The sequence below is a fragment of the Camelus ferus genome, chromosome 11 (genome assembly GCF_009834535.1).
Source record: "Camelus ferus isolate YT-003-E chromosome 11, BCGSAC_Cfer_1.0, whole genome shotgun sequence".
Lineage (NCBI taxonomy): Eukaryota > Metazoa > Chordata > Mammalia > Artiodactyla > Camelidae > Camelus > Camelus ferus.
Genome location: NC_045706.1, coordinates 24684556 through 24804434, shown reverse-complemented (window position 1 = coordinate 24804434; position 119879 = coordinate 24684556). Strand labels below are relative to the sequence as shown.

The following is a 119879-nucleotide window of genomic DNA, read 5'->3' as shown; positions in this document are numbered from 1 at the left end:
CTATAAGATGGAAAAGCATTTACACCAGCACCTGGGTCTGAGATTATTAGGGGAAATATATTCAGTTAGGTCAGGTATTGAGAGAGCTGCTTCCTTCTCCCCAACTCTGAGTTCCCTGGGGTGACAAAAATAGATCGGGGATGCAGAGGATGACCTAGGTGACCTCAAACAGGGGGAGGAGAGTTGTCAGACTTGAACAAAGATGCTTTGGTCTACTTTTCATAGAAGCCAGAAAATCTAAGAGCTGGGACTCAGGCCCTGCCTCCCACAACCCGCCTGTAAGCAGGGACACATACGAGAAAGGGCAAATATGAGGTGCCCTGCACAACTAAAATAAACTTTGGGTAGCTTAAGTGGGAGGAGGCAGAAGACATCTCCAGAGATACGGACCAAGAAAGAGAGCCAGGTGGAGGTGGGTGGAGACAAGTGGAGGGCACCACAGATCCTCCTTATTTCTCTCCCAGGTGCCATTCCTTCTGCCTGACAGGAATTCCACCTGCTAACTTTGCATTCCTAACATGTGACTTTCTCCTGTCTAAAAAAATGGGGGCGATGGATGATTTCCAGAAGCCCCCACTGGTCTCCTTTACCCTCATGTGACCCACTTTGGGTCTGTCCAGTATATTCTGGTCCCTGCTTCCCCCTCCTCTATTTCAGCTGTATTACCCCATCACCTCTCAGACCTTGTCAAGAGGCCTCAGGAAACCCCCAGTAAGGGGTCTGCAGCTAGAGGCACCGGGATTAGGGAGAAGATGCCAGGAAGAAAGAGATGGGCCTCGTCCCTCCTCCCTTACCTGTCCACTTTTTCTGTAGCGTTATTGACCTGTCATTAGTTATCCGTCCAAGGTCGCCAGGCCTGGCCCAGCTATAAATCATGGCGGCTGGAGGGAGGCTACCGGCAGAGCGATGTTTCCTGGGATACAGCTGAGAGCTCGGCCCCAAGCACAGCCCAGGCGGAGGTGCAGATGGTCCCAGTCTCGGGAGAGCTTCCGCTGAGAGGGCTAAGCCCCTCTTCGTACCCACCACTGCCCGACCTCCTTTCCTCCTCCATTCTCCCCTTTCATTTGTTATTCCAGCGTCACCTCCCCTTCCATTATTCACTGTTTTCTCCTCTCCTCATCTTTTTCTGTTTTCCCCCAAACCATGCGCACAAGGTTGGCAAGGTAAGGGAAATGGGGGGGGGGGGTGTTGGACTGGGACGTACTGGTTCCCTCTTATTGGGTCGTCTCACCCCACCTGGCCTCCCGGTTTAGAGCTTCCAGGAGCAAGGACAGAACTTACACAGGGGGAAACTGAGGCACAGAATGATGACCAGAGGAGAGTCTGAGGAAGGAGTTCCACCCAATTCAGCATCAAGGCCACCCGTCCTGGATCCGCAGACCCAGCTCCTTCGCCAGGTGATGGGGAGGGTCTGCCCACTCAGGGAGGGGCTCTTCAGGCCACATCCTCATCGACCGCCTCCTCCTGAGGAGCTAGGGGCCGCGCAGTCAGGACCCTTCCAGCCCCAGCCTCCACCCCTGAGTTCGAAGAGAAGCCTCTGGGCAGTTCCTCCTCTGCACCTGCCACCCTCTCTACCCACTCCCTAGTCCTCAGCCTTCGCAGCGCGGGGCCTCTTGGCTGGTCCTTGCGCGCCCTCTGCTGGCCTCCTCCGGGAAGCGCGCCCGTCGGCCTCAGTACCCGGTCCATTCTCAATCCAATAAACCTGGCGGCGGCCGCCCAGCCCTCCGCAAGGCCCCACCCGCCAGCGGGATACTATTTGCCGCGACGCCCTTGCCCCCGAGGAGGCCCTTTGGAGCACTCCTCTGTCTCGCCATCCGCCTGCTTCGGAGCAGCTGCTCCCTTTCCAGATGCCAGAGAGGCCCGCTTAAGTGAGGAGCGGAGGGAGTAAGGTCCAGCAAAACAGAACTTGAAGCTTGGAGTGGAGAGGGCGTTTTTCTTGCCTACGGGAGCCAGGCTTTGGAGGGGAATCTGCAGTTGGCGTCTATACGTCACAGGGCAGCAGGTGGGGTTCCTTCAGGGCATCTCCCTGGAGCCTCCCTCCTTCACTTGGCCCTGCAACTTCCAAAGGTACTTGGGTGGGAGAGGATCAGGGAGGCTCTCAAGGTCGGGAGACCTTGGTTCTCAGAAGCTCTGAAGTGGAAAGCAACACTCCAGGACGGTTCTCTGGCCTGGAGTGAAGGACATGGCCCCTGGGGTCCTCTATCCTAGGGCCAACCCTTAGGGTCCTGGGTTTTCTCCCTATAAGGCAGCTTGGGACGAAGAAAGGCAGGCCAGGGGGCTGATTCCTGTCCCACTAGGGTGGGTATGGTGGCTAAACCGGAGGCCCTTGTCAATCTGGCTCCAAAGTGCTCAGATATAGCAGAGTCCAAGGTCATGGTGATGAGAGGATTCCTCAAAGGAAGCCTGGAGTTGGGAGTGAGGGGATGTCTCAGGCCAGGCTGGGCCCCCATCAGGCCCTGTGTGGAATCCATGTGGGAACAAGTATGTGTGGGGCTGTGAGGGAGGGGTCCAGTGTGTGCAGAGACACATGTGGGGATTGTAGGGGACAGATCAGGCATGTGTAGGGAGGGAAACATGAGCTATAGAGCCAGGACCCTTGCCCCTAGCAGGGCTGGAGCTTGGGAGTCGGTGCCCCTTATACCACTAATTCCCTAGTGGAGGTGGGAGGTCAGGGGGTGGGTCCTATCTCAGGGCAAGTGGGCATTTGCTGATTCAAATCTCCAGGTCTCAGAGCCAGGGATTGTGCCCTTCAACATCAGCATCAGGAACCCTCCACAGACACTGTAAAGCTCAGGGCTCTTTGTTTTGGGTATGTGGGAGAAGGAGGGAAGGAAGTTAGGACAGAAAGTCCGGTTAGATATGGGCTAGAGCTGCTTCCAGATGGGGAGCCAGGGAAACCAGCTGCACTTCCTGGGTCACAGAGATTAGAGTTGAAACCCATGTTCTCACATGCTGTGTGACTTAGCACAAGTGAGTGAATCTCTCTGGGCCTCACTTTCCTCATCTGCCAAATGGGATAATACAAGTACCCATGTAGTTGGTGGGAAGGTTACACAAGATAGTCTGTGTGCAGGGCTGGGTTAAGCGTAGACTGGCCAGGCTCAGAGTCAATCAATAAATGCTGCTGAAACCTTGCTGAAATAAACCAGAAATATGGTGCAGCTAACCCAGGTCTCCTCACTGGAGACTCCGTAACTCACAAAATGTCAATTGGTGTTTCTCAATATCCAGAGAAGCTGATGCCTTCCAGTGGGAATCAAAAACACCTGCCAGCACCCACCCAGGCCCCATGAATAAATAGAAAATTCTGGTTTGGGACAGGAAGGGGAACTCTGGTTTGAAAGTACACTAAATTATCAGCCAGCCCTTACCCACATCCTAGAAGCCTCTGCCTGAGCCAATTCCATAGAGGCTCCTTCTATCAAGAACCCATTCCTGTGAGAGGTGAACTCCCTGCTCCTATTTACCCAGGGATCCAGACTCCACCTGGCAGGAGTCACAAATTTAAGTGCTTACAAGGGTTTGGTCCCAGGTTAAACAGTAGGGAGTGGTGAGGACTTTGGCAATTAGGAAGCTCCAGTCAACTGTTACTAAGATAATCTTCCCCTTAGTCCTGTGTATTAGGTTTCTATCACTGAATAACAAATTATCACAAACTTAGCCTGTTAGTTATCTTTCTTTTGTAATCCAGGCAAGCTCAGCTGAATTTTCTGATTAGGGACCCATAAGACCTAAATCAGTTTTGGCCAGGCTGGGCTTTTATGTGGAAGTTCTGGGAAAGATCAGCTTCCACGCTCATTCTTATTGTTGAGTGAATTCAGTTCCTTGTGGTTGTAGGACTAAGGTCCCCATTTCCTTGCTGGCTGTCAGCTGAGGGCTGCTCTCAGCTCCTTGAGGACCCTCCCTGGTCCTTGCACATGGTCCCCTCCATCCTCAAAGCCAACAAAGGTGTATTGGATCCTCATGTTTTGAATCTCTCTGCCTGTCCCTTCTGCTAATGGCCAGAGAAAACTGCTTTTAAAGGGTTCATGTGATTAGACTAGACCCACCGAAATAATCTCCCTTTTGCTATATAAGGTAACATACTGCAGGAGTAACACCTCATCAGAGTTGAAGGCTTCACCCACACTCAAAAGAAAGGGGGCTATACAGGGTAAAAGTCACTAGGGGTCTTTCAGAGAATCCTGCACACCACACCCAGCCTCCAAGTTGGGGTGGAAACAGCCTCCTCGACTTCTGTGAGACCTTAGGTCAGTCACCTCCCGTTTCTGGTCCTCAGTTTCCTCATCTGTAAAATGGGACAAGGTGGTAGATTTAAAAATCTAAATCCCTCCCAGGGCTCACATACTAATTATGCAAGAAGACACAGAATCTGACCCTTTGGACTGCAGGGGCCCTACCACCCAAGGATTGCATAACCCTTCTAGAAACAGCCCACTGCAGGCCTCTGAAAGGGCCTGATCAAGGGAGAGCGGTACAGGCACCCAACAGAGCCACAATGCCCAGTGTGAGAGGCCCAGTCACCCAGCTGGGCTGGGCTGTGAGGAGGTGGCCGCTTCTGTTGGTGAGAGACCATGGGTGCCTCTGAGGCCCCACAGACTAGAAAGGGCCCCCCACCAGAGTCTGCACAGGGCAAGGTAGCCTGCATCTAGTTGGTGGGAAGTGGGGCAAAGACAGATCAAGTGGGCAATGGGTCTCTGTCTTCTCCCCACCTCTCAGCTAGGCCTTCAGAATTCATCTCCCAAACCCATTGTTATCTGCTGAGGATCTCAGCCTCTGGGTCTCCAAAAGGGCTTTCTCGGCCCCTTCCTGTCTCTCCCACCCAGCCGTAACTGGGCAGGGGTAGTTGATCCCAAAATTCTGGACCTTCTGGGTTGTTCCTGCCCAGGGAGGGGACAAGGGCCTCAGGAATCTCTCATCTGGGAGCCCCAATCAGTCCCTTCACATCCCCCCCACCCCCCGCCCATGGTAACAGAGCCCCTCTTCTCCCAGACTCCTCACCAGCCCTCCTCAGGCTCCACTTTCTGTTCTGCAGGCAAGCTCCCTCCCACGCAGGGGTCCCCTAGCTCCAGGCTCCCACCAGGCCTGGCAGAGGGGCTGGAAGGAGACCCTCCCCAGCTCCATCCAAGCGCGGGAGCTGGGTAAGAGGCGGGGAAATGAATATTAATTTATCATGATTAGGCAAATCCGGCAGGGAGAGCCGATTCCGGAGGAGGCTAAAAAGATGAATTTCAGCAATAAAATTAAATAAGGACGGACGGGCGGCCCCTCCTCCCTCCCGCTTTGCTGATCTCTCTCTTTCTTACAATTTATGAGGCCAATTATGAAGATGAGGTTGGAAGTTCCTGGAACTTCACTAAATGCAAACGGCGGTCCCTGCTGTTCCCATCAAATTAATTAACCGCGCGCTATTGATGGCCGCTCAAGGCTGACGCAGGCGGCCCGCCCTGCGGCCGCCTCCAGGACACAAGGCCTAGAGTCTGGAGCCCACTGGGGCTCCACCACCTTCTGCAGTCCCTGCCCAGCATCACAGGGGACTCCAGGGAGCCTCCTTCCAGCCCCCAGGCCCTGCCCGAGCCCTTGAGGACACAGGGGCATGCACACTGAGGTCCAGAGCTACGGACACAGACACAAACCCAGGTTGTCCATACACGTGTACAGATGCAAAATCATGAACCTGCAGCACACAAACACTGGGCTGGGATGCACGTTAAGCACACAGACAAATGGCCAGGCAGTCAGACACAGGCACAGTGGCAGCCAAGCTGAGGGAACCGGAGCTTGATGGTGAGGGCAAAAGGACAGGGGACTTTTGCTGTGGGAGGAATTTGATGTCCCAGGCCATGCGCCTGCTCTGTCAAGGCCAAGCCCGAGGCCAGCAGAGCCAAGGGTCAGCCAGAGGTTCCACAGCCACTCAGGCAGTGAGCAGTGGCCCCTCATCTAGGGCCCGTACTGCCCTCCCATGGCCTTCTCAGGGCCCTGCCCACAGTCTCTCCACCACTGAGCCCCCTCCTCATCTTGGAGAACTTCTTCAGGAATGTTCCCTTTAGGTTTTTTTCTGGGGCTCAGCTTCTGCAGTGACCTCCAGTGTGGAGGACCATGGCTTGCAGGGCCGTGGGTTTAGATGATGGGGATGAAGCCTGGCCCAGAGTCTCTGGCCAGTTTGGAGACTTTAGCCCTGATGGTCCCTCTGTTTCAGAGCTCAGAAGCAGGGCTGCCCAAAGGCTCAGAGATTCCGGAAAACCAGCTAACTGGTGCCGGGACTGAAGGGCAGAGTGGACAGAGGGTTAAAGGTCTAGGGGGTTGAGCCCGTCCTAGGTCTGGGGCCGCTCCTGGGTGTCGGCAGAGTCTGAGTAGCAGCAGGTGTCCCAGCAGCTGTAGCTGCCACGAGGTTGATCTCTGAGACCGTGGGAGGGCTGGAAAGAGACTCTCCTGTTGGGGGTGTGTAGAGAGGGGGTGAGGCGATGTCTTCTCCAAGCTGTCATCCCTAGTCCTGGCAAGAGGTATCCCATTCTGTTTAAAGGGACAGGAATCTCATAACTCTCCTGGAGAAGCAGGACAAAGGGCCTAGGTTTTCCATTCCCAGCCCTTGGGTCCTGGAGGGCAGGACACAGTGGAGCTTCCCACCCTGCCACACCCACCCCACGCCTGGGAAGCTCCTGGCCCTGTGCCCACACCTGCTCCCCCAGGGGCAGCCAGAACCTGGGAAGAAAGCTTGGCTTGGTCCTGTTCCCCTTTCAGTCTAAGTGTTGGGCCAATGTTATCACCCCAGGCCCTGGGAAAAGATGAGGCTCACAGGTTGGCAGGGTTGGGGTGGAGCAGCCCACAGAGGACTGCACCTGGGGCACAAAGTGTCAGAGGGAAACTGGGAGGCTCAGACTGAGCATGTGGCAGCCAGTCCATGAAGGCTGGGATCCTGGCTTTGCCTACTACCTGCTCTGGGCATGTGAGGAGGCTCCCTCCCCTTCCCCTCACCAAACTGTTCTTGGGTGGACCTCTTTCACCTTACAGCAGGGCCTTCTCACACCCACAGTCCCTGGTCCCTCCACTCACTTTGTACAGGGGGAGACCAAGACAGCCTGGTCTATGGGTTCTCTATCGTTGAAGTAACACATTTCCATACATTTAGTGGCTTAAAACAAGTTATTTCTGAACAGTTCTGTTGTTTAGAAGTCTGACACAGGTCTCTGGAATAAAATTGAGGTGTTGGCAGGGCCACGTTCTGTTATGAAGGCTCTAGGGTAGAATCTGCTTCCTTGCCTCTTCCAGTTTCTAGAGGCCTCCCCACATTCCTTGGCTGGTGGCCTTCTCTCTCTTTCTTCAAAGGTAGAAACATCGCATCTCTCTGACCTTCCTTCTGTTTTTACATCTCTCTGATTGTAGCCAGGAAAGGTTCTCCACTTTTAAGGATTCATGATTAGATTTGGCCCACTGATAATCTCATCTCAAAATCCTTAACCTTAATCACATGGACAATGTCCCTTTCTTGCCAAGTAGGGTAACATAGTCACAGGTTCCCCGGATTAGGACGTGGACATCTTGGGGAGAACCTACTCTGCCCATCCGGGCTAAAGTGATGGTGGGCTGGGCTAGGGGCAGGAATCAGACCTGTGGGCTCCTTCTCTTTATGACCAGGTGGCAAACGGGTGGTAGTTTTGGGGTGCTCAGTTGCTAGCCAGGATGCCAGTTCCCACCAGGGTCCCAAAGCAGGATGGAGCACTGGGATGAAAAGCCCTGGTTTCTGGGCTAACAGCCTGCCCAGGAAGCAGGCTCAGGCCCAGAAGTGGCTGGGGAAACGCCCACCACACCCTTTCCTTAGTTTGAACTCAGAGAATCGCCCCTCCCCCAACCTGGGCAGCCGTTCTCAAGACACAGAATCCCTCCATTAGTTCTTCCCCTGGGCTCCTGTGCCAGACTGAGCAGCCAAGAGGACACCACCCCCAGGATGGGTCTCTGGAGGGTGTGGGCACACTCCCTTTTTATCCCATGATTTCCTGTTGCCCTTGCTAGGAGGAGGGACCACGTAGGAGGTGGGATTGGCGTCTGCAGGGTTTGAAGGCAGTCTCTAGAATTCTGAGTCTCTCTGGGAAGAGGGAGGCCCCTCTCCTCCTTCCCCCAGGAGATGGCAGGAATGGCGGCCAGGCCATTGGTTCCAGACCAGAGGTCAGCACCATCCCTCCCTGTGGTTCTGAGACTTCCTGTGTGTAGGAAGGGATTAACTAGCCAAGTTTTCCTGTGACCCACTGGTTACCTCTTCGAGCCCTGGAGGCCGTGCTTCTCTGGGTCTGGAGAGGCTGCTGAGCAGGCTGGGATACTCAAGTGGGAAGCAAAGGGAGGCGAGAAGCAACATTCACATTTGGACCTGGACACCCCAGGCCTTGGCTGCAGCAGCTCACAGACAAGCCAGGCAGGTAGAATGTCAAGTGCACTTTACTGGGCCCCTGGACCTTCAGATGCTGTCCTTACTGAGCCTGGGGTATCCCCTCCCCACACTGCCACCTGCACAGGAAGTGGGGATGGTGGAGGGAGGACATGTGGAGTGGCTCATTTTCCTGCTCTGAAGGGTCTGGAGTGATATTGGGCCACAGCTGCAGCCCCAGTCCCACCCCCAGCAGCTAGATCCTCGGGGCAGAGAAGGGGGCAATGCCTGGGCCTTCAGCACGGGAAGCTGGATTCATATGAGGCACCAGTTCCTGCTTAAAAATGGGGCTAGTGGAGGGGGGGTGTCCACGTGCAAAACTCTACCAGGGGCAATGGTGAGGTAGAGGGGGTAGCAGCCTGCTCCTGTCAGGGAGAAGGCTGGGCAGACCCTGAGAGCCAGGCTGGCCCTTTCCATCTGGCCCAGGGGAGCTGGTGGCTGCAGTAGTGAGGTTCAGCCAGCTGAGGCTGGTGGAGGGTAACAGACGGCCAGGTGAGGCAGCCGGTCCAGCTTGTCCTGCCTCCCCTGCCATGGGTCACCAGTCCCGCTCAGCTGGCTCTCGGTAGGGCAGGCCTAAGAGCCTGAAGACATCCTTCTCAGTGGGGGTGGGCAGCACTCGGCCAGGCCCCACCTTGAGGCCTTGGGTGTCCCGGACCACTGCCGTGCTGAGGGCACGCTCTGACAAGCTCATGCCTTTGGTCTTGGCCAGAGCCCGCATGGAGCGGTTGAAATGGGCAGAACCGGTGAAGTAGAGCAGGGCGCAGGCAAACTCGCAGTAGGGCACGACGATGATGTCCAGTCGTCGGTGCCGCCGCCCTGGCCCTGGGAGCTGGCATACACCCAGGTACTTCTGCTGTTGGCCGTTCTCCTCTTGGCTCACCAAGTCATCCGTCAGGAACCCTGGCCCAACACAGGAGGGCTGCTGGGAGGGCAGCAGCCAGGCCCAGGGCTATCCTAACCTTCCCCCAGGCTTCTCTGATCATCCCTGGGTCCTCTATTCCCAGCTCGTCCATTCATTTGCTGGGTGACCTCCCACTCTCTGGGCCTGTGCCCTTATCGGTAAAACATGCATAGTAAATCCTCCACATCTCCCCACAGTGGCACAGGGAGAGCAAACAAGCCACTCAGCCTGCAGGTTATTACTGAGCACCTCTCAGGAGGTGCAGGGAGCTGATTCATCTCTTCCCTGAAGTGCCTCTGGCCACGAGAGAGAGGTGGGATTCTCACGAAGCAGCCTTCCCCTGCTTCCTGCCTAGAGATGGCCACTTTGAGGCTCTCCCTCCCGGGGGCCACCCTACCCTGCCCCCTGCCCACCTGCTCACCCGGAGGTGGGGCTTATACCTTGCTGCCGGAGACTGTCCAGGAGGCGGCTGAAGATGCCCCGGTGAGAACGGCCATCCGGGTGGGTGAGCAGCACGTCCACATCGCCACATGTTGCCTTCCCCCGTCGGTATGAACCACATGCCACGCACAGCAGCCCAGAGTTGAAGGCCTGAGCTGCTTCCCGAACCTGAGAAAGGGCAGTGGGGGGTGAGGGCCTTCCCTGACCCAGGAGCCCACACACCCAGCCTGTGCCCCAAGCCAATCCTTGGATGTGTGCTCCAGCCTGAGGGGAAAAGCTCCAAGAACAGAGGTCAGAGCTCTATGCCAGGGAGCGGCAGTTCTCTAGCTTCTAGGACAGAAGAGAAGAAAACACACTCATGCCACAGCGGGTGGCCTGACGAGAGATATGAGAAGGTGAGCTCAGATTCTGAGGGAAGGCACTGACCCTTCCCACAAGAGCTCTTCAAGAGCAGAGACACACCTTCTCTGGACTTCTGCCCCAACCCATGTGCCCAAGTCTGTGAAACTCTACTTAGGACAAAGGCCCAGGTGCCGGGAAGCCCTCAGCCAGGTCTCGGCAACCCCAGGTATCTTTGGATTTGGAGCTAAAGGCAGAATGTGAGTTGGGGCTTGAGGCCTGAGCAGGTGGCTGACAGGTGCTTTGGGCCCAGGCCTTGGGGGAGATGGAGCCCAGAAATATCACTGCACCTATAGGAAAGGAAAGGAAAGGAAAGAAAGCCAAGAGAGAGGGAGGCAATTCTGAGCCAATGCCCACCCACATCCTTCCCCGGAGGAATGAGGCTTGGTGGGGAGGGAGCTGAGACAGAGCAGACTGTCTGCTGAAGGATCATCGGTCACTGAGGGAGGATAAGCCCATTAGCCACCCCAGAGACACCGTGGCCTTTCATATGCAGATGGCCTCCCCGGCTCCACCCCAGGATGCTGAGATTTCTGGGGTCCTGGATACCTCTATTTTCCTGATAGGCAGGCTCTGCTAATCCCCTCACTCCCTTCTTGAGCCTCCCAAGAGGCTGGGAGGAGGCCTAGGATGAGTAATCCCATCAAAAACTCCTAAGGCCCTTAAATAGGGGGAGTGGGCCAGTTGGGAAGCCACTTCTGTTCCAATGGGCGGGGGTTGGAGGCTCTTGGGGGCATTTTCTGTGCCCAGATACCGTGGCTGAGTTGACGGGTCATCACTAGCATGAAGGCCTGGTGATGGGTGGACAAAGGGCCTGTCTATCCATCCCCCACCAGCCTCATAGCACATGGCCTCGAGTACAGCTGGAGGCTGATTTCAACTAAGCCGGGCCAGAGTCTCCAGGGAGTCCTACCCTATCAGAATCACAGACCAAAGTGAGCAAACCTTGCCCAAATCAACCAGCCCCTAATCCTAACACCAACTGAACAAATGATATATCTAACCCTATATGTACCCTAGTTTCCTTCTAATCTAGGTTTTATATGAACTTAATTCCTAACACGACTCTAAACCAATCCCAATTCTTGTCCAAACTTCTTTCTAGGACAACCACAAATCTTAACTAAAAGCATCCAACACTAAGAAAACCTACTCCTAATTCAGACCTAACCTTAACTCAGCTGTTGATCTAGCTTTCCTCTAACCTTAAACCTAATCCTACTGGCACTATGCTTCTACACCAACTCTAGCCCAAACCCTGAACCAGCCTCGAGTGGGCTGCAGAAGGCGCAAACATCTGGAAGGAGATATAAAACTGTGTATGTTTGTACAAATTGTGGAGAGAAAGAGCCCATGGTTTTCATTAGGTTCTCAAAGAAGTCTGTGAATCAAAAAATGTTCAGAACCTCTGCCCTGATCCACCCTAACCTAGCTCAATTCTAATCCCAATATCTTCAAGTAGTTCTGATCATAATCTGTCTCTAAGATAACCCTAACATTAAACCAGTCCTAACACCATTCTAGCACCTAAGCCGGTGCTAACTCTGGCCGATAATTGAGAACTCTAGCCCAGAGAGCCGGTGTTGTAGCCCTTCCCTACCAAAGCCACCCACCCCTCTCAACTTGCTCTTTTCCCACTAGTCCCAACCTCTGGTGGCCTGCAGCTTCCAGTGCCTACTGGGCTCCCCTGCTGAGGGATCAGGGTTCTTGGCTTCAAGCTGGGCCCTGAGCTTACAGTAGGGTCTGGCTCTTCTCACTGCCCTGGGACACCTGCTTACTGTCTGCTCGATCTCTGAAGCCTCCTCCCTGGGCATGCGGTCCAGGAAGTCGTCATAATGCTTTAGGCCAATGGCTTGCTGGCTGGTCAGAGAGGCCTGGGTGCGGATATCTTCTAGGCTCCGGAAACCCTGGAAAAAAGAAGCCAGATGGGAAGACTATGAGGATCCAGGGCCAATGAAGAAGTAGTGAATGAGCACATTCACGAGGCCTCCATCACTCCCAGACTCCAAGGCAGGCCTGAGGCAGGACCAACCCCATGATTGGTTGGGTCTGTAATCAGTGGGACTTGGGAAAGGCAGACGCATGGGGGACACACCCCAATCCAGCCCTGCCACAATCCTAGAACACTGGTTCATGATTCCATCAGTCTAGGGATGATTCTAGGCATGGCCAGGTTTGGGAACCACTGATCTGGATGCTCAGCCCTGAGGCCTGGTCTCCTCAGGAAGGCTCTTGCTGGTCTAGGGGACAGAGAAACATACGGTTTGCACTGCTTACACCACATATCAAGGACACCAAGCAACCAGGTAGTTCTGGGAGCCAAGAGAAGGACCTGCATAAGCCCTGGTCCCTTTGAACAGTGGTTTCCCTATTCATCTGGGTTCTTTCCCATCAGAGCACAGGACATCAACTGTGTGGGCCAGGAGCCCTAAGACAGGGAAAAACTGAAGTGGGGGCTGGGACAGGATGTGACCTGATGGTACCACATCTGGGCAGTCTTGGTTCCAGCCCCCCAGATGTTGGAGAAGAGCTCTAAGACAGGCACGCTCTCGCTGATGTGGTCCAACTTCCGCAGATGCCCGCTCTCCAGGATCTCCACGATCTTCTCAGCCATCCGCTTTCCAATCCCAGGGATACTAAAGGCCTCCTAGAGGAAGAGGAGGGAGAGGCAGGAAAGAAGGGTGAGAAGATGGGAGGGGCAGAGCCAATGGTGGAGAAGTGGACTCCGTTAGCAGATGTCTGAGTAAAAGCCAGTCTGGCTGGTTGGCAGCTGATAGCTGTGTAAAGCTTGGGCACATTTAAGATGAGAGGTTTTGATGGAATGGGCCAGGTAACTTGTCTTTTAGTTCCCAGAGGGATGGAGATCAGCACAGGAAACAGAGGAAAGGCAATACTGATGATACTAGTCACAGTCACAACAGTGGAGCTATCGTTTACTGAGGCTTTATCATGTATCAGGTCCTGCACTGCAGGGGTCATGGCATTTAGTCTTCACAGGTACACTGCATTTGTGACTTGTCTTAGTCCCTTTTTATTGATGAGGAAACTGATGCTCAAAGGGTTTAAGTAATTTGCCTGAAGTCACACAGGCAGTGAATGATGGGAACTAGAATTCAGTCTCTGGTCTTTTGACTTCCAAAGTATAAAAAACTTTTTATTATGGGAAAAAATTCCAAAATAGAGAGAATAGTATAACGAATCTCCAAGTACCCATCACCCAGCTTCTATAATTATCAAGATTTTGCCAATCTGCTTTCATCAATCTCCCAATTATTTTTTCTTTCGTGCAAGCCCCAGATATCATAAAACCTTAACCATTCCACCTGATCCCTACTTGTGTCTGGTGCCTCCACCAGCCTCTGGCCAGTAAAGAGAAGACCCTCCACATACCCTCCCCTGGCCCCCAGGTACCTGGTAGGAGGTGACAGGCTTGTGGAAGCTCTTGAGGGCATTGATGGCCTTGGCATAGCCCAGGGCCCTCCACTTGTCTCCCTGAACACTGTAGGCTTTGGCCAGCACTTCCAGCTTCTCTGTGATGTGGGTGTTGTGGTTGGTTGCCTTCTGGCTTGATGGCTGTGCACAGACCCACTTAGCCAGGCCCTCAGGTGCTGGGCTAGGCTCACCATCTCCCTCAAGGGGAGTGGGGTAGCGGCCACTGATCAGGGCTTCCAGATCAGCTGAGCTAACCTGAGTCTCTTCCCCATCACTGGTTTCATCATCAGAGATGGGCTTGAGGACGGGAAGGAGAAGACACAGTAAGTTTATGCCCCTCAGGAGGAGGGCTCCTCAGAGGTGGGGGTTGTTTCCTAGTCAGACCCAAGAATAAGGCTGGGTCCTCTGCATCATACTTGGGTCTCCTTAAGTGTGGGGCTGTGTTCCATCTGGCTCCCCGCCATGCCCAGCCCTAGGACCCCCAGTGGTATGTGGTAGACTTGGCCTGGGCAAATGCAGCAGTGAGAAGTGGTGGAAAGAGCTAAATGGCTTTCCAATAAAGAGAGCCCTCCTCTCTCAGGGGCCTGGGACTTTCTGAACAACCGCCCAAGGACTCATCACCCAGCTTCTATAATTATCATTCCTGTTTCTATGATTTAGTTCCCAGGGGAAAGGAGCAGTGGGGGTTGGGAGGCTCCTGACCTGGGCTTGCGTGCTTTCAACCTCCTCTGCCCTCAGGGAAGGAGGTACAGGTCTCGCGGGAGGAGGGGAAGGAGAGGGGGCTGTCCTGAGCTGAGCCTCACAGTCTCCAGGAAGAGAACAGTCTTGGTCTGCCTTGCTGAGCTGTGCTTGATCCAGGTACCTGCAGGGATGGTGATGGAAGGTTAAGACACCAAAGGTCTCACCCTGTTTCTGCTCTCAATCCTTCTCTACTCTGAAATCTTGGTTTTTTTTAATGTATCCAGTTAAGACAACGAGAGTTATTCTTAATAACTCAAGAAGAGTGCTGAAGAAAACATTTGAGGAAAGACTAAGACCAGCCTACCTCTTGGGGATGAAGATGCTGAATGCTGCTGTGTCCACCAGCCTTCTCTCCTGCAGGCACAAGCTCAGCCAGGCTGACTTCACCAGCTGAGCACCTGAGGGCAGCTGGGGCAGTCTCAGGAGGCGGAGGGCTCGCTCCCAGTCCATGCCTTCATCCACCACAATGTGAGTGACCCCAGGGGTCTGGGCTGGGCATATCTGGCCACCATGCTGGACAATCTGATTCTCAAAGAGTTCTGCCCGGGCTCGCCCAATGCCAGTGGGCACAACATGTGCCCGCACGGAGCTCAGCCACTCTGTGGAGGGGACATCCAGATGCCTACTGTCATAGCTTTCAGACATGATCCAAATGAACCCTTCACAGTCCCCTTCCCCCAATCATTTTCCTCCACCCAGCCTGCTTGCTTTCTGGGGCTTCTACTACAAGCATACAGTTAATTTCCTCATGGGTCATCGCTTGATGTAAGGGCAAGGATGTAACCTAGAACAACGTCTGGCACATTGTGGGCATCCTATAAATAATTTATTTGATCATTTATACTTTCAGCAAATATTAGTAGACACCTATTATGTATCAGGCACAAGGCACATGTTTTGCAATTTCAGGTCTCATCATCTAATAGATTCCCCTCTCCCCACCCAGCCCACCATGTAAGTTTTTGCCATCTATTTGTCAATTTGGCTGCAAAATAAGTTATAATTATGGGGACCTGAGAAGGCTCCCCCTGCCCTCCCCTGGGGCAGGCAACCTCCTGGAGAGCAAAGGATTCTGCTAGTTATTTCCTTAGGGACCAGGGAGTATTTTCAGATTGATGGAGGTCTCGGGTGGGGTAGAAGATAACAGAGCAAGTGGCCTGTCAAAGACTGGGGACCGAGCCTAGTATAAGGTAGGTACAAACAAACCTGCAGGCTGCTGGTGGGCAGTCAGCTGTAATATCTGATTCTGGACATGAACTATGTAGGAAGCCTGAGGTTCAAACACACAAGGGTTCTGAAACTCACCTCCTGTTTCTTCTCTGTCTTCTCTCTTGGGAATCTTTGTAAGTGCTTTTGATGATGGATTGGTATGAATTTTCTTCCGTTTGGGAAATGCCTTCAGGATGCCCCTGGGGTCCATTGAGATATGGCTGGATCCTGGCCTTTCTATTGGAGGGTTGTTCAGAGCACCTGTCATGTGAAAACTCAGAATTGAGGCTCTCCTACTCTGACCACGAAGGTGGAGTCTTTGCTGACCAGGGCTTGGGGGTTGTAGCCCAGTTCCCAGGGGTCTCCCAAAACCCAGTTGAACTTGGGTGGTTTAGCCTAGCTCTACACTTACTAGCCTTTCAGAGTCAGAGTACTGGGGAAGATGAGAGGAAGAGTGGAACTATTGGGGGAACTTTTGAGGGGTACCAAACGATATCATTCCTCAGGCGGTTTACTCTGAAGATTCAGTGTGCAGTGTCTGCTCCTGCTGCATCCCACTTCCAAAGGGAATCCAGAATGGGATGCAGGCTAGGAAATGGAGCTACATCTTTAATAAGGACTTGGGCTCCCAAGAGGAGTGGGGACTGAGGGTAACTTGAATGTAATCTTTCTTTACCTCCATCACAGACCCGCAGAGGAAAACTGGGTGGGGGACGGGTGGCAGGTGGAGGTTAGAGAGGCGAGGGTAACGCCCTGCACCTGCCCGGGTCTCGAACCGCTCGGCATCAGGGGCGCACAGGCCCGCAGCTGCTGGGAGATCTGCGGCCGCAGCACGTGTGGGGAGTCTTCCGGGACTGGGGGAGTCTCGGCCTCACAGCTGGGGGTGAAGTCTCCGGCAGGTGTGGGGCACCCGCCGCATGCGCAGCTGGCGCGCGCCAGGCATTCTCAGTTGGGGGCCAGGGGAGTGCTGGGGTGTCCGGACCCTCTCTGAGGGCTCATTCCAATTCCTCGGATTCGGTCCAGTATGGGGTCAACTCCAAGCCGGATAGGTCACCCGGGGTAGGCAGGAGTAAAGTACTTACCAGAACAGCCAATGAGAGCGGACTAAGGGTGTATGTTGGCGGGGGGTGGGGCAGGAAAAGTAAGTGCCAAGAACACCTTCCGGGTCAGCCGGAAGTGACCTTAGACGGAACAGGTTGCCATGGCAGCTGCCCGGCAAGCGGCGGGGCGGAGGGAACATGGCGGTGACCGGCTGGCTGGAGAGTTTGCGGGCAGCGGAGAAGACGGCGTTGCTGCAGGACGGTAACTCGAGGTCCTTCGCGAGCTCCCTCGTCCTTTCCCCCAGTGTCCGGCCCTCCGCCCTGGTGCCTCCGGGGGGGCCTCAGCCTGGGACGGCAGGGCTGGAAGGTCGCGGCCACCAGCCAGGCTAGGTCCTGCATTTGCCGATGAGGAAACTGAGGCCCAGAGAGATGACGTGACTGAAACACGCATTTCTGAACACCCCTTGTTTCCTTAATTCCACCTCGCTCGGCTCTCAGTTCTGTTACTAACAGATAATAATTCCTTTCACATTCATTATGTTATTTGCTTCTCACCGCTGTCTCGAGAGGTTGTTAATTTTCCACCCCATTTTACGGAGAGGCAACTGAAATCCTAGAACTTAGACCAGCCCCAGCTCCTTTAGTCAGTCAGTGGTACAACTGGATCCTGACCCGGGATCCAGTGAGCCTCAATTCGGAGGTTCTATTGCTGAAAGTAGCCTGGTGTTATAGAGAGGGAGGGCCTGGGCTCTAGTTACGACTCTGTTAATTTACCGTGGACTCTCCAATCCTCCTCTTTACTTGTTTTACCCTCACTTTCCTCCTCTGTAAACTGAGATGGATGGATTGTCTCTATTATCTCAAAGGGCCTTTCTAGCTGTAATATTATGTTTGTAAGTGAACGTCTAAATGTTTCCTGGGTCTTTAGGCGAGACAGAGCAACGGCACCCCAGGGCTGGAAGCTTTAGGGTCCCTTCCTAGACGCATTTGGCAGCCAGAATGAATTAGGTCTGAATTCCTGTAGCTTTCAGGAAACCAGCAGACTGACATCCACAGGCGAGGCCAATCCGGAAAAGCGTGAAAATTGAAATCAGCTGGTCATTTGCTCATTTATTCACGCATTTAGGGATGCTTTTACTAGGCGCTGAGTTGTGTACTAGAGAAGATAGAAAGAAAAAGACATGTCCCAGGAGTTCACAGGGTGGTCAGGAAAAAGAAACGTAAAAAAAAATAAGAATGTGTTTAATAAAGGTTGGACTCTTCTATAAAATGCTATGAGGCTACAGAGGTGGAAATGGTTATCTCTTTGAAGGAAGACCTGACAGAACAGGTGGTGTTTATGGGTCCTAAAAAATGAATAGGTTGCTAAGTAGAGAAGAGGAGTTAGTTATTCCAGAGAGAATGACTTATGTGTACTGGCACAGAGGTGTGAAAGTATATGACTGATTACTAGCGGCCTAACAAAACATTTTGGGAGGCTGAAGCATCCACTCCATCATATTTTCCCCCTGCACTGTGTCAGTTACTAGGTGCTAGGACGCCAGGCTGCAAGAGTGTATAAAAGGTCTCTTTTCTCAAGGAGCATTGAAGGGAAATGGTGGAAAATGAAGAGAGATTGCAGATAAATTGCTGTATGTTGTAATAGATCTCCTATGCCAAACTAAAGGTTCTGAATATTATCTCATAGGATGGTGGTTTTTGTTTTTATTGTAAGAAACACATAACATAGAATTTACCATTTTAATCATTTTTAACTGTACAGTTCTGTGGCATTAAGTACATTCACATTATCATGCAGCCATCACCACCATCCATCTCCAGAACTTTTTCATCATCTTCAACTGAAACTCTATACTCATTAAACACTAACTCCCCAATCTCCCTATCCTCAGCTCCTGGCAGTCATCATTCTACTGTCTGTCTTTATGAATTTGATTATAGCAGGAAACTCAAGTAAGTGGAGTCATACAATATTTGTCCTTTTGTGGCTGGCTTATTTCACTTAGCATCATGTCTTCAAGGTTCAACCATCTTGTCGTGTGTGTCAAAATTTTCTCCCTTTTTAAGACTGAATAATATTCTTCCTTTGTGTGTGTGTGTGTGTGTGTGTGTGTGTGTATACACCACATTTTGTTTATCCATTGGTCTGTTGATGGGTATTTGGGTTGCTTCTGTTTTTTTTATTGTGAATAATTACTGCTGTGAACATGGGTGTACAAATATCTATTCAAGTCCCTGCTTTCACTTCTTTTGGTCACAGGACACTGTCTAAACAAATATTTCATCAGCCAGGATTTTGTTAAGTTTTTTGGTTAGTAACATCACAAAACAAGATTGTTAGGGTTCCTCCCCTAATCCAAAAAAAGAAAACAAATAAAAAACCCCAAAATATATGGCTACACTTCTTATCAAACCTCTCCTGTATGTAGATTTGCCCTCCTAGTGTGTATGTGAGTGGGTGGGGCATGCGACTATTTCCCACCAAGAATCACTTTTGTTGGTAATGACAACCCAATACACTTTTTTCATAAATAATTTATGTTCATTATAGAAAAAAGGAAAAATAAAGTCACCCATAATCCCACCATCCAGAGATAATCATGATTGACTGTTTTTTTCTTTCTTTTTAAGAAAAATTTAAAAAAATATTGGGGGGGAGAGGTAATTAGGTTTTTTGTTTGTTTGTTTGTTTTAATGGAGGTACTGGGGATTGAACCCAGGACCTTGTGCATGCCTTGCTACACCCTTCCCCCTACAATTGACATTTTCATACAGAAACTTCTGTTTTTTTTCCATGCATACACACTCGCACATATATATTTTTTCGTTCACCAAAATATACTAATGTACTTAAAATTTTTTGGCTCTACATACAAATAATAGAATAACTATGTATTAGAATAAAGTATAGATAGATACTATATGATCTTGGGTAAGTGAGGATATTCTAAACACAACTTCTGGGTAGTAACCACAAAGGAAAATATAATTCACTATATAAAAATTAAATTGTTTGGGAAAACCCACTTTAAACAAAGTTAAAATGCAGTTAAAACTGAGAGTATTTGCAACATATATGACATGTGGTTAATATATACAAAACTCAATCAGATAATATGAATACCCAAATAGGCTAAGGCCTAAACAGGCAGTTCACTAGAAACATGAACAATAAACCCTTGTAACCGTGTTCAACCTTACAAATATTAAAAGCCATACAGACTATCCTGGTATGGTTATTAGAGCATGGACTTTGGCCTCAAGTGAGTTTAAGCCCAGGCCTGTCATTTCTCAGCTTTGTAACCTTGGACAAGTTACATGACCTTTAAGCCTCAAATTTCCTTATTTGTGAAATACAACTACTAGAGGCACATAGGATTATTGTGAGAATTAAATGCAGTAATACACATAAAGTGCCTGGCCCGTAGTAAGCACTGCATCCTGCTTGTACTTAACAGCAGACTCCAGGGGAGAAGAGGATCAGGCCAGACACCCTCAGCCACTCACAGGCAGCACCTTGTACCGCTCCTGACAGGAAACCTCTTCTAGCTCTATGAGCCAAACAAATGGTTAAGGGTGGTGTAACCTAGCGGCCTACTGAGAGGCCCTGCAAATTTGGGCGTGAGTTTCCCCAGAATACAAATTAGGACTGACTGACTCAAGGGAACTGTGTCTCAGGGGAGTGAATCGGACAGGAAAAAGGCTTGGTAGATCAGATACAGTTGCGAGTTTGGCTAGTGGTACCTTTAGCTGGCTAAGGGCCTTGGGGCTCTATTCATCAGGAATAGGTTGGGTGCCTGTCTACTGGGCATTAATCCTCTGGTATTCATTTCACTGGGGAACCTACTTGTATCTACTTACCTATTTGTAAAAATAGGAGAAATTATATAGCCACTTTTAAGAAAATGCTTATGATTATACTGCATGGGTGGGAAAGTTGGGCTAGGAGATGCCTTTGGGTTCTTCCATTCTTTCAGTGAAAGATGAATCAATGTTTTTTCTTTCAGTCAGTATTTAGTTGAGCTCTTAAACTGTGCCAGGCACTATGCTTGGTGTTGGGGAAGCCATGGGTAGGGTGGATAAAACCCCTCCTATCTTAGTAGAAGAGACAGCCAATAAAAAAAAAAAAATCACATAAATAGATGTAAAATCATCACCAAGGTAAATGCCATGAAGAAAACACATGGAGACTACCATCGTGTGGCTGTGCACTAGGAATGGCCTAAAGATGTGCAGAAGAAGGCAGAGCCAGGGCACAGCTAGAGGGAGTGCTTGGTTGGGAAACCCAGTTCAGTATCCTGAGCATATAGGCTTGGTTTTAGGAACTGGGGAGAGAAAGATAAACATGATATCGTTCTTAAAACAGATGTTTTTAAAAGTATCATACTGTGTGATAAATGCTCCACTGTGGATATGGATAAAGCACTAGGGAGGCATAAACAAGGAAGCGGTGGCTTTACCAGGGTGGCTGGGGTGATAGTTTAGGAAGACCTCCCAGCGGAAGTGACATTTGAGCTGAATTTTGAAGGGCAAGGAGTTGTTCAACAGTTGGGAAGAAGTTTGGAGCTATTGCTGGTGGAAGAATCAGCTGAGCCAAGACACTTTCAGAGAAAGTTTCAGAAAGAGAGTCCCAGGACATGTCTTAAAGTAATGGTGGGTGATGGTTGGCCAGGAGTTTGTGGGAGGCTCTGGGAAGATTTTTTAATACACCCAAGGCTGTTAATGTTTCCCAGGTAGATCCTTGACTTGCAAGGCCCAAGGCAAGAGGAGGCTTAGGGGTAAGGCACTCTCTGCTTTGTGCCTAGGGAGAAGGAAGGTGCACTATTTGTTCCCAGATGGGAAGGAGATGGCCGAAGAATATGATGAGAAGACAAGTGAACTACTTGGTAAGTGATGGGGCTCCCAGAGGGCCCTTAGGAACACTTGGGGTGATCTATACACAGGTTACCTCACTGAGTTGAGGCTTCACGGAGGAGCCCAGCTCCACATGTGGAAGCTAGGGGAGACCGAGGCCCTTGAGGCAAGATTGTTCCTGAGAATAATCTGAAGTCAGGGCTGGACACCAGAGATGGAGTGGGAGCCTGCTGGACCAGTAAACCTCAGTCCATCCCTAGACAAATGAGAGAGTGAGAAATTCTTCTAAGGTGGGAACAGGGATGTAGAGAAACCATTGGGAAAAACTTCACAGAGAATGTGGAATTGGAAGTAAACGTCAGCTGAGTAGTGGTAAGGGCTGGTGTTCCCTGTAATTTTTTTCACTTGTTTTTTGTTCTGTTTCCTGAAGCTACATCAGGAACAAGCAAATATCAGAGGCAGCAGCCTTTGACCTTGCCTCAGAGGCAGCTCTATTAAATATGTCCCTCATCTTGGAGAATGTCTGAATCAAAGGGAGTAGGAGGTAGAAATGGTGATCTTGCACCATTGTTACTTTCATTCCTGCATGCTTTTTCCTTTAAGAATAGGCTTATGAAGAGGGGCTGTAGCTTGGATTTCTGGAAATTATTTGATCTGTCCATTCTCTTTTCTCAGGTATGCATATCAACATTAACTGACTTCCCAGAGCTAGGTGGCTGGTTCTTTGACCCAGGGCCTGAGGCTGTCAGCAGTGGGAGTTGGTCTCTTTATTAAGTTTCACCTGAAATGCTAACACCAATGATGGAATCATGGGCTGGGTTATTTTCTTGTCATTATTCTTGACTTTAATTTCTTCCTTGGCCTGATCGACAGGTAGTATTGGCGAGGGAATTTATTTTTCCCTTTTTCTGACAGCTCATAAACGTCTAGAACTGACAACATGGATTATACTGGTTTGCATTCTCTTAGTCTCCGGTCTTAAAATGTGTGTCCTGCGCATGTTCAGTTGCACAGTGAAGTGTTGATCCCCACTTATTATGAGCTGCTTGGCCCCCAGTCCCAATTGGCTTAGTCTGGTGCTATTAAAAATCTTGATGTGTTTAGCATATGACACTGATTTGGTGGAAACCAATACAGTAGTAATATCCTTACAATGCATTGTAATTTATAGCGCTCCCAGAGGGTGACAGCCTTGGAATGCCTAACAGGGGCGAGTTTATGAAAGCAGAGGTCATGTGAGCTGACCACCACCATCACCAGGCTAGAGACTAGCCGCAGCTCTTCTTCGCCAGCCCTCAGCGTCACCTCTCTTCTCCACACAGAGCAAATAAAACAGCTATTGCTGCTGTGGCTATAAAAACAAACACATAAAACCCAGGCCTCTTAGTTGTGCTTGGACATGAAATTAAAATGAAAAACAAGTCTAGGTTCTTTGATTTGTAGCATCCATCCCACATGAACCTGTCACTCTCCCTCTTGGCAAGTGGAGAACAGACAGTGGCCTCCAAACTCTTTTTTTCTTAAAGTAAAAAATGAAGGTTCATAGGAGAAATTGTTTGGCTAAAGTTTACCTAAAATGATACTAATTCCGTAACTTTTATTGGGCACCATGGTAAGTGCTTTATATGAATCATCCTCATTACAGCCCCACTGGTAGGTACTGTTGTTTTCATTTTATAGTCAGAAAAAAATGGAAGCTTCAAGAGGTTAAGCAATTTGCTCAGAATCACATAGCTGGTTAGTTACAGAGCTAGGATTTAAGCCCAGTTCTGTCTGATTAGTCTCCAACAACATACTCTTGGGAGTTGAGTATATTTAATCCTCTTTTCTTTTCTTACTAAATTTTGTTCTCCCCAGAATGAGGAGGGGCTGGTGGGAACAGGGCAGAGAGGAACACACCACTCAAACCGCTGGGCCCTTTGAACAACTGCCCCTTTTCTTACCTGTCTCCAACCACCCCACCCTGCCCCTGCCAGCTTGCAAAATACTGTTCATTTTTCATTTTTAAGTATAAATAATCACAAAGGCTGAGCTGACTTTCACCTGTGCATTCTATGAAGGAAAATGTGGGTGGGTTTTGTGGGCAGTAAATGGGAATAGTTTCCCTTTTTTCAGCTAATTATACAAATTGGCTAATTGGCCAAACTGGATTTCTGTTTGAGAAACCCAGAAAGTAATTTACAGAGAGAATTGCCAATGGTGCATCCGTCTAGGTCGGAGCTCTTCCAGTTGGTGTTAATAAGCATAGTAGGGTCATATTTTTTTCCTACCCTCTCAGTGCTATTCATCCCCACCCCCCACAATGAATGTTGTATGTGTATTCATAGAGGAAAGAAGCTGAAGGGCCCCATAACAATGATCGGAACATCAAGCCAGCCCCAGAAGAACACAGCATGTCCAGGGGGGCAGAGGCTGAAGGGCAGGTCGTCTCCCAGCGATTACATTCGGATTACCGGCTTAATCTGCTTTGGTATTTGACCGCCAGCCTAACCACCCCAGGCTGCATTTGGAGGATATTGAGCACTTTCATCCCCAAGCACTTCACCGGCTTTATAAATGACCCACTCGATTCCCTTCAGCCTCCTCAGGGATGGGACGTGGCAGCTGTTTAATAGCCACATAGCAATGTTGCAGTGTTTTAGGGCAGAAAAGAAGAATCCTGCATCCAGTTTAAGCTGCAGGGAGTATTTAGGAAAGGGGAATGTAATTATCCACATTGGAAATGGGCCAGGGCTTGGAGCTCTGGGGAAAGAGGCCTTTAGGACCTCTACTTTCCAGCCCACCTGAAAGATGGGGTCTCCTTTCAGCAGTCTGGGACATCAGCCTGCTTCCTGCTGACTTAGGGAAAAGCCTCCAGGCGCTGCCTCCTTCATATATTCCCCATCAGACCCTTTATAGGGTCAATGAAAGTCTCCTTTCCGAGGACTGGCCCTGGCTCAGCCAGGAAGATATGACAGTGTCCCAGGGAGCTGCCTTGCACACACCAGTTTGGGTTTAAAATATAATCAAATCAGAGTGACAGCAGGTGGAAACAGTGTTCTGTTGCCGCAGGAGCTGTCCTTGAGTTCAGGAACAAAGACAGGACAAGAAAGACAAAACAGTGTGTGTTTGCATGTGTTCATTCATGCCCACCTCCATGGGAGGAATAACAAGGACTTCACCAAATCATTTATTGGATCTTATAAGGGAAGGAGGGGGGAGACTTTCTTTGTGTTCAAACAAAGAATTTAATCCAAGGTGTTTTGTTTTGTTTTGTTTTTAAAGAACGTTGAAATAGCCAAGGGTCCAGGTTCCTGTGACCTGAGTGGCTTTTAAGGTCAGCAGTAAAGAAAACAGTAGCTGACTTTCCTCCTCCTTAGGGTACTCCTTGGGAAGGTTTCTGTTCAAAACCCAACATTCCTTAGATAAAAAAGTAGACAGGAAATCCTGGGGTCAGAATTCCTGGTTTCGTGGCCACCCCGGCATCGTGCTTCAAGACACATGATTTAACAGGGCCCAGTCTTACAGGAGCACCTCACTTATCCAGCACCAGATAGTTAGGTGTTTTCCACAAATTACGTTTTCAAATAATCTAAGCTTTTCCTTTAAAGGCTAAAATATAAAAAAGAATGGAGCTACTTTTTAAAAAAGCAGACCTTCTAAATATCATATATGCTTATCGAATATTTATAGAATACACGTTATTAGCCTTTTATTAATGATTCAGATTCTGGCCTTGGTGTTAGGAGACGTGAATTTTAGCTGTGGCCTTTGCTGTAGTTTATCTCTCTGAGCCTTGGCAAAGAGTATGAATAGTCGTCATGGAGAGTGGTGGCGAGGGTTGAATGGAGAGCGGGCAGGGATGAAATGGCTATTTCTCATTTGAAAAATACAGGTATTGGACTAGATGCTTTCTAAAGGAACCTCCACCTTTAACACGTTGCTTGCCCATGTGGCTTGGGTGCCCCTGAGGAAACACAACTGTCACCCAGATTTGGATGACGTGGCAGTCGATGTGTTCAACTCTGTGATGACTGTGTTCTATCATATCGCGATCCCATCAGGGTCTAAGGGTGCTGGTTTGCCCTTAAACCAAATGGTCCCACATGCTAAATTTTTAGTTCTGATGCTGCCCTCTAATGTGAGCTGTCCTGTCATAGTGTTGTCAGTATGCCTGGGAAAAAATTAATTTCCTGCCTTATTCTACACTTTATACATGGTCTGAGTGAGAATCTGGAAGTGATCTTTCCTACAGTATAGAGTGAGATACATGGGTCTTGTCACAATAAGCCACTGCTTAGAGGCATTTGTCACTTCTGAATCTACAACTGTGACAGAGGCCCCCAGAAGGCTGGCTTCCAGTTAAGCGAGAGGTATTACATGAACAGATTTGGATACACTCCCGGTCACAGTCCATTCACTTAAGAGAGTAGAAGTATTTGTGAGGGAAAAAAAAGTTGCCTATAAAGCATATTTCCAAGTTTTACTCTTCCTTATTAATTTTCATTATAAACTTGGAAATGTGTTTTTAGGGAGAATTTTTGGCCCTGAGATGTAATAAAATCACACTGCAGAATGCAGCAGACCTTATAAAAGCACATATTCAAGGGAAAATTCTAATTTTACAGCACACTTTTGTGTTCAGCTTGTGTGCCTTACTCAGAGCAGTGAGCGTGTTTGGGTTTGGCACAGCTGTTCAAAAGGTTTCAAAGAAACCCATCCTGAGAATGGCACAGCAGCTCTTACCCTGCAGCCCAGTTTAAAAAGGAGCAGACGGGACAACTATGACATGACATCAGGCACTTTCTGAGTTTTTAGCTCCTCACAGCAGCTTCAGGAAGGCTGCTGGCCTGAAGCAGCCCCAGGGCTCCCCAGGCTGGAAGACACCCAGCGCGCAGAGAGGGCGGGGGCAGAGGGGTCGCCCTGATAGCAGTCACTGTGTCGGGACTGTGTGGGCTTCCCAACATCCCGGCGGGGGCTTTCAGGTGATGTCTGCTGGATTAGTCTTTTCACTTAGAATTTACATAAGGTATGTGCCTTACTTGAAAAAGCACCTTATGCAAACACTTGGGTTTTAAAACAAGGTAAAATACAGATAATTACTTGCATTATAAAAGGATGATTCCACTCTCCAAAAAATTCACTTTAGACCTTTTATAAATAATGCATTTAAAACATTGTGTGTGCCTATAATTTCCTGTAGATACAACTCTGGGTCAATTGTTTTAAGCCAGGTACACCTGAAATAAGTGGAGTTCCATATTTGGGTTTCTGAATCGTGAGACAGATCTCCCTATCAGCTTTCACCCTTTTAATTCCTTTTTCCTTTGCACATTTTTAGAGGGAAAAATGCATGGCAGCTCATACTTTTTGGGGTCCACATTTTTCCTGTTACCAGTAGCTGCCCTTTTGCTAACCCTTCCATGTTCCCCGTGCTTGAAGTCACACTTGGGGGTTTCTGAACTCCATTTGGCTCCTTTCAGAGATTTACTGCGGTTCCCCTTTTGTCTGGGCACTCGTGATATGGGCTTTACAGGTTGTCTAATATTGAAATGCTCTACTGAGATTTCAGAGGTTGCGAGGTCCCTGCTCTGATGGACACAGCCAGCTCCCACTTTCATCCTGTTCTAGTTTCCTGTTGTGACATTGATGATTCAGCAGAATCCTCCTCCCCATAATCCCATTCCTTCCTTCTCTCCCCAGTGAGAAAGTGGCGTGTGAAAAGTGCCCTGGGAGCCTTGGGCCAGTGGCAGATTGAGGTGGGAGAGCCAGCACTCCCAGGAGCAGGGAGCCTGGGGCCTGAACTCATCAAGGAAAGCAATGCCAATGTATGTCTGTCTGTCAGGTGTCTTGGGGAGGCTGGGGGGAGTGGGCTGCTGGCCCTCGAGGGCAGGCACCGTGTCTTGTTCACCTCCTCATTTCCAGTGTGCCCAGCTGGACACAGTGCTCTAGAAACATTTGCTTGAATGAATACCCCAAGGGTTTTGGCTTGGTCATCCCAGGGCGAGGCTCCAGGCCTAGAATGTCACAGCAATGACAGCATCAGAGGGGAGCTGTACAGAAGATCTGAGGGTCTCCCATTGTGCCCCCTGGTAGAGCTTTGTGGAGGGGGGAGTCATCTCTTCCTGGCCCTCTCCAAGAACAGCCCTCGAGTTGGATTTGTCTTCTGCAGCCCATCTTCATACGCAAGGACACCAAGATGAGTTTCCAGTGGCGAATTCGAAACCTCCCATACCCTAAGGATGTCTATAGTGTCTGTGTGGACCAGAAGGAGCGCTGTGTTGTCATCAGAACAACAAACAAAAAGTAAGTGGCGTAGTGGGCACCTTCCGGCCTGAGTATGAGTGGGGTGTGGGATGGGGTTTGACCTGAGGTTAGGGCTCAGACTGCTTCCTACCCTGAGGGCAGAGAAACCTCCTCTTCCAGCTCTGAGGGAGGGAGGAAGGCTGCACTGAAGCCCCAGTAGGCGCTGAAAGCTGAAGGGTTTCCTCTCTGCAGGACCAGCTTGAATAATGTAATCAGCTCTATCAGGGCAGGGAAGTTTATACAGTGTATGTCTGGTCTAGTACTTGGCACATACTGGGGCTCAATAAATATATGTTGCATGAATGAGGGGATGAGAGAATCACTTGGCCATTGATTTGAGATCTTAAGTGTTTCTTTTTTTTTTTTTTTTCTACAAGCAACAATGTATTTCATGTTCACCACAAATTCTTGCATCAGTGTCTCTCTAATGTTTCTGGTGGACTTGATCTCTAGTAGACACTTTAATAAGGGCCCATGAGAACAATATTCCCTGAGTTCTTGCATGTTGATCACAGTTGGTGTCAATCTTACTGGATACAAAATCTTTTGCTCACATTTTGTTTCCTTGAGTATCTTAAGTATATTATTCCATTTTCTTCTGGCATAAATCTTTGCTGTCAAAAAGTCTGATAATAATCTAATTTCCTTTCTTTCATAAGTCACATGCTATGTGTGTCTTAAGTGTGCAAAGAAATTTTTTTATTTTTCTTTAAAGCCCAGCAATTGTTCTAGAATGTGTCCTGGTGTTTGTGGTTCTGGGTCAACATATTTAGGTACATGGTGTGCTCTTTCAATCTGTACTGCAAAATATTCTGGGAAATATTTCAGGAAAGTTTTCTTGACTTTCAGTTTTTTTTTTTTTTAACATTTTTTATTGATTTATAATCATTTTACAATGTTGTTTCAAATTCCAGTGTTCAGCACAATTTTTCAGTTATTCATGGACATATACACACTCATTGTCACATTTTTTTCTCTGTGAGTTATCATAACATTTTGTGTATATTTCCCTGTGCTATACAGTGTAGTCTAAAAGATTATTGTGACCTTGACCTCTGGCTGGATCCAGGCCATGGTAAACTTGATCTAGTGACATCACTGCTGGAGCTGGCAGGGAGCCATGGCCTGGAGCGCACACTTGTCTGAGGTGGCAGTTGCAGAACTTTAAAGTCCTGGTCTGGGAGCAGCAAACTTGATCCCTCCCTGGACTGAGGGACAGTAGGCAGGTGCTTTGCCTCTTGGAAGTCTCTTGCATTATGTTTCAGAAGGGCTACTCCACTTCCTTTTGCTGCTCTTCTCATGGTCTGCTGGGGGGCCCAGTAGGCAGGTGCTTTGCCTCTTGAAAGTCTCTTGCATTATGTTTCAGAAGGGCTACTCCACTTCCTTTTGCTGCTCTTCTCATGGTCTGCTGGGGGGAGGCAAAATGTAGGGTTATGGGGACAGAAGGTGACCAAGTAGAGATCTGATCCTGGCAGGGCTGCTTCTGGGCTGATCATCTTGGAAATGCATTGATCTCATTTGGGTTTCTGGAGCTGTGACTGATCACAGAAGAGAAGAGCCTTGTAACAACTTGATTGTGACCTGGGCCAGAGGGATTGCAGTATAGGACCAACTCCCATGAAACAGATATGGGGCATTGAGATAGGAGGTTTTATAAGTCATTGGTCCACAAACTGTGAAGCCCCCCAACATGTTTCATGGTATGCTAAGCTTTGGCCCAAAGTACCACCATCTATCCACTGTTTGCAAGCAGTAAGAAGAACCCAGCTGTTTGTCTATCTTCTCAGGTGGTGTGGTGCCAGCCTCCCCTCCCATGTCCATGATGCCCACAGGGAAGCAGCATGGCTCCCAGGCTCCCCTAGTGCAGCCATGCGTTCTACCTTCCTTTTGTGACCTCCACACCCTGTCACTTTGGCAGGGTTAAGGGGTGGGGAAGGGGTGGAGATGAATGAATTAATTTCAGGATTATTGCTGTACATGCAGCCAGCAGCCCCTGCAGTGGGCCTTGTCTATAAATATAAAGTCATAATAATAAGGGTTTGCGTTTATAAGGCACTTTGAAGCCCTCAGATAAAAGGCAGTTTATTCCTGTTATTGTTCTCATCATTAACAGGAGTCAGTGCCTAAAGTGGAATTTAGCAATTTCAGACAACAGAGAAATTTCCTTTAGGAAAACAAACTCTGTGCTTCAGCAAGCAGTCCCTGGCGTAAGAGGCCCTGGGTCCAAACTAGGAATAAAAGTGCTTCTGATAGCACTTGAATCTGCAGCCCAGTAGTTTGTGGAGCTGGCTGCTGCCTCCCTTTTGTCCCCCAGAGGTCACTGTCGAATACAGATATCAAGCTGAAATGTGATTACCAGGGAGTGAGAGAAGAGAGGCTAGCTAGCTCACCAAAAAATTCATCTGCAGGCAGATCCTCTGGGTTCCATCTCCTGCGAGTGTCCAGCCATAGGTGGCGCTGTTGGCCAGAAGCTCCATGGCCAGAGGCCCACTCCGGCGCCCAAGGCAAGGGGGGAGGTACATGTTTGAACTGATGGGTGAGGCCAGGTGGGATACGTGTAGTGCCCCCAGAGGAGGGGTCAGGGCCTGGGTTGGATTCCCACAGAGGGGAGAGGAGTATGTGAGTGCCCACTTCAGAGCCCACAATGAGATTTAGAGTCCAGTGGCCCTGCCTGGCTCAGCATAGCCTTCCTCTGTCCCTCTGCTGGGAGGAAGGTGACAGAGGCTGTTAAACCCTCAACTGGCTCTTTCCTGAGCCTACTGGCATTTTCATCTACCTGGAGTAGGAATGTATCTTATACCTTTATTACCCTTAAATAAACAGAACTCAATGGCTATTCTTTTGAGCGGTGTTTTAACTTTTTAAAGATACTTTAAAGATCTGTTTTCTTATCATCACACTGTCCAGGGATGGACAGGGTACATACGTATTTTTATTCTTGTGTTATATATTAATAATTATGTAAGTGTATCTATAAAGTCAGCACGATGAATGACTTGCCAAAGGGGAAGTTAGTGACAGGCCACTGCGGTTTCTACCACACTGTGGTTTTTCTCTCTGATTTGACTTCCTTCACCTGGAGGTTCTAATATTCTGGACTGTGGTTGCTGATAAAAGCCAGAATTCCTTTACCTATACCTGCCTTGTCCTGGAAGAACTGGGTTGGCCACTTTTCTTGAAGGAATTGATTCCTGTGTGTCATATCCTTGGCCTCAGGTAACAGTGAGGGATGAATCAGGGAAGGAAGAAAGTGATTCCCCAGGATCCTTTTGTGGCACCATCTGTTCCCAGTAAGAGTGTTTGTGCAGAAAGAAGGTTTTTTGCTTCAGCCTGGAAGCTGGCAGCTGTAAAGGGAATGAGGTAGGGTGGTGGAGTAGGAAGATGTCAGTTTAAATCTGGCCTCTGCCACGTATTAACCATAGTATTTTGGGCAGTTTCCTCATCTGTCACAGGAGAGTACTCATATGTACCTCATAGATTGGGGAATTTGATGAAATCGTATATGTACAAACACCCAGACCAATGGCTGGCCTGAAGCAGGTCCTTGACAATTTTTTGGAATTGAAACCTGAAGGGAGCTTGGCTGATTTGATGTCAGTAATACTAACACTGTGGAAGAGCTTATAAAGGCATTACTAGAAAAAAGGATTCTGTGGTCAAACAAGTTTAGGAAACTCTGGAAGAACCTTTTCTTTGGTAGGACTGCTGAGAGCCTTTAGATTGTGACTGTGCATTGTGACTCTCTAGGAGGGGCTACTGTAGGCAGGGATGACCAGTTTGCCTGGATCATTAATCTTTAAGAAAGAAGGAAGATTTGCCTAATGATTCTCTAAGGGGTGGGCTGACTAGAGGCTTCTCTAGACGTCTCTGGCTGAGCCTGTGTGCAGGTGTGCAGAGCAGCCCCTGGAGGTGTGTGGGCCATGGCCCAGGTGACTGCATAGCCACCCTGCTTCTACTTTCAACCTCCTCCAGAGTCTCTCTCTGAAGGCCTGGCCTCTTGTGTCCTTTCTCAGTTCACCACAGGGGAGAATGGGTTGGGAAAGGACCAGGAATTGGGAAGGGGAGATGGTAGAAAGAGTGATGGGGTGCAGTGGGTCAGTTCTAAAGTAGCCGAAGTGAAGAAGCTGTTCTTTTGGCACAGGTTGGAGAGAAGTACAAAGTTGGCCTGTTCTGGTCCCTTTGACAGTGACTTAAAGTTCATTGAGGGCGACTCCTTTATTTGAGGAAGGAATTTGGAGTAAGAAATAAGCCCAGAAGTTAAGTGGTCTGCCCAGAGTCACAGGGCAGGGCCAGGAATCCTCCTGAGAGCCTTTGCTTCCACATACATCTTCTGAACACTTATATGCAGACCACTATGTGTCAGGGGGCCTGCAGGGTAGCTGGATCTTGGCGGGGGGGGGGGGGGATATCTGCCCCATCTTGGACAGACGCAGGGAACCTTGATCAGGTGGTCTGTTACTTTGAGGTAAGAATGTTGAGAGATAGAGGGGTCAGGAGATTTGGGGGATTATCCCTGTAACAAGGGCATCTCCATTTACCAGTTTTGTGACTTGGGCAAGATACCTAACTTTTCTGTGCCTCAGTTTCCTCTTCTGTAAAGGAGGATAACGGAAGTAATCAACCTGGGAGGGTTGTTTTGAGGATTCGATGTGTATGAAATGGTGCCTGGAACAGAATAAGCATCCATACATGTCAGCTTTCACTGTGTGCCTGAGACTGAGGATGGGGAAAGGAAGTGAGAATGGGGTGTTGTTGTGCATCAGCAAAAGCCCAGGAACCACTCCACTATAAGGGCTTAGCTTTTTAGCAGAAACACAGGTTCTCCTCAGGCAGGGATAGGCCTTGTTCTTCATCCTTAAATCTCCAGCTCATAGCTCAAGGCCTAGGACACAGTTGACACCTAAGAAATGTTTGCTGCCTACTTGCTGCTGCCTGAGGCTGAACATTTGGACTTTCCTAGAAGCACAGTGAGTCCCTCTCTAGTCCAGGTGCTGGTGAGAAAGTCAAGTGTGGTGTCTCTCAGGGCAAACCCCAAGGCCAGGGATGTAGATAAGGGAGTAGGCTGCTCCCTGAGGAGAGAAAGCAGATGTCCCATACCCCTTTAAGACTGCCTGTCAGGAAAATTGTTTAACCTCAACCAATAAACTAAATCCATTAGAATAGACTCAAAACAGAGCTGAGCCTCGAGACCCACTCTGCCTCTGTGCCCCTCTGCCTTGTGAAAGGTTGGGAGAACAGAGAAGGGGCGGCAAGCCACACAACTCGAGTTCCCTTTGATCTAGTCATTGCTGTTGAGGCCAAGCCCCGGGATTCTTTTCCCAGTCCTACTACGCCAGCCTGGTGTGTCCTTGTCCCTCCTTCCTGGCACACAGCCAGGTAGGCAGAAAGGACATCCCCACATTCTGCACGGCAGGGCCTTACACAGGCCTTATCAGTTCGGCTGAGCTCTGTGTGCTGGGCTGCTTCTCTCCTGGTTCTGCTTCTTGTGTATATTTGCACGGAAGATGTTAGAAGATCTTAACACTTCCTAACAAGCCTTTGTGTTCATCTAATCTCTGCTGTTTAACCTCTGACTCCCCCCATTATCAGTGTCTGCCACCTTTGCTGGCCAGACCAAGGGCCCCAGGAAGAGCCCTCAGCCTGGGCTGGCTAGGAAGAGGATGAGGCCGGCATTCCAACCTGGTTTGCAGGCAGATGGATCGCCTTTCCCTGGGGCAGAGCTTTGGAAAATAAAGCAAACTTGTGGTGCCATTAGGATCCCCCAGCCCCCACTCCTTTTGAACTGTCAGCCTTTAAGTAAACATTCTTTTCCTGCCTTGGGTCCCAGCACCTCAGAGGGGAGTGGGAACCTGGGAGGAGAGGGGCCCTGAGAGTCTCCACTAAACTGAGGGATTTAGGCAAGGAGAGCAGGGTAGAAGTGCTGCATTGATGTCAATGCTCTGAGTCCCCAGGGCATCAGGGCTTTTGAAGTGGACTTGCAGTACCTGTCACAAGGACCAGGCCCCTCTGAAGTATTAAAAGTCCCATCCTCACCAGGCCCCTCACTGTTGAGTTTGTTTGCACCTGCCTGCAGTGCTTCCCTGCTTAGCACACACAGCCTTGCAGCAGCAGTGATGCCATGCCCAGGTCACAGGTCTGGCAGCCACTGGCCAGACCTAGTTTACACACCCACCAAGGAAAATGGCAAACGGGCCTATTGCTATAGATGAGGGGGCCATTCTTTGTTCGCTGGTGTAATAAGACCAGGATCAGGGAACTTTAATCCTGACTCCACTGGACATCTGGCTATGAAACCAGGCAAGACATTTCACTGTCTCCAAGCCTGAGTTTCCTCTTTGGTAAAGGAGGTCAAATTTCCTGCAAAACAAAGTCCAGTTACACTCATTATGGGTTGGATGTTGCTATCTGGGCTTTTCTGGGTTTTTTTTTTCCCCCTACTAAAAGGGATCATTAATCTCTGGACTGGCACCTGCAGGTAGGTGACAGGGACTGTGTGTGGTATGTGAAGATGGAGGAGTGGGGTCTCAGGGCCAGCAAAGGAGTCCAGAGCCTGAGAGATCCAGCAGGAGTCTGTCAGGAGTCACAGGGTTTGTTCTCTTAGATTTCTCCTTGTGGATGTACTTCCCCTCTGGCCTACAAGTAGAGTCAGGCTAACAAGGCCTTGAAAGACCCCAGAGGAGGAGAATGTAGCTGAGGCCCTCAATGAAAGTTCCATGTTAAATGGCAGCTATCAGTCCCCAGCTTTGGAGCACAGCCCTACATGTCCTTATTCTGACATCAATTTCTTGGGGGTGCAGAGGTCTGGCTTGCCTGAGCTGTTATTCCATGAGGCTGCTTCTCTGTGTCTTTAGGAGTCCTGAGCCTTAAGTATGTCACTCCAGCCTGGTCTAATTAAGGAATTATGACTGGCCCTGTTCTTCTACCACTGGACTGGCCATAAGGCCTTTCATTCTTTTTCTTCTAGGGCCACTAAGCTCTAAAATACTGGTGTTCTAACTGGCTTCCCTTCTTCGTCTTCGGCTGTGTGGAAGGTGTAGGAGAACTGTGTAGAAGCTTGGTGTCAGAGGGCCTGATGCCCAACTGTTGGGGTCATCTTGATGGGTGTCCCCATGGCCTTTTGGTGTCCCCACAGGTACTACAAGAAGTTCTCCATTCCTGACCTAGACAGATACCAGCTACCTCTGGATGATTCCTCACTGAGCTTTGCTCATGCCAACTGCACCCTCATCATCTCCGTAAGATTCGTCAGACTTCTTGGCCACTATGTCAGGGAGAGGCTGCCTCTTTCCCTGCCCACTTCACGCTCCATAGGAGTCCCCAGTTCCAGCTCCAACAACCCCTGGGGTGTGCTTGCTAGAGAACAGGCATCCCTGCTCGAGCATGGAACGAGCAGGTGGGGGCTGAGGGAGGAACTTGATCTTAAACTCATAGCTGGAAGAGGATAATGGGGTGAAGGTGATGAGAGGTTTTCCTGAAGAAAAGAAACCTTTGTTCTTTGGGATCCTGAGCCATGAGGCTGGTCTTAACCCTTTCCCCAGCATGCCCATCCCCAAGTTTAAATCTGTTCTTCCCTCTCCCTGCGGGAGCAAATCATTCAGTCCTATAGGCTGCAATATCCTCATCTTGGAATAAAGGGGATAGAAGGGGCCCAGAGAGAGTGAGTGTGTGTGTGAGTGAGTGTGTGTGTGTGTGTGTGTGTGTGTGTAGGGAGGGGTGATGTGACTGAATCATGTCCTCTTCCTGGTCCCATACACAGTATCAGAAGCCAAAGGAGGTCCTGGTAGCTGAATCAGAGCTGCAGAAGGAGCTGAAGAAGCTAAAGACAGCCCACGGCAGTGACGGGGACTGCAAGACCCAGTAGTGGACCCCAAAGCCTGCCCTTCAGGCACGGAGAGTGGGTGAGGCTCTTCCTGTAGGCCTGTGAGACTTCAAGACTTGGGCCTTTCTGGCACAGGGGCTGCCCCTTTTCTTTTGGGGACTGTCCAGGCTCTGTAAGAACTGGGCCCTGGAGCACTCTTAGCCCCTGCCCATGGTCTTCTCTCCTGAGTAAAGTCATTCTGAGTCACTGTGGGTGCACTGCCCTCCTGTCCACCTCTGTATGTCCCTGCCCCTGGGGAGGGTGCTGGTAATGACATTTCCTTCTCCTCTAGACTAGGGGCCGGCCTCCAACATAGAGCCTTCCTTCTACATAAAGGCAGGTATGGGCCTTAGGTGGAGAAGAGGGCGAGAGAGCCTTCCCCAACCTTTCTGCATAAACTCATAAACTCAGAGGACGAGGCTGGAAGGGACCCTGTGTGCTACCTTAGCTTGCAGACCCTAAAGTAAGGGGGGGTGAGTTTTTAAAATGCAGAAATAGCCCAGGATATTAAGACACTGTGGGTGTAAAGCCAGCACGAAGGTTGCAGCACTGCAGAGCGCTGGAGTAGGGTGAAGGTCACTGCAGGTGGACAGCAGCATAATATCCAGAAGCCCTTCCACAGTCCCCAGTCCATACCCAACCCTACCCCCAGGGCCAAAGGGATCGGGGTAATGAGTTTTCCTAAAGAAAAGAAACCTTTATTCTTTGGGATACTGAGCCATAAGGCTGGTCTTAACGCTTTCCTCAGTATGCCCATCCCCAAGTTTAGTTCTCTTATCTGGGGTCTCCCAGGACTCCCCAGACAGTGAGGAACCAAACCTGAACAGTCAAGCTTTATTTTTACAAAAATGAACATTGTAGCATGTCTTAAATTCACTAAAACTGCAGGGTTCCCTTTGTCCATCCTTGGTTTTGAAGGAAGACCAGGGCCCAGTGCCCCAGGAATGAGTCCCCAGCCGAAGAGCTGGTCAAGGGTGGGGTCTGACTGAAGTGGAGGTTGGGGGTATTGGCAGTCTCCCCACCTCCTTCAAGAAAGGGGCAGGGAGGGACCAGCTGGGAAGGCTGGAGTACCTCACCTCACCTCTGAGCAGCCCAGCTCTAAGAAGGGGTGGGCCTCTCCAGGCCAGATCCTTGCTCTGGCCAACAGGGAAGCCAGGCCCGGCTGGGTTCAGCTGCTCTCTCCTGAAGCAGTAGGTCCCTTCTCTCCATCTGGTTCCTGGGAAGGCCCCTGGGTGACCCTAATGCCCAGGAGTCAGCAGCCTTTACCTTGACGTGCCCGAGCGCCATAGTCACAGGCCAAGGAACACAGGCACAGTGGGGGAGGAGGTATCACTGTCTCCTCCAGGCAGGAGAGGTCCCTGAGTAGCTGGCTTTCCTGGCCCACAGGCTGGGGTGGCCCTGTCACGGGTTGTGAAAGTCCAGGACGTGGAGGTTATAAGATAGCGCAGCATAGAGATGCTTGGTGGTGAAGCGCAGGCAGTACACAGGACTGCTGAGGGGGGTCGATGTCAGCGGGAAGGCCTGCAAGGGAGGGGCAAGAATGGTGATAGCATCCCAAAGGGGAGCTGGGGGAGTCCAAACCCAGGACTTCCAGGCCCAGTGCAATGGGACAGGTGCTACTGTAGGCTTTCTCCCACCCTCTCCAGGCACACCGCTCCCAAGTGCAGCCCCTAATAAGAGTCCTGGCATCCTGGAGGCATGAGGGGGCGGGGCCCTTACGTGCAGGCAGGCCCTTTGGCGCCGGTCCCACAGTCGTACAACGCCGTAGTAGGAGGAGCCAGTGGCCAGCAAGTGGTTCCCATCCGTCTGCAGGCAGTACAGGGTGCTGTCATGGGGCTCCTCCCACTCCATGACACACTTCCTGTCCAGGAGGAGGAGATGCAGGGGGAGGTTTGAGGGTGCCCTCCACCTCCACCCCAGCTTCCCCAGGGGCCTTAGGGAGCCATTCTGGCTGGGAGAGGCTGAATCACCATATTCTTTTAAAACCACTTGATGGGGGAAAGCCTCCTCAGTAAAGATCTTTCTCACCAAGTCCGTGACCCCAGGCAAGTTATGCCTCATTTATGCTTCACGTGGCCAGACTTAAAGAGGCAAGAAAGGCCTCAAGAAAGCTGGGCGAATGCTGAAGGACAGCACTCTGATGGCTCCCAAAGCTCTTATCAGGGCCTGGTGGCTATTGTCTCCTGGACCACAGGACCAGGGCTGCCAGGATGAGGAGTCTAAGCTTGATCTTACCTTATCAGTTGCTCTCTACCAGCCCCTGACATGGAGTCTCTGTCCCTCTCCCTGGGCCCACAGGACTGGAGGGAGGGCTGGGACTGGCGCGGGGTTCCCACCACCTGTCCTCCCACCCAGCACACTCACCGGACACTGGCACGGAGGTCCCAGTAGCGAACGTAGGTGTCATAGCCACAGGACAGGAGTGTGGAAGGGGACTCGTACATGACGTCCAGCACTCCAGCCCCTGGCGGAAAGTCACTACCCAGGTGCGTCATCAGCTGCCCACTGGGGAGAGAGGAGGGGCAGAGGATAAGAGGTTGTCCCATCTTGGCCCACACACAGTCTTTTAACCTTCAAACAGCATCAGTCCCTGGGGCATCATAGCTCTCCTTCCTGAGCTAGAATTAGACTCCCTTAGGATGGGGACACGGGAGGAGATGCCCTTGACTCCCACCCCTCTGACTGGGTCCCAGTCCTTGCCCTTCCCCCTCCCCCAACTGAAGGCCTCATCAGTCAGCAGCAGCCCCTCCATCACACCTGCACCCTGGCTGCCCACCACCCAGCCACTCCTCCGCAGGACGATGAATGGGCCTTGCTGAAAGGGTCGGGGACGGACACACACGGACACACACACGGACACACACACACACGGACACACACACACACACACACACACACACACACACAGTTACTTTATACTCCTTGATCTTGTAGGTCATGCAGTTCTGAGCTGCCTGAGTCCAATGCCTTAATTCCTGCCTGTAATCTGGGGCTCAAACCTCATTGGGGATAAAGACCACACAAAGGGAGAAGGGGAGTCCCAGGAGATGTTAAAACAAGTAAACACCTTTGTGTCTGGGGAGAGAAATCGCTGAGAAAGCAGCTTAGCGGGCTGGTCCCTGGTGTTCCTGGCCCTGCTGGCCCCCGGCCCGGGGCTAGCACGCCTCTGTGATCACAGCCCCCAGCCTGCTGGGCTCCAGCTTGCTCCCCCTACTCTTGCCCCTCCCGGTGGCCGAGAGCAGATTACTGAGAAGAACAATTTCTTTGTGACTGTGTAATTCCCTCCGTGACCGCGGCAGTGGGCAGACCCCCTCACCCTGATGCCAGAACCCTAGCAACCACGTAGGGGGGCCTCCTGGCCCTAGCAACTACCCCTCGACATCAAGTGTACCCACTAATCCCTGTGGCTGGGGGACGAGTAGAAGCAGTGAGTTTCTGCAGAATGACTGGAGGGAAGGAAGATGAAGGGGCCTCCTCCAGGCCCAGGCCTTCAGCTTTGCCCAAGAGATGCTGGTCCTTCTCCATGGCATGAGAGGAGAACAGGGCCATGGACCCTTCACAGGTAAGAGGCCCCAGCATGGGGTAGAGAGCAGTTCGTGGTCTCATCAGCCCAGCTTTGGTTGAAGTAGTGTTCACCAAAGAGCTTGAGGCAGACTGGCTGTCAGCTGTGTGTGACTGTGACCCTCAGCTCCAGTCCTTCCACCTCACACAGACTGACCCTAAGCCTCCGTTCTCCTCAGTGGAGCCGCCATCTTCCCTGAAGACTAAAGGAATAAAGGAGGAGGCTGTTGGTTCTTTTTTGCCCACTCTGCCCTTTCCCCAAGAGCCCAGGGCAGGGAGGTGGCCCCAGCAAGCAGCACTGTTGCTGTCCAGTCAGGAGTGGGGAATAGGTTAAGTCAGCACCCCTACCACCAGCCGCCTTCCCAGGGAAGTGCTTCTTCCTGTAAGATGGTAAGTCTCTGTGTGCTGGGGGATCCTGAGAGGGTTCTGGCAGAAAGCCTCCTCCCCACAGCAGCATCTCCTAGAGATCACTGACCCAGCTCCCAAGAAGGCTTGCCTTCCCAGGTGGGCCACCTGCCATGATTCACCACCCCTGGGCAGGCCAGAGCCCTGAGAGGGGCTGGGGTCATTTTCTTCCTTTCCATCTCTTGCTCTCATATAATGGGTAGGGGCTGTTTTGCTCCATAGTTCTCCCTCCTTCCAGATTTGGGGGCCCTGCCCCCTCCATTAGTGAGGCCTTCAGGAATGACTGAGAAGCTCTCCCCTTTAATCTATAGAAGTAATTTCATGTTTGTCTGTTTGAAATAGAAGATGAAAGGCAGTGGGGGCTGGGGGGCCTGAAGCCCAGCATGGCTCTACCTGCCCACCCCTGGTCCCAGGGTTCAGAAGGAAGGAGAGCTGGGCACCCATGGACTGAGGGTTGGCAGCAAAAGGGCCATACCCAGACCGAGTTGCCAACCAGGGCCCCTGCTTGGGCATCCAAGCCACCACTGGAAAGTGTCCTGCCACAGTGTCTGCAATAAGAAACATAGAACCCTACCCTCTAGGGAGACCCAAGGGCTGAGTGAGCACCAGCCCCTGGCAGCTAGGACAAGTCTTGAAAGCCCCTGTCTGCCAGCACGGCCTGGCCAGGGCCTGAGGAGTTCCTGCTGCACTGGTTCTCTGATTGTCTGCAATGGCCACACACACTAAATGGGCCAATAAAAAGAGACAGTTTCTTTTGCCTCTGGACCTGAGACCTCAAGGCTCTGTTGTGCAGTGCCCGTGAGGTTAAGTTCAGAGCATAAGCTGACACACCAGGCTCTGGGAAATGGCCTGTCTCTTCAAATAGCAGCCCAGCAGTGCCATAGGAGCCCTGCTGGGGCTTTGATTTGGGAAAACAAACAGAAATGGCACCGTGGGCCCTTCGTGGCCCCCCACCCCAGGACCAATTTAACTAGAAAACTCTAGCTCAACCGCGCTGGTGGAGGGAGCACGATCGGCCCTACAATAGCCCCAAACTTTGGGGGGAAGGGGGACAAAACAAGCTGTCTCCTCAGCCCCTCCTCCCGGGCTCCTTTTCTTACTGCAAGTGTGTTCTTGTAAAAACGATTAGATTGCAATTTGTATAATGTGGTGACCCCCAAATTCAGACATTTCACCCCTTTTCTCTGGAAAGAATGTTAAGAATGCTTCTCAGCCTCTCACTGTTGGGGGTGGGAGGGGGGTGCAGAGCCTTGGCTGTTGAACAACTTGTGTGGGAAAGGGGCTGCTGCTCAGAGCCTCAGGCCAAGACGGGAGCAAGGGCCGGGTCTGTCACTATAGAGGGCCAGACAAAAAGTCCACTCCCTTCCAACTCCTGCACACAAAGCCTGGGCCTCCAGGAGCCACAGGGCTGGGGGGCCCCCACACCAGCCTCCCCCGAGCCTGACTCCAGCAATTCTCTCTTGACCCAGGAAAAGATAAAGACAGATGGGGCCGCCCCTGTGAGCCTGATGAATGAGACCAGGCCGGGGAGGGCTGCCTGAAGGAGACCTGTTCCCGCAGCCTGGCTGTGGGCGGCCTCCCCTGGGAGTCTCCAATACCTGGGCAGGAAAAGCAGAGTGCAGTCTCATCCCAGGGACCCTTGAGGGGATCAGATGAGGGAGTTGGGTCTCCCTGGCTCAACCCGCCCTGCTGCCCAGGCAAGTCCCCTGAAGCTGGAGGGGAAGGAGGAGGACAGGAACTTCCTGATAGTCGGAGAGGAGGAAATTTAACACTGACCCCTGGCCCCGCCATCACCATCTTTGTGGGGCCAGCTAACTGGAGGTAGGTATAGGCCTTGAAGACCAGCTATCCCGTCTGGGAGAGGCCTTGAGAATCCAGGCTAGAGTTGGGCACAGAGGGACAGTCCATAGCAAGCCCCCATCACCCCACCCACCCTACCCCCAGTCTGGGCACTGCAGGCCAGGGAAGCCTGGTGCCCTGCTTCACTCCCTCACTCCCTCCCTCCCTCCAAGCTCCCTTGTCCCAGCCTACACACACCTCCCTTGGCTGTTCTCCCTGAGCTCCCAGCCCAAGCTGTGGCCCAAAGAAAAGTCCTATGCTAAAGTGCCCTGAGGGAAGATACCCCTGGCTTCACCTCCTCAACCACATCTAACAATGCCCATGGCCCCCACACCATTTACAGCCACTGTTAATACACTGGGTTCCTGATGATGCTCCCTGGAGAGCCTATAGGTGCTCATTCCTGCATCTCACACCCCATTTGGAATGTGCAACTGCAAAATGTAACAATGGCTTTTGGAGGAGAGAAAGGATGGAAGCGTGACAAATAGCTCCTTTCCTACATCTCTGCCCCCAGGGGACAGATGGCCTGAAGGTATAAGCTGGGCCCAACTTAGTTGCTAAGAGAATGGGAGGTTTTTCCTCCTTTCTTCTCTTCCTTCTTTCCACCCCTCCTCCCCTCTTTTCTTTTCTTTGATCAATAACTATTTACTGAGCACCTTCTGTATACAAGGCATTGTGCCTAATAGAAACTGCGAGGAGATGTGAGGTGAGACTTTGGAGGTACTGTCCCTTCCTCAAGGAGTTTTCAATCCACGGAGGGAGAGAAGTCTGTCATGTATCCAACTAACAACATAAGGGGTGACCTAGTGGGTACCAGAAGAGAGATGAAAGAGCATCTTATAAGGGGGACAGATAAGAGAACATTTCTGGCTGTGCATATTGAGTGATTCTTCAGTGAGTGACAGGGCTGTGACAGGCAGTGACAGGAGAAGGGGGATGGCTCAGGTGAAGGACCAAAAACAACAGAGGTGCAGGGCTGGGGCACCTGGTTTGGCTGGAGGTGTGAGTGTGTGAAGGGAACAAGATGCCGGGATCTGACTCCTGGTGTGCACTGCTCAGACAGCACAAGAGCCAGGAGGCTTTGCAGCAGGGAGTGGTTGTCCTCGCCCAGCCCACTGGTGGTGAGGGTGAGAGAATTAAAGAAGCAGGCAGGTCCTGCGTGTAACCACGAAGTGGTAGAGACCAGAAGCCCACGGAAGCTTTGCCTGCCCCAGCACCCCTAGGTGAGTGCAGAGGGCTCTTCTCAAGCACAGGCCCCTCACATGCATGTGCGTGCGTGCACAGTCCCAGCACCCGCCCGTGCACACGTGTTCAGACACAATGGCTCAAAGGCCAGGCAGCCGGGCAGCCCACTTTGTACTGCTAACAAGGGGACTGTAATTACAGGAAGGGGCAGCCGGGCAGATAAAAGGATACAAAATTTCAACATCTGTTGCCATAAAGGGATAAGGAGAAGTGAAACGCAAAGTATCAGTTTGGTGTCAGCAGGCAGAGAGCCAATTTCAAAGAGTTCAGGGGGACAGAGGGGACAAGAAAGAAAAAGGAAAGAGGGAGGGGGAGAAAGAAAGAGAGAAATTACAGGGTTCCTTGAAGAGGTAAAGAAAAAAAGAAAATGAAAAAAGCTGTCAGTAATACTTTCAAAGGAGAAGGCAGATACTTTAAAGAGGGGCAATTCCCATAATCACACTGACTGAGGGCCAGGCCCCCTGTCCTGGGTGGAGGTGGAGGGTGAAGAGACAAAGCCACACCTGGGTGGGATGGGCAATAATGGTGCCCTCAGAGTGGCCCAGCCTGTGCTCAGGACACCAGTTCCTTCTGCAGACGGTTAGAAAGGGCTGCAGCCAGACACCCCTGCCATTCCAAATGCCATCGGATGCCGTGATCTATCTCCTGTGCTCAGTCCAGGGTCCCAAGATAAGATCCCAGCCTGAGAGGAGGCTATTCCAGGCCACAGGGTAGCCGATAAGGTGGCCCTATGAGTGCTCTAAGGGTCACCAATTCCAGCCATAGGGGTGAGGATCAGGGAGGACTTCGTGGTGGAGGTGCTCTTTATGCTGAAGAGTGAGCAGGGTTTCATTAGGCAGAGAGTGGGTATTCCAGACATAGGGGTCAGCTAGAGCAAAGGCTCAGAGGGGAAAAATATAGGATGTCAGAATGTGTGAGAAGAATGTGTCCTCTGCCCCTGCCTTTGTTAAGAAATAGGAGACTTATGGGGCTTAAGGATGGAAATGGAGGAGTAATGGGGAACCAGGAATGACACTGGCCTGAAGGGGAAGGGGAGATGAGGTGGGGCATGCAGGAGCCATGCACACCCTGCCACAGTGCCCCAGGAGTAGCCAAGTCACCAAAACCCATCTCTACCCCCTTCCCTACCCAACAGTCCCAAGACTGGCATAGGGCTATGGCCAGACCCACTGCGCCATCTCCAGAGCTGAGATCACAGGGCTTCTCTATCCTGGTTCCCACCTCCCCTCTGCTACTGGGGTGCCCATTGTGCCCTGATCTTAGGGCACCAATGCTAGATCCAGCTCAAATGCGCCTTGGCAGAAAAGGTAAAACCTACAGCAAGGGCAAGCCCAGGGAAAGGTGTGTGTGTGTGTTGTCAGGCCAGTCAGAAAATTCACCCGGGGGGAGGGATAAATTAGGAATTGGGCATTAACAGATACACACTAGAGTATACAAAACAGATAAACAGCAAGGACCTACTATACAGTACAAGGAACTATATTCAGTATCTTTTTATAACTTACAATGGAAAAGAATCTGAAAAAATATATGTATAAAAATATATATAACCGAATCACTTTGCTATACACCTGAAACTAACAACATTGTCAATCAACTATACTTCAATTAAAAAAGAAGAAACAGCAACAACAACAACCCACCGACTCCCTGGGGCCTTCCAGCAGTCCCACACAGACACCTCAACACCTTCCCTGGGGCTGAGCCAGGGCTCTGCTCAAATGCAGACAGAGAACACAAGCCTTAATTCCTCTAGACCCAAGACTCAGTAAGAGGATGGCTTTGGCACAGTTTCTCAAGGCCTAATGGGACCACAGGGCCTATCTAGGGATACTTCAGTGGTTGGCTGTTGGCACAGTCTGTCAGGATAGAGCCCTTGGGGGCTGGGGACTAGGCCAGAAGACCATCTACCCTCGGAAACAGGAACACCCTGGCATGTCCAAGTTAGGTGAAGAACTCCATCTTTCTCTCCATCTAGTTAGAAATTCCCTCTCTTTGGGCTCAGCTCTAGAAGAGAGAAAGGCAGAAAAGGAGGAAGGGAGAGGGGGACAGCCAAGCTCCTTGCCATCTAGACAGTGGCTTTGTGCCCATGGCTGCTCTCTGACCCAGCCAGAACCTCCCCCTCCCTAGCCCAGAGGGAGAATAGTTTTCAGGCATCTTGGTGAACAAAGGGCTGAGGGAGCCATGGTGACCTTGAAAGAGGTCCCCAGGCATTATGAAAAGCAGCCTAGGCTTCCTGAGGATGTGTACCTGAGAGACACAGATGGATGAGGGTGCACTGGTGCCCAAAAGGGCGCCTATACCTCTGAGGTATGTCCCAGCCCCCACCATCATCCTGAGGGCAGCCTCTGGGGGGCAATGCTTTGAGCAAAACTGTCCCTTGAGTACTCCTCCCCTCCAAGTCATAGCACACACATAAAAGAGAAAATCCCAGCACTCAAGTTTCAGCGGTGACAGGTTAAAAGCAAAGAATCCACACAGCACTGCATACTGCCCCACCACTGAGTCCTGCCGGCGTTGTTGCTCCACCCTCCAGATTGGCCTGTCAGTCAGGCTTTGGCATTATTGAAAGATCAAACTCTGTCCTGCCTGTTCATTACCTTAATCCTGTTTTCTACATGGCTTTATTATCTGCTTGGGCTTCTCTGGGAAAGACAGCTACAGATAGTCGTCCTGTCCATCAGTTTCCTCCCATTAAAAGGGGATGTCTCCACCAGGGCATCTTTCCCTTGGTCCCTGAACCACTGGTCCTCCAAGCTTCCCTGGGATAGAAGAGTTTTTTTAAGTAAGGCCTGGGTCCTCTCAGTGGTGAGGAGGGGAGTCCAGGGGCTAGAGAGAAGGCAAAGGCAAGTGGCTCCCAGGATGGCCAAAAGGTGCAATGGCTGTTTCTTGTATGGCTCCAGTGAGAACTGAGGCCATAGCTGCCTTGTGCCCATTTTCATTTAGGTCCTTCCTGGGTTCTGTAAAGACCCAGTGTTTGGGGTTAGTGAGGTCTTAGGGATTCCACAAAAGAATGCTGTTGAAGGAGCTGGTGCCTTAGAACTCCATCCTGACCATAAATCTGCACCCAGAGCACCCCCAACAAGGCAACCACAGGCAGGAGAGGCCACTCAAAGATTACTCAACCTTCGAGATAAAGCTGGGCCACAGTGGGGTCGTGCACACCCTCCCCACCCCCATTGTCTGCCATCCTGGGCCCAGGTCAGTGATGATGCCAAGCACAACCCATTACATTACATTAACAGAAGGAGAAGATCTAGAAGAAGGGAGGTGATAGCACTGGCCACTTATCAGCCCACACCTGGTGTCCTCAGGACTCAACTGTGAACACCCTGTTTCAAGAGGGATCAAATCATATACAGGTGGCCAACAGGTACATGAAAACATGCTCAACATCACTAATCATCAGGGAAATGCACATCAAACCCACAATGAATTATCACGTCATACCTGTCAGAATGGTTATTATAAAAAAGATGACAAATAAGTGTGGTAAGACTGGAGAAAAACCCTCCTGCACTGGGGATGTAATGTACAACACGATAATTAATACTGCTATATGTTATTAAGTTATTAAGAGTAAATCATAAGAGCTCTCATTACAAGGAAATTTTTTTTCTATTTAATTTTATATCTATATGAAATAGTGGATGTTCACTAAATTTATTGTGATAATCATTTCATGATGTAAGTCATCATCATGCTGTACACCTTAAACTTACATAGTACTGTATGTCAACTGTGCCTCAATAAAAGTGGAAGGAAAAAAAGATTAAAAAAAAAAAAAAGAGGGATCAAACCAGATAAATTAGAGAAACTTTCAGATGAGAATGGTCCTGGAACTAGTGTGAGACCAACACTGTAGGCCACCCATCCAGCTATTCCTCACCTTCTTCCTTGCTGACCAAACCCTGATTCTATGCCTGCCCCTTCCCTCCCCCACTGCCAGTGTGCATGCCGGAAAAGCTGGGCCCCTCCCCAGGCCCAGAAGATGTGTCTCGGCTGTTCATTCCATCTCTCTTATTGGGGCTTGGTTTAGGGTATGTACTGGAGCACAATTCTGGCTCACTAAATATGAGAAGTCTGTTTGGGAGCTCCTGGGAACAGCTTCCTCATCTTAAAAAGGGACCCCAGGTAGGGACATGTCCTCTTCATTCCTTCTCCCCTTTGGATGCTACATTATGAGTTGGTAGAACTATTATAAACAAGCCTGAGGGCAAGAACAAAAATGACCTTGACTGGGTGGCAAAGCAGAAAGCTGAGGAGAAGATGGGCACTCATGGTCTCATTGAGCTACTAATGAATCCATCAATCCTGGAACCAATCAACCATCCAACTTCTAAAGTCCTTGTCATTTAAGATACTAATAGTCCCTTTATAGTCTCAGCAACCTGAATTAGGTCTTCATTATTTATAGCCAAAGCCACCTTAACTGATCAGCTACATTTATGAGCAATAACTGAAAGGCCTCCAACTTTTTGGCCTGGAAAATACCTGGAGGAGCAGGATCAAAGTTTTCAGATATTTAAAGGCCTGTCCTTCAGAGGACAGGTTCAACTTGCTTCTTATACAGGATCACAGCTCCAAGAAGATCAACCTTTGATGAAGGGCAAAGGCAGGCATCCCAACTCTCAGAGCTTCCCAAAGATGTAATGTGGTGTTTGGGAAAGTTGTTAGGTTTCCTATCTCTCTGGTTGGATGGCCATCAAGAGAATATTATAGAGAAAACCATATTTAACTGAAACATCTTGTGTTATTTTTTTTAAAAAAGTCTTTTGGAAAGATTGACAATATGATGAATTTTTCAGGAAAAAAAAAAGTTCTGGCTAATACTTTCCTAGGGAGACGGAAGGAAAAGACAAGCTACAGCAACAGAGGCAGGAGACAGGCAGGAAGAGCACCTTCCCTGCTCCCGTAGATGATAGCACTGACAGCCAGGAGGGGCCTGGGGTGAAGGGTTCTTAGACTCGACGCCAAAAGCACAACTGATGAAAGAAAAAGTTGGTAATTTGGACTTAATCAAAATTTTAAAGTTTTTGCTCTGCAGAAGACCCTGTTAGGAGGATTTAAAAAACAAGCTACAGACTTAGATAAGATATCTGCAAGCCATATATCTGACAAAGGATTAATACCTAGAAGATATTAAAACCCTCAAAACTCAACAGTGAAAAGGCAAACAATCCAATTAGAAATGGGCAAACAACTTGAGCAGACATTTCACCAAAGAGAATATACAGAAGGCAAATAAGCATATGAAAAGATGTTCAATATCATTAGCTGTTAGGGAATTTCAAATTAAAACCATAACACATCCATTAAAATAGCTAAAATAAAAAATAGTGATAATACTAGATGTTGTTGAGGATGTGAAGAAACTAGATCTCTCATACATTAGGGTCAGAACATAAAGTGATAAAGATACTCAAAATACTTTGGCAGGTAAAAAATTAAACATACACTTACCAAATGACCCAGCAATTGGATTCCTGGGCATTGATCCCAGAGAACTGAAAATGTATGTCCACACAAAAGCCTATACACAAACGTTCATAACAGTTTTATCTGCAATAATCAACAAGTCAAAAGCAACCCATGTGTCCTTCAATGGGTGAATGCTGGTCAATGGGGAAAGAAACTTTGGTATATCTGTACCAGGGAATACTTCCAAGCAATAAGTAAAGTACTATTGACAGATGCAACAACTTCTGTGGGTTTCAAGAGAATTTCACTGAGTTAAAAAAAAAATCTCCAAAGGTTACATACTACATACATTATTTAACTTAGATAATACTTTCAAAATGACAAAACTATAGACATGGAGAGCACATAAATGGTTGTTAGGGGTTAGGGATACGAGGGAGAGGAGATAGGGAGGAGGATGGGTGCAACTATGAAGGGGTACATGACCGATCTTTGTGCTGATGGAATAAACAGTTCTATATCTTGATTGTGGTAGTGGTTACATGAATCTATGCATGGGATAAAATTGTAAAGAAGCACACACACACATAACTGCATCTGGAATAAAGGTCTGGATTGTACCAATGTCAATTTCCTAATTTTTATATTATATTGGATAAGATATTACACAGGTACCTCACCTTCCTGTTTTTGTAACTTCCTATGAATCTATAATTATTTCAAGTAAAAAGTTAGAAAAAAAAAAGAATGGCAGGTAATCAGATGAGAATGTGTCAAGCCTGCCAAGGCAGAGAATTGTGAATGAAACCTGAATGTACTTTAACTGTTCTGTACTGTTATTTTTATGGATCTGTAGGCTACTTCCAAAATTTATTTTAGAAAAGTCATCTCGGAGGATAGATAGGATTTTATGTAGCCACATAGTCAGGCTACTCCTAAGAGAAAAAGTTGGAGAAAAGTAAATCCAAATTGTTGTTGTTATCATAAATTCTACATGAAATTATTTACCTATTATAAATTATTTCAACCGTCTCCTCAAGCTAACACAAACGATTCCATGTGAGAAGGCGCCACAGCAGAGGCTGTCAGTGGGTTGTGGGGCAGGGGCCTTCCCAGCCTCCTCCTGTTCCACGCGGCCAACTGAAGCAGGGGCTGCCTCGGCTGCTTTCCCCTACCTCCCAGCCACTCCAGCCCCACCCCCACTGGAAGCCATGGTGAACACAGGAAGCTCTTACCTGTTGAGGTCCCAGATTCTTAGGGGTGAGAAGTGCCCACAACAAGCCGTCCCTGTCACAAAAGAGCTGCCAAACAAAAGGAAAGCAGAGTCAGATCTGGCCTGTCAGAACTTGTAGCAGAAATGGCTACACAATGCTCATTCTCCAGGGGATCGTGGGGTTAAGCCAGGATGAGAGAAGCAGCCAAGAGAGCCATCAGAGTTGTGGGAAGACCACATGGAAAATGGTGAGGGCTATGACCTCCCAGAGCTGCTTGGCCAGAGGACCCATGGATTCAACTACAGCTGAGTTTGCTGCTCAGACCTGGCTGGGTGGTCTCCACCCCCACTAGACGTGCAACTGAGGCCAAGGGAGAGCGAGCCTGCCGGGCTTTAGGTGTACAGACACCAAGTTCACAACATCACACTACAGAAATGGTCTCCTGGGAATAGGTTGCTGTGTGCTGGAAGGTGAAGCTCTGGTCAGAAGTGAAGGTGGCTGGGGGGCATTACTGACGGTTTTAAGAGCTGGGGAAATATGGTAACTTGGTACAAGCACAGGGCAGGTGTAAATACACCAAAGTGAGAAAAGGAAAACTATGAAAGGTGGGGAACAACATGAAAAGGTGAGGGTGGGAGAGTAGGGCAAGTGAGGGGCCAGGCAGCCAGGACTGCTGCGAGTGGGATGGGAGCCAGAGTTTAGAGGACAGTAACAGACACGCCCCAGAGGCAGGTGAGAAGGGATACTCTGATTGTATCTCCCAGAGTGTCTCTTAAACCCCTAAAAAGTTCAACGTATACAATCTGCAAAGTTTCATTTTAAGTGGAGGCCCAATCCCAGTGAGAAGAATCCGTGCAATGAGCCAGCTGGCCATAGTGCTAGGACTAGAACTTGAACCTATGTGCCAGACCACTCCTTTGTTAGAGGATTTGGAAGGGGTGGGGAGGGGGAGCCAACAGGAACCCTGGGCTTGAAAACCTAAACTCCAGCAAGAGAGTTGAAAGCATCTGTGTCACTCAGGAACCCTGGGGCAGGGAAGGGCCAAGTCCCTACATGTCTGGACATGGGGGGAGGGAGCCTGGACATACTAATGACACGTTAGCAATGTGGGGCAGCAGCCCATTGGCCCTAGCCCTGCCCAGCACCTGTGGCTCTCTGATCCCAAGCATGTCAGCATGGAGATGGATTTCCACAGAGGGGGCTCTGAGAAGCCGGTGGCTGTCACTTTGACTTGCGGGGGGGTGGGGTGTGGTGGGGGGTTGACCTGCCACTTACTGATGGAGAGATGTTAGGGCAGGAATTGGCCAAGCCACTGATTTACAATCAAAATTGCAGGGCAGGGGTCTGTGTTTCAACCCCAGGCTAACAAAAAGGCCACACGAACCACCCTGGGGCTTCCATGCCTCAAGACAAGACTTCCTCTAAGGACATGCTCAGTCATCCCAGCTTTCTCTTAACCCATAAGCGTGCCACAGCCACTAAACTAGAGTGATGTGCCGAAAGAGCCACTTCATCATGCCCCAAGTGGCTCCCAGCCCAGGAAGCAGCCACTGGACACTGAAGCCCCGAACTACAGCCAGGAGGTGTTGTCCTCACTTCCCTCCCCTGCTGACATTTTTCTCTTGAAGATAATCCATTAATAACTGGTAAAGACAATTACCTGGGGTTGGAAACATAATAGCCACTTGGAAATCATTCAAGCAGGCAATTGGGCTCTTTAGACTTTTGAGGACTGGGGGCCAGGTGAGGGGCGCCAGCACAGACACACAGACACCTCTAAAGGAGGCCTGTGGCAAGCCTCTGACTGGCCACAGGATTAAATTAGTGTCAAGGTAAGTCAACAGAGAGAGAGATGGGAGGCATCTGGAACCTGAATCCCTGCCACTCCCTCAAACTCTGAGCTCCCAGCAGGCTGGGGTGGGGATGGGAACACCTACCCTGGGACTCCTGTCCTCCATTCCTGCCTGCCCACCCTGACCCTGTCCATCTGCCTCTAGGAGGAGTGCCTCTCACCTTCATGCCCCACGAAGGCTTTCTTAACTGCCTGGACATGACACCCAGAAACATTTCTTTCCAAAAGCTGCCCTTTTCCTTTGCTTAACCATGTGAAATAGGGAGGAGAAGGAGGAAGAGTAGAGAGTCCCCCTGGCATTTAATGAGGACCTAAGAGTTTAACCAAATCAAACATTCAGTGAAAAACTACATAAGCAACGAACTGATTTGGAGCCAGGTCCTGCTGGGACATTCACCAAGACTCACACCCAAACCATGGGGACTGCCAAGGGACAGGGACAGTAAACTCATGCTTAACAAGAAGAGGCAGGAGCCACTGGCTCCCCAGGGGGCTTGACTAGCCTTCTTCTTAGTCCCTGCCACACCCTGATCTCACCTTCATGGGACAAATGGTATTTTGGGATTATCTTCCCATCTTCCTTTTGAGATCATGGACTGTCTTGTGGCTCTTGTGTACTCAAGTGCCCAGCACAGTGCCTGGCCCAAAAGAGGCACCCAGAACAAATCTGTGGACTTCAACTGAAAGGGCCTTCCAGAGCTGGCAGCCAACAAGGCTGGGGAAGCTTGTCAAATGGGCTGTGAAGGGGGTCCCTCTGCTCCCTAGAGGAGTAACTCCCAAATCACCAGACTCAGACCTGAATGACGCATGACACAGTCATACACTGTTGGTGCAGCTCCACAACCAGACAATAGATGAGAAGTACCAACAATATCTAAAAATTCATGTTAGCACATGCACACATGCACATGCTCTCTCAGCTTGAGGGTCTGAAAGTCATCCTGACTCCATAAACTCTAGTCTTTTTGGACCAGAAAGCTGTTACCAGAAGCCAGCCTTTTATAATTTCTCATCTAGTCCCAGACCTTACCTAGATCCCCAACCTACCTCACTGGTCCCCTGGCCCCAGCTCAGGCAAACCTGGCATCACAGAGATCATTACCAGGCCCAAGAAGCACACATAGGAGCTCTCACATCAGAGCAAGACACCAGGAAAATCAGGGACTCTGGTACTCAAGTTGAGGGATAGAAAATAATAAGATAACGGAAAAGAGGAAAGGATTATAGGAAGGAAAATTAGCTGGATGCTAATTTTCTTAGCTGGACTAAATTAGCTGGGAGGGTGAAAAGAAGGTAGATTCCTGCTGCCTCTGCCTTAATTTAGCCCTCCTTAATTACAGTAATAATTGACAGAGCACTTGCTGTGTGCCAGGTTCTGACAGGTGTTTCAAAAGCACTACCCCATCTAATTCTCATAGCCCTGTGCAGCAGGTACCACTTTCCTTATTTTATAGGTGAGGAAACTGAGGCACAGAGAGGTAGAGTGACTTGCTCTAGCTCACTAGCTGGACTGGAATTTGAACCCAGTCAGTCTTAATTCCAGAACCCAAGTGATTTTACACCCTTTGACCTATAAGTTCTCTCCTGAGCACCTAGTATAATGCTGGACCCATATTGAAAACTCAAACGCTTACTGAATGAACGAATGGACAAATGAACAAATGACTCCACCTGGAAGAAAAAAGGAGCGACTGAGGGGCTCTGAGGAGGGGCAGCAGAAGGGGCGTGCTCAGCAGCTGTGCCCCGTGGCTGGCCTGGAGCTGCCCAGCTGGCCCAGGCCCCAGCCGCCTCTGAGCTGGGGCTGACACACTTTGGCAAGGGAGGCCACCAGAGCTGTCACATCATTCACCAACATGCCCATCAAGTGTATTCAGTTCTCTTCAACCCGCACTGGCATTTTAATTACTGTTGGGTAAACTAATTTGTACAAATGAAGGCCGGGCTGCCTAATAGAATATGCAAGCTCTCTGACCTCTGACAGGCACTGACACGAGATACAAAGGCCGCCGAGGAAGGCTTTTTATCTGAGCCTTATTACTCTCTATTACTCCAATTAGTCAGGCTCCAGTGCTCCTAATTGGAGGAAAAATTGCAATTAAATCAATTTTTGATGGGCTGCAAGTGGGCTCCCGAACCGCCCTGCTTGTGAAACACTGATATTATAGCAGCAAAGGTCACAGGCTTCATCGGCACCTGGGGGTCCCTCGATTTCCCTTGGCCCCCTCCTAAAATGCCTCAAGGAAACCCCTGCCCCTCCATCAGCTCGGCCAGCAAGGGTGGGAAGGAGAGAGTCATTAGAACATGTCAGGTCTCATTGCTGCTGCCGCCATCTGCCAACCTGCGCCATTGACATCATTATAGCAACTAAGTCCCAAAGCATGAATGCAGTGCGAAGGTCACACAAACTCACTGGGTGCAGAGAGGCCAGGAGCAGGAGTGCAGTGACAGCGCTGTGAGGGAAGGACCAGTGGAGTGGGAACAGGAGGTCAACAGAAGTCAGGAAGAGGAGAGACATAGTCCAGGGAAAATGAAGTGTGAGTCAGCCAGTTTCCAAGATCCAGCCAACAGGGCACCCTAGGCCACCCAAGGGGAAGGGAAATAGATGTACTTGGGAAGGAAAAAAAAAAAAAAAAGAGAGAGAGACAAAGAAATCTTGTTCTCCCCAGCAAACATCCCACCTTGCAGCTGGGGAAACACCCACCTGAATGCTGTACACAGACCAGAAGGCTGACAGTCACATCAGTGATGGGGGCAGGAGCACACTGTGGGGCCTACCATCCATAGCAGTCCCTGCCTATAAAGGCTGGGCAGGGGGTGCCCAGAACTAAAGCTGTAAGACCAGGGGAGGGGAAGAAGGTAAACACAACTTTGTCCATCAAACTAAAGGATAACAAGACCGAGAAGCCTATCTGAAGCTTGAATGAGTAAAGTTTAAGGCAAATAAAAAGAAGTTCCATTTCACACAGCAACTGGCATATACCACTACCTCAAAGAGATGGTGCAGACAGAAAATACAAATTCAAAAGACATTTAGCCAACTTCATGGATGACTGAAACAAAATAAGTTAACAGGGAAAGAAGGATGTGCCTTGCCTTCAAGGGGTCAAGACCAAAAACATGTTGAATAAATGCTGGTCCATCTACTTAATGGAATATTACACAGATATTTAAAATGATGTTCCCAATGAATACAGATAAGATGCTTATGATACTATTATAAGAAAAAAACGTTAGGGTACAATTATTTTAAAACTATTTTAAAACACAACTATTTTAAAAATAACCTGTGAAAGGTAAAGTAAACACAACTTTGTTCATCAAACTAAAGAATAATAAGACAAATTTTTTTTATTACAAAGGAAGCAAGAATATACAATGGTGAAAGGACAGTCTCTTCAAAAATGGTGTTGAGAAAACTGGACTGCTACTTGCAAAAGAATGAAACTAGACTATCTTACACCATACACAAAAATTAACTTAAAATGGATTAAAGACTTGAATGTAAGACCTGAAACAGTAAAACTCCTAGAAGAAAACACAGGCAGTAAGCTCCTTGACACTGGTCTTGGCAGTGATTTTTTTGGATCTGACTTCAAAAGCAAAAGCAACAAGAGCAAAAATAAACAAGTGGGACTACATCAAACTAAGAAGCTTCTGTATAGCAAAGGAAATCATCAACAAAATGAAAAGGCAACCTACTGAATGGGAGAAAGTATTTGCAAGTCATATATTCAATAAAAGTTAATATCCAAAATGTATAAAGAACTCATACTACTCAATTGCCAAAAGACAGACAATTTGATTCAGACATGGGCAGAGGACATGAATAGACATTCTTCCGAAGAAGACATACAGATGGCCAACAGTCACAAGAAAAGATGTTCAACATCATTAATCATCAGGGAAATGCAAATCCAAACCACAGTGAGATATCACCACACCTGTTAAAATGGCTATTATTAAACAGACAAGAGGTAAGTGCTGGAGGGTGTGGAGATAAGGGTACCCTCGTGCACTGTAGGTGGGAATGTAAACTGGCGCAGCTACTATGGAAAACAGTATGGAGTTTCTGCAAAAAAAATGAAAAATAGAACTATCATATGATCCAGCAATTCTACTCCTGGGTATTTATAAAAAAAACAAACAAAAATACTAGTTTGACAAGATATATGCATCCCCATGTTCACTGTAGCATTATTTACAACAGCCAAGAGATGGAAACAATCTAAGAGTGTATTGATGGATGAATGGATAAAGAAGATGTGGTATGTGTATGTATGTATATGTATGTATGTGTGTGTGTATACATCAAACTATGTATGTGTGTGTGTTCATCAAACACACACACACACAATGAAATACTACTCAGCCATAAAAAAGTATGAAATCTTGCCATTTGTAACATGGATGGGCCTTGAGGGCATTATGCTAAGTGACATAAGTCAGACAGAGAAAGACAAATACTAAATGGTTTCACTTATATGTGGAATCTAAAACAAACAATCAAAACAAAATTAGCTCATAGATACAAAGAACAGATTGGTGGTTGCCAAAGGGGAGGCAGGTAGGGGATAGGAGAAATGGGTAAAGGGGATCAAAAGGTACAAACTTCCAGTTATAAAATAAATATATCATAGAGATGTAATGTACAGCATGGTGACTATCGTTAATAATACTGTACTGCATTTTCGAAAGTAAGAGAGTAAGTCTTAAAAGTTCTTACCACAAGAAAAAAATTCTTGTACTTATGTAAGGAGACAGACGACAACTAGACTTACTGTAGTGATCATTTTGCATTGTATACTAATATCAACTCATTAAGTTGTAAACCTGAAATGAATATAATGTTATGTAACCATTATACCTCAATTTAAAACATAGCCTGTGTATAGAAGAGGAAAGAGTGGAAGGAAACATACTAAAAAGCTTTAAGTGATTGTGTTTGGACAATAGAGCAATTAGCAATTCTTTCTTCTTTTAAATTTTATTTTCTGAATCTTCTTTAATGAGCATGCATTACTTTTTAAAGGGAAAAGCGTATTATTTACATCTTGTAAAAGAAAACACAATATAATCACACACTCCTGTCCATTGACTCATGGCCAGAAGCAGGTGGATCTGATTATAAGCTGCCTGCTGGAGCAGGTGTCAGCAATGGTGGCCCTGGCACATCTTGCACTGAAGCTTTGGGATTGACCAGTGGCCCAAAGTTAGGACAGGAAGCCCCAGATCAGAAGGGAGGGGCTCCACGAGACTCTTTCTCCCAACTAGGCACTGGCCAGTAGGGAGCAAGACGGACTCCTGACTCCCACAGCTGGCAGAGACCTGGAACACCTCACCCAGTGTTTGTCTGTCTGTCTGTCTCTCTCTCTCTCTTCCTCCCAGCCCCCTGCCCCCTGCCGCCAAACACACAGCCCCACTCAGCCTATGTGCATCAGGATAGGGTGGTGCAAGTAGGCCACCTAGAGTGTCTGGAGGCTGGGGCTCCCAATGCTCACCTCCCACTGCAACTCTATCAAACAAGAGCAACAAAGCAGGCTTTCTGCTGCCCCAGAGAGAAGGGCAGTCCAGCAGCTGGGAAATGCCTCTACAGAAACACAAATGGTTATTTTCCATTTTAACCAGTGGTAAGAGGGCAGCCTGGCGAAGGATGTAAGACCCTGGCCCAGGCTAAACAAGAGGAGGCTCAAGATAGAGGCTGCTCTTCCCAAATGTACCAATTCTACTCAAAAAGTAGAAGCTTAGAAACCTGAGCAATGGAAGGGCAGAATTAATAGAGAAAAAATTAACTACATCAAAAACAAAAACTCAGAGTACAATGGAGTAACATGTTCATTCAATCTATTGAGTTTAATTAGATATGTTTAAGAGTTTCTACACTCTATTTTCCATCTACATGGCCTCTAAACTCAAGCTTCATCCACTCTCAAGAAGAAGAAATGGCTATATGTTGCAGTGCTAAAGATAAAACAGACCAGGTCAGACTTCCTGAGAAATGATGCAATACTCACAAAACTATGGACCCAACAAATGGCATGGAAAAAGAAGAAATACATATGGTCATTATTTGCAGACAATATAATTGTCTACCTAGAAAATCCAAAAGACTCAAGTAAAATTATTACAACAAATTCCAGGGTTGGATGAGGTGGATGGGAGCATGGGCTCAGGGCTCCTGGCTCTGCCACCCAGTAACCATATGATCTTGGATGAGCTATTTAACTGGGCTCTAATGCCCAGTTTCTTTGTCTGTAAAACAGAAATAATAATAGGATATAGGCATAAGTTTGTTGTAAAAATTACATGAGATAAGATGCTTAGAGTAGTGTATGGCACATAGCAAATAACCACAGATGTGAGCTCTTATACACCAACAATCCACCCCACCAAAATGAAATCAGAAATCCATTTACAAAAAAGAATTAAGAAACTGTAAAATAGCCAAGAATAAACATAACAAAAAACAGAAACAAAAAAACAAAAAACCAAGACAGCCTCATATAAAAAATTATACTGTATCCTTTACTAAAGGACATAGAATTGCTTAATAAGTGCAGAGATCTGGCATGTTCCTGGATGGGAAGTCTCAAGATTACAACTGTCAGTTGTCCCCTAATTAATCTAAAAATTCAATACAGTCTCATCCAAACAAGATTTTTTACTTAATCAGCTGATTTAAAAATTCATGTGGAAGAGGAAATGCGCAAGAATAACCAAGAAGTATTTTTAAAAGAGCAATAAGAAACAAGTCACTCCACCAGATATCAATGTTCATGCCAAAAAAGACAAACAGATCAATGGATCAGAATAAAGAATCCAAAGTCATACCTATACATCTGCAGGGAATCAGTAGATCCTAAATGTGGCCTTTAAAGACAGTGGATAAAGAATGAACTAATCAATAAACAGTACAAAAACCATAGGGTGCACGTTTGGAAAAAATAAAATTAGAGCCCTAACTCACAGCAGACATCAATTCCAGATGGATTAAAGACATAAACATTTTAAAAACTATACAAAAAACCATAAATGTATCAGAAGAAAACACAAGAAAATAGTTTTACAATCCTGAAGTAGGAAAGACATTTCATAAGACAAAACAAAATTCTGAAGCCATAGGGGCAAAGATGACAGAACTACTCTCCAAATAACAAAAACTTTTACACAACAGCAGACACTGTAAACAATAGACTGAAAGGAATTACCAGATATACGCAGTAGTCAAAAGAGTAATACCCAGAACATACAGAGATCCTACAAATCACAGGGGGAAAAAGTAGAAAAATGAGCAAAAATTTTTCAATAAGTAATCTATAGGAAAAAAATACATTTGGCCAAAAAGCACATGAAGTAACATTAAACCTCCTAGTAATCAAAGAACTGAAAATCAGAAAAACAATGAAAATGATTGCAAACACTTATATAGCATTTACTAAGTGTTGGCTACTGTTCTAAGCACTTTATAAAATTAGTTCACTTAACCCTCAAAACATTCCTACATATTTGAGGATATTCTTCTAAGTATGATAATGGTATAGTACTTACATTTTAAAAGCATCACTGTTTTTCAGAATATACACTGAAATATTTATTTATATGCCTGACATTTGCTACAAAATAATATGCGCGGGAAAAGTGAGTGAGCAGTATTGAAGAAAAATTGGCTGAGAGTTGATAATTATTATGCTTTTGTATATTTTGAAATTTTCCATAGTAAAAAAATTTTAAGTCACTGAGGTATGTACTACCAGTACCATCCCCCTTTTACAGATGAGGAAATGGAGGAAAAGAAATTAAGTAGCTCACCAAGGTCACACAGCTAGCAGGTGGAAAGACTCATGATTTGACCTCAGCCAGTGGGGTTCCAGAGTCCAATTCTTAATCACTATTCTATACCTACTCCCCAAATTACATATCATTTTTTACCCTCTGGAGAAACAAAAAAATTTTAATCAGATATTATCCAGTACTGATAAGTGTAAGAGGAAATAGGTATTTATATACTGTTTGTGGGTATATAATTTGCATCTAAAAACTTTTAAATGTACTTACCCCTCAATCCAGCAAGTCTTTTCTAAGTATCTTTCCTACAAAAATACCTGATTATATGCACAAATAGGCCAAGTACACAGTTGCTTCCTGAGATATTGTTTGTAATAGCAAACCACTGGAAGCAACCTACGTGTCCATCAAGAGCAGGATGGCTAAGTAAATGATGGTGCATCCATATTATTCTGAACTAGAATGTAGCAGTAAAAAGAATGTGTTCTGACAGCAAAGGACCTCTGAGCCACATGGGCACCAGAGGAAAAATTTAAGTTGCAGAACAAATGCATAATGTGAGCTTAAAACAAAGCAACACTTTGCATGTATGTATATATATAGACATATATACTCATGAAATGTGATGTCTGATGTTTGCTTCAAATTAGAAGATCTAGAGTGACACATACCAAGACTTCCAAAAAAAAAAAAAAAAAAAAAGGAAAAGGATGGAGGAAGGGGCCACAGGAAACTGAAGGGAATTTTAATTTTATATTCTATGTTTTTTAAACCGTTTGAACTTTTCACAATTGGGACATATTTACATATTACTTATCTGAAAAATAAAACAAAATAGAAAATGAGAAATTAAATGGAGGATGGTAATAAGAATATTCATTTTGAAGTTGCCTTAAAGAAGGGTTGTATATTGGTGGCACCCTGAATTCAATGTGATTCAGAATAACACACAAACCACATGGTCTCATGTCTCCTTCCTGAACCTGGTTTCCAAGTGATTAAGGCCTGGAAACAGTTACCTATGCAAATTCTTTGCTCTTGTATTATATACTCTCCAAATATCTGTTTCATAACCACTTTCTCAGTAAAGAGGTTAACAACAAGCTTCTTCAAACAGGTGAGCTACTGAACTCTGCTGCTAGCCCATCAGAGCCTGACTTACCCAACAACAGTGCCCTGTACTTACTAGGTACTCAATTGACTGTTGCTGCTATGGCTAGCTAAGCCTGAAGCACAAAATACATTTCCAACTTCAAAACAAATCACTTTTTCCTTTTAGGCAGTCCATTTTGTCATCATGGTAGTGGTCAGGCCCAAGGCTGGGCCACCAGCCTGCTAATGTCTTCTCCTGGGCATGGGTGGCCCACATGGTCTGGTGATCATTGGGGAGACTGAGGCCAGAAGAGCTCTCGTGTTTTTTCAGGTTTCCTTATGAATATAAGTGGCTGGTATTTCAACATGGGTATGAGATGGAAGGATGACAAGAACCACCAGGATCAACTGCGGCTCTCCAAACAGAGAGGAAAGGAGAGCTCAACTAGAGAGCTGCACAGATAAGACGGACACCAACTCCACAAGTTTATTTTAAAATCTTATTCTTCCTAAACATATGCACATTAACAAACCACAGAGGGACCCTGAGACTCAAGACTTGATCCAGATTTGGGCATGAGCATTACATGTTTATAACACAAACAGAGAAGAGAGATGAGGACAGGTCAAAGAGGAATCTGTGTGACCTGTGATCCTGAGGTCCTACATTCCTGACCCACTGTCACATTTAGGCCAAGCGATGGAGTTCCCTAGAGACTGATTGGCTTGGCTCTTATTTTGATTCTCAATAGCACATAAGCACCAATGTGGGGTATTTTCCTGTGACAAGCATCAAAGTACAATCAAGACTTTTGAGAAAGAAGTTCTCTCTGAGGAATCAAAGGACAGGAGAGCCCACAGACTATCGACCATGTGCCTGCCTGACTGGCCTTCCTTGTCCACTGGCATCATAACTCTGGCAGGGCTTAAAGAGAGAGAGGTCCTGATGACTAACCAAAAAGGGTCCCACACTGATATCAAGCAAGCTGAAAAAAGGGAGGTGGAGCGTGTGAGTGTTGATCTACAGATTCACCACCACCATCTGCATCCCTGAACCATTTCTCTTCCATCAAAACAGGCAGAGAAGAAGGGGAGGTGAAGCTCCACATTCCTCAACCTAATCTGATTGCTACAGCATTTTCCACCATTACCCTGAAGGAGGTGGGGGTGTAGTGGTCAGTCAAGGAGAGGGGAAGGGGTGTTGTGGAGGTTGATAGGCCAGTAAAGCCTGCTAAGCATCATAAATTATACACAACAGGGCTACAGAAGTAGGCTCCATGAGAAGTAAAAAGGAGAGGACTGTGTGTCTCCATAATGGTAGGTAAAACCTATTCCTTAAGAAAGAAGGGTTCTGTTGTAGAGGAGGGCAACCAGCAAAACTTGGTGTGCAAATTCAACCAATAACTCTTGTTTTGACTCCTTCCCTGTGAAGGGAGACATGACGGGCCCCAGAGTCCTCACACTGGCACAGACTGAGGGTTACTTTACAGGGTGATGTGGAAGGATCATGCGGCTGGAAACAGTAGAAAAGTGGGGTTACTCAGGTCCTTTTCTGCAAGACTTCCATTACAGGGTTTCTCAGGAAGGCCAAGTTCTGAGGAACTTCCTTGCTTCCAGATTAGTTGGCAGCACCAGGAATCTTGACCTTGAACTTTGTTCCTCCTCAAGATTACCTGCTCTCTCAACAACAGCACTAAAGAGTGGAGAGGCAGCAGTCTGTGTTCCATCCTGTTCTACTGGAGTCCTAGAGTCTAACTCAGTTATTTTCCTCTGGAGGAGGCCCAGCCAGGTCGGGTCTGTGCCATCCCAGGACTTGGCTCCAGTCTCTCTCTGCCAGACTAGGAGTGTGCTGGGCCACTGTTCATTTGTCCAACCTCATGTATTTGCAGTCAGGGTTTTACTCCTATGCATGTCAAACAAAGTGGCAGGTTTTTCTAAGGACAACATCAACAGCTTACAAAGAAGGCATTTCTTATCAGCAAAGCAGTAATAAAGTGAGGAAGAAGAGGTTAAAGGCTGCAGTGCCACCGTTCCCTCCAGACTGACTGACTGAGAGCTGGTGGCCAAGGCTCTGAGCTCAGTGACCATCCATGTACTAGCGCCATCTGCCTAGACACCTTAGGACTGGATGTCAAGAAGTAATTTGCTCTTTATGAAAACAGTAGGTGCTGATTGTTCTGTCTGCCCTATTGGCTCCCTCTATATAGGTGATTCCTGAGCAGCTTCCCATGTTCTTACACACTCTCACTCCCTGGCCACAGTGAACTGGTCAAAGGGTGGGCACCTTACCCAAACAAGGCCAATGAATCTCTGCCCTGGGATTTCTGAATGCCAGCCACACTCCATGACTTAATCTGTGAGCTGCCAAACTCAGGAGCTCTTGGCAGCCTCTGGAATAAGCTGGTCAGCTAGGAAAAAGGAAGGAGCTGAGATCCAAGAAGAAACAGAAATGAGCACCCCAGAAGGATAAGACCTGACAGCATTGTGGTCTCTGGGTCCAGCTAATCCTGAGCCCTGCTGTATTTCTGCTTTTCCTTTGGCTTGTATGCTCAGATTTGCCCTTGGATTTATAAGCCAAACATTCCCCATTATATTTAACTTAACGTGAGTTTGGTTTCTGTCACTTACAACCAATTTGTCCTGACCACTACAGAACCTCTATTCAGTAGTTGCTGGGCTTCTCACCCACCTGAATGTCCTAACAGACGAGCAAAGGGCTTCGCCAGGCACCTACTGGGCACCTTGAGGCCTGGGTAAGAACAGACACCTCAACCATGAAACCAATAGCTGGTGAGCCTGCTAGGAGAGCAGATAAACAGGGCAGCACAGTCTGGCCTCGAACTTCAGAAGAGGGATGACGTGTTCTCTTACACCTTGGACCAAAGAGAGTGCCAGGGAAAAAACCTACTCTCCCACACCCAGTAGTGGCTGAGGAGACAGTCTGCACAACAGCAGATAACCAGGATGCTGCTTCAGCGATGTGATCACAGTTTCTAAGGAAGAAGGCTCTGATCTTCCGAGATTTGGCCTCTGGGATTCTTTTTTAAAGACTGATTAGAGTGAAAGTTCTGCTGGAAATCACAAGGCTCACTCTGATGGGACAGAGTTTGGTCCACTCTCAGACTCTTTCATTTTCAACAACTATGGTGCCAGGTATCTGAGAAATAGGCAATTTAATGATACTTTCCACACACTTACCTAACTTGAATAAGGACACACAAAATAATTAAGACGGTGATGAAAACACAGGAGTTAATTTTACTATTTTCTCTTTGTGTATGTTTGAAAATTTTCAAAATTAAAGTTTAAAAATACATACACCCAAAATGAAAACTCTGTAACCCCAAGTAATTCCTTTGTTACAACTTCTTTTATCTCTTTCTTACCTTGACTCAGTAGTAATGGCTCCAAAACCAAGGGAAAAATAAATCTGACCATACGAGCAAACTCAAATATTCCACTGCTGAATCCCTCTGAGTGACACACATAAACCAAAAAAAAAAAAAAAAAAAAAAAAAAGGCAGAAGGAACCAAGCAGAAAGCTCACATATAGCATTTAGAATTTTGTTTTTCTTAAAAAACAAAAAACAAAAATAAAACAAAAAAACCCCTACACATACTTAAAGCAGTCCCCCAAAACTCTCTCAGTCTCTTTTTTTTAAATGAAACTGGTCCTAAGTCAGAAAGACATCTGAAGTCATAAATCAGAAACTAGGTATGAGAAAACCAAGGTCCACTCATGGACAACCACATTCTGGAGCATCAAATAATAAATATCATACGTTGTATAAAACCTCTATACATTGCATGAACAGACACATATGTGCATGTGTTCATGTTTATCTATCTATATACACCTATAAAAATTTTGAAGCAAAACATGCCAAGCATTTGATCTTCAGGTTCCTCCAAAGATCCATCTCCTTACAGGCAGTTACTGTGTGAAGCCACATGCAATGAGCAGCCCCCCATTCCTGCTGCTCTCTGGGCTATTCCGCACCCACCCACACAAGACCCCAAATTCCAACCAGCCCTTGTTCTCCATAAAACCTCACCTCCACCTCCTGGTGATGACTTTGTCAGCAGCCCTCACCTCCCGACACTGCCAGCCTGCAGGCACCAAATTCTACCTCCTAAGTCCCCTTGGTAGGCAAATAACTTGGCATATTTGTTTTCTGGGAAAAGTCTACCCCTCGATGTTTAATTTCACCTCTTTGGAACATTCAAATAAAGGCCAAACACATCATGAGCCACAGGGAAGCACTGGGGCCAGGGCAGTACCTGACTCAATGCCATGCCCACCATCAGCGCCACCAGGCCCTGCCTTAAAGTACCAAGACTTGCGGCAGGGTAGGGCATGGTACCTACCTATCCATGTTACCTATGATCTGTGGGTACACATGTGCATACACACCTGTAAATGATCAAATTATAGACCATTGATGTGTAAGTTTACTGCCCTCCCCAGATAAGATAAAATAAGATCACTGTATCTTTCCAATTTGTGCTTCTCCTTTGGGAGAAGAAATCTGAAGGGAGGGGTTTTGCCAACTGGAGGCACCCACCATAAGCCATATCAGCCAAGCCAGACACCAAGGAAGCATCTGCCAGGCTAGGCCACGGATTCCTTTCCTGTCGAGTTGCCACACTCGAACAACATGACAAAGAACACTGCGGAGATAAGCAGGTCCCTCTATCACCTCCCCCCAGGTCATTCTTAGCCTAGGGCCAGTAGGTGGCCCTTGGCCATCCAGCCCTCAGATGCCAACTATCCAAGGCGGAAAGCTATGCAGTGGCTCAACTCCCAGGTGCTGGTATTTGGCTCCAGGGAGGACAGAGAACATGGGCCCAGTCACAGCCTTGGGAAGAGGTACATGTCCAGCTGGGTTGTCTTGGTCTTGCCATCCTTTGCTAAGAAGGCGCACGCGCACACAAACACACACACACACAAACGCACATACACAGAGCCTGTGGTTGCTCCTTTCGGTAAGAGGGCACCCAGGATGCCACGCACACACCCACACAGACGCACCCACTGCTTGCTTCCACTCCTGGCGAGGAGAGGAGAGCAGTGTGCCCATGTGCACCCCACACATACATACCCCTACGTACACACTGTGCCCCACGGGAGTCTCCGCAATCTTCCTGGATAGTTGTGATTTTTAGTCAGTCCAGGTGTTAAGCCCCTGCCAGTCTCTCCCCTCTCTGGCCTGTCTCTGTCCCTCCCTCTGCCCTCCCATGGTAAGTGCTTTCAGGCCACACAATGAGTGGGAGGAGGAGAAACACTTCTATTGAGGAAGGCGTTTTGTTGTTTCATCCCCAAGGGGGGGCTGGGGTAGAGAGGAGGGGGGACCCACAAAATTTCTAATAAGCAGTTTCTCTCCTCAAAGCTAAAATGATTTTCTTTAATTGCTTGGTGGGAACAGTTTATTGTGGGGGTCTCTGCCCTCCCCCCCAGCCTAATTGACTTACTGAAGTTTAACAGGGGCTTTCACCTGGAGAGACTGCAATTACTCCCCCCCATCCCACATTCGTACCTGGGCTATCCCCACAGGGGGCCTTTGTTCCTCCTAAATACAGCAGTGACACAAATGTCCTCAGCAGCAGGGGAACGCAGGGAAGTGGTAATTTTCAGCCCAACGCAATTAGCTGAGGGCTTTTCAGCCTTCCCCTTGAATGGTAGGGAAACTTCGGCATGTGGGAACGGTGAGCTGGGGCTGCTCTGTGCAAGTCAAACAAAAGAGGCCTCTGAATTGGGCCCCGTGGTGAGCCAGACCAGGGCTGGTGGGGGCAGCTGAGACTGGGGCCTGGACGAGGGACCTACAACCACCCACCCAATCTGTGTCTTCCAGTCAGGGCCAGTGGCCCCACATAGCTTTCTGGGAGGCAGAGGCACACTAGACGTTGACTTGTACCTGGCACCACAGCTCTATATGAAGCAAAGAGGGAAAGGGTGGTAGACTGAGCTGGGGTGGGATAATGGCGGGTCAGAGGGCCATAGTGCTGTGTCTACCCCGCTCTCTCCAGAGGGCCTGAGGCTGGAGCTTCACATTACATTTTGGGCCTTCATGGACACCCTGAATCAGGAAGCTTTAAGGAAAGAGACTCTCCTGGGAGTGCAGAGACAGGAGACCCAGAGCTTCTCTAACACTTAGGCCTACTGTTGCTGTCACTGTAGCCCCTACTGCCCAGCTAACCAGAGGAAAGCTTTGAGGCTAGGGAGGCACAGGGTAAAAGCAGTACGTGGCTTATCTGGGGTCAGTGCCGAGGGGTCCAAAGCCGGAACATGGGCTCCAGCAGAAGTAACTGAAGAGCCAGCAGCAAGCAGGCCTGCCAGCCTCTCGCAACCAGCCCTAGAAGAGCCCTGACTCCAGACCCAGGAGAGAGAGAAGTAGTTTTCCTTGAAAGAAGGAAAAAATGAAAACTAGAAACAGAAGGGCTGGTTGATAAATGAGCTGTGCATGGCTGAGAGAGAGCATGGAGGTGAGCTCACTGCCAGGTAAGAACACAGGCCAGGGCAGGCAGCACCATGGCGCGCTGAGAAGGGCCCGGAGCTGGGGCTTCAGCAGGCCAGCATTCAGTGCCAGATCAGGTGCTTACAAGCTGTGTAAGCTTGGGCAAGCCTGTAACCTCCTGGGACCTCATATTTCTTGTCTGTAAAATGGGAAACAGTTAGACTAGAGCACTGTTTTTAACTTTTTAAAAAAAGCAACAGAAAACTTTTGTGAGCATCACTAGTTATAAAATAGGAACCAGAGGAGCCGTTCAGTGGAGCAGAGGTCAGGGAGGGGGATGAGCCCCACTCATGTGTCCTCCAACCATCCTGCCTTTGACGCAGATCTCAGAGCCCTGCCCGGAAACCCCAGAACCAGATACTCTCCAAGGCAACTCCACTGCTAACACTCCACCAATAACATTTTGACCCAGCAGCAACAAAGGAACAAAGCTGAGCTTCCCGTAGCACAGGCCACTCTCTACAGCTCTGCCTCCCGGCAGCCCTCCAGTCACAACAACGGAAGTGGGATCATGCCCTCATTTGCCATGAAAAACCTCATTACACACGACAGTCTCTGAAAGCCCAGATGAACTACAGTCAGGGGCAACTATGTCTGGGACATTTGGAGCAGTTTGGCATGTGGCTTGTAGGCAGTGGTCAGGTCAATGTTTATCCAACAATGAGGTCTAGCCATGGCACTACAACAATATGACATGCTACCCCCACCCTCATCCCACTCCCTCACTGGCCTGGTCTAGCTGTTAGGAACTACTGCTCCTACCCTCACCCCCACCTCAAGCTCTGCCAAGAGGTTCAAAGTGATTCTGCATAGAGGTGTCTACAAAGTAAAGGGTGGCTCGTCCAAACACCCACAGGTCAGAGACGTGAAAGCAGACCCTCCCCTCACCCCCTGCCGTCCCTCGAACAGCCTCCTCCTCTGGGAGCAGCTCAGACCAGCGACCTGCAGGGGACAGACAGGCCTGTTGTGCAGAACAACTGGCTCAGCTCCAGCCACATCTGGCCTGGATTCTGTCTTCTCGCTTTCTGCTGCCCATGCATCAGCTCGTGTCCCACTTGCAGAGCCAGCCCACCCCTCTTCAGATGGAAGCTCCTTTAGGACTGGCCTCTGCCCTCACGGAACAAGGCCTTGCCTAGACAATTCCTGAGATGAAGGGGCCTCATTCCTTCAACAAGTACCTGAGGGCTATCCAAGCCAGTCTTGTGCTAGGTGCTAGGGTGTTCAAGAAAAACAAAAGTCACACAGGCTTGCCCTTAGGTAGCTTAAGATCTAGTCAGAGTCAAGTCTTCAGTTCATATGAAAAAAATTTTTTTTTAAAATAAGCAATTTGAGACAATCGAGTTCTAATCCCAAATGAGAGCAAGATCCCTATGGGCCAAGAAAGCAGGCAGGGTAGCACAGTAGTTAAAAATCATGAGCTCTGGAGTCAGATGCCAGGGCTCAAACCATGGTGCATTAATTACCAGATATGACTTTGAGCATTAAGTGAGGTTGATTAACCTCTCTTAGGCCTCAGTTTCTTTGCTTTTAAATTGAGGATGGTGACAGTACCTATCTAGGATTAGGTGAGACAGAACATGTCTGGCATAGTGTGTGGCAATTAGTTGGCATCCACAAGAGCCTTCATCCTCATCATTATCACCACCGTCGGCTAGACATTAGGAGAGGCACTGGGGACTCTAGATCGAGAAGTGGTCTAGTAAAAGGAAACTGTACCATTCCCCTCCTGAAGCACTAAGACCTGAGTAAGAAGAGACCTTGGGTACCCTGTCCCTACCCTGCAGACTACTTCAGAAAGCTACTGTCCATGCTGATGACAGACAGAACAATTTAACCTGGCCAGGGCCGCTGGGGATCCTGAGCCAACCAGGGGCCTTCAAGGGCAGACTGGAATTTGTGTCCCCTGAAGCTGACCACAGCCCCCTTAGCCCTCTCTTCCCCTAACGCTCTGCCATCAGCCTGCTGGCTGGAATGCAGGAGCCCCTGCGCCAGAAGGCCCATGCTAGGCAGGAGGCCGGGAGGCACAGGTGGTTCTCAGAGGAGATCCCTGGACTCCAGAAAACATTTCCCCTACAGGCTCAACAAAGCTGGGGCTTGTTGTTGGTCAAGGCGCCTTTGCTTGTTTGGGCTGCAGCCCAGACAGTGAGGCGGCCGGGGCAGGCCAGGGGATGCACGGCTGTGGAGCAGTGGGTGGGGGTGCGGTGGCCAGCCCTCTTGGCACCAGCTTCCTCCTTCCCTGGGTTTCTCACTTTGTTCAGTACAGCAACCCAAAGGAGGCTGGGGAAAGCACTTTTCACTACCCAGCAAATAAAGCCACAGGGAGAAGGAGAAGGATGAAAGGTTTGGGGTTTTTAAAATTTGGTTTTGGGGTTTTAGGTGGTTTTAAAAAATAATAAAAGGAAGTTGTTTCTGCAATCCAATTAATGTCAAACTCAGGATTCAGATCATAAATAGCCAACAGTGATCCCATAGCATCTAATACATATTATCCTTCTTCTGAGACTTGAAGTTCCAGCAGAGCCAGAGCTGGTCCCAAGAGGCCTGGAAGGAAGCTTTCTACCTCCTGGTTGGGGGTAGTTAGGGATGGGGCACAAGCATGGCTTCAGTCAACCCTACCACAAAACTCTGGGACTCTTAGCTCCCTAGGTCTACAAATACCTGTGCAGTCCTGCTAGTATAGGTATGCATGGCTTTCCAAATGGAGGTATGTCACCAGGGGCTTATTCCTAAGAATGATGTCCTCTTGGCCCCAGGTGTAGGCACAGACTCCAATAATGGGCAGAGGAGATTACAATGCGGACCTTAACTGTTTTCTTCATTATTTCCAGGAAAGGAGCCCTCACTCACAGATCATTCTGCCTCTGTTGGCTCCCTTCTACAGGGCCCCAGAGCACTGACTCCAGATCTTCCTTGGCCCTGCGACCTTAGAGTAAGAGGAGGGACTATTTTCATTGGGTCTTTGACAAAGGAGAGGTTTCACACAGGAGTTTAAGGAGATACTGGGCCTGGGAACCCCTTCCCTAAGCAGCTATCTGCGCTCTCATCCAATTCCTCAAATTTAGATCAACCTACTCACACCACATGCCCATTGATTGCTTTGGAACAGATTTTTTTTTTCTGGTGGCATGTCTTTGTCATGCATTTTTGAAATTACAAACTATAGAAACTGTGGGTTTTCCTCTTTGGAAAAACATCAGGTTACCAAAAAGGTCACTTGGAAGTTTCCTTTCTTTCCCACTAAGCCACTTGGGATGGGATACAAACCTTTCAAGAATGAAAAGAAATGACACAAATTTGTAAACACACTTGACAGAGGTGTGGGTTCCTGATTCATTGGCTGGCTGACCCACCTCGCTTCAGGCTTTCATTGCTACACAGGATCTGTGCCAAGTATTGGACACTGTTAGCTGCTATGAGTTGAGGTATCCTCAAGTCAAAGATTTCTAGAGAACCCACTTTCCATCCCCCTCTCTGCTCCCTCTGTGGAAAAGCCAAGGACCCTGATGATGAACCTGCTGAGAACCTGCTTGGTCAGCTGCCACCAGCACCAGCCTGGCCTCTGCCACTGTGACAGCTCCTGCCCTCTTCTGTGCTCAGGCCCTGCGTTCTCCCACATAACCACACCACCCACTGTGACTTGCTTCAGAAGCACACACCTTCTTCCAGAAAACAACATTTCCTTGCACTCCACTACCAATAGGAGGAGAATTCACAGGGAAGGGGAGTCCCAAGGAGACTGGGCAAAAGATAATCTAGAGAAAAACATAAGAACTTCAGGAAATACAGCGATTGCCAAAAATTCAATAACTAGATCCCTAGCTCCTTCTCCATGCTTGAGGAAGAGAAAATGATGGAACCCAGTGGCTTTAAGAATCCACATACATGCACACTCACTTATGTTGAGTTATATTCTTGAGGTGACTCTGTCCCAGGAGACGCAGTGACATCAACACAAAGTAATAAAGGTTAAAGCAGAGGATTCCATGTGGATCATCTCAGGTTGTTCTTGCTTGCAGGGGAGGGCACTCAGAGACCAAGGAACCTGCCTGCCACCCTGACACACACTTAAAGATGCACAGGCTCAGAGACAGGTGACAGACGCATACACACATGGCTGGAAAGAGAAGGACCTGTGCCTGAAAATAAAAAACCCAGCATTGGGTATCTTTTATTTAGTTAATTTTCATTAGGTGCTAATTGCTTCCTCTGATCATCTCCTTCTCTTTTTCTTTGGGGAAGCAGAAAGTGAACAGAGGGATATATTTCCCTCTTTGTGGGAAGTAATTGGGGGAAAGAGGGGAAAGGAGGAAGGTAGAAATAAGTTGCCTCCTATAGGTACTCAGTGAGCTCATAACTCCCAGCTTCTCTCAGTCACCTGAAGAAAGAGATTAAGCCTCCATCAGGGATTAGGTCTACCAACAGGAAGACATCCTGTGTATTTAGAGTCCCAGGCATCTCGGAGGTTGAGCTAAGCAGAGACCTGTGGTTTGAAAGCAAAGGATGGTTTGAGCGGGACACTTTGATAAAGTTACAACAAGCACTGATTCTAAATGAGATTTTGTACTCCTACTCTAAGACCCCAGCCATGGGAGGAAACTCTCCCAGGACAAAATGGTACCTTTTCTCAGCTTCCTTGAGAACACTGAACACCAGATAATCTGATTGACTAGACAGAACCTAGACAAGTCACTTTTTTAAGCAAGCACCCTAGATCAGAGTTTCCTTGGGGATCAATTCAGACATGCGCCCTGGGGGAGCAGCAGCAGGAAAAGGAGTCAGAACGTTAAGAGCAAGCTCACCTGACTGACTCAGATAATCCCCCATGGACAGGACCAGGTCGCCCCTGCCTGGACAGAAGTTAATATGCATCCAACCAGGCCCAGTGAAAGGCCAGCCCACCCTACCCCTTCCTAGGCCCCCAAAGAGAAGGGCCTATGCATTCTATGAAACAACAGTTATGTCAGAATATTGCACTGCATCTGAATTCCACCATTTTGTACTTTAAGTACAAAGCTAAAATGGTCAAATATCAGGTCTACCAGGACGGCAGGGTTTCTGATCAACATTTTTCCTGTCATCCCAAATTCTTCAAACTTAGTCGCAGAACTGAGGTCCTCACCCCCTACCTGGGATTTTTCACCACTTTTTTATTGTCAAGAAATGAGGGAGGACTCAAAATAGTCTCCCACTGGTCCATCTATACCTCCACCTGGCTCCAAAATCTGCTTGAAATCCCTGGGTGCTCCACAGTTACCAAGAGTAATTCCTGCCTCTTCCTCCAACCTAAATACATATTATACTTTTAAAAGGGGAAAAAACAGCCCACGGAATCCCCAAAGAGGCCTGCTGCACTCTTCCCCTTGTAATGAAGCTTAATAATGAAATGCCGAGCACTCCAATTAGTAAGAAATGCTCGTTTTCTCCAGCCGAACACCCCCTATAGGTGTATCTAATTTGTTCCATGCTTCCATCTCTCTCCTCCATCGAGTTTGCATTTAAAGGTTATGATCTGTTGGTGCCTTCCCAGCCAGGCCCTGGTGGAAAAACCTGTGGGGAGCAACAGTGTTTTCTATAATCTTGGAGCCCCAGCCCAAACACCCCTGACACCCCTTCCCTCCACTATCACATCCATACATACATCTGTCTCTTTCATGCTCTTTATGAGCTGTCCACAAAATGGAAGAGAAGGGAAGGGAGAAACAGCATTTGAGGAAGTTAAGGGAAACCAACAGTAAAAGGAAAAAGAGAGGGGCTGGGTATTGCTGGGAGTGACTATTTCTCAATGAAAGAAATGTTCTCTGCCACAGAGTGACCTAAAGAGAAGCTGCTCCTTACTGGTGCGCCCCCTTGGGATGCAGGCCCTTCAAAGGCCTTAAAGCTCCAGCTTCTTTCCCCTTGTTAGGCCTGGCAATGTGACTGGCACCAATTCCCGACACAGTCTGAAAGGTGCCAAATGGAGCACAGAGGAGACCCTGTGCTTGGGGAACCTTGGTGGGACACCTCTCCAGGGCCACCTCACCTCAGTGGCCAGCCTGCATCCCTACCTTCAGAACATATGGAAAGTGAGGACACAGTCCCTTTCTAAAACACCTGATTCCTCAGATGAAGGCCCTGCCCCCAGCACCACACTAGATGCCAAGACCAGCTCCCTGATTCAAAGGTACCCCTAGGTTTCCCTCTCCCCAGAAGTAGAGCAGGCCACTACCAGGCTGAAGCTCCCAGATTTCCCTTCCCCCACACCAATGCATATGTCTCTTCTGTCTCAGCAAGGCAAGGGGCCCAGAATGAGTAAAGACCCTTCCCCCGGCTCCCAGCATGAGGCTGTACTTCAGTGAGGTGAATGGTAAAGACCGAAGACATCCTGTTGGATAATCCCTAGAGGATGTGTCCCATTCTGTCCCTGGTTTCTAGGGACTCTCCCCTCAACTGCTGGAGATGAGCATTTGAGATCTCCCAGACACTCTGCCTCTTTTCTGCCTAGTCCTGTTCTCCCCTGACCCTGACCAACTGCTGGGTAGTCATCTGCAGCAGACTTGTGCTCTCCTAGCAGCCCTCCTGCCTGCCCCCACCTCCCCCAACCCCGGAAGATAAGGCCCTGCCCTGGCTCCCTGAGACCCACAATCTGTGCTCCTGCCAGACTCAGGCACAAGGCGGGTATAACTCACTTCAAGCTGGCAGTCCTACATGGCAGAACTAACTGCCCTGCCTCAAGGGGTAGGGGGCCAAGTAAGCGTGTGCCTGAGCATCCCAAGGTGCTCTTGTTTTCTAGGCACCCCATGGTGGTCTGTGACAGACGCATGGATGGGGGAATCCTTTGCCAGCCAGAGTTGGCATCTCACCCTACCTCTCAAATCTGCCACTAGCCTCCAGGGCTGAAGACCCTCCAAGAAGAAGAGGCCCTGCAAGACAAAGACCCGAGGCCCCCCAGCCTGGCCTCCCAGCCCAACACAGACCCGCATTAAAATCAACACTCCGTGAACACACAAAACTGACAGGGCAGAGGGGGAGTACACATCAGATACAAAGATCGGGCTCTCGGGAGACGCGGCCTGTTGGTCTCCCATGTTAGCTCCAAGTGACTAAGCTCAGGGTGGGAAATAACGCCATCAAGGCGGCCAAAGCTCCCGCTTGGGCTCCAGGTTCGGCAGCCTTTTCACAGGGAAGATGCCTCAGCCTGGAAAAAAATGCAAGCATTGTGTGGGGACCATTAATGCGTGCGCCTCTGCACATTCCTTCGAGAAGCAGGAGCACACTAGTCCCTGAGCCCCCGGCCCCGTGCCCCAGCGATTGTACAGGCCTGGAACACACTGCACATGCCACCTGGTCCTTCCCCCCAGGCCTCCGGCTCTGTGAGCGGTGGGAAGGGGCCCACCAAACACCCTGGATTCATTGTGCCCCAGAAAGAGGGGACTAATTACTGGCCTACACTCTGGAGCGCCCAGGGAGAAAACAGAGGCCAGTGGGGTAGAGAGGGTGGGAAATGGGGGTGGGGGGTTTGAAGAAGGGAGAGAGAAAGCCACAGGATACATTTCAAAGTTTCTCTAGCAATTTGGGGGTGGGGGAAAGAAAGCCTGGTCCTGATGTGAAATCATACAGAGGTCAGAGCTGGGTCTCCCACCCTTGTGAGAAAGTGGTGAATCGGAGACGGTTTATCAAACGATCATTTTTTTCTTTTGAAACTGGGAGGCAGCAGCTTGGACAATTCTGCAGATGTGCTTGATGAGTTAGGGACAAAAATGGCCCTTCTCTGCCCCCCTCCTCCCCTCCTTCTATAAGGGCTCCCATCGGGGGTTGCTTCTCCCTCCACTGCCTCCAGGGCCCTCCCCTCCCTTCTTCAGTGGTCAGCTGAGACCCCCACCCACTGCTTGCTTTTGTACTCTTGGCCTTTGGACATACTGACAGAGGCCTTTATGAGACCCCAATCAAGACCCCCATGTCACAGGTACCTAGTAGAGACACCAGACCTTTTCAAACAAGGGACAACAAGGAAAATCGGCTGGCCCATTGTCTCTTCTCTGTGCTAAGTGAGATGAAAGGGGCCCGCGGCCCCCTCCCCTGAGCCCGCCTGCCAATCACCTCTAGTTATTAAGGTCACAATGTGTAAATTCTTTTGACCTGCACCTAATCAAAGATTCACCGGCCCTTTCAAACCCGAATGGGGAGGAGGGGAGAGATTCCCTCCCATAAACCCAGCAAACTCTCCCTCAATAAAAGTTCTCTCTCTGATTCCTTCTCTACTTCCCATCTCCACCCCCTCGCTTCTCCTCACTCCGCCCTCCTCACCACTAGCTTCAGACACAAATGACAAGCCCCATGGAATTACTACCCAAAAAACTCTAGGAGGATTTGAAAGTTTCTATTTAATTATCTTTAAAGAAAATATTTTGGGACAGGCAGAGTTGCCCAAGCAAGCCCAGAACCTGGGCAGCCCCTGTGGCTCAGATGCCAAATCTCTCCAAATGGCCAAGTGGTCGACGGACTTTTTTCTCTCCTAAATCAGCTTTTTTTTTTGCTTTACCCAGGATACCATTATATGTGGAGAAAAAAACTGGGATTAATGTTACTCCCTCATATTGTCACTCAGCATCCCCAGCTCAGTTGCTGACCCTCCAAAATCCAGTTTACACTCAGTGGTTTTGTGAACTGAGGGGCAAAAAATTATCAAGCCCAAAGTAGACAACCCTCAAGGGAAAAAAAAAATAACCGTAGGGTAGAACAATAGGGAACAGAACAAGAGCGAGAGGAAAGAACTTGAGAGAAAGTAAAACTTAAGATTTTGTGTTTTGAAAACTATAAAATGCTTAAATCAAGCAAGGAGAATAAAATGCTTGCAAATCTTCATCAATCAATATTAAGCCATGCATTTTAATCTTATCCATCTTATCTGTCACTTAGAATAGGAAGGAGGCATAACAGGCAAGGTAGTGATAATTTACGTAAATTGCCCCCAAATGCTCACATCCCACCTGCCTACTCTTGCTGGATGCCTCGCTCTCCCTTTCCCTCTCCTGCTCCTTCTCCCTCCTCTCTCTGCTCCTACTTTTCCTCCTGCCTCTCTGATGATACCTTTTGCTTCTTGGTTTCTCCCTGCCCAGCTGCCTTATTTCTCTGTGCTTCCTTTCCGTGCTAATCCCACCTGTTATTTCGACTGCTGTCTCCATGCCGAAGCTTCCACATCTCAACCCCATGTCTGAGCTCCAGGTCACCATTCCCAGCTGTCTCTGGCCATGGCTCCCTGACTGTCCTTCACTAACTCAAACAGAACTCAGTCTTCTCAAAGTCAGGGTATCCTCCTTTCATCATGCCCATAGAGGAACTTATGCGGGTCTCTCCCCTCTCTCCCCTACACAGTCACAACCACCTACAGATTTTTTCCTGTTTTTCTTGAATCCAAGGTTGCCTTCCCACTGTTTCCAGGAGTCCAGTCTCTTACTGCCAACAAAGTGTACTCCTGGAAAAATGTCTTAACAGCCTCAGTCTCCCCTCACTCTCCAAAATACCCTACTTATTGTACCACAACATTTAATCATTTAACTGCTTCAATTTGGCCAAAAATCTTTCATGGTTCCCTATTACCCTCAGGTTAAAGTCAAACCCTGCCCTTCAAAACCCTCCAAAACTATGCCCCAAAGCTCCCCTCCAGCCACGCTGCCCACTATTCTTTTACATAAACCCTCCCCCCTAGTCAGCCAAACCTATCTGCTCTGAACCCCCAAACCTACACTGAGCTTCCCCATCCCTTAGTATGTCTTAGCTCATACAGCTCCCCTGGCCTTAAGTTCCCTTCTACAATTTAACTAGAGCTATCTTTTAAGTCCCACTTCAAATTCCATGTCATCTGGGAAGCTCTCCTGGTGACAAAACAGCTACTGCTTTCCTCTGATTTCCTATCGATAACCTTGACAGTTGATGGCACTCACACTGGAATAAACTGTCATCTGAGCACGTGCATTTTTTCCCAACTGAAATATAAGCCCCTGGATGGTAAAAATTGTCTCTTGTGCTTCATACTCCCCGTGTATCCTTGCACACAGCAGCATTCTTGATACATCTGTTAAGGCAGGCGCTCAGCGATACGCATCATACAGAAAAATAGTTCAGAGTTTACACTGCCTTTTAAAAAATTCCAGTATTTTAACTGTTTTCTTTCCCCACAAAAGGTCCCAAGCATGAAACTATGTTTAACGCTGATAAAGGAAATATAAGGAAGGACCATTTCAGGGTGATGGAACTATTCTAAGCTAATTGTGGTGATGGTTGCACAACTCTGTAAATTTGCTAAAACTCATGGAATTGCACACTTGAATTGTACACTTAAAATGGATGAGTTTTATGGGATGTAAATTATACTTCAATAAGTGTTTAAAATTTTTTAAAATGTAGGTCCATGGATCCTTAATTTAAATAACTGCGTAAAGGAAAAAGGAAAAATTCTCTCCATAATTTCCCGATACTAAAATAGACATTTAAATGTAATTTGTTTTTATTGCTAAAGATAGGCTTATTATAAAAAAAAAACTTAAATACAAAGAAGTAAAAAGAAAGTAAATGTCAGCAGAAATCTATCACATAAGAAATAACTGAAAAGATAGTCACATAACTATCATACTATTTTGTGACCTTTTCTCATTCAACATATGTAATGACATCTTTGGGGTCAATAATTATATACATCTATGTCATCCTTTTAATGGCTAGGTAGTACTCTATTGGGTGAGTGCACCATAGAATACTTAACCAGACCCCTATTAATGGATATTTATGTGTTCTTAATATAAGTCTTTATGTATACATCTTGCATACATCTGGTTATTGCCTTAGGATAAATTCCTAGAAGAGGAATTTATGTGTCAAAAGGTTTCCACATTTTTATTTTGATACTCATTGCCAAACTAATGTAATTTTAAAACCCTAATTTTCCTCTCCTTATTCCTGGACCTGCCCTTACCAGCCTGCAAAGAAGAATTTTCCTGGCCATAGACCTCTAAAAAGTGAAGAATCCTTTGAATACCTGTATTTTTTGTGTGAATTTTTAATTTTTATTCTCAACCACAGCTCACCCTGGATGCTAGTGAGAATCAAACTGGCCGGGAAAGTAGAGAGCTTTCAAACATATTAACCCATGTGTCCCTCTCTCTTCACCAAATGTTAAAAAAATCTCACCTTCATGCCCAGATGACCCTTCCCTTGGGTCATTTACCAGAGGACCCCACTCCAATCCCTCACATGGTCTCCTCTCATTCAGGCCCAGGATGAAAGAGGCCCAGGCTTGGCCAGGAGAACTAATGCTACAGCTGCAACAAAGCAGAAAATAGCAGGAGAAAGAGAAGCGTTCTGCAAGAGTAGAGTCCTTGGGAGAAATAGAGACAGTGGGTCACATGCCCTGAGATAGGCCCTCTCCATAGCCCCTGAAGGCCATGGTGCGGTGAGTTCAGGGTGAAGAGCGTGTGCTAAGCGATGGCTGATTAAATCTGGACAGTGTCCTATAGGGAAACTGTGTTCCTGAAACTCCACAGAGCTTTGACCAGGCACCACAGGACTGACCCAGGGCAAGACTTGAGCTAATCTCTCTCAAAATTCCCCAATCAACAAAGAAGGGAGGGAGGGACACTCATGGTGGCCTCGAGCAGAAAGTGGTCCATTCCACTTACCTCGCACATCTCTGCTTTTCCCTCCCTCTCTGCTCAGCTAGTGCATGTCACATGTGCGACAAGCCACACACAAAGGAGGAGAAGCAATCCCCACAGTTGCATGGTGGCCTCTACTACCGAGGTACATTTACACTTGAAAAGCTCGCCTTCCACCCTGCCTTCTGGCCTCTCTTTGTGTCTTCCTGCCTAGCTCAGCTCCTAGAAGGAAGCCCATATGAAACTTCTCACCTGACCCCTTGCTGTGCCAGCATAATGAAAGTGATGGCCATCCCCTACGTATCCCCACCTCCAGCACCATGGAGGCATCCAGAAGCAACACAGACATAAGTGTCTCCAGCTTGGAGCAGAAAGCTACACCTCTTTAGATGGGACAGGTGAAGCACGGAAAGTCAAGAGAGGAACAAGATCTGGCGGCCACACCTCCTGCTTCACCAAGCCTGCCCACACCATAAAGAGGATCAGAGAAAGCGTAAGATGAAGGGCCTTGGCTTTAAGCCTTCTCAAAGCAGGCAAGCTCGTGCCTTCGGGGGATGTGCTCTTCAGCCCACTGAAGAGGCTCCAGCCCCCGGAACTGGTGTGCACGTTATCTAAAGAGCACTGACTGCAGATGGAGCTGCTGTTGCCAGCCTGCTGTGAAAATCAGTATACTACACCATGACCACCTTTACCACACTTCTAGAAGCTGGGTTATGGCTTTGTTGTAGGAAGGTGCAGAGGAGAAGACAGCAGCGCAAGCTGAGGGGCTAGAGACAGTCTGAACACAAGAACATGGAAATGGCGTGTGTGTGTGTGTGGTGGTGGGGGATCACAGCAAAATATGATTTATAGTTATTTTCATCTCCTAAAAGGTTCTCTCTCATTACTTGAAATTCTCTTTTGCAAATTTTAAGGCCCTGCTGAAGATTTTGGATGTTATAACATCCCAACTGGCACCCCACCTGCCCTTCGTATACTTTTTTGTGCCCCATTCATGTTTTAAATTTGCATTGCAAACTATGAAAAAGGAAAGCTTCTGCAGAAAGCAATTTCCTGGGCCAGCAGCTCTTGGACTAATATTCCCTTTGCAATTATCATGGCTTCTGCATGCACGTACTCTCCGCCCTCCTCCCGCCGGCTCTCCTCCCCCTTCCACTCCTCCCTCCTTGCCAGCACCTTGTGCCTGAGCCAAGCCTATCTGACAGGTCACTACAGACTATGTCACAAACTACCCCTATGAAAATGTTCTTGCCCCTAGAGAAGCAAGAACCAGCTGGAAAAGGTACAAGGATCTTGGGTACTCAGCTTAATAGAGCACCCCACAGGCAAGAGGTTTAGTCTCTAGCACAAGGCACAAACCTTACACAAAACAGGAAATAAAACCCCTCCTCCTCAAAGTTCACAATCTGAAACTATGAAAAAAAAATCCTGTTCAAGAAATTACTAAAGAGGCACAAGGATTACCAGATATCCACTCCACACAGCCGAGATCTTTTAGCATCGGTATAAAGGAAGAGTCAAATATATTTGTTGGCTTGCAGAGGTAAAAACGCATCCTTTGTCATCATCTTATGTAGGAATTCTAGTCAGCACAGCAAAGTTCAGAATCAACACAGATCTTTTTGATTCATAGCATCTTTATGGCCAGTTTTCCATATCAATGGTGTCATCATGCTGGTGGAATACAGGGACATCTATTCTGAATAGGTGGTGTGAGGAAAATGTTCTAGCTCTTGGATCCCATGCTCCTAACCCCTCAAAAGGAACTAGTACAATAACGAAACTCACTGATGCAGGGAAACTCATGGGCAGCAGAATTCCTATTCTTGGGTCTTAAGCCCATGACCAAGTAAAGCCACATGTGACTGTCCTGAACTCAGAGAGGGGAAGAAATATAACTGACACTGTGGACTGCCACCTGGAGATCCCAGGAACCAGGACTCTGGTAGATTGAGTTGGGGGCGGGGAGACACCTTTTCAAAAAATTCAGTTTGAAATGAAAAGGAAAACAAGGAACTTAAGACTTGACTCAAAACTGAAGTGCCAAAATCTGCCCCAAATGGCCTGAAAGTCACCTAATTACAGGAGGATGGGGTGATTCTTCCACCTCTGACATGACCCCCCAATATACAAACACACATTATGCTGCTAACCCAGCTACACTCCCATCATTGCCTTTTTCACTTGGGCCCAGTACAAACTCCACCCCACCCCAGGCTACTTATAAGAGTAAGGTCCATTGGCTCAAAATACTAAGAGCACAGGTATTTCATGAAGATCCCTCTTTTGACTGAAGTGAGTGTTGCAGCTAACAGGTGGGGAAATCTTCTTAAATATACGAGTGTTATCATGACAGGACCACTGGAACGGATCGGTGCCATAAGTCAGACAGGGCTAGAAGTTTCCGCCCCACCATCAGGTTTCTCTTTAGCCTTGACAGATCAAACTCAAGCCGAAGCAGGCTACAGAGATCAGTTCAGTCTCTGAGCCAAAGGTCTTCACAGTGAGGGACCAAAGCTGCCCTGGCTGGGCCTCTGCCGGCCTGCGTCCCAGATTAATCACCACCAGGAGGGGCCTGGACACCAGCCTGCAATCTGAGCCCAGCAGCACCTGCACAGGGGTCACTCCGGCACCTCCCTCACTCCCCTTGGGCAAGGCTCCAGGGCGTGAGGGTGTCCACCTGTTGACTAGGTTACCTGGAGCAGGCGGGCAGGATGCTCAGCCATCTTCCATCCCTCAGATAAGTCACAGACAGTTTGAGTTAGTGCAGGAAGGAGGAAAGATGCGGTGACTCAAGCAGAGAAGTCAAGGCTTCAAGAGAAAGAAAATTCTCAGCCTCTGAACAGAAAGACAGAAAGGTCCCAATGCTCTTCTTGCCACTGTCTAGAGATGAAATTTAGCTCAAAAACAGCAGTGGGTGAACTAAGCCCTCAGAGGTTATGAGCTAATGAGATGCTCCGGGAGTGTTTGGGACACATTCTCATCATCTACAAATCAACAAGATGCTGACAGGAAAGAGGGAGACCAGAGCACGGATGTCTTTTCAAAACACCCCCAAATGCTGCCAATACACCTATTTGATGGAAACTTAGAAATAAATTCACTCTGTGAGGGTGCAGGAGAGCTTCCTCTGAATGCCAAGACCTCAGAGAAGAGTTTCCGCAAATGATCTCCTAAATCAGTAAGCTATTTCAAACACATGTACACACAGTGCTATCAACTACGTATGGTGTGTGTACACATGTCTGTGTATGCTAGAATGCACTTTTTAGGACCAATGGCCCCTATTATAAATTCTTCTTAGATGGTAATGTCTTTTATATTGTTGTTTCTCTAAGTCTGACTAGAGTAGGAGGAAGTATTCTTGAGATTCAAAAAAAAAAAAAAAATCAAAAGGAAGAAGATAAGCAGAAAGAGCTGGATCTTAGAACATCTGTCCCAGGCCCCAACTTGCGATATAGGGAGAAACCACTCAGATGGGTGCACCTTTTCCCACCTGCCCCATGGCCCCAGGGGAGGAAGGGTGGGAGGGGTCCAAGTCAGATTGAAGTGTGTGTTCCTTGAAAGAGCAGAGAAAAGCACAGGTCAGATAAGAGGAGAAAGAGCTCCTACACGCGCCTTCATTTGAGGAGGAACACCCACATCCTGACTGTTACACCTTGTCCCTCCAGAGCTCCAGCTCCAGGAATTCCCTTTGAACTCCCGACCGCAACCCAGAGTTAGGACAGAGCAGTGGCTACAATTACACACTTGCTTGGAAGGGGGGGTGGGGGTGGGTGCTGCATGTGACAGGCCATGAAAGGTCCCTGCCTATAAAACAGACTGGAAAACAAACCCTTAATTTAAATGTTAATGAAAGTGCTGTAGAGACATCAGAGGCTTCCCGGCTGCTCAGAGAACAGCTACACCAGCCACAGAATTTATGGCTCCCCTTCACCCTCCTGCCTCCCTCTCTGCCTCATCACCCACTGAAGTTTAAAGAGGGGGAAAAAAAAACCCAACTAATTTTAACATTAACTCCATGCTTCCACTTTGGGATGTGATTGCTAAATTATCTGTCGGCAGAACAGTGATCAAAGGTGGAAAAACACAGGCATATTGCACACACAACCCAGAAAAGCCAGCCTCAGCCAAGGCAGGAAGATTACCTTCTCCCTTCCTGATGCAGGAAGGGTAGAAGAAATAGCAGTGCAGGTAGGGACTGGAGCTGGGAGGTGCAGGCAGCAGGAAAAGGAGGAAGACTCTGACCCTTCCCTTGTGCTCTGCTACCCATCTGAGAACTTAGCATATCGTATTTGCTAAGTTTGACTGGTCTGTCTCTCCACCAGACTATGCTGTCTAGCTCACTGTTGTTTCCCCAGGGTCTAGCACATAGTAATGCTTAAGAAGTATCTGGAAAGAGAAAGAGAGATTGGGACAGAAAGAGGAGAGAGATACAGAAACAGAACAGAGGAAGAAAGAATTTAAACACTAAGACTGGGAATGGAAATGTGTCCCTGTTAGCAGGGACAGGGTCCTGATGCATGGACTCTGTATCCATAGCATCCCACCTTCTACAACAGCTTCTGTTTCCATTTGCAGTGTTTTACTTAAGTCAGTTCTTCACAACTGAGCCAACCTTGCTGGCCAGGGAAGGAGTCGCTCCCACAAATGGGATCTAGGCCAACCAGGGCTGGTTGGGTTGCTGGTCTCGGGCCAGCAGCTCAGCATATGAGCCTCCCTGTGCCCAACATGCCCTGGGCACTGGCAGAAATCCAAGGTCTTGAGGAAGTGAAACCCACCCCTGCGGCATTTTGTCCTTGCTACTGATGGATATGCCCGCGGGAGAGGCTTGGCTTAGCACCGGCAATGAACTCTAGGGTGGCGGGCACTGCCCTGAGATTCAGCAGGACCAGACTCTGATTCAGCTGTATTCCTACACTCATCTCTTTCCAATTTTAGGTCATTTTAGGCTGGACCAGTGGGCCAACCTAGCATTACCCAGAGCTTCCTTCTTTCTCCAGGAGTCATGCCACCCCTTCCAGCCCTGCCATCCTCTGGCCCTTCCATGCTGTCTTTGTGCCTCTGACTGTCTCATCCAGTGTCACCACATGCAGGAGGCTCCCTCCAGTGTGCTCTTCAGCCTGGCAAATGGGGACACTGAGCCTCTCCTTGCCTAGAGAAGGTCTCCTTAACCTAGACAAGCCCCTGACCCTGGGATGGGAGAACGGACAGATCTTGACAGCTGTGGGCCAGACCATCAGGATGACCAGCTACAATGTGAAGCACAACAAAGTCATCCCCCAGAGTCTCTCCCCAGGTTATCAAGGTGAGGGATCCCCTTCAGGACCCAGCTCTTTATTGCCAACTAGAAAAAGCAAAACTCAGAGGTGCAACCTTTATTTTTGATTTGTCTTCCCTTAATAGCACTGAGTGAGTTAGGAAGCCCAGGGTGAAAGGATTTTGCTGAACCACCGGGAACCAAAAGAATCTAAACTGAAAGTTGGCTGCCTCTTTTTCCAATCTTTCAGACCTCTCTGTCAGAGAAAACTCCAGATGCAATTACCTTTCACTAAAGAAGAGCATATTTCACAGGCTGGTGAATGTGTGTCTGCCACACACACAACACACAGTAAACAACACACTGGGAACAAACACCCTGCTCTCCCAGAAACCCATTCCCTTACCAAACAGTACACAGTTATTGCTTTCCTCCCAGACTCTCCCTCACCTCTGGGAGAAATGAAGCAAGAAGGGGCAGCTCCTCCATCAAAACCCCCCAGAGGCCACAACTCACTTTACAAATTTGAATTGGTACATTTCATGCAGACTTGGACTAATCCTCCCAAAAACAAACAGGCCACCACAGTGAGCAAAGTTACACAAAATTACATTGTATACCTAATAACACAGCTAAGTCAAGTTTCTACACCTATACCACTCATGTTTCCCTAATGACAGAAACAAGAGAGAAGGGATTAAAACCCAAGTGTCCTTGGAAGCCTTCCTGACCACACTCCCTCACACCGTGGCACATGTTATGAGGAGATGGGGAAGGATTCTGCTTAGCACCTCCCTCTTCTTGGAGGGCAATAAATACGGTGTCTGCAGAGAAAGGAGGAGATTTGGACTCCTCTCTCTTCCGCTCCCAGGCAAACAGGGCCAGTGGGGCTCCTGACTCATTTCACCACCAACCCTCCCCGTCCCAAGCTGTCTTGGAGGGGCCCTGAAAACTGAAGTTCTATGTGCACTGGCACTCCTGGGATGGTGCCCGAGTGAGCCCAGACCTTGATTACACACTACCTTCCTTCCCTACCCCTCTCTAGCTCAACTCTGGCCTCCAGGGAGAGAGAATGTTCCCAGGTCCCCACAGAGCCTTTCAAGGGTCACAGCTACTGTCTGAGATTCTGGTGGTTGAAGGCATAGCAATGACCCAGAGGCCTGCCTCGTGGTCCTCCCTCAGCATCACAGCATGTGGCAACAGGCTAGAGACCTGAGCCCCTCCTGCCCCCTCCCACATGTGCCCTTCCTTGAGCCTCAACTTCTCCATCTGCCAGCAGGGGAATGACCCTCCCCGTTCCTCAACCAGAGATAGACTAGTTCCAGGCACTCAGTATCGTCCGGCAATCATTATAGCTATATACCAGCTTTCCCCACCACTGAGTAAGGGCCTTGGGAGAGCTGCCCCACAGCAAGTGTTCAGTCAATACATGGGGAGCAAGGAGGAAAGGGAGTGAGAAAAAAAGAGATGGAAAGTAGAAGGGATGAAATCAAGTCTTTAGTTCTACACTTCCTTACTCTGAGTATTTACTAACTTTATTCAGTTGGAAATAATTTTTTAACAGCAATAAAATGCACTGCACATTTAAAAAACTCTGCTTTTCTGTGTTACTCATGGAAAAGTACTCAGAACTCTATGTGGCCTCAGGAGGTTGCATGTCTGAGACTTGTTGGGCTGAACGTATTTTGGCCCCACAATGACACCCAGATATGTACCCTTACACCAGAGGCACACCTCCAGCATCTCATTTCTGTCCCATCTCAACCTGTCCTTCCACTCCTCGAAGAGCTCCAGGCTGGGCCTCTGCTACAAGAAGAGGGCTGCATCTGTAAGTCATGAATCCTAAAAGCAGGGTTATTTAGTATTGGGGCAAGAAGATGGGCAGGAGGGCACATAGGAATCAGAGAGAAAGGTCTTTGCCTGCCACCTTCCTGTGGCTCCTGGCTTTCCTTCCATGGTTTTTGAGGACCGAAACATGGCTCTCAGCACATGACTGGTATTAAATATCATCCTCCACAAGCTACGAATCAAGAACTCAAGGTCGAGGAAGGAAGGGTGACATCTGGACACAGGACAGAATACCTGCTTTCTCCCAGTCATGAACACCTCAAATTACACCTAGGGCTTGAGGTTTCATGTTTCATACTACAAGTTTCTAAGTACACACAAATGAAAAGAAGGCAGGAAAGTCCCAGCATCAAAGATAAATATGATGAAGAGCTCTGACAAATTATTTTAAATAGAAGAAAGAGATTGAGATGTGTTGGGTTTCCCAACTGTCCTGGATCCCTCTAACTGTATGAGGGAGCAGCAGGGGAGTAAGAGGTCGTCAAGTGAATGAGGAGTACCTGTCCTGGAAGACAGCTGCTGCCTCCTCGCTCTCATGTTCTTCATGAGGGGTTCACGGCCACAGCACATTAGTGACAGTGACAACTGTACTCAACAAGAAAGGTGACAGGGAAGGGAACAGAAGGCAGCCATGGAGGACAGGAACACCACAGGGGAAAAGGAGAGGAAAGAGAGATTCCTGTTGAGCCCTCACCTCAAGAAGACTGCAGAAGAGCAGTGTAACTCCATGGGGGCCAGGAGAAGCCCCAGGGAAGAGTAGAGACATGAGAGCAGCTAAAGCCACTGATGTTTTACCAGGTAGGAGAGATTCTGGCTGACACAAGATTCTAGCCCTTTTAGCTTTGTAGAGTCTTTTCATATTCATTATTTAGATCATCTTCACAACAATCTAGTAGGGTCTATAAGGGAAATTGCATTCACATTTAACAGATGAGGAAACTGAGGCTCAGAGAAGGACTTACCCAAGGCCACCCTGCTGGTTGGTAGCAAAATGGAACTCCAGTCTCCCAGAACAGACCCTACAGCTGGGAAGCAGTGTCTCCCCAGAATGGAGAAATGGATGAGTTTACTGAAAGGTTCAAATTCATTGGCACAGTGGGAAGAAATGGATCGAATGATAAGGTGAAAAGATCCCTATCACAGTATATTTTTTGGGTAATATAAAAAGAGGCAGAGAGAACACCACATATACTCTGGTCATCTATTGTAATGAGAGAATCCCAAATGCAAACTATTTTTTAACAGAGTCCAAGATACCATTTGTGCACTTGGGGAAAAGGTCATCTCAAATAACTGTGGGTCAGGAGCTGAATAGCCAGCCAACAGTAAATGAAAGAATCATCCCAGGGCTCAGAAAGTAAATTGAGAGGACAAAAAGACACTTAAGGAGAATGTGAAAAAAACTTGAGACCTAACTTTTCACCAAAGATGAGGCACATCAAGGATTTAGCAGAGGGTCTGGCATAGAGCACATGACTAACAAATGGGAGCTGCCAGTCACAGCAGGAGTCACAGAGCAGCACTAGTAACACTAGGAAGCCAGACCCTTTCTCAAAGCCAGCCTCCACGTTGTGGCCAAAAAACCTCAAACCTAGTTTACCGTGATCTAAACTGCTTCTTAGTGATGAAGGCAGACTCTGTCCTCAACCTCTTTCACTGACATCATCTTCAACAGATGCCATGCTCTATTCTGTTAACAGGTGGCCTAACACACTCCAGAGGAGGTAGCTGGAGTGGAGGAACATGAGGATGGGATGCTGGGAGAGCCTGTACATGTCTCTGGCCTAAATCCATGTGCAGGAAGCACATGGACCATCTCCAGCCCTGAAGAGCATTCCTCCATCACTGACCTCACCCAAGCCTACCCAAGTCTCCTGAAGATAGCAGAAGTCCTCAGGTAACCACCAAGACAAAGTCACCAGCCCATGTGCCACCTCCCACAGGCTGTCCCACCTTCTTTAAATCCTTACACATACAGCCCACAAATACCCAGGCCTGGCTAACTGGCTTTAAAAGGGGCAGCATTAGGAAGAAACTGAGGAGAGGACAAAGCTCAATGGTTCCATTTTCCACCCTCTGCTCCCACACACTTAGGCCTTTCTACTCCCTGCTGGTCTTTCCTTCCTTCTTTCCTAGGATTGCTAGAATGATTTGTTCTGAACAGCGACAGGTTTATAGGTTAGCCGACACCTCCGCTCTGTGGAATTTTAATTAACTTCTCCCATCGTCAATATGCTAAGGAATGGGGTCTCCATTCTCTGAGGTCAGCAATGTGTTTCAGGTCCTGCTATATCAGCCGTCAAATTGAAGAATTAATGACGTGGCTAATCGGCTCTAATTCTTTAGGAAGAAAAAAAATTGAGAGGGAGTTGTGGGAGGGGGCAGGAGGAGGGGTGCAGGCTCCACGGGGTGAGGAGAAAAAGGCTGAAGGGGGCTGAGCAAAGGGGGTGACAAACTCTCTCATAAAACAAGTGACTGACTTAAACCTAGTGTTGGAGGGTGGCAGCTCCACAGCTTTCCCACTGATCCCCTGGGTGAGGAGTGTGGGGTGAAGGAAGTGGGAGAAGACACTAGGTAAACACTCTGACAAAGCAGGTGCAGAGAGGGTGTCTATGTACCCTGCTGGTAGGGGAGAGGGGCTCTGCCTCAGTTCAAGGGAGACTAGAAAGCAGAAGTCAGGATGCAAAGCTCACTCATTCACTGGTAAAACTACAGAAGTATCAGTCAGGCCAAAGGATAGGGTAAAGCCACCATCAAAAACTGGCACTTCTGCTACAACTGTCAATGAATCTACTCCACATACATGACTTTGGATGAGGGCCCAACTGGACATGGACTCCAAGCCTCTCCTGATGATGCCCACCTGACCTCGTAAAATAAAAGCATTATTATACGGGACAAAACCATACCGCAGAACATCTCCCTTACCTGAGCAATGGGCTGATAGCAATGGACCAGACTCGGTCTTCAGTCTGGATGGTGTGTAAGCACTGCCCCAGTCGGCCTGAGGCCAAAGGCCATACCTGGAAACAGGAGAGGAGATGCTCTCGTTGGCATTGCCTGGGATCAGGATGGGGACTGGAAAGATGCACCAGGTAGCGTTACTAGCCCTAGCGGGGCAGGGAAATGGAGAATCTTTTCTATCCTGTATACACAGAGCTCTGGGTCACAGCAGAGGGGACTCTCCAGCTTCTGGCTCGCCCACCGCCCAGATGCTGGCTCCTAGTCCTAACCACCCTTTCACTTTCACCTGATAGCCCTTACGAGCAGCCAATCTTACATCAGGGAATCAGAAGCTCCATATTCCTCAGCTGAGACTTGACTGAGAAGCCTGGGTAGGTGGGGCTTGCCTCGCTCAGCAACCTCCCCATGTTTTTCCTCTCGCTCATCAAGATTTTACTTTGGGGAGGTAGGGAGAGGGAGGAAGATCAAGGCCCAGTATGGGAGGACAGAGATAGAACTAGAGTAGAATTAGAGAGAGGAGTAAAAAGAAAGATCCAAGGGAAGAAAAGAATGGAAGAAGAGGACTTCAAAGTGGGAAGGTGGTGTGTTATTGTTTGTTTGTTGATAATGCCCAGAATCCAGTGCTATTCATGTCAGCAGGGAATTTAGCACCTAGTGTCACCAAAAGTAGCAGAAAAGCTTAACTCTTTTAAGCTTCCATATCTCCTACAGGTTAAAAATATTGCTTGGAGCACATTATCTGGTCCCTATCAGTCAGGAATGTACATTAGCAGCCACTCTGGGCTTAACTCTAATCAACACTCACAGAGCCCTCTCAGCGGTCAGTGCATTTAGAAATCTCCCATTAAGCACAAGGCCCCCCTCACCTCACCCTACCCTAGATGACACTCACAGGGAAATAAGCCTCTAACCAAACAGAAAGGAAACCTCAAATGTACAGGGCTGTTCCCAGACAGCAGCCAAGGAGGGATTCTAGGCAGCCAGATGGATCAATGACCTCTCAAGGTCCCTGCAGTGCTATAAGGGGAACATACAAAAGTCAGTCAGGACCTTAGATGGAAGAACTTTCAGGAAACATTCCTAGAGTTTAAGGGGTAGGTGACGGAGTAGGGGTGGTCCTGACTTCTTAGGATCACATGATATCTCTTCTCTATAAAAGGAGAAAGTGTTTCTTAGATTTCGTGTGTATACGACAAGGGGAGGAGGGTGAGAGTTACTTTTCCCAACATAGGGAAAAGAAAATAAATCTAACGAGAAGATCCTGAGTGGGGAAGAGCAGAAAACAAAGGTAAATACCACAACTTTCCTGGAGTGCCATGATTCTGGCTCATTCTTCTGGACCAGGTCACTTTGACAGTAACTGCATGCATCTAATGTCCTCTCTCAGACAGCCCCAGCTTGGAAGAGATGTCTGCCTCTTCCCTGATGCAAACTCCTAGCAGGCAGGTTCTTGCTTGAGGTGGGTGGGGAGACACTAAGGACTCTGATTACAAAATCTATGGGGACAGCCCTAGGCCTGAATTCACTAGTGCCCTCCACTGAATGGGCTGGTGGATCCCTAGACCGTAAAAACTACAGAACCAGGTTCCTGGTCTCCAGGAGTGGCTCAGGAAGCATGCTGCCAATTTCCCGAGCATGATCTTGGCTCTTCTGATCTGAATCAGCGGCACACTACCCACCAGAAACACGAGTGTGCTAATCACATCTTAATCCTCTGTGGTCAAATCCAAAATACACCCATCCCTGGAGAAGATACAATTCAGTGGGAGTGGACATTTATACAATCCTTTTAAAAACCAGTTGGCAATATGTATCAAGATCCTTAAAATGACCAAAGGCTTTGACTCAGTAATTCTATTGCTGAGACTCTATCCTAAGAAAATAATCCTAAAATGAAGAAAAACCTAAATGATAAAAATACTCCCTGCAGCCTGCAGTAGCAGAAGGAGCATGCATAGGCTTTAGAATTAGGCAAAGCTGGGTCTGAACCCTAGCTGTTACTTACTTATCTCTGATCTTAATGTTTCATAACTTCTTAGCCTCAGTTTCCTCATGTGTAAAATGGGAAATAATGCCTATCTTTCAGGGTTGCAGTGTGATAAAGTGATGTTAAGTATAGAGCACCCAGCACAGTAGCACGGTATTTGGCAGGTATCAGGCATCAATAATGGTGGTTCTCATTTCTATAAGAAAAAACTAGATACAAGCATCCACCAATATGAAAAAATGGTAACTAGATTATGGTAACTCTGTTGTGAAGCCATTAAAGATGACACTTAAAAATAATTTGTAATAATAATGGAAAACCCTATAAAATAAAGTAGACACAGCAGGGTATACTGCATATATAAAATACATTATGAGCATAATTATATGGGGAAAAATTACCCCAAAGGATAAACTGAGAAAATGAATAAATGTAAAGTGCTTATTAGCACAGTGCCTGGTTACATTCTGTTATCACAAAACAAAAAAAGTAAACCTATGTACTGAAAAATAACTAAAATCAGAGGGAAAAAAAAAACAGTTCAAACATTCCTCTCCTTCATAAAGTGTCCCCTTCCAGGTCAGATGTGATCTCTCCACCCTCTGAACTTCCTGGCCCTTTCCCTAGAGCCTTACCCTTCATAGTCCTCGCCACCTCCCCCTCCAACCAGCTTCATAGCTAGTGCATGTATGTCTCAGGTCCCCTAAGGGGAGGCTGTATCTTCCTCCCCTTTGAAGTCTCACATACAGTAGGTGCTTATCAGAATGAAAGAAAGAATAAAGGAAAAGGAAGAAATGAAGGAATGATCAGTACTGGCCCAGGTCCAGCAAGAATATAAGCTATCATCCTATCACATCTCAGGATGGGGCCAGCCTCACTAAAGCCCAGGGAGGAAAGCCAACCTAAATCACAGTAAATCTGAAACTAGGGTTGGGGGAGGGGAAGGAACAAGCTCTCTGGGCAGTCCCTAGCTCAAAAGTCTTGCAAAGAAAATATTTTGCTTCCCTTTACCCCCACAAAACAAATCTCTTTCCTAAAACACAGTACAAATTTGGGGAACTCCCAAAAAACAGGCTATAGATGTTTACAGACAAACATGACTAAGTTCTCACATAGGTTCAGGTATTAGGAACCCATAAAAGCCGCTGGAGAATTGCAGATGCCACCAAAAAGAAATAGAGTTGTTATAAAAGATGAACTGTGGGTAATGTGGAAATGGTCCAGCAAGATGAAGGTGGCTAACTGTAAAGACAGCAATAGAAAGGAGAGAACATATGCAGCACCCAGAAAGCCAGAAAAGAGGAGCTGGTCTGGAGATCACTGGAGAGCCCCAAAACAGCTGACTAGCTTTCTGGAGTTGAAGAACCAGGGGGCAGAATTCTGTCACTGACCTAAAAGAAATTCTCAAAAGGAATAGGATGTTCTGCAGTGACCATTTTAGAATTAGAAAGTACCTATTTTAACACTTAAGAAAAATCTAAGTTGGTACTGAAAACATGAAACCAACCCAATATCCCAAGTAAACTTGCTATCAATCCTCAACTGTAAGCAGTCCACACCCCTGAATTGCTACCTGTGGTCATAGAGCTCAGTTTTATACTGCTCTGGGTGTCAGACCACAGAGAAAAGGATAGAAGAAAGAGATGCCACTGAAAAGGGAGAGCCAGGGGAAGCTTGAAGGCATGACAAGAAAATGCTAGAATGAGATGGGAACATCTAAGTCACAGATGCACAAAAGGTTTCCATGCAAATTGACTTCTGAACAATATGGAAAGTTAAGGCTGGTCTCTTTGCAAGGAATGGTACAAAGACAGTGACCAATCAGAAACCTGAAGTAAGTACTGGGTGTGGGGGGTGGGAAGCGGGAGATAGAAAATTTAGTTTCCATGTTGATTCAAAAGATTTTCTGGATTTTTCTCAGGTTCCCTTGTGCTACTGTGCACATCCTCCTGCCAGAATACAAAGTGTAAGGGAAAAATTAGCAAAGGGAGGAGAAACTTCCATAAATAGAAAGGAACATATTTAGTCCTTCTTTTTACATAAATTAGCAACATTTTCACATGAAGGTGTAATCAACAGAGGGTACCTGGAGTCAGAAAAGTTAGTGAGAATGACTGCAACTTCTCTGTCCTAAGTCCTCTCTCTCTGTGTCTTAGAGCCCCCATTTGCTGACATGGATGAGCATTTTGCTCTGTTAGCACTGTGAGGTCTCCAGATGCTGGGAAACAGACAAGCAAGAACCTATCAAGCCTCTTGCACCATCAACTGAATTGTCAGCAAAGTTCCCACAGCAGCCCGAAGGGACCAGGCATGTGTGGGCCCTGGCAAAGGCTACTAGACACAGGGATGGAGGAAGTTCTGTTTCATGGGTGGAAGCCTATTTGACCCAGATGTGGACGAACTGAGTCCATAAAGCAGGGGTTACACTATTTATCAGCTTGATTCTGTTGGGCCTTGGCAGATGTCTGACTATAGACCAGACAGCCTGGCAATGACGCAACAAACAACACCCTTCTCCCATCGTCTCTCTACTGCTTACTGACCACATTACTCTCCGGAGAAGCAGTAAAAACACATTTTAATTATCAGCCCGATTGCTTATAAACAAGGTGGTAAAAAATTAACTTTGCTAAACAGAGAGTGAGCAAAAGGAGGGAGATTTTAAAATAAAATACTGGGGTCAGAACTCAACCCACGAACTTGAGGAAACTCAGCTCAGGGAGGAAAAGCTGCCCAGGCCCTCTGTTTTTGAGTTCACGCCACATTTCAAGTGAGTGGCAAGCTTCCCAGCCACTGTCCACTCCCTTCCCAGGCCAGCTGGCAGGAACAGAGCCTGGCATGGCAAGCTGCATGCCAGAGGCACATAAGTGAGTTCTTTATTGTGTCGTTTCCCCACCACCCCAACTCAATGCTCTCAGCCAATCCCAAGACTCAAGGTTCTCTCCACCCTCTCCCACCCTACTCCCTATAGACAAGAGGGAATAACAGTATGTAAGGGGGAGACCACCTTACCTTGGCTGTCCTGTCCCTGGAGCCACTCACAATGATGCCCCCTTTGCAGTCCACACAGTTCACCTCCTGTTCATGGGCTGAGTACTTGACAGTGAAGGTGCTATGAACCTTATGAATGCCAATCTTCCCATCTCTACAAGAAAAGTAAGAAGCCCACACCCAAAAGCCAATTATTCTCTCTGTAGGAAGAGAAAACGTCTACAGAAACAGCCTGAGTCCCCAATGACGTTCAAATTTGCTAAGCTTTAAGCAATTCAGCCCAATAAGGTGCTGAGTTTCTAGATAATTTTACTTCTTCAGTACACTTGGGGCTAAACAGAGCTGAGAGACAAAACAAATTTCCCCCTTGAGAGTATCAAAACCAGCTTCACTTTTCATTAAAGGCTCTTCCTGTTTTCCTTCTCCAACTAACCCTATTAAGTGCCTTTGGTAAATCTCCCCACTTTAAACAGAAAAAAACCCACTACCCTTTCTTCTAGTCTCCCTCCTCATCCCTTTGGAGCTGAGACAGGAAAGTCAGAAGCAGACAGAAGGTCCCTGAAGAATGCTAAGGAGAAGGGAAGTAGGAGAAGCCTGCAGCACTTACCCTCCTGCACTGATAATATGTGAGTTGGCCAGCACGAAGTGGCAAACATCCTCATCATGCCCAGCAAAGACTCCCAGGGGCCTCCGGTTCAAGCTGGCACCATCTGGGCGGAACTGATAGGCCAGGATGAAATTAGCCTGGGATATGTACAAAGAATCACCTTCTAGTTGCATCCAGGGCATCTGACTGCAGAGAAGGAAAACAAAATTTAAGGACCATCAAGATATAGCATGAAAACTCAACTCCAATCTTTGGAGAGGCTGACCAATCCTCAACTTAGCAAGGATAACTTGCAAGGCTAAGTCTACACCTCATCCTCCTCCTTCAAAATTACCTACCCTTAGGCTACCCTCAGAATACTAGAGTGATTGAGTTTTGTGGTGACCTAATCTTCCTTGGACTTTCTAAAAGAGAGTCAGAATTAAAAGGTCAATTAAATATCACTTAAATGGAGAATGCTTAAGACTTGAATGACTGGCTACCTACACTTCTTGTGGGTAGGCAGAGCTTAGAAAATGCAATGACTGAGGAGTGGGAAAGGGCAGAAAGAAACCTTCCATCTAGATGAAACAATTTTCTTTCATTCTGTGTCCTCACTGACTTAAAGTGTAAGTGATCAGGTTCAAGGTTCCAAGACTCCCATACACACCTCTTTCCCAATAGATCAGTTAAGGTGTGACAGAGAAAGACAAGAGTGAGCCCAGGGAAGCCCCAATCCCTTGTCCTACTAGAGCAAAGGGGCCATTTTTAAGTGAAAGGAATAAACCCATTTAGGAAAGGATACTAATGTACTGATTAAATACCTAGGTCCTCACAGGGGATATCTACATTTCTGTATTAGAGGGTAAATGTGGCAATGGAAAAACACAGCTCCAGAGCAGTCTACTACAGTTTAGGGGCTACAGAGTAATAGCTGGCGCTCACAGGCAGCTGATAAGAGAAATCCACAAATAGTTAAAGATTCCCTCTATAATCTGGCAGGAGGAAGAAAGGATAGAAGCCACAGGCCAGTCCTATGACATGGAACAAGCCTTAAGAAGAGAGAAGATGCTGGCAGACACCATGCTCTCTGGTGGGAACTAAGCCCCTTTCCCAAGGTAGACATCCCAGCAGTCTGTCCTACACCGTATAGAGGTCCTGGAACTACCAGATCCCAAGCAAAGCATAGGGACAGCTGATTCATTCCCATTTACAGAGACACCATCTCCCACTGCCAAGCCTGTCTGAGCAAACTGGGTTGTGTTTCTTCCCCAGACTCCTTAATACAAGCGTCATGGGAATGTGGAAAAGCTCTGCAAATTGACTTGACGGGCCATTAAATGCAGCTTGGACTTTGTAGTAACTAGTTTCTGCACATGAGGTTTTTACAAATGTGTGCATATATTACATGGAACATGTGTACAGTGCGTACAGATGCCTACATTCTCACTCATTATGCACATTCCTCTTCAACATCCCCTTGCACAAGTTTGTGGCACACTCAAGTGGGCGGCGAGTGGAGGGGTTTGAAATTCATGTGTTTAGAGCCATCTGGTAAGCAGCCATTTGCCCAGGACAAGAAACCAGGTTCATGCCAGGTGAACGGTGGAGAATCCCAGGGCAGCCTGGTAACTGTTTTGTGTGTTTGTTTGCCAAATTGCTTGAAACCAGCTCAAAAAGACGTCAGGGACAAAACCTTGACAGAGAAATAAACTCTACTTTCTGGTATTAAAAGGCGTAAGTGGGAAGCAGAGGGTAAAGTCCTTCATTGTACACATCCATCTTTCTCCCCTGTAGTTTCTTTACAATCACTGCCACCACAAATTTTACAGCAACTCGTGTCAGTGAAAGCAGCAGAAACTGGACACAAGCAAAAGAGAAAAGGTCATCAGATGAAGAAGCCTGCCTGGACCTATCAGTACAGATCTAGGTCAGATGGAATGAGGAATCATGATGTTCCCTATCCATTCCAACCAATCAACAAGGAGCACTTTTTTGGTAGGGAATCAAATAACTATGACATAATTTAGCATCAATGAAGCATAAAATGTGTGGCATTAGCAGTACCAAAGCCATTATCTAAATTTCCTGCCATTTTTTTCTAAGTTCTACCTCCTATAACTTATACATCCAAACATTTAGATCCTATTTTGCTTTTTAATAACAGTAGGGGAGAGGGCTACAGGAAGCCAAGAGTGAAGGTGTAACTTCTTAGAGTAGAAGATTTAAAGAAAAATAATTATAAAGCAAGATGGGATGAAATATTGGTTTCATTCATTTCTTTTGATGAGGTGCATTGACATAGGTTACCTCTGAGTGGTAAGATTATAGGTAAATTATTTTCTTAAGTTTTTAATTTTTTTCAAAATTATACAATAAACAGTTATTTTTATGATCATAAAAGTATGGGATCTGTTAAGATACATTTTTTGTAATCCTTTTTTAAATGTGAAAAAAAGTTGTCCCTCTGGTGCCCCTTTGGTGGTAGTGTTTTATGGATCACCAGTGCCCCATCACCCAAGACAGGCACATTTACACTCCAGCTAGGACCAGATTTTTCACTTTCCAGAATGTTTTTATGTCCCAGGTAGCTTTAAAAGAGTCAAGAGGCTACTCACCTGCATCTCCACTTCAGCAGAATCCCCTCTCGGCAGCGCCCCAACTTCCAGTTCTGAGACACCCTCACCCGTTCCTTCACTGGTACACTGGCCATCCTGTGTCCGGGCAGAACAGATAATCCAATCACTACAACTCATTGCCAACCAGAAAAAACTCCATGGGCTTACAAGTCAGGACTCAGGAACATCAAATATCTAGATATATAAGTGAAGGGGTTAAGAGACAAGAAAGAAATAACTCTTCTCTCTCCATACTAGGATAACCAAGAAAGCCAATGAGAACAGCCTGTCCTTTAAAGTGTCCATAGTGATGTCAAAGCAATCTAATAGGGAAAGGATGACAAAGAGCGCTGGAACCACTGGCTAGCCATGTGGAAAAAATTCCTACCTCATACCATACAGAAAAATTAATTCAAAATAGAGCACAGATTTAAACATAAAATCTAAAACTATAAAGCTGTTAGAAGAAAAAGTATAAAAATATCTCTGTGACTCAGGGGGTAGGCAACAGTTTCTTAAGACACAGAAAGCAGTAACATAAAAGAAAACTCCAATAAATTAGATATTATCAAAGTTAAAATAATCTACTCATCAAAATGAATACACAAACCACAGTCTGGGAGGAAATATTCATAAAATGCATATCTGGCAAAGGGCTTATATTCAAAAAATATGAAGAAATCCTCTCTGTATATGTGTGTGTCTGTGTGTATGTGTATATATATATATTTTTTGAAAGCCAATAACGAACTCTCCTACATTCTTGGTGGGAAAGGAAAATGGTAGAGCCATTTTGGGAAAAGGTCTGGCAGTTTATTGTAAATCTAAACATACAGGTAAACCTACTCTATGACTTAGCAATTACCCAAGAGAAATGAAAACGTATGTCTACAAAAAGACTTATACAAGAATATTCATAGGAACTTTAGTTATAACAGCCAAAAGTTGTAGACAGCCCAGGCATCCATCAAGAGGCAAATGGATAAACACATTTCAGTGCATAGTCGTATAATGGAATACTATTCAGCAATAATAAGGAAAGAACTATTGATACATACAGTAATGTGCATGAATCTTAAAAACATGCTGAATGAAAGAAATGTTACACAAAAGAGTTCATATTGCATGATTCCATTTACATGAAGTTTGAGAAGAAAGATAACTAATCCACAGTGAAAAAATTAAAAAGTGATTACCACCAGGCTGGGGACAGGAACTGACTGGGAAAGAACAGGTAGAAACTTTCTGGGGTAATATCCTATACCTAAATCTTGAAGGAATTTGAGTTATGTGTGTATGCATTTGTCAAAAACATATCAAATGATACACTTAAGATCTGAGCATTTTGTTGTATACAAATTTTTTAAAAGAACCATAAATTAATATACTCTAGTCAATGATATGCATGCATGCAGAAGTGTTTAGGGGTAAAGTGTACTGATATCTGCAACTCACTTTGAAATGCATGATAAAGCAAACATAGTAAAATGTTAACTGTAGACTCTAGGTGGTGGGTGTATGAGTGTTCACTGTATAAACCATTCAACTTTTCTATATATGTTAAATTTTTCATTAAAAAATGTTGGAGGGGAAGTATCAATAGTACTTTCTGGATGAGGGAAGTTAGAGCAGGAAGAGATGTGGGAGCACAGCAGAATGGCATAGTTTGGGGGTGGGTTAGAGTGGTAAGGGATACGGAGAAGAGCTCAAAGCCCCTATGAAAGTTCACATTTGGATGGAATTTTGAAATTGAGGGCAAGAATTCGAACATTTCATTTCAGGCCCCTGTATGTCCCCTGGGTCCCCTTGGCTTGCTCCACTGGGCAATACAAGGTACACTGCTTGGAACACAGAGCGGTAACTGCCAAGTCTGAGAAAAGGAGAGAGACACATGTTTCTCCTGGTTTCTACTGTACCTTCACATTTACTACCCTTTACTAAAAGAAAGCAAGCAAGTCCTGCTTTCAAGATTCTAACAGATGCAGCTTAGAAAAGATAGTTTTGGCAGACAGAAAGAGAAGATACCTAATCCATTCCTAGATAAGTGATAACTCTGCCTCCTAGCCTCATTTCATTTATTTATTTATAGAGAATAATTATTTTGTATTAACAAAGTAATCAAAGCACATGGTAAAATAAAAATGCAGATAGTATAGAAGGTTAATAACGCAAAAGTGAGACATTCTCTTCATGTCTGGCGGAGACCCTCCCTAGAGGCAACCATTATACACCATATATAATGGAGGGTATGTGTGTATTTATATGTATACCCACTTTTAAATTTAAAAAACAGCAGTATACTATTCTACTCATTGCTTTCTTCACTTTACAATATATCTTGGGGATCGTTCCATATCAATACATGTAGAGCCGTCTCAGTCTCTTAACAGCTGCATAGAATTCCACTGTGTGACTCAATCATTATTTAATCAACTACCTACTGATCAACATTTTAAAATGTTTCCAGACTTCAGCTGTTATAAACAATAAATGCCTTTATACCTTTATTTACATGCAAGGATATTTCTGGAGGAAAAAATTTTATAAATAATATTGAATGAATCAAAGGAAATAGTGGGTTTTTTTTTTTGAAAGATACATCCAATTTGTCATTGTTGGTTATCCCAACTTATACTTCCCAAACTCTATTATGATGTTTATTTGGGAATATCTCTGATTTTCTTCTCTCTTTTTTTTTTTTTCAAGGTTTTTTTTAGGGGGGGTAGATAATTAGGTTTATTTATTTTTACTTATTTTTTAATGGAGGCACTGGGCATTGAACCCAGGACCCTGTGTGTGCCAAGCACACACTCTACCACTGAGCCATACCCGCCCAATTTTCTTCTTTTTAAAAATAAACATTTTTAAAAAACAATTTGTAATAAGTTTAGATCTCCAGAAAAGCTACAAAGATTGTACAGAGAATTCCCATATACCCTTCATCCAGTTTCCCATAATGTTAACATCCTACATAACCATGGTATATTTGTCAAAACTAAGAAATTAACACTGGTACATTAGTATTAACTAAACTCCAGATTTTATTCAGAGTCCACAAACTCTCCACTAATGTCTTTTTCTGTTTCAGGAGCCCATCTAGCGCCCACAGTACATCTAGTTATCGTGTCTTCTTTGTCTCCTCTGCTTTATAGCAGTTTCTCAGTCTTTCCTTATTTTCATGATCTTGATACTTTTTCTTTTATCTTCATGTAACATTCTAAGAAGTAAAAAAAGATTCCTCCCTGTTCAACATGTTTTTTCCCTAATTATGGATGAGACTGAATATCTGGTTGTGTCTGAAAACCATTAGCATTTCTTCTGTAAAATGCTGGTTCATGCCCTTTGTCCCTCTTCCTATTAATAATAATGGTCTTTTTCTTACTTAAAGGCTCTTTATATATTCTCTGATGTCAATTTTTTTTAATTTATCATTTTCTTTTTAATTTAAAGTATTTTATCCATACAGATATTTTTTATTTTTATATATCCATGATTTCATGTCAATCTTTGCCAGAAATCTTTGCCAGAAATGACCTAAACTGATAAGATATAATAAAGTAAAATTTTAAGGTAAGGAAAGAAACCACTACTTAATGAGTGTTCTTGGGTTTGTATGTCCCAGCTTTATCAGAAAGGAGGGAGGGAAGAAAAATACACATGCCTAGAAAGAACACTGAAAGAATATACTCTAAAATAGTTAACTGTGTAAGTTATTTATAAAAATTTAAAAACTTATATTCTAAAAAAATAAAATAGTTAACTGTGGATAGCCAACTTTGGGTGTTTTTATTTTCTTTGTATTTTTCTGTATTTTCCAGTTTTTCTACAATGCAATATTGTGGTAAAGATAGAAATACTCATTAAAATAATAATAATGTTTTTGATAAAACTGAATATCAACAGAGCAAAAAACTGATTTAGATTACTATCTCACATCACAAAACATCTAATAAATCCCCCCGAAATCAAAGAGTAAATTTAAAGTAGTTTTTTAAGAAGATTCTTAAGTATTTAAATTTTGAATACTCCAAAGAGAAAAAAAGAGATTAAAATGAAAGCAACAGAGTTGGGGGAAATTAACAATTAATGATATAGGTACAAGTTTTATCCCTAAAACTTTTAAGGGATTGATGCAAATCTATCAGGATAACACCCTGTCTCCAATACCCTATCATCCATATCCAGTAGCAGATAGAAAAGTAACACAGTGTTCACATGATAAACACTGGGGAAATAACCAGAAACAACAGTAGTTTACAAACATGCACATTAAAACAAGTATTAAAGTATCACCTCACATCTATTAAGTGGAAAAACCATACACTACCTTTGGTTTGGTAGAAGGGTTTGGGTTTGTTTTTATATTGCTGGCAGTACACTGGTACAGACTTCCAGGAGGGAGTTCTATCAAGAAAAGTTGTTAAGTGACAGTTCTGACCCAGCATTCCCAACACTATATCACAAAGAAATAGTTTTAAAAAATACATTTTTACAAAAATATTTATAGTTGCAGCCATATATTACAGCTAAAAGCTGGAAATAGTCCAAATGTCTGTCTATGGGGGAAAATGGTATACTAATGCGATAGAATATATTGCTACTAGAAATGAGAGATGTGAACACTGCAAAACATTTTGGAAATTAACAAGCAATGGTAATTTTAAAACAAAGTCAAATGTGTAAAGGTAAAGGTAAGGAGACACTATATAAAATTACATCACCATAAATAACAGGTCAGAAGAGGTAAACAGACGGTGTTTTAGAAAGTGAGTATTTTTTTTATATGTTATCACATAATTGTTGCTAGTTTGGTCTTTTTATTTACCTTTAACTAAACAGCAGATTAAAGTTGTGGCGAAAGCACAGAATGCAGATATAGGAAACTGGGATCTGACCCTCAGTTCTGCCTCCTATTAATTATACAGCCCCAGTTACTTAGCTTCTCTAATTGTCCACTTCTGCACCTATGAAATAAGGATAGGATTTCACACAATTGTGGTGTTTTAAAATAAGAACTAAAAGAAAATACAGGAAAAGTTATAAACCACTATGAAAAACGTTATTTTTTTACACAAATATAAATGTAGTAGTAGTTTAATTCATTAATGGTGACATCACTAAAGCTAACAAATGATCAATTATTTTTCTTCTAACTAATTTAAGTATAACTGTTAGAAATTGTTCTTCTAATGTCAAACATTAGCCTTCTTTCAGGCTGAATGATTACGATTTGGGTGCACATGTTAAAGCTAAGATATATTACCAAATTCTTCCACTGGGTGAATGTGGTTCCCGGTTTCATATTTCTAGAGGGCAACCTACACTACTAGATGGATAGAGAACTGAAGACCGTAAAAAAGACAGTCATCAGGATGGACCAAAAGAACTGAACTCTTAGTGAAAAAGATTAGACTCCCCATCAAATCTTATCTGCAAATCCCTCCCAGATATCAAAGAAGAGATTGTTCATAGTTAAACTCACCTCTTAAGTTAGGTATGTTAACAGGTAGAGGTGAAATAAAAAATTGAATATTCTGTATCATAGCAGGAAGGAAACAAGGGGGAAAGAATCAATTTATTTCCTGAATTGGGATAATGATAATACTCTCATCTCCCTGGTCACTTAACTGCCATTTGGTGACACTTTACTAAGGGTCAAAGCACTGCCCTGAGGGCCTGATCACAGCAGCAAGAAACTTTCAAAGTTGAACTTTAGAAGCTGCTACCAAGCAGCAGGTGCAGGCGTCTTCTCCCACAACCAACACCATAATCAAAATACTTGGCTCTGGTCCTTCAGATCAAATTGTAACTTTTTAAAACTATTCCATTTGGCTTTCACCTGAGAAATAGTACCACTTTGTTAAAAGCAGCTTAACAACTCAGCTTTTTTATCCCTTTTGTTAGTTCAATTCTCTCTGATGGTTAGTTTCCCCAGCTGGTGGCCAAATCATATCTATATTCTTCTTGGCTTCAGGACTTGAAAAATCAGAAGGAATAAAAAAATCTCCTCTCTCTGAAAGCAGGTATCCCTCCCTCCTTGTGGGCACCTGTCACAGTCCAGTCAAAGGAGATCAGTAGAATAAGGCATCCAAACTGCCTGAGAAGACAGGAGCAGGTGCCCTTGGGTAGTCAATAAGGACTCTTTCTCCCATCCTTGAAATGCTCTCTGGTTGGGCTGTTTCTCCAACAGTTACTGGTGTAAAGTGGGGGTGCTCCCCCCACAAAATGATTAGTATACCCTGTAAATAAATCTCTGGCATGACTGTTAATGCATGGAGGAATCTCTAACCCGGCCTGTGGGCCTGGTGGAACTTCTATTTTCCCAGCCTCTTTCTCTTGCCTCAGGCTCATTTTTCCACTTGGGCCCCCTCCCTCTCAGCTTTCCGGCACTTAGTCACCATTATAGTTGGACTGCATTCCTGGGTGCATGACCTATTTTAAACAAAAACAACACAACATGCACCTACACTAAGCTATCAGGCCCCTTAAAATCTTGGCAACAGTGAGTCCAGAGGAACAGAAATTAATCTAGGCAGCTATCTAGAGTTCCCTTTCATTTCACCTCCTCTTGCTCACACCCCAGACCAAAAGCAAATAAATAAACTAGGTCTGAAGAAAAATGGCTAGGGGATGAAGGAGGGGAAGTGTGCCCACACTGGACAGGTCTTATACTTGCACAGTCTCTTAGATCAGAAATCTCCTGGGTCACAAACCAATTTCCCTTTCTGTCCCATCTTGAAGTTTGATTCCCTTAATGCCACTGATGCTGCCTACCTGCATGACTGACATAATTTCCATAAGCGTAACTTGCTGCTGCCTTGGGAATTCAGGAAAGGGTATCCGTCCGCAAGTGTAGAACAAGGCCATCTCAAGGGGAACTGAGCGGGGAAGGGCTATGCAAAATGATGCCTGGGGGCCTTGAGTTTTAACTTAACACTGTCTCATGATTTCTTTGATCTTTTTGCTCTCCAGGAAGCAGATTTCACCCCATATTGCCTATACCCACCAGCTCTCCCACTAATACTAAGAATTCGGCTTTAACGTAAATACAAGTATTTAAACAGCCCAAGATAAGAGGCTTCTAACTCTTCATTTATACTTGTGTTAGACTAAATCCTCCAGTGGCCTCAGCAGCAGAACTCTATAATTAAGGTTCAAAATAAATCAATGAAAAATTGTATATTGTGTTAAACTGCTTACCCTTCCAGCCAGGTAACAGGGAATAGTCCAAACACCCAAGGTGAAGTGAGATTGCAGGGAACATGCCAGCACGAGAACAGGACTATGCACAAGGAGAGCATGGAGCAGACAGACCCATGTCTCCCTTGAAAGGCCTCCAAATGTCAACTACTCTTATTCATTCTGACCTCCCATGGCTCCACACTCTGCAGCTGAACTCCAGCCAAGCCTCTCTCTTCTACATTCATTCCTATCCTCATACTTTCTCCTATATTGTCAGCACCAGCCTACCTTTGTCCCTGACAAATGCTTGCTTATCTCTTCAGGGCACTAATCAAATTCACCCACTCTTCAAAATCCAGCTTAAGCCTCTACTTCCTTGACTCCTCCAAATATTCTACTCCTGCTCATGTGAATTCTTAGGCTGCATTATCTATGCATCCTACCATAAACCTAGGCATTGTTAACTTTTCACAGCTGTATGTCTTGTTTGTCCAATACAGTCATAAATTCCATAGGATCGAGTTTTAAATGTCTCAGTACTTCTAAAAGTGGGTCTCAATCAGCATGCTACAGAGCAGTGGTGTATCAGGAACCTGAATAAGTGTGCCATAAATTTTTAAACAATTTATAGAATTTATTTTCGTTCAACTAAAGATTCACATTTTTATGAAGATATACATCAGACAAACCACTGAGCCACAGTATGGCTCATGACACAATTTTCTGCAAATAAGAGGAAGATTGCATGTTCAAAGGAACATATGAATTTTACCTCAAAGGATATAAGAGAACAAGGTCAGGGCAGTAAAGAGTTCTACTCAAACAGTAACACACTGAACAGCGAACAAGTAAATGGACAGGTTTTTCAACTTTCTGAAACTTGCTTTTTTTTAAAAAAAGACATTCATCTTTTAATCCTTTAATGTACTATCGAACACTCCAACATCACACAAAAGTGTATCTTAGACACAAAAGGCAAGAACCTTGGTACTAGCATAACAGATATTTTGATAGATATTGCTTAGGAACTGCGTAAGAAAATTCTCAAAAGAACAGTTCTCCCTTTGGTGAGTCACACTTTCAACAGTACCTACAGTTTTCAGGAGCCTGGACACACTACTTTCAAGCTCCAAAGGCCCTTCCTAAAAATGTATAATACATCACATCTTCAGGAATTCAACCAAGGCCTCCAAATTTTTATGCTAGAGTCTTGAAGGAAGGAATCTGAGCAGATAAAGTATCTTAATGTGGCACCCACATGTCAAAGCTGTCCAAAGCAGTTTCAGAAGCACTGGGTATAAGCCTGATTCTTTATGTGAGTTTAGGATTTAGGGCCATGTTCACATTCATTTCCTCTTGCTATTGGTCACGTTTTGTATTTGCAAGACACTTGACAAGTACGTGTGTTCTGCAAGATGTTAAGAGATATTAAGCAAGAGAAGAAAGAACTCTATGGTCAAAACATTTTGGACAATGCTGGCTGAAACAAAATTAAACAGGTCCGTCTAGCACAGGACTTCTTTTAATTTATGGATGGGCATTGTGAATCCCCAGGAGAAGGGATGTGGGGCACAGCATTTCCCATACTCATTTAATCACAGAATCAGTTTTTCAAGAACCTCACAATACAACTTTTGGAAAGGCTGATCTGGCACTTTCTGAGAATAAACAACAGCAAGAAACATGCCACTATTTTTTGTGAACAGGTCATCTTCTAAGTGAGTCATAAATTAGACACTAGCAGACTCAGAAGTGGACTTGTTCTCATATCTTCAAAATGACTTTCCCCTGGGCTCCCCATCTGAAATGTGAGGAATAATTACACTGCTCTGTTTCTCAGGGTTGTTTTTTATTATTTTTAATCTTGCAACTGTGTTCCATATTAATCCCCAAAACAGGTTCTCAGCCCAAGTGGCCAGGCTTCAAAATCCCTGGTGCCCTTCCAGCCTGGATGAAGAGATGGAGAGAACATGAACCAGATGCCACCCAGAAAGTTTGCACATCTCCAGTTTCTAGGCCATTATGATAAAGTCAAACTGCAGCCAAGATAAGGGATGAGAGGTTCCCGCTTAGTAACTCACTTCTGGAGGGAGGTCCTTCTTAAGCACACACACCACCTGTATCTGAATCTTGACTCACCTTCTCAATAAGGACTTTCTAAAGGAAATTCAAAGCAACATGGGAGGTCAAAGCTGGATCTACAAGGAAGAAACAAAAAGAAGCACTGGAAAAAGACTACTTCCATTTCTCTATGGAGAAAGAACCCACTACAGAGTTAGTGAGCAGGGGAAATATCATTCCTTTCAGTGGAACAGCTTTCCAGGAAAAGTATCTCAACATATTTACTATAAAACAATTTAATTTCCCTGTCCCATCACCTGCCACCCCATCCCCATCCCCCTAAAAAAGCCCACAGATTGTGGATTTCCTCTCATTCTTGGCAGAGTTACCAGAAGAAATATAATACCCCCTTCGGACTGCTCCCAACAGCTGCTGGAACAAGAGAGGGAGCTGAGGGTAACCTTCCAAAGCTGCATCTAAAAATGACCATTCCCCCTGCCAAATCATGCAGCCAATGAATATAAGACAGCTCTTTTTCTACTTTCTTAAAACAAGGAGAGACCCCAAAAGCAAATGCTCCCTAGTCCGAAATAGTTACATCCAGCCTATCTGTCCTCAACTTGACTCTAAGCTGAAACTTCCATACTGTAAGCCACCACTCTATTTCCTTCCTAACATGCACTTCTTAAAAACAGTCATCTACTACTTCACGGGACTAGTATTTTTTTATTTGTTTGTTTAACCCACCAATTTCCAAGTTAGGATTCTTATCAAACTCCTATTTAGTGTAATTTCCTTATCTCTGTCCACCTCCCCAATATCACATTCCTCTCTCTCTCTCTCTCTCTCTCTCTCACACACACACACACACACACACACACACACACACACACACACAAATCAGGTCAACAGCCTTCCTAGACAAAAATCTAGGAGCAAATTCAGCAATGGCTGCACTGCACCCTAGTCCTTTCCCCCTTTCCCAACATCATCATCCACTAAACGTGCTTCAGTTTTGTCTAGAAAAGCCCCACCGCGCCAGGCAGCCAAGAGACTTCCAGTTAGCCTTCAGCCTCTCAGCTGAGACCACCAACAAAGAAGTTCACGAATGTCAATCGGGGGCACAGGCAATATCTCTTTTGCTGAGGAGAAACTGGACAGAGCCTCTAGCATCATTCCCCAAAGGTGACAGCCAGCGTTGAGTGAAGACCGTGAAAACTGTACAAGAGCTGGGGGAGAAAATATAAAGTAAGGAATGATTTGGAATCAGGGGCAGGAGAAGGCGGAGGCATGAACTGGCTGACCCCAAATGTCTTTTCCATCTCTAACTCCTATGATTCTTTGACCTCCAATTTTGTGCTGCTAACAAGGAATGGAAAGTCAACAGACGTGGTGATGTTTTGAAAGAGCCTGGCAGTCTGCTCTTGTCATTTAGTGGCCTTCACATGTATTTTTTAAGGTGTCTCCAAGCCCTGTCTTCATTTCACAGTTGTCACCTTTCTCAGCAATTTGAGCTCATGTCAAATACCAAAAAAGAAGGAGAAGAAGAAAGAATGTACTGGCAATTAATTGCAGGCTAAAGAGGGGCAGGCACAGGGGCCCATTGAGTGGCCCAGACTTCCAGGGAGGGCAACGTGGACAATTTGGATGTAATGAAGAACTGACAAGGCAACCAAAACTTCTAATAAGAGATAAATTCTTTCTCCAAATAGTTTCATATTCAGTTTTAGATATAGTTCAACCCTTTACATAGATTCATAAACATAGTCTTAATTAGCACAACCATCTTGCTTCTAGTGATTACACCTGGAATTCCATCTGGATCCCAATCAAATTTGAGCAAGACTGCTAAACAGGAAGGACTTTCCTCAAGAATAAACCAAATCTCTGGATTCTCAACCTCATCTGATAGTTGACATACCTGAGATAAATTCTGGAGCTTAGCAAAAATGTTTCTGTGGATCAAAGTGAGAAGCATGTCAATTTTCACTGGAAATCCGTAACTCAAGTTTCCCCTCATTTTTTCAAACAGTTAATCTGATTTTAAATTTTCAAAATTTATAGAAGACTGGCCTCAAGAAAAGTCTACCTAAAATTCTCCCTGTCCCATGGTTATGAGTCAGAACCAGAAATCAATAAATGCCACAGTCAACCCAGAGTTCAGGTTAAGCTGTCACACAAAGGTAATTCTCTTCTGTGTCAAACATCCAAAAATATATATATTTTTTAATGTATATGCTTCCTCAGTAACCTCACTGCCAGTTTGATTTCAAGCAGCTAAAGCACAATCTTTGCCTAAGGTAAAGGGCCAGACACAGAAAATTGAAAGAAAACTGGGAGTACTGAAATATTTTCAGACATTTCATTCCAATGTGAATTGTTCATCTTGTAAACTGTGAGGACTTTGGGTTTCTCCAGGATTCTGCCTTGAAAGCTAGGAAATTCATCCTCTGCTATTCAAGGTTTACAAGACTGGGAAGGATATAAGCAGCTTCTATAGTCTCATAGTCTTGGAGGAAAAGGCCTCTTCCATTTCTCCAGTTTGCATTAGGAGGTACTGACTGTACTAGACCATTTCCTGCTTCCACAGGTGTATTGTTTTATTTAGTTTAAGCATGTAAACTGAACTCACTTTTATTAACTCACAAAACCACTAAAAATAAGGCCTTTCCAAAACAGTTGAAGATAATAAGTACATCCATACGTGAAACCTTTCAATGAACCAGAGAACAAGTAAGTGACTCTTCTCCCTAGGTAAGGCAGAAAGGTGAAGGAGAAATCAAGCAGCCAAAGCTACTTTAAGTTGCTAATTATTTTCTAAAAATCACTGTTTAGGCCTTAAATGTAACCAGTCAGCAATGCCTTTTCTGTTCAGAGTTAGGAAAGGAAACTTTATGCTTTCTGGGCCAAAAAATGCTCTTAGGCACAATCATTTTAAAACAAACAAACACACTCTGCTTATCTGTGTCCATCTCACCACTCTGGACGTTAATCATCACTGAAATAGATACCCCAGTCCCCTAGCCTCAAAGAGCTCCAAGCCTATAAGACCCTGGCTGAGGAATGAATGTACATGCCAGGGCAAACACCTCAGAGCATTACTCCCTAAACACCTATTGTTAATTCTAGGCAAATCTATCACAGGCAAATGCAAGAGAGCACCCAGTATTGCTCAAAGGATACTTAAAATAAAATTCAAGTTTGAAAGCATACAGGACTTAATTTGGGAGGAAGAGGATCAAGCAAGCTTTCTTTAACTTAAGACTGGCAAATTTTTAAAAAAATAGATTTACATACATGGATATACTTTTTTCTTTCCATTCTTTCCTCCTGTTAATTTTCAGTATCAAAATTTGCAGCTAGCACCTCTGCTCTTCCACCTGTCATACTGTCTGTCTAACCTCTTGCACTTAACCTACATTATAAACTGACAGAGTTAAATTTCACTGTTTTGTTCTTGAAGACTGAACTAGCTTAGTTTTGCCTACTCTTTAGGGAAAACTTAAAAGATTGCTATAGGGAACACTTCCCTGATTTTTATATTAAAGATATTTCTATTCCCCCAGGCTTCATAAAACTTTCAAATAAAACTGATTTTAAACCAGATGACTGACTCACACTGTCTTTGTGTCCACTGGGGGAAAAAAAAAAAGCTTAGGATACCTACCAGTGTTCACTGTTTGGGCAAGAGGCCTAAAGGGAAGCAAATTATTTGTTTGTGGTTTTAAAGTGGCCAAAATGCCTTCAAGCACAAGTATAAGACCATTAACAAATCACAAGGAACCAAAGCAGTTCATCTTACTCAACAAAGCTATGATCAGTTAGGAACAGCCAAACTGAATGGGGCTTGCCCTGGGCCGGAAGGTCAGTAAACCTTAGCAGTTTGTGTTTCTGAGAATTCAAGAGGCTCTTTGGCAGGGAGTGCAGACCCTAATGTCCACAGGTTCTGCTGTCATGTTTCCAAAAACATTCAGGACAGGTGAGAGAAACTAAGCAGTATGTGTGTGTTTTCCCCCACTTATGTCTTTAGGCAGCATTTCCAAGTCAAACCATCTCCACTATAGCTATATATAATGACTAGAGGAGAAGCCAAGCAATTAAGAAGTTCCATTTTATAACAATGTATTGAATGCCTACTATGTGCTGAACACTGTGCCATCACTTACACATCACTACATTTAAGCCTTATTCTACCTTATATGTTTTCACCATTCTTTATTGATGACAAAACTCTGGTACAGTGAGGTTGTGTGGCTTCTGAAAAAATGAGGTTTTGTGTTGTGCTTATAAGAAAGTATCGTACTATCCAGTGTGCAGTTAATCAGCCCAAAACATGAACTACAGCCCTGCCACTATCCAAGCAGCCATTCTCTCACTGAACTTTGGGCTCAGGCTCCCTGACGCCCTAAGAGGACTGGGGTTCATGCCATCTCCCTCCAGGGATGACAACCACCACTCTTCGTGGCTTATCACAGCTCTGCAGCTGTCCAGAAACAGACCACACTGGTAAACATTCTCTCCACCTGCTGTAGCACACATAACTTTCCCCCTCAACTCAGAAAACACAAGCAGTGACCCTATGCTTTATCCTTGATGCTGTGATAAAACAACTTCCCTAGAAGGTCGGAGATACCACATACTAGGAGGCAGGCAAGAAATCAAACCACTCATGGCTAATAAATAATAAAGCTGTATCACTTGGCAGTCTCAAAGCACTTTATACTATAAACTCATTTTCATTTTGTTGTTATTACTGCTTACAGAAGCCACACTCATTCCCATTATTTCTCTTTCAGAGCATTTGAAAAAGAAAAAAAAATAAACATAAATTCTTTCATTTGCTCATTTAATCTCTATGAGGAGAGATAGAAAGCCAAATTTTGCCTTGGCTGGCTTGGGTTCCAGGCATTTTAGCCAACTGCTCTTATAGGTCAGCTGATAGGTTCTTTGAAAGAGTTCTTCTCATAAGAAAAGAAGGTAACAAGACTTGCATGCACCCAATATCCCAAAGAAACATTATCATTGACAACAAAATCATACTAGAATTAATAAAAGTTAAGTAAAATGATCAGGTTCAAAGTTCCAAAGAATTGAAGTAATCCTGGACATTATTAATAGCACTCAACTGGAAAACATACTGAAAAAGAGACTGTATTCACAATAAAAACAAAATGTGCAGCATATTTAGGAATACTTAGGAATAAGAGTAACAACAGATATATAGGAACTTCATAGTGAAAAGCACAAAAACTTTTGAAAAGGCAGATTTTTTTGTGGGGGGCTGTTGGTAGGCTGAGTGAGAGTGGAGACCTGACACACACCCATAAAAATTCAACAAGGGTAATCTAACCCCAAGAGATATTAGCCTCTATCAAAAGGTAATAATATTTAAATTAGAATGGAAGTGGAAAAATATATCAGTGGAACAAAATGGAGAGTTCAGACAGAGATCTAATACATATACATACATATATATGTATGTACGTGACTATATATATATACATATATAAACTTAATATTGGCAAAACAAGCTTTCTAAAACACAAATTTTTGTCTTTCTAAAAGGAAAGACAAGAATTATTTAACAAAAGGTGTAGTGATAACTAGGTAGTTGTTTAGAAAAAAAGAAAGTTGAATTCACCTCTCGTACCTAAACAAAAGTAATACTGATGTAAGCGTTAACTATTTTAAAAAATCAAATTATAGGAAAATCAGCAGAATATCAAAAAGAAAATTTAGCAGCTCGGTGGAGGAATCATAATTTCTCAGCTTTGGGGTGAAAAAAATCACAAAAACTGACAGATTTTGACATACTTAAGTGTAAGTCTTCTATAGATTAAAAACAGTAAAGTAAAAAGAAAGCGAACTGGGAAAAATATTTGCATCAAAAATGACAGACTAGAGCCTAACATCTATGATCCACAAGGACTGGAATCCTTTATAAAACATGAAGATCCCGATAATAAATAGGCAAAGACTAGGAACAGACAATCTCAGAGGTGAAACAAACACACGGGAAAGTATTTATCCTGCACAGTGGTAAAAGAAATGCAAAAAAACAAAATTTTGAGATACTATTATATATTCACTAAAATAGTAAAGATTTTTAAAATTCTCACATGAAATTGGTTTAATCATTCGTGACTGGTGTCACTGTAACTTGGTATAACAACTTTTCACAAAACACAATGTTTGACCCAATAGTGCCAATCTTGAGAATTTACTCTAAGGAATTAATTAAAAAAGACATGTATTATACAGTATGTGACATATCTCAATAAAATTGCTACCCAAAAAATGCATTAAATTATTCATCTCCTTGTTCTCCATCATAGCTAAAATCTGGATACAACATGAAAGTCCAATATTAGAGGAATGTTTTTTATCTCATCATGGCACAGCCCACAAACATTTGTTATGTACCTGTTCTATTAGGATCAGTTAGATAGCAACTAAGTGTGGGAAAATGTGTGCAAATGAAAAGTAATTTTTACAACTGAACATCTGAATAGTTGTCTAGAGGTGACGGTATTACAGCTTTTTATGTTCAAATGAAAAGTAATTTTTACAACTGAACATCTGAATAGTTGTCTAGAGGTGACGGTATTACAGCTTTTTATGTTTAAACCAACTTTCTTTAATGTTGTTATACTGTATTAGAACTACCTTTTTTTTCCCCTAAACCAAACCAGTGGAATTGGGTGCAAGCTTCTACTGAAAGCTTCTACTCCCCCAACTTTATACATTTTTTTCCCCTTGCTATTTAACAGCTTAGGTGGTTCAGGAAAATTTTTCACTTAACAGGTCTCAGATCCTACCAAGAACAGGCCAAACTGCAATACCATGTTTTGTATACAGTCTAGATCTCATCCAACCCCGTGCCATTAAGCAGGCACCCTTTTTTGTGTCATTCCGCCTGTATCAAGTCATCAACTATGGTTGACACTTGGACCAAGCGCCTTCTTTTGGGGGTCTGAGCCCTTTTCTCCATATTCCATTTTATCCGAGCCCTAAAACCTAACAACCTTTAGAAGAGGGTAACAGGATGAAAGTCCACAAAAGCGTTCTGATAGGCCAGAGTGGACATGTGTCCTACACCTGGACAGGAGGAGGCCTCTAAAGGCACAGACCAGACGGGCTCCTCTGGGGCTGAGGAACCCAATAGGTCAACGTCTGCGAAAAGGCACATCTAAAAGCTGAAGAGAGTGCATAAGATGGCTAATTGTGGGGAGCCGCCCACAGGGAGGGTGCGGACTGAGGGATGCTAGTAGGAGACTTCCTTGGATTGGGGGCCACCGAGAGCAGAAGGGTGCTCGGGGAGGGGTCGACGGAGGCCGGGTCCGGGCCTCGGAATTCGGGGTGCGACACGGCCCCAGGCCGACCAGGCCGCGGCGCCCCGCCCTTTCCCGGGACGCGGGCCGGCCCGGAGCGGGGAGCGGGCGGACGAGCGGGCGCTTACAGGTCGGTGCCGAGCCGCGTGAAGCCGGAGTTGAGAGAGGCCCGGGCTATCCGGCGCCAGAGCAGGTCGCAGCTGGTGAAGCGCCGCAGCCAGCGGCACACCTGAGCCAGGCGGCCGAGGGCCTGCATGTCCAGGTAGGAACAGATGAGCAGCAGCAACTCCTCCGGCAGGCGCCAGAGTGCGGGCCCCGCAGCGGGACGGCCGGCCGGCTCCCGGGCCGCCGCCTCCTCCTCTTCTTCCTCAGCCGCAGCCGCCATGGCCGCCCCAGTCCCGGCGAGGCGGCCCCAAGCCTGACCCCCTCGTCCCTGTGCTCTCGCCGGCCTGGCCTCTTCCCGCCGCCCAGTTCTGACCCTCCAATCCTCCTTCTTCCCATCATCTCTTCCTTTGGCCTCCTTCCCCGCCCCTGCGCTCCCCTTATCGCCCCTGACGATCCTTCTCTCCCCTTCCTCCACGCTTCCGCCTCCCTCTCCTGCTTCTCCAGGGCCTGCTCTCGCTCCTGCCTCGGCCCCCAGCCCCGCTGCCTCCTTCGCCTTTAGCGGCTCCGGCTTCCCTTCCGCCCCGCTTCCTCTTCCGCCTTGCCCTGCTCCCGCTTTTCCTTTCCCCTTCCCCTTCCTTCGCTTCCCCCTCGCGACCCTCCCCTCCTGCAGTTTCCTCTCCTCCCGACTCTCGCCCTCCCCGGGCCCGCCGTTCCCGGGAGGCCCCAAGCCGCCCTGGCTGCCCATGAGCGGCCGCGGGGCCGGCCCGACGCGGAGCCAAGCCCGAGCCGCCGCCGCCGCCGCCGCCGCCCCGGGAGGAGGCGACACCATGTCGGACCGGGTCACATGGGGCGGCGCGGGCCGAAGCCTGGGCCCGCCCCTCACACCCGCAGCCGTGGAGCGGCCTCGGGGTGCGGGCCCGGGCCGGGGAGTGGCCCACCTCCCATGCCCTGGGCCGACCAGAGCGTGTGGTGGGAGCACATGTACGCATTCGCCTAGCGTGTGAGCAGCTGTCCGAGGCCGCAAAAGGAGCTTCCGCCTTCAAGAAGCCGCTAGTTCGAGTCCCTGCCCTCAAGAAGCACGCACTTGGGTTGCCTTCCCTCTCCGGGAGCCCGCCTGTACCTCAGCTGATGCCTCCTTTCCACAGGCCACGTACCAGGGCCTCACAACTGCACCCCTAGATATTGACAGGTTGCTTAGCCCGAGTTCTCAGAGTATAAACCAGTCCTGGCAATGAGGTGGTATTTTAGACATTTTGGAAGGTTGCAGTCATCTAGACCCTGAGTCCATAACTCCCCAGTCATGTTTCAGTAAATGGCAAAGCTATTAGTCACCACTCAAGTGCAAGTGGATTCTCCGAAGTCATCCAGGAGCCCTTCCCCACCCACTCTATTCAGAAGGACACAAATTTGAAGGGAGAGCTAAGAAAAATCTAAGTCTAGACATGCTGTCCTACACAGCCCCCTCTAGTCACACGTGGCTGTGGGGCATTTGAAATGTGACTAGTCCGAATCGAAGTGCTCTAAGTGTGAAAAACCCACCAGATTTTGAAGACTTACACAAGAAAAAGAATGTAAACTCTCATTAATAATTTTATACTATTACATGTTGAAGTGATAAGATTTTTGATACATTGGCCCAAATATATTTTACTGTGACTACTGGAAAAGTTAAAACTATACATGTGACTTGCATTTGTAGCCCACATTATTTTTCTATTGGACAGCACTGGGGGAGGCAGTAAGATTTGGAGATGGGGTAGGAAGATGCCTATCTCTGTGTATCCTGTACCCCAAATTCTAATAGGAAGGATTTGAGGGCTTTATTTTGTAATTACATCTGAAGACCCATTTTCAGGAGCAAGAATGAATGAGAAGGCAACTCTGAAAATTATTCAACACCTAGCATAGCCAAGGAAACACCTAGCATAGCCAAGGAGACATCTAGGAAATGAACTACATTGCATTATGTCACTGCAGAAGCATCATGTAACAAGGTCAGACTGGAATCTGGCTTTGGCCTAGAATTGCTTTTTGATCTTAGCAAAACAACAACAAAAAAACCCCCACCTATCTTGGCCTTTTAGTGTTCTCAGTCTGTAGTGGAGATAATGCCTCTGCCTTACTTTCGAGGGATAAATGAGATGATCCCTGTAAAATGCTTTGAACTCCTCTAAGAAAATTCTCAATAATAGTTACAGGTCAAATCCTGTTACAAAAAATACCCTTACCCACCCCTCCAAAAAAGTACAACAAAGGCTTTCTGTAGGAAAAGATTTCCAAACTCCAGCCAGTGGTTTACTTATTAATAGTCATATTTGATATATTTCAGTACAAGAATTTAGAATAACTCAGATAATTATCAAGAAATTTACTAATTCATAATGTTAGAAGACTATTGAGGTAGGAACACTGCAAACTGAGGTAATCATCATCAACTCAACATTTATTGATTTTGCTACAGTTGTATACTGTAAGCCACTATGGAAGGAAGACAGAGATGAACATGGCATATGGTTCCTATATTTTGTGTTCATATTTGTTAAACATGTTTGTAATTTCTTGCTGTTTATTTAACCATTCCTTCGCACAGAGTAAACCTGAGTAGTTCATCCACATTGCACCTAGTTTTTAGTGGAGGACTTGAAGGCACAGAAAATTATTTAATTAACCCAGCATAAATTAAGTCAGTGTTAAAATCCACAATCACATAAATGTAACTTTTGCTCTTTACCCCATGTTGCCTTCATTGTTGGAGAAATTAAACCATCATTTTAAAACATTAAATCACCCTCTTTCACACCCAAACTAGAGATCAAGTGAACCGCTTAAGCTAGAATTTATGGTTTAATGATTTCCAAAAAGAGCCAAAATACTCACTATGCAGAAAGGCAAAGTGAAAATGGAAAACTGGCATATATTCTGTTATTTGGTGGTGATGTGTATCCCTAAATTCCTGAGCATTAAAAACAAAACAAAACAAAAACAAAAAACCTACAGTTTAGTCTTAGCTCAGAGAAGCAGCTAGAATTTTTCATCAACCCTCCCCCTAAAATAAAATTTTAAAAATATAATTTGGGGTTTAAACCAAACTTGAAAAAAACTATATTACAAAGAGCATTTTTAAAAGTCTTTTCTGAGACAAGCTATTTTAAAAAATCAGCTGGATCTGAAAAGATGGTTTGTAACAAAAGTAAGTGCATATCTCCATCTAGAATCTGAGGAGTATTTTATTACCAGAGAAAATAAATATATTAATAGCCAGGAAAAAAAAGAAGATGGAAAGAATACAGTAGACTTAAGAACATCTTTCAGAAAAGTCATCAACGCCCTTGAAGTTCAAATCCAGGAACCAATCATAATGAAATAATACAGGGAGTGTGAAATTTACCTTGTTTTCGTAAGGCTTTTTATTTTAAATTTTTTAATTTGCATAATAATAAGTAAACTGAAAACATTGCACTACTTTTAACTTAGAATGCCAAAAATATGGAATTCATAATACATTAAAACTTAAGGCTCAATATGAATTTCCTTTCTTGTTTTTTTAATTGAAATATAGTTGACTTATAATGTTAGTTTTAGGTGTACAACAAAGTGGTTCAATGTTTTTATAGATTATACTCCGTTTAAATCTGTAAAATATTGGCTATATTCCCTATACTGTACAATATGTGAGACTCAACGTGAATTTTATATTGGGTATTTAGAAATACTAATATTAATTTACTTTAAACGAAGATAAGAGGTTTTTTAAGTACTTTGTGTATGTCCATGTAAGTGACATGCATAGTAGTGATTACTGTTATTATAGAATTGTAGGATTATATGTATGTTTAGGATTATAAAAAGGCTAAAGTTGTGTGATCTGTCCATTCTTATAAACATAGATGACAATCTCAGACAGGAGCTCGTTCCCACATCCAGTACTCCGGTGCCCACATACCCCTTAGTTAAGCCCTCAGGGTCCCAACCTTTAACTTTAAAAGTAGGCAGTTTTAACAGGGGAATTATTCCAAGATGAATGAGAAAGAAAGAGATTATTTTGTACATGACAATTTTCAATTTCAGGTGCTCACCGTATTTGTCTATAATATTAATAGCTTATATTTATTGAGCACTTAATGTACATCAGGCACTATCATAGAGCTTTCCATGTATTGTCTCACTTATTCCTATCAACAACCACATGAGAAAAGATACTATTAACCCAGTTTTTGCAGAAGATAGAACTGAGGCCTGTGGTCACATGGTTCCTAAATGACAGAACAGGTATCAAATCCAGACAGTCTAACCCCAAAGCTTGTACTCTGAACTGTACCTTTGCCATACACAGCAGAAAATGGAATAGGAATAAGGCATTGAATTCAGGGTCCTCTAGGATCCCTTACAACTTAATGTTGACACACCTAACAATATACTTTACCTCTGACCATCAAGCAGTTCTGATATCTAAATAAAAGCTGCTTCTAAGCAACTGAAGTAGCTCCTGTCCTTGTTTCGATTACTTTTTAAGGGTTAACCATGTAGAACCTATAGCTTCTTATGCTTTTCAAGTCTTTGTGCAAAACTTTAAAAGGATTTGTAGGAATTAGTATCTTGCAAAAGAACATATAACTAAAGTTTGATAATTCTTTCATTTTGCACCAGCTTCATTTTCTTCTGTTAAATTTGAGTAACAATGTGTGTATGGTATATATTATATGAGCCTTTTTTGTAAATTTGTCCCTAACTCTATTATATTCAGTGAGAGACTTTGTAGAACAATGTTAACAATGTAACAGAATTGGGGGATTTTACTCTATACCTTTCTGTATTGCTTGATTTTTTTGGTAAGACGCATGTATCACCTTTACAAAATCAATAAATTGTCTCAAAATGAAAAATAGAGTTGTCATGCATCCAGACACACCATGCAACAAGAAAGTTGGAGTTATGAAGCCTAATATCATTGTCAGAGTTTCTAACTAGCCTCCTAACGTTTCTGAAAATTTTATTTATTCCATTTAAAATGTGTATCATGTAATAGTAAAATAATAAACAAATTAGAGTATTAGAAAGAAGAAATAAGAGGCCTAACAATGAATAGATAAACATTTGAGCATCTCATAAATATAAGAAGAGAATCTAAAGTGTTATTTTCAGAAAGTATCCATCAGGTTGGTAGTTTATATTCTGAAATCCTGTTAGAAACACCACCAAGATCTGCTCTGTCTTTCTGTAAATCCACAATCTTTGTCATATTCAAAGGTAAAACATTTTATTTCGTATGAAACAATTTAAAGTATTGTTTTAAAATGGTTACTCTATGCAGAAAAGTCTACAAGGCAATATGTCCAAATGCTAGGAATGGATCCTTATGAGAGGTAGAATTATGGGAAGTTCTTTCTGCTCTTGCTTTACACTTTTCTGCATTTTCTAAGTTTTCTGCAGTGAGCATGTATTACATAGATAATCAATTTTTTAAAAAGTAAAAAAAACCCTAAGAAGTATTTACACCTAAATGTAAGAAATAATTTAATTCAATTTAATTTAATTAAGCTAGTTCATTTTAATATTTTTTAAAGTTCCTTTTACAAATCTCGCACACAGAAGAATTCCAAATAATTTATGTTATACTTCACCTTCAGTGAGGTGGAGCATAACTACCCCAACCCCTCCTAAGAGGGCTGCCTGTGGTGACATCCTTCCAAAGAATACAATATGGAAAGAGGAGGAAAAAAGAATAACTTTATAGTGGAGAAGATTGACAAACACTATTTCAGCCAGGTGATCAACACCTGTTCCACATCAACAGTGATCAGTCACATGGATAGTAGGTACCCTCGATACACTGAGGTAAAAATAGTACAAAACATCAGACCAATCCAAATTGAAGGAAGTTCTGCAAACTACCTAACCAGTCCTCCTCAAAACTGTCAAGATCATCAAAAACAAGAGAAGTCTGAGAAACTGTCACAGCCAAGAGGAACCAAGGGAAACATGACAACTAAATATAATGTTGTATCCTAGGGCAGAAAAGAGAAAGGACATTAGGTAAAAACTAAGGAAATCGAGTTGGTCCATTAATCATTACAAATGCAGAATACTGATGTAAAATGTTGATAATGAGAGTACATGAGAACTCTCTATACTGGGGTCACAGTTTTTCTGTAAGTCTAAACCTTTTTTACAATATAAAGTTTCTTTAAAGCTTATTTTAGCCTTTGGTGACTTTTACAGAAAATCTTTGCAAAACTTGTAATGCACGGGAAGGCAGTGTGTTTCCTGAGTTACAGAGAATCATGGTATTTTGAAATCCCATCCTGTTATCCCAAATGCAAAAGAAAAAAGTAAAAATAATGTCCCGTAAGTCATCTCCAACGAAAATTAAACCACTACTTAGGATTTTTAGTTATCCAAATTTACAGTTACACTAGAGGATTCATTTTCCAAAGATCAGATATCATTCTGATACTGTCCTGACTTTACAACTGTGAGAAACAGACATTTCCAGGCATTAATTTTTATGTATAACATATACGTATGTACACAAAATTTAAGGACGATATGGCAAATAAGGTAAAGAAACGGGCAGGATAGAAATACAAAATATAACTTTGTAAGGAAAAGAAAACAGATGTCTAGATTTGTCAGTTAAGTAATGTTATCATTAGTCTGAGATAAGCCTTATGTCAATAGGTGATGGTCAAAGAGATTTGGAACAAAATGTAGAACACACCGTCAGCATTAGGATCTAAGATAATTCATATATTGCCATGTGGCATCAGAGTTTGTGATTTTTCTGATCTCTGTCAGAAGACTAAGTCATTTG

The 119879-nt window shown here is 46.2% G+C and overlaps 3 protein-coding genes and 1 long non-coding RNA gene across 16 annotated transcripts; 1 reads left to right on the top strand and 3 right to left on the bottom strand.

The window, feature by feature from the left end:
* Positions 1-8412: 8412 nt before the first annotated feature.
* POLL (DNA polymerase lambda) lies at positions 8413-16693 on the bottom strand. Of its 4 annotated transcripts, none has more exons than XM_006182934.3 (9): positions 16625-16693; positions 15639-15803; positions 14638-14932; positions 14295-14454; positions 13572-13889; positions 12634-12807; positions 11939-12067; positions 9761-9929; positions 8413-9319 (listed from the first exon to the last, which is right to left on the bottom strand). In XM_006182934.3, the coding sequence occupies exons 2-9, from the start codon at positions 15751-15753 to the stop codon at positions 8955-8957; spliced, it is 1725 nt and encodes a 574-aa protein (XP_006182996.2). In that variant the 5' UTR covers positions 15754-15803; positions 16625-16693; the 3' UTR covers positions 8413-8954. The 4 variants fall into 4 exon arrangements, with proteins under 4 accessions (XP_006182996.2, XP_014413295.2, XP_032346945.1 ...); XM_014557809.2 differs by lacking the exon at positions 16625-16693 and adding an exon at positions 16219-16607; XM_032491055.1 differs by having other exon boundaries at positions 9165-9338.
* A 7-nt stretch (positions 16694-16700) lies between these two features.
* On the top strand, positions 16701-35793 carry DPCD (deleted in primary ciliary dyskinesia homolog (mouse)). Of its 5 annotated transcripts, XM_014557811.2 has the most exons (7): positions 16744-16844; positions 18524-18535; positions 21388-21468; positions 27119-27243; positions 27588-27721; positions 34854-34956; positions 35478-35791. In XM_014557811.2, the coding sequence occupies exons 1-7, from the start codon at positions 16781-16783 to the stop codon at positions 35580-35582; spliced, it is 624 nt and encodes a 207-aa protein (XP_014413297.1). In that variant the 5' UTR covers positions 16744-16780; the 3' UTR covers positions 35583-35791. The 5 variants fall into 5 exon arrangements, with proteins under 5 accessions (XP_032346948.1, XP_006182998.1, XP_032346949.1 ...); XM_006182936.3 differs by lacking the exon at positions 18524-18535 and having other exon boundaries at positions 16706-16844; positions 35478-35793; XM_032491056.1 differs by lacking the exon at positions 18524-18535 and having other exon boundaries at positions 16734-16844; positions 21316-21468.
* On the bottom strand, positions 28614-113941 carry FBXW4 (F-box and WD repeat domain containing 4). Of its 6 annotated transcripts, none has more exons than XR_004323818.1 (10): positions 113092-113933; positions 96390-96485; positions 93793-93978; positions 93207-93339; positions 88172-88266; positions 49289-49354; positions 37944-38084; positions 37299-37440; positions 36846-37100; positions 28615-29129 (listed from the first exon to the last, which is right to left on the bottom strand). XR_004323818.1 is itself a non-coding variant. In XM_032491051.1 (9 exons), the coding sequence occupies exons 1-9, from the start codon at positions 113895-113897 to the stop codon at positions 29019-29021; spliced, it is 1776 nt and encodes a 591-aa protein (XP_032346942.1). In that variant the 5' UTR covers positions 113898-113941; the 3' UTR covers positions 28614-29018. The 6 variants fall into 6 exon arrangements, 4 of the variants coding, with proteins under 4 accessions (XP_032346942.1, XP_032346943.1, XP_032346941.1 ...); XR_004323819.1 differs by having other exon boundaries at positions 28615-29126; XM_032491051.1 differs by lacking the exon at positions 36846-37100 and having other exon boundaries at positions 28614-29129; positions 113092-113941.
* LOC116667051 lies at positions 100157-113085 on the bottom strand. The gene is made up of 2 exons (XR_004323820.1): positions 101215-113085; positions 100157-100842 (listed from the first exon to the last, which is right to left on the bottom strand). It is a non-coding gene; the product is annotated as an uncharacterized LOC116667051 (long non-coding RNA).
* Positions 113942-119879: the final 5938 nt, after the last annotated feature.

Bases quoted from the DNA above. Each gene is read 5' to 3' on its own strand.
- POLL (XM_006182934.3), bottom strand. From the start codon at position 15,753: ATGGACCCCAGGGGCATCCTGAAGGCATTTCCCAAACGGAAGAAAATT. The intron at 12,808-13,571 runs GTACCTGGGGGC...CTCTTCCTCTAG, and splicing joins AGCCTGTCACCTCCTACCAG to GAGGCCTTTAGTATCCCTGG. The intron at 12,068-12,633 runs GTCACATCCTGT...TCTTTTTTCCAG, and splicing joins CCCAGATGTGGTACCATCAG to GGTTTCCGGAGCCTAGAAGA.
- DPCD (XM_032491056.1), top strand. From the start codon at position 16,781: ATGGCGGTGACCGGCTGGCTGGAGAGTTTGCGGGCAGCGGAGAAGACG. The intron at 16,845-21,315 runs GTAACTCGAGGT...AATGTTTCCCAG, and splicing joins GACGGCGTTGCTGCAGGACG to GTAGATCCTTGACTTGCAAG. The intron at 27,722-34,853 runs GTAAGTGGCGTA...GTGTCCCCACAG, and splicing joins ATCAGAACAACAAACAAAAA to GTACTACAAGAAGTTCTCCA.
- FBXW4 (XM_032491050.1), bottom strand. From the start codon at position 113,897: ATGGTGTCGCCTCCTCCCGGGGCGGCGGCGGCGGCGGCGGCGGCTCGG. The intron at 96,486-113,091 runs GTAAGCGCCCGC...GCCCGGACACAG, and splicing joins ACGCGGCTCGGCACCGACCT to GATGGCCAGTGTACCAGTGA. The intron at 38,085-49,288 runs GTAAGAGCTTCC...CTCTCTCCCCAG, and splicing joins AGAATCTGGGACCTCAACAG to TGGGCAGCTGATGACGCACC.